At 39.0% G+C, this 144,179-nt stretch overlaps 1 protein-coding gene and 1 long non-coding RNA gene across 2 annotated transcripts; both read right to left on the bottom strand.

Annotated features, from left to right (window-relative positions):
* Positions 1-54,527: 54,527 nt before the first annotated feature.
* On the bottom strand, positions 54,528-115,921 carry PLPP4 (phospholipid phosphatase 4). The gene is made up of 7 exons (XM_072871353.1): positions 115,522-115,921; positions 95,756-95,864; positions 91,265-91,355; positions 87,803-87,866; positions 86,195-86,319; positions 63,250-63,420; positions 54,528-57,579 (listed from the first exon to the last, which is right to left on the bottom strand). The coding sequence occupies exons 1-7, from the start codon at positions 115,575-115,577 to the stop codon at positions 57,380-57,382; spliced, it is 816 nt and encodes a 271-aa protein (XP_072727454.1). The 5' UTR covers positions 115,578-115,921; the 3' UTR covers positions 54,528-57,379.
* An 18,617-nt stretch (positions 115,922-134,538) lies between these two features.
* LOC140655126 (uncharacterized) lies at positions 134,539-137,524 on the bottom strand. The gene is made up of 3 exons (XR_012043686.1): positions 137,441-137,524; positions 137,041-137,134; positions 134,539-134,590 (listed from the first exon to the last, which is right to left on the bottom strand). It is a non-coding gene; the product is annotated as an uncharacterized lncRNA (long non-coding RNA).
* Between the last annotated feature and the right edge of the window lie 6,655 nt (positions 137,525-144,179).

Below are 144,179 nucleotides of genomic sequence, written 5' to 3'. Positions count from 1 at the left end.
TGACCTTAAGGACTTCTTTCAGCCTCCAATTCCCTGGTATGCTAAAGGTGAGGTATAAAACGCATTGCCTGGGATGGCAGGGGTGGTGGTGGGTGGAAAGAAAAAGGGCAAAATAAATGAAGGCAGGATCTGTATTGTTGAAAGCTGCTCAGAGATGAATCAAAAAATAGTCAGGTAGTTTAGATAGAAGAAGATAAGATAAATTGGATGACCCCTTAGGATCCTTCCTATCTATTTTTAAATGTTGTGTCAGACAGCACACCAACCACATTTCAAGATGGCAACAGGAGTCTCCGCGTCCCTCTGTGTGCTTCTCTTTGCACAACTGTCACATTCACAGGAACCAAATTCTTGGGTATGTTGGTTAGAGGAGTACTTCCTAAAGATGCTGGTGGCCTTTTCTCTCCATGTATGTCATGGAATGTGAGTATTTTCATAAGGAGTGGTAGTTGCTACATGTCAAGAAGGTAAGATCAACTTTCCTAAACAACATTCCTGAGAAATAGGTAGCAGAGGTAACAAGCAGAATTGCCTGATGATCCATTACACAATAAAAATAATTGAGAGAGGGACCCAAATAATAGAAAATCAGGCTCACCACCATACCACATCTACTTTCCTAGCCAGCAGTGTTTCATATAGCACCTATCACTCTGCTACTCAACTGCCTTGTAAACCACCAGCCTCTGCCACTGATGCTGTTCAAAGGTATTTTTAAAAAGTGACTGTTTGCAGACAACTTTAAATTAACTATACATTCAAAAAATATCTAATTCTTTGAATAATAGTGCATGACCTTTGTCGATGATTTCAGGATAACACAGTATTAACAGAAGAGAACAAGTCCTTAGGAGGTTCTTCTTTGAGAAGAGTTAGTAGCTCTGGGAAGTGTGAGCTATTTCTCTGGTGTATATGTATTCTGTCTGTCGTCCCAAATTTTTATTCTGTTCCCCATCCAAGAGCTTTCCATACAGTATCATTAGTCTGATGAAGAGGACTTTGAAGAAACTGGTCAGACCCTCATTTCCTGTAATCTTAGGGTAGCTTTTGACTCTTACAAATTAAAAACAATAATCTGGCACTCCAAGCAGAGCTGAAAATAATCTGAGCAATGTTATCTAAAGGCAAAACCATTTTCTTAAATTTCCAATTAAAGCAAACCAGAAGAAGAAAAAGTCAAGTGTTCAAGGCCTATATCTGGTCATAATTTTTCAGTGTCAATGTAATGGAGTTCTGATTAGTACGTTGCCCTCATTTCTTCAAACACTATTTCAGTCACTGACATATCATTGATTCTTTATTAATATGATAATTGTTTAAAAGGCACTGACAAGGAACAAGAAAAATCAAGGAGCATTAATCACACAGTCTAATTATTTTTTAACATGGTAAATACTTACCAAGTCACAGACTAGTTCTTCTTATGTAGGTCTATAGATATGGGGAATTGCCAGGCTTTAAGGGAGCCAAGTGAGCAGAGGCTGCAGAAGGAAGCACGGAGGTGGCAGTGCAGAAGCGCCCGTGGGGAAGGGGAGTATGGGGACCTTGATCTCTGTCCCTGCCGAGGGGAAGAACTGCTCTTCCAGGCTGTCACCAGCCTAGGGCTGGTTGTGTTTTAGTATAATTTCCTCTTTTTTCCTGTTTTCCCCCTACTCTGCAAGGCCCTTTTGCTGATCTTTCTCTCTCTGCGGACCTGACAGCTCAAGTAATTGGTATTTATACACAGCATCATACATCACTGCTAGATACACTTTTAGTGACCTAAACTCTTTGACATCTGTTTGAAGACCTAGGTAAAATGAATCACTGCTCTGAGTGTCTAGTAAATAAGTCTGCACCTTTTATCACTGCCGGAATGGTAGTGTTAACCTGTTATTCCAGGTTAACAGTTAGGACACGCTGATGAAGAAAGTGTTCACGGTCACCCTTGACTCACCTGGGGATGTGCAGTCTCCTTTCTCTGCCGTTCTTCTTCATTAAATATTCATGGTATTATAAGTCTGGTATTCTGAGAAGGCACAAACAGAAGGAAAGAGGCCCTCGAGTCAGTCCCCTAACATTGCTGAGAAGCAATCCTGAAATGTTTGCTGAGAGATTACATGCTCGCTCAGGGGGGCTGTGGTAGAAATGGATCGGAGGAGATAGAGATGGCAAAGCTGGATTCCTCCATTCACTTCCTACAATTCAAGTTTTGTTTCTTTTATCCTACTTAAATATACTATTACTTATCAAACCGAATCTACAGGGGGAATAATCTTCTCTGTAGTTTATCTTTTTCTCGTTTACTTTGCCAGACAAAATGTTCCTCAGTACCAGTTTGTTCAGCAGATGCAGTTGCATGGCAGTTTTAGGTAGAGCTTAGCACTGTGCACAGCTAAGGTAATATCACATTTGAGCTGTTTTCTGTTTCCACGTGATAATTGTTTATCTTTGACTTTTAAAGTCTGTCAGATGTACGTATGACTATTGCAAAATCTATTGTGAAGACTAACACACAGAGATTATAGCCCTGTTTTGAGATCATTACTTTAACCTTATCTGGAGTCTGTTACATTGCAGTGTGTTATATTGACCTGTCAGGAAACTATCAAAACCTTTGGCTTTAATGGACACTTGGAAGTAGGAAAGTGCAAAAAACTGGTCTCTTCTCGTAGCAACATTTGATCATGTCAGATCCAGTAATAAGTAAGACCAAACTAGTGTGGCCAAGCAACGGATGAAAAGGCTCCACTTGTTCCCAAATGTAAACCCTACACTTCCTGAGGGCTGGTCAAGTATTCTCTAGTTTCCCTTGGTATCAGGACTATGGATTGAGATATCATGGCACTGTGCTTGCGAAACTAAAGGAAAAGCTCTAGAAATATCACAGAAAGCTTTCATTATTTCTAAACTATATTTTACACTGTTGAATATCAGATTTAGGATGTGCTTTAGGTCTCTGCAGAAAGTCATTCAAGAGTTGCATATGGGAATTTGAACCTGGCATAATTACCTATAAAAGTCAGAGGTGTTCACATTCTCAGTTATGGGTAATTTTCTTCTGAAGTCTCTGTTAACCAATTGCATCGTGTGTTTTTACTCGCTGGCTGTCAAACTGGAATTCCTTTTCAGTTTTTTCGTTCAGAGAGGGTAAACATGATAGATTTTTAAATACATAAAACAGCATTGAAAGAAGAAGAGGTGATTCTCCCTAAGCACCCTATAAGACAAGAAGCAGTAGCTTTAAATTGTGATGAAGAAGTTCAAGGTAGGGTAAAAGGAAAAGACTAATAATAGTGGAGCATGGGAAGGGATTACCAGAGGTGGCTGCAATATCTTTGTCACTGAGGCTTTCCAAGAAGATGATGGTCTGTCAGAAAAGGTTTATAATAGTCAATTCTGTCTCGGGATGGAAGATCTGGGCCAGCAACTTTCAGAGGAACTTCTGCTGTGACTGTAGTAAAGTGAACGTGGCTCCCATTTTAAGGACTGAAGACAAAATACTTCAGAGGAGGTTCAGTGTTGCCACATGGACTGGCACTGAAACCCCTGGTAGCTCCCGTCATTACCGCAGCATCACTGAGCTGCTCTCCCAGACCACCTCCTGGATTCCCCAACTTCAGTGGAGCCACGGTTCTATACCATGTCCTCATCTGGCATGGTCTTATCTGGGGTGGCTGGCGCGCATGCGAGGACATGATGTTTGCAAAAATGCTACCAATTCTGTGAGCACAATGAGTAATTGGTGAAGGCAGCTACGGTCTGCACCACATAGCAGCAGTAGCCTGTGGAATTTCACAATTTATCTCATACCGCAATCACCATCAGATGGAAACATTTTCTAATCCTAAATATGAGTGCAAATAATAAAGTCAGAATCTCTTAAGAAGTTATAAGAAAATATAATTCTCCTGTGGGTTTTCCATAAAGATTGAGAAAGTAAATGGTAACTAATTATGCATCACATCATATTTCTTTGTGCTTATTTGTATTGGGTTTCATATCTGCAGCTAAAATTGTTTTTTATTGAATTTGTTTGTCATTAAAAATGAAGTTATATCTGACAGGTTATAAATCAAGAGATAATAATTTAATGTCTCATTTTAAGGAAATAAAACTGGTAGTAGTAAGTCCTGACATCTTACAATATCTGCTAAAATTGATTAAACATGGACCAGCATTTTCAGAAGTGATTACAGACTCTGAGCACCTCATTAGGGAAATCATGCCTAGCTTTTTATGAATATCATGCTGCTTCTTCATGTCTAAGGTTGGGTATTTAACAGTGAGGCATATACAAATACCAGTTACTTGGGAATTGTGTCATGACCCACAAACCTCGGGGGAGCAAGCACAATTGATCTGCAAATCCATATCTCATTTTCAAGGAATGATCCCATATAAATCCAGTTAAACCTACTATACCTTTAGAAATTGTACGTATTAATACCACTGATCAAATTACAGAATAGAATTTCTCCAGATCAGTTGCTCATGATCAGTAAACTTTCTTCTAACTGTTTTAAAATATCTCTGAAGATAGAACAGGTGAAAAGGGAAACAGCGCCAAGGGGATTGTTAATTTTTTCATATACAGGAAAAATAGAGACGGCTGAACTAAACAGACACTACAATAAAATTGAATGATAAAACATTCTGAATTTTCCATTCCTGTCCACAATTAATTAATCCAAAACAACTAATCATCCCACATTTGTAGCTGTAATAACTTCATTAAAACTGTACTTCTGAATAAAGTTACAATTGCAAAAGGTATTTATATAAAGGACAACTTTTGCCCAGTTCTACTGTAGCTTACATTTTGGTCACCACAATAATTCATGCAAACTAGGGCCTCTAGTCAGGCACAATAATATATACCTTGGTGAATGAATAACCAATTACATAATTAAGGTATTTAGCTACTCTGAAAGTATCTTTTGTTTCTAAAAGCATCAGTGTTGAGCAGGCCATGTTACAGCTAATCTCTCTGCTTTGAAAATTGTTCACATCATCTGTTGTGGATCCTTGACTTTTCACCACTGTGGTGGTGTTTCTCACACAATTATTAATAGCTCAATTAAGAGGTAAGCATTTTGGAAGAAAATAAAGCAGAAACATTCCCTATATTGAAAACTGATCTTATCACCTACCTGGACTTCATTTCTTCCTTGTAACAGTATCTGTATATTTGCTTGTCTTAAAGGCAAACCTTCACAGAATGGATGTCACGTGATTTATCTGCTGGTTCTAAAATGGGAATAATCACTGCCTACTTCAAAATGCAGATAAAGTCTGCATTTGAGCCTGTGCACTCTTGGAATGGCTATCCTGTCATCTGCTGGATTAGCAGAAAGCACTACCTTTGCAAGCAGTCTGTGTATTTGATCTGGGTCAGTAGGCTCAGGGCATGGGGTGGTGATCTGAATGTTTTGATGCTATATATTATAGAATCATAGAATCATTCAGGTTGGAAAAGACCTTTAATATCATCAAGTCCAACTGTATGCTCACATTTCTGGCTATAGAAGGTCCATATAGTCAAAACGATAAGGCCATGGGAATGCCAGTTTATGCAGTGAATACTACTCTCTGTTAACTTTCATGCATAGCATTCTAAAAAGTAATAGGTTGTAATTAAGTGTGTAAACATGAGACATGACAAAAAAGATAAAAGACTGAGTATTAGGTAACAGATCTGGAGCACTTAGTAAAAGTTTGCTTTTTTGAGGATGCGTATGACATACTGTCCACAAGACATAAAGATTTTTAACTTTGGTTGTTGACAGTTCATCCCTTTGAATCCCTGCTAAATAGCTCTGATGTCACCACGTGATATTTTGAGGCTTTAAGTTAGTAGAGATGATCTTCTTTTGAAAGAGGTTAAAAACAGTGGAAAAAGGCAGACCCTTTGGAATCACAGAACTTCCTTTGCAAAAATATCCATGTCAATACTCATCATGCTTTTGATTTCTGTTCAGATAATGAACAGAAATCCTACATTTCCCTGAAGTTTCAGATTAACTGACAGTCTCCTTTCCATCCTAAACTACAGCAAGGTGTTATATGCCTTGTTAAACAGACAACTTATTCAACACCAGAGATGGTTATATTTTATTAAGAGCTGTGGTAAATGTTATACAATATGCACAGACACAAAATCCTTATACGCACACTTAAATATTTTCATAAGTATTTTGGAAACTTCTGTGAGAAGATCTGGTGTATAGATGTAGATATAAACCATTTTGCTTGCTTGTCACTCTATAAACTACACCTTCAGAATATTTTCAGACTAGCCCCTAAATATAATTTATCAGCAGACTAAATTAATAACTGAAAAAAAAAAATCTGGAAATGTTTGTCTGCAGTCTTTGGCTTAAAGCATACTTAGGGAACAGCTGGTATAAAGAAAAAAGGTAGAGTGCTAATTGCACTTCAGGTAAAGCAACATGCATAATACATTTAGATCTTACTGAATCCAATTACTGAAAAATCCTTCTTCCTTTTAGAAACAGTAGCTTAGCTGAAATTTCAAAATTTCAAAATGTGGCTGTTCCTTTGAGATATTTAACCTGAGCTGCCCACATGAAATGAGCAATTACTTTTTTAGACAGCATTTCCTTTGATTAATATTCTCTGCCCTTTTTAGTTAGAATCTTTCAAGTATTTTTAATTAAACAAAAAAACCCTAGGTAATGCTTGGCAAATTAAGGTCCTAGTGGTTTGTTTAATTTAGTCTGAGACTAGTTGTTCGGGATAAATAAAAATAGTACAGATTATTAAAACACAGGAGAAGAGTCATGAGGGAAAACAACTGACTAAAAGAGGTGTGCAGTGTCTCTGAACTTTAACAACAAATATTTTGTTGATAAGAACCCATGATTAATTATGTTTTATTACTCTACCGATACACAAGGAGTAACTGTGCTCTAGAAAAAAATTCTGCTACTTTTAATTCTTAACACTATCTGTGCAAAGTCTGCATAATAAGAATCCTGACTGATCTGTGCTTGTACACAGGTGATTGTAGGCACGACGTGGTAGGATGTAGAAAGAGGAGTCAGCCTATACCAAACTGAGAAATTAGGTCCTAGACTCATTCCAGGTTTCACCAGTGCAACTGGAGAACAGTTTTTTATTCTCATGCAGACCCTATTGCGATATAACGTGAGGAATCGATCTGTTCCTCTCCTCCCTAATGGAAGCAAAATTGGAAAATGATGTTCAGGTATTTCCTAGGAAGAGGAGGGAGTCAAGAAAGGGCTATTTAATTGTAAATAGATAAAGAACAGAAAGTCTGACAAAGTGGGGCAAGATCATGTTTGCCAACATGGCTGCTAAGGTAATAAGGAGTGCCTTAAACAAGGTCTGTGGGAGATGGAGACCAAAGCCTGAAAAGAAATGGAGAAATGGGGGCCGAGAGGAAATTTGTGTAGGGAAGCAGAGCCAGACTGTTCTCAGAGGTTACAGTAAAATGGCTGGAGTCAATGGACACATGTTGAAGCAAGAGAAATTGCTCCAAACACTGGGATAAAATTCTTGACAGTGTGAGTGGTTTAGCATTGGAACAGAGCCCAGAAAGGCTGTGAAATCTCCTACCTTTGAAATATTGACAACTTGGCTGGATAAGGACCTGAGTTACCGGATCAAGCTTGAAAATGGATCTAACTTCAAAGCTGGTTCTGTCCTGGGTTGGGGGAAGTGAGCAGATACCTTCTGGATGCTCATTCCAACTTAAATTTTTCTACGATTCTGTGTTACACATCTGAAATTGCTGCTTTGAAACTGGGGGATGTGTCTTCATGTTTTGAACAACTGAGTACAAGGGCTGTCTAACGACAAAGCCAGTCACTGCTTGAACTACACAGAAATGAAAGCTGAAGAGGAAGGAAGCAGCTCAAAGTTAGGCTGAGATACAGTGTTGGCTGTAACATGACAACTTTTTAGTGAGAAACTATACCTTAAGCACCAGAGATGCTGCATTAAGATCCCTAAAATCCAACTGGCTTCACTGATGATGGAGAGCTCACACAATGTTTCACAATGGTGGGATAAATGAAGATAATCAGAACAGTGGGATAAAATCCTCATAAACATTCACACCAACACTCCTTAAAAAAAAAAGTGCCATATGTGTTAAACAAAACATGCTGTACATCTCTAAATTTGCACATTATTTACTTCAAAGTTACAAGTTATTTTAAGAGAAAACTTGGATCAAAATAATTTCTGTTCATGACAGAAACGTCTGTTCTCTCCAAGAATTCATGGAAGCAGCCAAGAAGGAAGGACAGCTGTGAGAAAGACTGAGCAGAGGTGCAGACAATACAGCCATAATCTGGACCTTGCCGTTGGTTTGGGCTGTATAGGTGGAACTCATCTCCACCAGACAAGACACAAGTTCTTTCTATAAATAGAAAAGGAAAGAAGTTTTGAAAGCATTTTAACTGACTTACCTCTACTTCTGCTCATGCCAGTGGCAGGGACATAAACAGGGTAGCTGAACTCAAATGCATATCACTTTTTAAAATCCCACCTTAAGATGAGGGGTAGAAAGATGAAGGTGTAGGGGAGGTCATAAGACATGTAATAAAGGTAGTACATCTAATAAATATTGTCAAGCACACCTAAAGATTTTTCTTACTTTGCATCATACTGTATTTAAGGCTTCTGAATCTTATAAGGTGGTCATTTCATCTTGTTCTTTTGGGCAACTTTAACATTTTTAACATTTTTTCCAGTGCATTTTTATAAGTAAAAGTCATGCAGTAGAGTGTTTGCAGAAATACAATACCAAAAAGTTCAAAAAGTGACTAATTTTACTGAATGAAAATATTAAGATATTTTGGACATTATTTTACATTATGGCAGTATATTTCTTATGTGGAGTGTCTCTTACCTTCTTCAATTTTATGAATAAATACTGCACTAGGCAGGCCAGGCTTGCAGGCTGCCTTTGAAATAAGTAATATTGCCTTCTCCCAGAAAAGTTCCCCATCAGAAAATCTAGACTTTTCCCTTGAAATATGCTGTACACAAACTGGCCAGTTCAGAGTTAGTCAAGTAGTAAAATGACCCCATGAATCACACAATGTTGAAGAAGGTATGTAGAGTGCTTCTGTGGCAGGTGATAGATAAAGCTGACAAAAGTGAAAAGAATTTTGAAAGGTTCATATTCTTTCTTTCTCTATATTGCTAGCTCTGGGTTATTCATCAGAGCTTAACTTTGGTAAATACAAATACACCCCTGATACTATTCTTGCCCATGGCTAAAACAGCTTTCCCATCCAAGATGGAATAATTTGTTTGGTCAGTCATCTGATTTCAGCAAATGCAATTAACATAAGTAACACTTTTTCTAGTCTGAGCATTAGGAATGCCCAGCTCCCATAAAGAATAATCAAATGTGTATAATTGTAAGTGCCATTGATACAAGCTGGTTTTACGTTTTTTGTTTTGCTACTTTCTTTACAACATCTGGTTTAATGATATTGTGGAAAATTACAGCCCATGCCATTAAACTCAAAGCATCTACAATTCCTGATGGTGCTCATATATTCCATTTTATTTGCTATTTGTGCACCAGCTAAACAAAAAAATACATAAAATGGAAGGTGATTATAGATCTGTTAGAACCATGTACTTCCCCACTGCTGCTCTTTTGGTAAATCCTATTTCCCACTCATGTTGTTGGGATCAAGTGTTTATAATGTCCAAAGACTTTTTCATTAACTAGCTCTCAGCCTAGTGGCTTCCCCGAGCTGTGGTCACTGCATTCAGCTTGGAGAGAATTTTGGAAAGCTGAAGGTATGTATTACTTCTTTGTTTCTTAAGATGTCTGTGTGTATTTGCTTGTATTCAAATGTTGAATCAGAGTGACTTTTGATCGGCTCCTAGCTTTGTATTTGTTGCTGAGAGAGAAGGAGAGAACAAACCAGTTCAATTTCTCACCTCAGAGCAAACATTAAATCCATGTATGACTGTACTGTTTCGCTTATCTAATGCTTTTTCTTCCCACCAAAAGATAAAACTTCTGTGCAGAAGTGAATAACACTTAAGATGAGATTTTCAAACAGGAGACTAAATCTCATTAAATCTCAGAAGATTTTGATTTATTTGACTTTTGACAATCCCAGAATTAAACAACAATATAAAGGAAATGCTTTCAAGTAAAGAGGATGTTTTCAGATACAACTCAATTTGAAGCTGTGTTGCATTTTTGCGTTCATCTGCCAGGCACCCACCCAGCAGTTACTAAGAACATTGAGTCCACAATAATGCCACCAAGGAATAAGTGTAACAGAATCTTCTCCCGTATTAATTTCCTCATTTATATAACAACAACACTGGAAATACCCAGTCTTTTAAAGTCAAAGACTTTAAAAAGAAGGACTGCCCCCAGAAGCCAATACCCAGACATACCTCAGTGACTCTGATGTTTCACTGATAGCTTGAGATGCTGGCAGAGTCAATAAAATTCTTAAACATATTGACCTATACAAGGTCTCAATGCTTTGAAGTGCATTTCAGTAGTCCAGTAGCTAGCTTAAACTTTAGTATTGCTACATTTCCATCCTTTCGGATTTTTGGATTTCCAATCTTTTTAGAAAGAGTTATTTGAAATTATTTATCACCAGGCTTTGAACTTCTTGGGAGTTCCAGATATGCAAAATATTTTTTTTTCCTACCAACGAGTCCATTCCAGGTTAGTGTAAGATTAGTACAAGTCAGTTGAGGATTCATTAAAGAAAAGGAGAATCAGAATACTCATCAGTCACAGGCGCCACATTTCCAAATGGAAACACAGGCTGGGGACACGTCTGCTTGTGTGGCAAGTCTGCCTGTACTAAAGCAATGCCACTTGTGCCTGAACAGCTACCTCTCTTCGACCTTCAGATTAGATCAAGAATAGATAGGGCCCACCTGAACTTTTCCCAAAAGTTCATTTCTGTAAGTCATTTACTAATATAAAAGCAATGCTCTTCACCACAGTCTCAACTGTGGGGTTATAAAACCTTTTACTGCTAAAGCAGAAACATTTGTCACCCATCCAAGTTTCTGCCTATGACTTCATATACTTTCAACAACATCTGACAAAACAAGGACAAGAAACATCAGCTCTAGGAAAGCTCAGAAGAATGACATATTAATTTTATCTATTTACAAGACAATTTTTAGCACTTCCTAACATGGATGTGGCTAACAATTTCATTCTTCTTCATGATACAGATGATTCTTTTGCACTTACCTTTCCACTCATTGTCACTTTTCTATGGTTATATTACTATTAAAACTTGATGATGTACTTAGTTACTAAAAACCATTGTAAAAGAAATATTAATAGAAGCCAGAAAAAAAACCTTATTTTTCTCTTCTTTCTAATGAACAGTAAGATCCCAGTAGGTTTTCTAGACGTTGGAATAGTTCTGTATATCAGTATACCCAAAATTTACTTCACTTGTATCAAGCAAAATACTTAGACATAAATTTTTCCATGCATCTCTCTCTAAAATGCTCAAGGATTACAAAAGAGTCAAGAAAATAATCCTAGAATTCTGGTTTTTCAGTTGATTTCTTTAAACAGTGGGATATATAGAAAATTTTTACATTTTTATATGGTACCCAGACGGATTGATAACCATGGTGAGGAGAAGGAGGACAATGAAGCAAGAAAGATAACGAACTGAGAGATTAAGTTGTATAAGGCTTCAGAGGGACTGTTTCTCAAAATAGGCTTTTAGCAAGTCTAACCTTTCAAAATTTTATATTCATTTTAAAAAAAAAGGAAAGAAAAAAAAAAGAAAAAAGTTACCAAAATGTAATTAGGAAGGATATAACCTGATTTCTGTGAAGAACAAAATGGAATGATGTCACAAGGGAAATAACCTCCAGAGATGTATTTTAAAGAGCTTCTCTCAGAAAAATTAAAAAGGAAAGAAGTTAAAATTAGAGCTGAATAAAATGTTCATAGTGAGACTAAAAGGCCAGGCAAAGTTAAAAAAAAAATAAATTAGGAAGGTGTGTACACCTAGCTTAGGCACTGATTTCCAGGACCAGGTTTTATTTACTGGTACATCCTCCCTCACCATTGCATAAAAGTGACTTTCTGTAAAAAAGTATAACAAAGAGCAGCTCCACTGATGCCAATATCTTGCCCAGATCTTCTCACTAGCATCGGTAAGAGTAAAATAAGGAAAATGGAAGAAATTTCTCTCCAAATCAATTTCCTTCTCTGATCTTAAAAATTTTAGCCATTTGCCTTTGTCAATATGAAGCTAAATGAAGTTTGCAGAGGGATAAGTAAGGATATCAGCCCATATCTTTTTCAGTTTTTAGGAAAAAAAAATCCAACAATTTTTGGTTGGATTTTAATTTTTAATTAACAGTTTGGTTTTTTTTTTCCAAATATGTTTGTGTAGATATTTTTCTTTCTTAAAGAGCTCCACTTAGCTATATTTCTATAATAAGCATTTAGGAAAGAAATGCAACACTGGAATTTCCATCAGACTGATATTCTGATATTCTCAACTCACATGAAACTTTTCTGTCTTGTAAGGTGTCATATTATGTGATTGCTCTTCAGATTTGTCTCTGCTGCTCCTGATGTTCCAGCTGAGGCTGGAGACGGGGCCAACTGCTCTTTTGGCTTTTTACGAAGGCAGGGGACCTCACCACAATCTAGAGGCAAGTTGACACCTGTCAAGTGTCACACACTCTTCTCAAGGGGTTATCTCCGCAGAAAATACTTGTTCCCTACATCTTTTTTCCAGTTCTCAGTGAATATACCAGGAAATTAACAGATGGAACGAAGGTATCACCTAATTATAGTATTAACATTATGCAAGCACATAAGAACTGGCCATGGTGTGCATGGAGATAAGGCTGAGGAAATGCAGTCTTCAGCAAGGAGCGAGCAGGATATGTCTTCAGACGTTACTTATCATAATGCAAAGACATGATTGTTTAAAATGCTATAATGTGAAAGGTAGCACAGTATCATAGCTACATACAGGTGGCTCGTAGGTCAGATATACTAATTCATCTGTAGTTGATCACTTAAAATAAATGGGTTTTTGTGAGTGTTCAGTGGGGTTCCTGAGGCACATCAGGCTAGCAGAGGTTATAGCATTTGAATGTGGAAATTTGATGCAGGGCCATTACAAAGGCAGAGGAGCCCACATACAGCGATCAAAGCATGAAGCATGGGGTCTTCAGACCCCATCATGAATGTGTTTGTGCATATAGGGAGCTTGAATTTCAGTCCATGCATATGCATAACTTTTTGATTGCCACTGAGCTTTGGAAAGGAAAAATTGCAAAAGCAATTAAGCAAGAGACTTTCCTTAAATGTACTAAAATTCAGGGTCAAACATCCTATATTCCAGCCCCCCTACTCTCAGAACAGAATGACTAGGTGTGTAGTATTAGGAAGAAATGTAGATGCTTTAGGAACGTGTAGCCATATATGCTATCCATATGTTAACAAAGCTCCTAGCTATACCTTCTATTTGTCACGTGCTTGGTGCTCTGCAGGAGTGACTGGATGCCTGTTTAGCCACTCTTTGAACAGGTTCCCCTGCCAGCTACTCTGATTGTCATTTATTTCCCAATGCTTTTTAATAAGCTGCTCACGACTAAGGCATTAACACATTGCATCTGTTGGCCAATAATTGCAAGGGATGCCAAGCGCCAAGTCTGAGCTCAACTGCATCTTCCAGTAAAGTACAGAGCCCAGCTTTGCTGGAAGCTGATTTATTGTCACTGGGCAAGGATACTGATCAGGCAATTCTCTCCACAATCTGGGCCATCTCATCTGGGGTAACCACACAACCCTTGAGAAAGGGAGATGTGCCTGAACAATAGACCTCTAAATCCCACTATCCCAAGGCTTGTAACAGGTAATACTGCACCCATTTCCTTTCACTGCATTTTTTTTGCCTTTGCTGACTAATATCAGAAAGAACCTAATTTACCCCCTCTTCATCATACACTTCAATGTAGTGAACTTTTGATAATGGACCAAATCTACTTCCCTCCATTCCGTCACCAGTGGGGGTGTAACCCAGAGCATCTGACCCACACTGAATCTGTTGAATAGAAAGCTTGAGTGGGGACATAAAAATCACCATATGGGATACGTTGTGATGAGGAAATCCTTGTGAGTACATGAAATTTAAAAGAACCTGGACGGTTATAATCTGGGTTTTTTTCCTTGGTAAATGCTTGAAGCAAAGTTAATTGGCCTGTCTAAATAATTTGGCAATACAATTTTGTAGTGCTCAAATGTACAGGCAAACATTTACTAGAGAGATTATGTTTACCAATAGATGCTTAATATTTAATGGTGCATGCAGAAGTCCTCAGGAAAGCCCATCAGCTCTTAACCTTCGACATTCTAACAAGAACATTTCCTGCAAAAATTAAACCAAACATTATATTCTAAAGGAGAGACAAAAGGTGGCATAAACAGTGTGGAGGAAGTTAGAACTAGAAAATAACAATGGAATCACTAAGTCCCTGCTTCCAAAATCCAGACAGCGAGGTAGAGGCAGCAGGCACAGGAGTTAAGCACCCTGTAGAGTCACACCTCTATGGCTTATGATCAGACTTGGACCAAGTATTCTGGGACAAGTTTCTATTTTCTTACAATATGACATGTACAGGTCAACCCAAATTGTTTGCAAAATTGATGCACTAGGTCCCAAGTCCTCTGACATCCTAGAGGAATAATTTACAAAGTACTGAAGTGGACCATTTTAATTTCTGTTTATATTGCATTTCTTCAGAAAGAATTTTTATCAGATGCACACCAGATAATTTGGTTGGCCTGGCTGGCCAGATATAGCCAGTTCATTTGTAATTAAAAGATCCATTCAACTCTTAAGCAGTTTTTAATTTTTTTACTTGTCTTAGAAATACTTTTTCAATAAACTACTTAAATGTAGGAATGGATATAATATCCATCTGAGCTTTAAAATAATAGATTGTACTCAAATATATCAAAACAAGGTGATACGCTACAGCATTTTGCCATCACTATTTTTATTGGTTTCTGATACCTTGGATGCTAATTCTGTATTCTTCTCATGATTATGTCTGTGTTTGTGGATCTGCAACTTAGATATTCTGCTGTGAGAATTGCAGTGATTTATCTTTCCTTCTTCTGTGACATGATGAGGAAAAGAAGAGAGTCTTACAATTTTTCTTCCAAAAACAATTTTACTTGGACCTCTAACAATCAGTTAAAGTTGCCTTTTACATTCTAATTTACATTTCACCTTTAACAATTGAGGCTTATGAGTGAGTTTGTTTTGCATAAGCATACAGATAGCTTAAAGAGACTTCTGTAATACAGAGTAAAGACTCTTCAGTTAGGGAATGGCCTCTGTCTTATTAATGCTTTATGTTGCTTTCTGCCTGCATGCAAAAAAATGTGCTTGCCGCCTTCTCATTGTAATAGCCACTTAAGCACAAAAGAAATGAATTAAAAATGTTAAAAGGGGTACTTTTTATAGCCTTCAGAAGTATTTTCATGAGCTGCATGGTGACTCATTGATCTATGTTTTCTAGCACTGGGTAGCCCAATATATGTGTTTTTTATGATTTGGAAAGTGCTCATAAACTAGTATCCCCATCCTGTAATAGTTCATGACTGCATGTAAAAGGAAGCAGAATCCATTATTTCAGAGGGAGTGTAAGAGAGAAACTTGCTTAGAAGTATCTGTATCAGCACTGCCAGTAAAGTCAGAAACTTTTTATTCTGATTTCAAGCTAGTTGTATTATTGTGTAAGATATGGTTTTTTAGATTCCTGACACTCAGACACCCACAAGAGAATTTAATTCACTTAGTACCAAAATTATTTGGCGGTCTTGGGCACACGCAACCAGCTGAAGTTTAATGAGTTGCATATATCAGGTGAGCTGTGATAATTGTCCAGAAGCAGATGAAAGCTAAGCTGAGTCACTTATCACAGGCTACAAAACTTCACGCCCACACAACTAATGTGTCTCAAATGATGAGAGAGAATTTAAGCTTCAGTAACTTGACCATTTATCTGAGTCCAATCTGTAAGTGTAGGGTTTTTTTGCATCAGGGCCTGTCCTGCAGTTCTTTTACAGGGTAGTCATCACAGAGGGGGTAGTACCAATACAATACAGTAACAGGGATAAGAGCTATTTTCCCAAATACAGATGGACAGATCTAGGCTTTTCACACTTGTCTCTGGCTAAGCTCAGTAGCTGAGCCCATGTGAGGTTCTATCAATAATTAAGGCTATATAATACTCCTTTGTGTTGTTTATTTACCAGTTAGACAAATTGTACCTCTTTTATCAGGTGCTATCAATTATCAGGCATTCTGAGCCATTGCAGAGGAAATAAGAATTTCTTCTTATTTTTAATGAAGAATAAATAACAAGTCACCTGTGCATTCTAGGGATGAAATTTAGCTAGTTTTCCAACAGTCCATTGTTCTGAAGCACTGAGTAAACTAAAAAAGCTTACCCAAAATACCATATATCTGGTTATTTATCTCCTGTGAAGTAGACTGTATATCTGACCTCATTAATGTGGTATACTAGCCTTTCTCAATGTTTCATTGCATGTTTCTTCACATTACCCCTATGATCAGGCTCATGATATTAAACAACTTGTTAAGGGAGAACTGAGATACAGGATACATCTGCATGGTTTATTCTCAGAAAGATATGAACTTGCTCCACCTGCACTCAAAGCCCACTAAATCCAGCATGAGTTAATGAGGCACTAAGGCCAGGCTTAGTATTGCTAAAGCAGGAACACAGCTTCATATCACAGCTTACACATGTCTGCGTAAGCAGACATCCTAAACTCTCGAGGGGCATGCAGGTTTTACATCATCAAGTACTAGAAACCCTAATTTTTAGTACCTGCTACAGAGAGGAATCTGTAGTTCTAAATTAGATACTTTGACCTCACTTTAGAGTGCCCAGACAAAATTTAGCTGTTAAGTATTGCAGAGCCAACACTTTGAGCAGGGATTTGTCTAAGTCAACCAAGCTGAGGTCTAAGCTGCCCCTGAATTGGTAAACTCTGGATGTGAGTACCACCCCTCTTACCAGGGGATATTATGACCAGAGGAGAGTATTATGAGACCTCACATCTTCCCCCAGCACCCCATGAACAAAAGGTTAAAACTTTCAGATAAGAAGCTGCAGGAATTTACTTTTGTCTGATCTGGAGAACAGTCACTTGTAACCATACACCTTGGATTGGTTGGATTATAAATCTGTAATGCATATACGCTGTTACAAGAATGGTTTTCCAAAGCTTGAGGTCAGAAACCCCAAACAACCCTTCCAGTTGCATCAATATTAGATTTCTCTTCTCCAGGTTGTCCTAAGAACGATGCTTTATCCACAACGTTACAGATGCACAGATTGCACTTTCTCTCCTAGACATGTCAGACTTTATAATCACTTTTTTCCAACCTATGTTACTGTATTTCTGCCTCCTGATTTGCACACAGGGAGGATCAGGGACCTATAGAATGACTCGGGCTAATGGATTACAAATCACAAAGGGAAGGAAAGGGTGGAAAAATGACACCTCTGTCCTTGTTTTTCCACCTCCAGCTCACTTTGGGTCCTGAGGCAAAGGAGCAGATGCTCTTCACTGACTCATTCCTTCCCCTTGCCAAACAGCTGGGATGAAGGAGAAGCAAATTACGTCTCTCCTCAAATGACAGGGAAAGGAAGATGAAAACTGTTCCATGACTTCCCTTGACTCATTATGGACTGGAAATCTCAACTTCTGTCTCCCAGACTAGCATTAGAAAATGGTTTAGTTCTCACAAACTCCTCTATTCTGTAGTTTATACCAGCTCCATCATTTTCCACAAGGAGTCAAAGCATCCAGACATTAAAATCATGTTATGATTTCACAGAAAAGAAGTTTGCAGACATTTCCAGAGGAATAGGAAAAATAAAATCTATTTCCCAGACATTTTTGAAGTTATTTGAAGGAGACATTAATGCATCCTTGGTTGATATATTGGGTCACAGTATGAAATAGCAAATTAATTCTGTATCAGAAAATACTTCTGCGTAGATTAATCCCTTTTCATGTAATGTTGACCAAGAAGGATTAAGACCTTTGTGTGCTGGTTTTGGCTGGGACAGAGTTAATTTTTTTCCATAGTAGCTAGTATAGGGCTATGTTTTGGATTTGTGCTGGAAACAGTGCTGATAACACAGGGATGTTTTCGTTACTGCTGAGCAGTGCTTACACACAGTCAAGGCCTTTGCTGCTCCTCACCCCACCCCACCAGCGAGTGGGCTGGGGGGGCACAAGAAGCTGGAAGGGGACACAGCTGGGACAGCTGACCCCAGCTGACCAAAGGGATATCCCACACCATATGGCGTCATGCTCAGCATATAAAGCTGGGGAAGGAGAAGGAAGGGGGGGACGTTCAGAGTGATGGCGTTTATCTTCCCAAGTCACCGTTATGTGTGATGGAGCCCTGCTTTCCTGGAGATGGCTGAACACCTGCCTGCCCATGGGAAGTGGTGAATGAATTCCTTGCTTTGCTTTGCTTGTGCACGGCTTTTGCTTTCCCTGTTAAACTGTCTTTATTTCAACCCACGAGTTTCCTCAGTTTTACTCTTCCGATTCTCTCCCCCATCCCACCGGGGGGAGTGAGCGAGTGGCTGGCTGGGGCTCAGTTGCCAGCTGGGGTTAAACCTCAACCGTTTGGAAATATTTATACTTTGTTTAGACATAGCAGATCATTAGCTGCTTTATTAGTCAGCACTGGGGAGGGGGGCTGTAAGAAATATCATGTTGTTACCTAGAGATAATACAATGGAAAAACAAATCAAATTTGTTGAGACTCTTTTTTAATAATTCATAAATTTTCCCACTTAGTTTGCATAATTTTATCTTTTTCCTCCTCCATTCCTCAGATGTTATGATAATAAATAAAAATAATAGTGTCCTCTGTAAGCCCAACAAGGTTTCACATATCTTTTTTTCTCAAAATCAGTTAAGAGAAGACAGCAAAATTGGGTCTTTTTTGTGTCACTCAAGGACAGCCAATGAAAGATTATTTATTATTGGATTAAAACACAGGAAAGTTCAGCCCTGTTGTCTTAGGTAAAAGCAAGTAACACTTTGAAGATCTTACAATCCAAACAGACAAATGGCTGAACACATTTACAGACAGAGAAGTGAAATGCAGAGGCACTTCAAGGTTAAAGAGAGGTCCAAAATAACCTTCAGTGCAGCACACTCCAAGACTCCCATGCTTTCTACCTCCACTGATTGCCCAGGACCTTCCACACCAGAGTCCCTTTCCTAGAATAAGCTGCAGTGTGTTAGAGACCAGAGGGCTGTTACTGCAAGTCCTCGCTGGATACATCTGACCTACAGATACTATGGTGATGAGTGAACTACAAGAATATAACCATAATATAGCACAGAAGGGAAAAAAAGGGAGACATAAGTCAACCAAACAATTCTTAGAGACCCTGTGGCAACCATTAAAAGCACCCATCTCTCCAGTTTTGGACAAAATCTCACCATTTGTGGAATGAAAAGTCTAAATTTCCATGAAGAGCAGATTTTTCCCCCCTCAGAAATAATTCATCTAAATACTACTGCAGTAAAAGAAAAATTTCACTAAAAAGAAATTCCAGAGAAAGTTCTTTGACCAGCTACCTAAATGAGCTGTGCATTGAGCATAACTCCCTCCCAGCCTACCTATAGTTGTCTTCCTTACAGACCTCTAATAAGCAGCTTAATTCTTTGCAACTTCTGACGTCATTGTGTCCCAGCTCCCTCTAGAATCTATCCAGATCTTTAACATTATCTTGTCAGGGATCACTTTTAACAGTGTTGTTCGTAGCCCTGGTTTTCCCTGCTATATGAATGGAATACTGTCTCCGATGCATTTAGTGATACAGAGTTGAGTTTTCTTTATTCCTATGCCTTACCTGTCTCAAAGTGAAGAACTGCCTGGTTTCAGATGTTTCTTTGCATTCCCTCCATCCTCTGTGTTTAATTTTTTGCGAAGCATTGCCCGTTTCCTAAGCAGAAGGTCTACCTTTAACTCTGCATCCATCTTCTGAAGTTTCAGTACCATCTTTCTAAAGAATACAGCTGTTATTGGTAAAGGATAACTAGTACAGAAAGCGAATATTCTGCTATTGTTACCATAAATCCAGCTCCATGGAGTTTGCGCCAAGAACAGTTTGGCTCCTTTGGCTTTAATCCTTCAATGCCTCATTTTCTCCATCTTTAAGCAGGATGCGGGAAGGGCAATAACTGGTGGTTCAGAAATAAAGTAACAGGGCTAACTCTAAACCACATCACTACTGTGTAATATATTGCGCCTGAGTCCTGAATACAGAATTTTCTTTCATGAATAATGATAATACCTAGCTCTTGCGCAATGTTTTGCACCAGTAGAGTTCAAAGTGATTTATAAAAAAGCAAATGACAACTGAGGCTAACTCGATTAGTTCGCTTAAAAGGAAAGAAGTTTACCTTAAAATATAATAGTAAGATATAAATTAGAATTATGCCACTGAATTTTCACACTTTTCCAGGCTCCTAGAAGTTATATAACAATATGACTAGGATTTTATGAAAGCTCCAGAAGCCAGCTTTCTGCAGCTAGAAAGGGCACTACTAGGAAAACATTTGTTTTCTAGGGCACTAGAGGAAAACATTTACAAGTGCACTTCTTATGAGCCATTTCTGGAATTTGCCCCTCCCTCCTTGAAATTTCTTCTCCCTCTATCCCAGGGGCAGCACCCAGCCTGCTCATTTACCATTGCCCTCCATAGCAAGCAGTCCCTGCAGTGAGAAGAGAAGTTTTCTTGCATTAGGAAGGTTGGACTCTAGGAATCTCTTCAACTCACTTGTTTTCCCTTTTTTTTTAACCCACAGATGTAAATTGCCATCTCTTTCTCATATATGCACAAAAATAACAGAAAGAAAAAAGCAATTATTATTGCTCTTCAACTATATTGTTCAGTTCTATCACGTGTTCTGAGTTGAAGTATGCATGAAAGGCCTTATATAAAACAAATCTGCACACAGTGACACAAACCTTCCTTGAAGGAGTAATTGTCATGCATAAATCAACAGACACATATCCAAGGTGCAGAGAAACTCAACTAGACTGCTAAGTATCTTCTTTTTTAAACTGAAGTAGGATCCAGTAGGTCTTCCTGCGGTCTTTGACTCATTATCCAGTTATCCAAACAGAAGTATAATACCAGCTCACTTGCCAAGTAGAGTCTGAAATCACTCAAGGCCACCCTGCTTCTCAGCTGTCTTTGCATGAATTAAAATCCATGCTGTCATGCAATCAGATGCTATAAAGCAGAAACGATTACAACTGACAAGTACAAAGGCCTAAAGTTTTTCAGATACAAATCAAACAGATCAAATTGAGCAACGCAGTATTTCCTATCCAGTGTTTCAAAGCCTGCCAGAGCAACCGGGTGGCCAAGTTGGAACAATACTTTCAGCATCCTCCATGATGAGGATGTGACAGATCTGCTCTAATCCAGCAGCAATGCTGGCTTTTCAGTATATTAATAGAGGGCAGAAGCAGTACCACAACACTACCACCATTATAGCCATGACCTACAAGTTGTGACCTTCATACCAAAAATATATGTGTTGATCGCTGCAGAAGGCACATACTGAGGAGGCAGTGAACAGCTGTGAGGGTAATCTAGGATGTTCAGGTAGGATTTTACAAAGATTTGATTTCGTGGCTCTACTTATAGAGTGTTTCCTACTCTATTTTGGGATCCCACTGTCACTAGCAGGTGTCCAGTCTTCCTTCTTGTGTTCTGAGCATGACCTAACCTATAATTCCAAAGTACAATTCAGTGTTTATACACCAAAGTCAATTCATTCTATATTTTTGTGATAATCCATTGCAGTGACTTTTCATAATCAAAAGATATTTCACCCTCTTCTCCAACAGCACTAAACACCTTCACCCTCAATGGAATGCTTTTAGACTTCAGGGTGCAAGTACACCTAATGTGCTACACTGCAATTAAAAAAAATGGGTGTACCTTCAAAGCACTGCACTTCCTTAAGAGCTTCAGTCAAAACAGTACTTAATTTCATGAACTTATCTCATGGGAGCAAACTCCTGAAAAAGGCTTCATGAGCATATTTGATATGGCTACATGCACCTGGTGGCTACGTTTTTTTATTCAGTCACCAAAGATTAACAAGTGAGCTTCAGGGAGTAAATTGCTTCTTTTACAGTATCTTTTCTTGAACATATGGCACATGTAATGGCAGTGATCTATTTTCTCATGCACCAATTTTCCTTTTTTGACTTCAAAACCTCTTAATCAACGTAAGTTTACCCCAGAGACCAGGCTATAATTCAGGGATAAGAGAAAGCAAGTTCTATTGTACTTAAAAGAAAAGGCAAAGTTAGTACAGTTACCTGTGTGTCTGGGAAGATTAATGGGGTTTTGCTTCATGTTAATTAACTATCACGCAGAAAAATTTTCTTTTGCCATAAGTGTGTCAACTATGTGTGTCAACCAAGTATCATCTGCAAAGGGGAAGGGTATGTTAGACTAATTTTAAATTTGTCATTTTCAATCTTAAACCCTGTACTGTTGACTCTTACACAAATGGGTTTCTTGTGCACCTTGAAGATTGTCACTCAACAGCGGCCTATTTGGATAACCCCTTTCACTGTATCTTTTTGGTATGACAGTCCACACAGATGTCTACACACCCTTCAGTTCAGTTAGGGTGAAAGCTTTTATCTAAATTCAGACAAGAAATGGTTCCACCTTTTAAAGTGCCCATGGATTCCACAAGTCATTTCACATATGTGGATGCTGAAGTCAGCCATGGATTTATCTTGTATTTACATGTCATTAGCTTATACGTGGTTTACACATACTGTCATATGAGCAATAGAGTGTATCTGCCTGGAGGAAATTTAAGGCACAAAAGCATACATACTTTTCCTCTGTGGCAACCAGATTCTGACTGGGAAAAAGAAACTGCCATGAATACTTTGCCAGAAAGGGACTGTAATTAGTACCAAGACTGATAAGCCCAGAATTAACTTGTTAAAAAAATTAAAATAGAACAGTAACAGCAGCAATATAAAGAGACTAACTTCTGCTTTTCTAAGTAAAAAGGATGTCTCAAAGAGCTAACTGTGCTATGGGGAGTCTTTGCAAGAGTAATTGAGGATTTATCAAAGCTTTTAGCTTTAACTTTTAAAGAGAAGATAAAGGCAGATGAAGGGAAAAACACTGATGAGCTGATGAACATGATGGTAGGAGCAGAACGGAAGAAAAAGAAGACTTAATGGACAGCTATGGCAGCCTAGAGAAGCAACCTCTAAAAGTAATCACTTGAACTCTGGGAGCTCAATGCAGTTGTGATCAGATTCAGGTGAAGGGGTGGAGGTTGCAGAGCAGCCTTCAGGGAGAAAAACAAAAAGGGTAAGGATTAAGTGAAAGCACATCATTGTGAAAATGACATTCAGACTTGGGGTAAGGTGAAGTGACAGAGCGTACCCCAGGTCTCCTCTGTTTCAGTAGGTCACAGCCCTCTCCTATCTAGTGGCATACCAGGAGGCACTGGGATGTAGGAGTCACAGCTAGGAAAGCGATAGTAAAATAAACGCACCCAAATCTTGCTAGCATGTCCTATTTATCTTGTTCTGCTTTTAACGTCTGTCAGTGGTTTCCCCACCCATTTCTCTTTAGCCTGTGGCTGCACAGTCTGTGTCATTTAACGAACACACAAATACTTCAGAAATAAAAAAACAAATAGGAAGACTACTTACCAGCTCCCTCCGCACCATAAAGGTCTCTCTACTTCATTAATTTGCCACTTTCAGGGTTTTGCATCCATTAATAAATACATATATGATACTCTCCAGTTCCTACCTGGGCTTCATTACACCCTTGTAGACCCTCACAGCCCTACCCACAAATTCAAGTGATTCTCCTCAGCCTGAAAGAAACAGTGTGGGTCCAGCAGTTTGTTATACGTGCTTTAAAAGTGAAGGGGAGAGACTGTAAGGATGAACTGAGGAAGAACAGTCCTTTTGCTTTATTTGCGATTTTTTCTAGAAATGAGTAAAAGAAAGGAATGTTCAGAATGGCTCCATCAGAAATTCAGAACAGGAGGAGTTAAATAAGGTTACATTCCAAAATTATGGATCTTGAACAGCTTTTCCAACAAAAAATCCTCTTTCATTTTCCGTATTTAAAAGTAAGCTAATCTTAATTGTAAGACACAAGACAGCTTTAGCATGATGCACTGTCTTAGCTAATCACCACAGAATCCTGCTTGTTAGCAGAATGTCAAGTTCAAATCCACATGAAAAAATCAGGAATTTTACCCATACATGGCTTATTTAATATAAAAGCTGTTGAGAAAAAAAAAGAATTTTCATTAGCAGCGAACTTGGGCTTCTTCCAAGGAAGGAAAGAAAATTAAACTTTAACAAAATAGGTAGAAGTGTACTGTTTTTATTATAGAGCACAGATCACTATAGAAATACTTTTCCTTTTGATGCCTCTCTCTGATCTACATGTCTTGGTATCATGATTAAATTATTGGACTGTAAAACAACTTTCTCCCTCCCATTCATTTAAGTCCCTCTGTTCACTTGTAAAATACTTTTTATCTTTCCAAATAGCCTATTTGAAGTGTTTGTGTCCAGCTATGGGAGTTACTGTTTGAGATAGGAAATCACTAAAGAAAATATTTTTTTGAAAAGCGCAGAAACACACAAGGGAAATCAGACCCTTCACAAATATTGATTTAATAAAAATTACTTATTTTGGCCATAACCTCTGGAAATAGATTGTGTATCCATTTTCTGTACTGTACAGGCTAAACATATTATCACACCTAATTATTAATTAATAACCATTCACTGAGTAACCCCAGTGTCAATTTTTCTACATACTTGCAGAGACTGCCAAACTTGTTATTCAATCCATTCCCATCCTGCAGTATTATGAGATCATGATTACCCAATTTTCCTCCCATTTACTTTTAGTTTTATCCTAAGTGAATATTTTTAGGCTAATCAGTATCTGTTAAATCAAAGCAGCAATTCCCTCTCTCATCAGCTCACGTAAGCCTTCGCTTTCAGCATTTAACTGTGCATATCAAAAGAACCACCTATATTTAATATAAGTTCGGGAATGTTTGCCATATGAGGACAGAATATGCTGAGAAACTTTTTTAAAAACGCATGCAGTATTCAACAATAAAAGCACAGAACAACACAGTATATATCACTAAGTGTTAAAAAAAGGTATAGAAAAGGACACTGTCCTACATTGCCATTTACCAAAAAGTTCATTTATTAGCCATCAGAGAGAGTAATGACATTCAATGCGAAGGAGGAATAGACACAGTGTAAGTCTCCATCATCATAGGACGTGCTGAGCAGGTGGTAAGTCCAAAGGTATTAGAACTGTTCTGTTAATTATGTAAGTTATAAATAGTCCCAAGATTTCACTGAAGGGAGACTGGGTAAGGCAAATTAGACTGGGAGTTTAGGTCGTGTAATATTTTGGTGCTTTGAGGCTTTTAAGTTCAAGTGGAAGAGTAATTCTGATCTGTGCATCATTGCTGAGAATTGTATTTGTCCTATGAACAATATAACCATGATCGAAAATATGTTCATTTTTTATATTTATAGCTTTTGATCTATAAACCCTTGTGAATATTTTAATGAAAATTGAAATATTTTGGTTGAAAAATCTTTTTGTTCAAAAGCCATTCTGATGGAAATTTATTTGCAGGCTTTTTTTGACTGGCATGCATTGCAGAAAAATTTGAGAAAACCCCTGTAGAGACAGAAACATTCAAAACTCAGGAGTACTTTGCTAATATCAAAATGAAATCAACCAATTTAATTAATTGCTGAAGCCAAGTGAAGTAAAACACTGTGCAAAACCAATGTAATTTGTGAAAAGCCGTTCACATAGATGGATTGCCATGCAAGATTGAATCAGAAAGGTGCACGGACAGGCAGCCAGCTGAGGTAGCCCCAGTGCTGTGGGCAAAGAAAATCAGTATAGCTGGCAATCAGACAGGACTTGGAATTCATTAATAAAATCCCAACTTTGTGCTCTCAAAGACTTCATTGCTCACCACCTGGAAAGAGCATATGAAGGAGGGCTCTCAGCAAAGCATGCTGAGACCATAGCCACGTCTCCGTACTGGCAAAGAGAACAAAATTTAGTTCATTCTTACCCGAGATGTCTACCTACTTCTGTCAGGTCACCCGAAGCTAGACTGTCATTACAGAACTGCTGCTATTAGTGGTATGTTTAAATAATGCCTGAAATTCACTGATACACAGATTTTAAGGATACAGTGATATACTTGTCATATACACAAGAGAAGATGCAGACCTAAGCTAAAGAATGAGCTATCTAGCATTGTAAAACTTTGAATTCAGCCAAACAACTATCAAAAATGGAAAAAAAAAAATCATTCTTTGGAAGCTGATTTGTAGGGCTTTGAGCATGGCTAGATTTCCAGAAGTACTGAAAAATGTCACAGAACCGGACTCAGGGAGGGCTGTTGACCCCATCTAACTGAGGAATCACACACAACTATATGACAGGGTGATTTAGAGATCTGCATCTCTCGGTCTCTCCTCTCCACACTTTGGCATCTAAAGGTTTATGCCAAAAACCAGAGATTGAAGAACATTTGTTTCTATTGTCTTGCAGCTGTTCAGACTCAAAAGGTTCCATACAAACAATTAGACCTTATGATATTTATACAAAATGAAATGACTCAAAGTTTTGGTATTCACTTGTCCCTTCTCTGCAGATTGTAATTTTTCATCAGCAGTTCCTTACAGCGCAATTAAGTTGGTGGCAGCTCTGACTGGAGAGATCATGAGATGAACGATAGCATTAGTTCTGATAAATCTTAAGGTTTTGTGCTGAGCTGGTGGAATTAGTACGACAAATTGCGAGTGATGGACATAAATGATCTGAGGAATCCCAGCCTGGAGCATGTAACTGCCTGTGAATTTGTTGAATGTTTCTGCCTATGGAGATCCTTTATAGAGTACAAGGCACCTACAGGCTGAGGAGCTGTGGGCTGTATTCCACATTTAGCCACCGACTTGCTGCACGGCCTCAGGTGAGTCTGTCCACTTTTCTGTAGCTAAATTTCAGCCTTCATCTTGTCAAATTAGTACATTATTAACAAAAGGCCCTTCTCTCCCTTCCCCTCCCCAATCTAAATCAATGAAGTCCTTTCTCGCATGTAGTCTTCATTTCATATTACATAAATATTCATAACAACTGTTTTGCATTCACTGGTTAGCTTCCTACTCCATGAACTTGTTTTAATATTGGGTTTTTTCTTAGTCTGTTTAAAGACCAAGATAATGACAGTATAAACAGAAGCATTTTCAGAGCAAGAAGATGTCGTGCTGTTACCTGAATGCTTTCCATTTTCCCTTTCATTAACCTTCTATGATACAAAACTGCTGCTAAGTCACTTTATGTGATTTACGAGTGAGACAGAAATGCACCCTTTTCCAACCACTTGGAAAGAGATTATATCAATATCTTTGGAAAGAAGTACTAGTATCCAGACAAGTATGCTATGTTTTTCAGTGTTAGGAAGTGTTTGTGTGGGGACATTTGCTGCAGAAATTTAATCCTGGCAGAAGGACCAGCCCAGGGGTGTTCCCATCAATCTTGCTGGGGTGCCAAAACTGAACCTGTGGGCAATGCTGTGGTAGCCAGCTATGACAGTCAGTCTCCTGCGTGAATTTGGTGTGTTAACTACCTACAATTCCATTTTTTCTAGTTTCAAGTAACATGTTTACCCAGCGAGTCCATGCTGGACCTGGTGAAGATTGCTGTTGGTAGGCATGTAGCAACTACCATGGGCTGAATGGAAACACAACAAGCCCAAACATCTTTGAAAAGCTCAGGGTAGTTTGGATATAAGCCCTTGCCATTAGGTTCTGATCTCAGACTTCTTGTTATGGTCTGTCTTTTAGGACAGCCCAGAGCTTGCAAATTAAAAACTCCAGTGGGCATCAAGCCTCGCTGCATTTAGCAATGGATCTGGCAGCACACAGAGATCTAATTGCAGTGTTTGGACCATGGCATGTCCTTGAAAATCACTTGAAGAGCGATGCTCCAATGCCACTGCAGCTGCTCATACCCACAACCTTTTAGACTTCAAGAAGGTGCAAGAATGTGGAAAAAAGACAAGGTCTGATTGGATTCTGGGGACAGCACTGGTGTCTGGATTAAAGCTCAGGAGGAGTTGGAAGCCACTGTGCTGCTAGAAAGCTACAACCTAGTTGCCATTATTGAAACTTGGTGGGATGAATCCATGACTGGAGCATGGCTATTGATGGCTACAGGCTGTTCAGAAGGGACAGGCGAGTAAGGAGGGGTGGAGGGGTTGCCCTCTACGTCAAGAAATGGATAGAGTGTAAAGAGCTGTCCCTGAAGAATAGCCACGAGCAGCTTGCAAGCTCATGGGTAAGAATTGGAGATTGAGGCAACAAAGGGAACCTTGTGGTTGGTGTCTACTACAGGCTGCCCGATCAGGGAGCCTATTGATGAAGCCTTCTTACTCCAGCTACAGGAGGCATCACGCTCGCAGGCTCTCGTCCTGCTGGGGGACTTCAACCACCCCGACATCTGCTGGAGAAGTAGCACGGCCAGCTATGGGCAATCCAGGAGACTCCTGGCATGCACTGAGGATAACTTCTTAAGCAAGGTCATAGACAGCCCTACCAGAGGGCATGCTATACTGGACCTGATGGTCACCAATGCAAGTGAGCTAATTGATGATGTCAAGATTGGAGGCAGCCTCGGCTGCAGTGATCACACACTGGTGGAGTTTGCAGTCCTGAGGGATATGGGTCAGGCAAAGAGTAAAGTCAGGGCCCTGAATCTGAGGAAAGCAAACTTCCAGCTCTTCAAGGAGTTAGTCAATGGGACGCCCTGGGAAACTGCCCTCAGGGACAAGGGAGCAGAGCAGAGCTGGCAGATCTTTAAGCATGCTTTCCATGGAGTGCAAGAGCTCTTGATCCCCAGGTGTAAGAAATCAGGAAAGGAAGGCAAGAGACTGGCATGGATGAGTCAAGACCTGCTGGTCAAACTAAAGGGCAAGAAGGAAATGCACAGGCAGGGGAAGCAGGGACCGGTGTCCTGGGAAGAGTATAGGGACGCTGCCCAGTTGTGTAGGGATGGGGTCAGGAAGGCCAAGGCACAGCTGGAGCTGAACTTGGCAAGGGATGCAAGGAATAATAAGAAGGGCTTCTACAGGTGTGTCAGCCAGAAGAGGAAGGTCAAAGAAAGTGTACCCCCCTGATAAGCAAGACTGGCAAACTGGTAACAACGGACGAGGAGAAGGCTGAGGTACTCAACAACTTCTTTGCCTCAGTCTTCACTGGCACCGTCTCTTCCCACACCTCTCGAGTGGATGGACCACAAGGCAGGGACTGGGGGAGCAAAGCCCCTCCCACTGTATGAGAAGATCTGGTTCATGACCACCTGAGGAACCTGAATATACATAAGTCTATGGGACCTGACGAGATGCATCCCAGAGTCCTGAGGGAATTGGCTGATGTAGTTGCCAACCACTCTCCATGATATCTGAAAAGTCATGGCAGTCAGGTGAAGTCCATGGTGACTGGAAAAAGGGAAACATTGCACCCATCTTTAAAAAGGGTAGAAAGGAGGACCCTGGGAACTACCAACCCATCAGCCTCACCTCTGGGAAGATCATGGAACAGATCCTCCTAGAAGCTATGCTAAGGCACATGGAGGACAGGAAGGTGATTCGAGACAGCCAGCATGGCTTCACCAAGGGCAAGTCCTGCCTGACCAACCTAGTGGCCTTCTCTGATGGAGTGACTACATCAGTGGACAAGGGAAGAGCTACAGCTGTCATCTACCTGGACTTCCGTAAGGCCTTTCACACAGCCCCCCGCAAGATCCTTCTCTCCAAATTGGAGACATACGGATTTGACAAGTGGACTGTTTGGTGGATGAGAAATTGGTTGGATGGTCGCATCCAGAGGGTAGCTGTCAATGGCTCAATGTCCAGATGGAGATCAGTGACGAGTGGTGTCCCGCAGGGGTCCGTACTGGGACCAGTGCTGTTCAATATTTTCATCAAACATAGACAGTGGGATTGAGTGCACCCTCAGCAGGTTTGCAGATGACACCAAGCTGAGTGGTGCAGTTGACATGCCAGAAGGATGGGATGCCATCCAGAGGGACCTGGACAAGCTGGAGAAGTGGGCCTGTGTGAACCTCATGAGGTTCAACAAGGCCAAGTGCAGGGTCCTGCACCTGGGTCAGAGCAATCCCCAGCATCAATACAGGCTGGGGGATGATGTGATCGAGAGCAGCCCTGTGGGAAAGGACTTGGGGGTACTGATGGATGAAAAGCTGGACATGAGCTGACAATGTGCGCTTGCAGCCCAGAAGGCCAACCGAACCCTGGGCTGCATCAAAAGCAGCGTGGCCAGCAGGTCGAGGGAGGGGATTCTGCCCCTCTGCTCTGCTCCGGTGAGACCCCACCTGCAGCACTGCGTCCAGCTCTGGAGCCCTCAGCACAAGAAGGACATGGACCTGTTGGAGCGGGTCCAGAGGAGGGCCACGAAAATGACCCGAGGGCTGGAGCACCTCTCCTATGAGGACAGGCTGAGAGAGTTGGGGTTGTTCAGCCTGGAGAAGAGAAGGCTGCAGGGAGACCTTATAGCAGCCTTCCAGTACTTAAAGGGGGCCTGTAGGAAAGACGGGGACAGAGTTTTTAGCAGGGCCTGTTGTGACAGGACAAGGAGCAATGGTTTTAAACTAAGGGAGGGCAGATTTAGACTGGATTTAAGGAATAAATTTTTTACAATGAGGGTGGTGAGACACTGGCCCAGGTTGGCCAGAGAGGTGGTAGATGCCCCATCCCTGGAAACATTCAAGCTCAAGTTGGACGGGGCTCTGAGCAACCTGATCTAGTTAAAGATGTCCCTGCTCTTGCAGGGGTGTTGGAGTAGATGACCTGTAAAGGTCCCTCCCAACCCAAACTATTCTATGATTCCTCTTATCTCCCTTACACAGAAGTAGCACAGCCTCTGCAGGCTGGAAAAATCAGAATGATACTCCCATTTGTGGACTTACTGATGTATTTGAGTAAATTCCTGAGATCTCACTTTATTTCAAATGTGCTGGTGAATATATGCCACCAAACTTGGTTTTGCAAGCAAAACCAAAAGTCCATCTCATGGGTTTTAAATTTTTAATCAAATTACCTGATACAAAGCTACAGCTTATTTTAGATGACAGAACATAAGGTTGCTTCAGTCTTTCAACACGAACGAAGATCAAATCTGCATTTGCAACACAAATCCAAATCCCACCCAGATATTCTGAGCCACTCCAAATTTTCTGTCAACTTCAACGTGAGTTTCAGGATTAGGCTGTTCCTCATCACTTCTTTCAAAATAAACTTGTAGGTGCAAGGCTTGAGCCACATTAGTCAGATCTTTATTAAAAAGGTAGTAAAAAGCTTAATGTGCATAGCTCTGTACTACACAGGTTATTAGGATAAGGCCACAGGAGACAAACTGTAGAAGCTGTTAAAAATGTTTACATCCAACTACAGTAATTCACATCACACAACTGATGACATGAAATGGTTTTGCCTTCCTAAATGATGGATTTAAAAAAAAATTGTTAAATTTAACTATACAAGAACTACACCTCTCTTAGGTAATGATGAAAGAGAGAACAGAACATTTTAAAATTTCTGTATATCCAAGATAGCAAAAGAATGAGAACTGAGATCTGAAATAAACAAGTTACTACATGATACTAAAACCTGAAGAAGTTTAAAAAAATAGCAAATTTCAATAAAATATTATAAAATGTTCCTAATTCCAATATCTCTCAGATTGGAAAACTTTTCCAAGGAAAATAGTACAGTCTATTCTGTTAGCAGGATGGACAAAGTTAACTATTTAATGCAGACCTTTTACAGACTGTAAGAAATTAGAGGTGAAAAACTATTACTTTAAGTTGAAATATTCAACAGCCTGAAAATTGAAGGTTCATCTGTTTGTTTTGTACTGGAGTTCCTATCTATAAGTCTACAAGAGCTGGGAAGCTAAATATAAGCATGTCATTAGAAGCAAAATTATCCATTTAGAACATGCAAGCAGAGGGTTACAAAATCCTAAATCATGCACTCACAAGATCTTCATGTGCATTTTTAAAGCTCCATTATGAAACTGGCTTTCAGCACTTCGTCATTTCCCCTTTCTGATTTTAAATATGTTCTTGTAGAATATTAAAGATGTCTGTATTTATTTTGGGCTAAGCATATTAGCTTGAGATACTCTTGGACTTGCTGGGCAAATCATCATAGCTCACTTGATACCACTTCTATGAACTACTTTATGATGGCTTAGGGCTCTCCCTAAGACCATTTTCCCCATACAACTGTTTCCTCATTTTATGAAAATAGTTCAATGTTCCTTAAGTCCAACTTCTCCTTATCAAGTATATTTATTAAAGCATCAAGATCTTTATAATTACCATTATTGGCAAGGGGAAAGGATTTGTTCAAATTAAGCCAGTATAAAACTAATTATCCAGTGCATTTATATAAAATTTTAATTTCATGTTCATCTGTGTTTAGTTCCTTTTATAAAGTTTGCAGTAAACTAATAACCTTTTGTGTGTTCTTTCTTCTCTAGAAGAAAAAAAAACATCCATCCTTCTTGGGGTTACCTTTAAGTCCTAATACTGAAAGCCCATATTTTCACATGGGTTACTGCTTTATTGGTCTGTTCTGTGGCAACTCTTTATCGAGCCCTACCAGCACTGAAAACATCAGCAAAACTTGCTTTAAAGGAACCTCCCGAGTGCTGAGCCGTCAGACCGTCTGCCAGTAAACCTGACACACCTCCCACTGGGGTTTGTGCTCCCACTCTTCCTCAGCTATGCATGGACCTAAAGCCAAAATTGTCATGCATTTTTATCAAGCTCAAAGCAGCCTCAGGGCGTAGGCTGATTGATATCAAATGTTGGCTGGTGTCTGCTTTGGCTGAGGAGCTTCTCCAGGCTTCATCCTTAGAGTCAAGGTCACTTCTCTGCCCTAAGAGACACTGTTACTCCTCCAAAAAGGACTAAAACTGTGGAGGGAGCCTGGTACATGGGCAACTTTGTAGTTTAAAAGCCAGTAGGCTTGGCTTATGGGCCTTAAGATTGCCCCATCCAAGTTTTACCACTATGAAAGCAGAATAAATCCCACGTATTTGCTTTCTTACCTGGTATTTTATATTTTAGTGAGATAAAGCCACACACACAATGTTCGATAGTCAGTGTGGGCTTCACAATTGACTGTATTGGTCTAACAATATCAGCAAACATTTTGCATACAGACTGTTAAACCAAGATAACTTTTCTTTGGGGCGGGTGCTTTCTTTACCCGGTTATCATTCATCATCTGCATCAGAAACACATTACTGTGAACTGCTGTTCTGTTTACACACAGAGCAGCAAGGGGCATTCAAACATATTCTTGCAGTTGGATGCAGTCAGAAAGGCCAGGCACACTATTGCTGCAGTACATATATTTTCTGAGACAATTATCAACCTCAAGTTGGTATTAATCAGTAAGAAATAGGACTCTAACAAAGGACCAAATTATCTCTTGCTGGAGCAGAGTTCTCTGAGGTATGATGTCCACATAAGGATTGTTTTGTAGGGATTCATCTAACCCTTTATCTTTCTGTTGGTAATGAGATAAATCAGTTAATCCTCAGGGTAAAAATCCTGGTTGCTCTGAAGAACCACCTTGACAAGCAAGAGAGTTAGAAACGGCAAGTGCCTTATGCAAAGCACCTTATTCACCTCATCCCAGCCCAGCAGCTGGAATTCAGGTTTTTAGCATGGAAACCTCTGTCAGCGTCCTTTGGTGATTCCCAAATAACAGCAAGCAGAAGCAAAGCAAATGAACAAAAACACCTTGAGTAGAAGATAGTAGAAGTAGCGGGATGGTAGTTAAAGCCTCAGAATAATGGAAGGAAAGAGGATGTAAACAGCAGAAGATATAAGTACTCTGCAGCTGTGAGCTACAGATGCTAACAAATCTAGTCAGAAGACAACTTGTTTCTGACAATATCTGGGTTGAGGCACTTGCTATTTTAACAATATTCAGTTAACTCAGGAAGATGAGCTTAAATAATGCAATTCTCCTCCAGGAGTTTGAGGAGCCATGCACTCACACGAAGCATACAAAATATGTGCTTTAAAGGAAGCCGAAAAAGCACTGATATTTTCTTCAGTTTCACCAATTAGACTGAATGGAAAAATCTTACAACTTTGGCTGAGCAAGTCCTTTCTGGGACCTTACCATGACTGGTATGAGAAGTGAGAAAAGCCACAGAGCAATGCAATTGGCCCAGAATTAGCCCCTGACAAGCCAATTAGCACCTGCAAGGAAAAGGGACCCAGTCAGTCTCAGCAGATTGGGGACTTCAAATGCAATAGAAAAATCAAAAATTACTCTGTGATCTAAGCTGAACAGGCACACAGGGGAAAGAGCTCATTAATAACAGCAGAAGGAACAACAACAAAAAAGCAGCAACTGACAGCACTAGAAGTGTAGAAATCCAAGAACTTGACAAGTCAGACAAAGCACAAATCCCCAAAACAGAAAAAATACTGCACAGCTGGTTATCAAAAGGGTTAATGAAAATATTAACTTCTTCCACCAGCTTTTGCAAAGCTGCAATGCAAAAAGCATCTGCTACAGTATGTTGTAAAGCAGCAGATAGAGCAATAGTTAGCTAAATTGTAGAAAGTGAGATTGGGGTTGGGGGCACTTATTTGAGAGGAAACCAATAAAACAGAGATACTGCTCTGTAATGAATGTGATATTTTTGGTGAAAAGCGGCAAACTGTTCATACAAGTGATTATCAGTTGGAGAATAAGAGTGTCCTGTCTGTGTGGTGGTGTTGGATGCTGGTCCATGTGCCGGGACGGTGCCGGGTGCCTCGGGCAGCAGAAAGCAAACAGCCAGAGCATGGGGAGCAAGCTCTCCCTAAAACGTGGGACCTAAACACATATAGGGGGGATGTTTAGTAAAATATGTTGGTTGCTATGTGGATGAAAAGGGTGAGTTCATTAGAAAAGCAGAGGAATAAAACATTCCGTACAGAGAATAAGGACGGATTCCTAGAGCAGGCAGAGATCAGAGCTGAAAGGGTCTGTGTGGTCCATGAACCATATACCCCTTGGCTCTCCTGCTGTGGTGTTACCTGGTCATAAGGAAAGAGGACCTAGTCCTTTACTTATAGATCCAGCAGTTCCTGATAAACAGATACAGGGAAACCCATCCTGCTGCGTACAAAGGCAAAAATTCCGAGTGAGAATTAAAATACTTAAATGCTACACATCACTAGGGTTATGGATGGTATCCCTAAAAATGATTTTTTTAAAATATCAAATTTATAGTAGCTATTTGAGCTACGCTTGGCACCCCAGACACTCCTGAAAGAAGCATGGCAGGTAGTATAACGGTAGGGAGGACACAAATATGCCAATAACATAAGGTGGGGAAGAACAGCTTTGGAAAAGGCTTGAGCTGTTAAGCTAAAGCAGCAACGGAAAACTTTCTTGACAGTTGTCAAAATGCTCTTAAAACAGCACTGCAGCATCTTATCATAGTTGATACCAGTCTCAGTGCTTTGATGATAAGCTGGGTGTTTGTGCAAATAGCTCTCTCTGACCTAAATACACAGAAAGAGCAGCAGTAGATGCAACTGTCACATACATTAATTCAGGCAGTTGTCTGGGGATCCCCGGCAGCACAGCTCTCCCAGCAGATCTGGGGAGGGTGAGCCCTGCAGTGAGGGTGAGCCCTGCAGTGAGGGTAAGCCCCTGGGTTTTTCAACTAAGTCTGAGAAACACAAACTTCAAGAAGTAGGGACAGCTTCACTGCAGTCATCATAACCAAAACTAATGGAGTTTGTTACCCGACTACAGTGTTACTAACACAAAAATGACAGATCCGTACAAGACAAGGTGGTGAGCAAATACTTATAGGCACCAATTTTCTGCATTTCATCAGTGTTGGGTTTTATGAAGGTTACTACTGTATTTTGCCTGAAAAAGGAAGATAAAGGCTGGATCAATGGGCTGAGACAAACTGCATGAGATTCAACAAGGCTCAGTGCCGGGTCCTGCACTTGGGTCACAACAACCCCATGCAACACTACAGGCTTGGGGAAGAGTGGCTGGAAAGCTGCCAGGCAGAGAAGGACCTGGGGGTGTTGGTTGACAGCCGACTGAATATGAGCCAGCAGTGTGCCCAGGTGGCCAAGAAGGCCAATAGCATCCTGGCTTGTATCAGAAATAGCGTGGCCAGCAGGACTAGGGAAGTGATCGTGCCCCTGTACTCAGCACTGGTGAGGCCGCACCTCGAATGCTGTGTTCAGTTTTGGGCCCCTCACTACAAGAGAGACACTGAGGGGCTGGAGCGTGTCCAGAGAAGGGCAACGGAGCTGGGGAAGGGTCTGGAGCACAAGGCTGATGGGGAGCGGCTGAGGGACCTGGGGTTGTTTAGCCTGGAGAAAAGGAGACTGAGAGGAAACCTTACTGCTCTCTACAACTACCTGAAAGGAGGCTGTAGAGAGGTGGGGGTTGTACTTTTCCCAAGTAGCAAGTGATAGGATGAGAGGAAACAGCCTCAAGTTGTGCCAGAGGAGGTTTAGATTGGATATTAGGAAAAATTTCTTCACCAAAAGTGTTGTCAAGCATTGGAACAGGCTGCCCAGGGAAGTGGTGGAGTCCCCATCCCTGGAGGTATTTAAAAGACATGTAGATGTGGTGCTTAGGGACATGGTGTAGTGGTGGACTTGGCAATGTTAGGTTTGCAGTTGGACTTAATGATCTTAAAGGTCTTTTCCAACCTAAATTTCTAACCTAGATTCTATGAAGGCGACTGTACCTTCTTAAAGGACTGTGCCCTAAGCCAGATGAAGGATGGCTGAATCCCTAGAGGGATTCTTGCTGGGAAACTGATCAGTGACAACTTGTACACTGCATTTAACAAGTGACTGCTAATCAGCTTAAGAGGTACTAGAAACTTTAGAAAGTCTTCAGTGCCAGAGAACTGCAGGACGAGGACACATCCCATGTTGAAAATGTTTTTTCTTTCCCTGGAAAACACAACTGCGCTGTACCTTTGAAACAAGACTTCCTCCAGATTCCCCCATGTATAGTTTAAACTGATGTTTTAAATATATTATTCATTATTTACCCAGAACATTAAGACTTATTATATTCCTAACAGTATACTCTCACAAAGAAAACAGCAGAGAATAATGCTGTGTAAGGTATTATCCATGCAACCAGGCTGAAGATCTAAGCCTAAATCTACCCATGTAGATCATTGCTAGCCCTCACGTTCTCCTATTTATGTGGAGGATTTGCCTAATTCTCCAGCAACCAGAGGCATAAATACAATTGAAAGTGTAAGTATTTGGTATGCGTTGCCTCCTATCAGCACAGGAATTGCTGATAACCACTGTCCCCTGTGGGAGATGGATCATCCTTTCCAAGAACACAGTGAGCTACCAGGACAGTGCATGACCAAGAATACCTTATCTAGCTGCAATCTAGCAGGAGCTTAGGATGCATGAATACCCTTACCAAAACAGATGCATCACTACTGCAAATCCCTGCTTTTTGGGGGGTTAAAAATTTACAGACTTTGTTTAATCAGAAAATGGTAATGAGAACCTTAATGATGGCAGGTGAAGTTTTTATATTAGTATCAAGTCTAAATGAATATAAATCTAACAATTTGGTTCATTCTTGCGCCACGATTTGGAGATAGGCTCAGAGATAAGTTATGGAGAAAAGTTACACTTCGCACGTTAAGCCTTCAGTGCAGTGGGTAGATCTCCATCAGGAGCTCATGCATCCAGAGCCAAAACCCACTTAACTTCTTTTTGCTGGCAAAATTAGTACATAAGAGATATGCGTATTTGCTTGTGTGCATTACCAGGTTAATACTGCTAAACTAGAAGTGAAAAGAGACCCAAAAACCATTATGTCCTAGTAGATAAAAATATGTAGGAAAAAATACAATAAAAATTCTTCCTGATAGCTTTGGCAATAGAAGTTTGGAAAATTTAATGTGTATTTGTCAGTCAAAAAAGACTGTGGGGTGAGGGGGAGGAAAGAGATGAAAAAAGTTTAAAACTGCTAAAATAAGTCTATGGTATGTATTTATCATCCTTGTTCTTCCAGTAAATCCTGAAGACCTAACCTAACTTCCCTTGCAAACTGATGAAAAGGAAATAATTCCAACCTAAGGAGCTTCTTGGAAATTTTTCTTCTGGACCTTTTCACCTGTCACAGCCAGAGTCCAAACTCTAAAGTCAGAGGTTGTTTCCTGGTTGCAAATTTAATCATCCACTTATATAGATTAATGGATTTTAAACAAGAAAAAAATATGATGATTTTTCTTTAGCCTGACTTCCCATTAACCGGAGATTTAATTAGAGCATATCTTTTAGAAAGACACACAGACCTGATGTATGGTCTTCAAATAGTGATATTACCGCTGCTTCTAATTAACAATCAGAAAGGATTAGGAATACATCTCTCCACTTAGGAAAGTGGCATCTTATTTCCAGTTTGATTATTTCTCTCTCAGACTTTCTACCACCATTTCTTGTTCCAAGCTTTGATTTTTACTTTAGAGATCCTACCTTCAGTGTAATAACAGGTTGTAGGACCTTCAGCCAGGGGTTGAATTTGACCCTGACCTCATTTTTTTTTTTTTTTTAAGCCTGTGGCCACGTAAGTCTATCCCTCACAACACTGAGGTAGGTGTCAATGCGCAGTGTGCCAAATGTGTGCTGTCCCTGGTAGGAAAGATTTTCCTGCCAGCTTTCTGCATAGGTACATAACTGCAGCTAAACTGTTGATAACCTGCTCTGGAATCTAACAGCTGCACTATTATAGTGATTGGTGTGCCATCGGTCATTAAAATTCATTAGTAAAGATAAATGTAGGTTATTTAGCCAACTTTCCATGTAATTGATCCATTGTCTTTCTTGGGTATTTATTTCCAGACTTATCCCTTGGTGGATTTAAAATTAAGTATATCATTTATAATGGATAATTCATGACAAATTAATGTAGAGGAAATAAAAGCCATTCATACGTAAACCGTTGGTAAAAACTCAAGAGGTATGGAAGTACCATTCAGGAAGCCAAAATTTAGAGCTCCTGCCAAAACTCATCTGATGCTATTTGCTGATCCAGAGGCAGAATCCTTGCAAGCAGGGGATGTCTGCAGCCAGTCTGCACCGCAGAGTGCTGGGGTGCAGGCAATGCTGCTCTTAGGCGGTCTTTGGTTTTGCAAAACCTTCTTTCTCCAGAGACATAGGAATAATCTATTTTAATAGCATCATTAAGGCTTTCACTGAATATTAGAACTTACATAAGCAAGCTACAAAATTTGCTGCCACATGAATGTCTGTCTTTGAACAATTAATTTTGTTTTTGTGAAGCAACATTCTCTTTAAAATACACTGTTCTGATGGACATGTGCAAAGTACTATTGATGTTAACTGGGAGGGTTAACCAGAGAAATGGAACATGCTATGTTCTATGAAATTTAACGTACAAGCTAAAAATAAATTAGAGATGCGTAAGTCACAAACAGCGGATCTTTATAAAAGTAGCTGTGCTAATAAAAAAATAGAGACATTTCCCAAGTAGAATATCAAAGGCATAAAACTCACTGAGCTGGGGAAGCAAACGTTTCTTTCCAGGAAATCCAATCCCTATTTTGTGATTACTATTAGCTGATAAATGTTCTCACCTTTAATAGTTACTTGCTTATGCAAATAGTTTTTGCTTATATATTGACAATAGCTTCCACCCCTTAAACACAAGGTAGACAGCGGTTTAACTTGAGAAATTATATAGTTTGAGTCAATGCAGTGTTTTCTGCCATGCAGAAATATGGATTAATGTAATTTTTAATAGGACATAATAGGATACAGATGTAGGATAATAATACATATGTAAGGTTATTATAGATAACCATCATAGAAAGGTCAGAGTGATAGATGACTTCCTGGAATAAATTAGTAGCAAATTGGACGGTGACCTAAGGATGGCAAATTCACTGCTGAATTGCAGTGGACTTTTTTTTTTTTGGCTTCAAGATGTGCAAGGGCATCTTCTGAATGCCCTGAACATTGTTTTGAGTCTGTGGATACAGGACTAAAAAGAACTTATTTACTTGGCTGTAACAAGGCACAACAAATGAGCTCAGCTCCTTGCAAAACTCCTGGTCCCTGGTTGTTTAAGAGCTTGTACTAACCTGAAGCAAAGCTCTGGATTTGAGGACTGTTGTTGCCTGAAACCCTGGCCTCAAACTGCTTCGTATCTTCAGAATATGGATTATTCAAAAGCACCCATCTCTACTACCATAAGTGGTAGGCTGCTTGAAGTCCTACTCCAAAACCCTTTTGGGGGTGTGGGTAAACAGGAGCTGAGTTTTGATTTTGTAGTGAAAGGTTAAGCTGAACATCACCATTACACACCACGCTGCACTGCAAGAAAGAGCATTAGAAACAGGTGTGCAGTTTCTTGACACAGAGTCCCCAGACAGAAAACCAGAGCAATACTATAGACAACTATTTGGGGTAAGAAACCTGTCTCGTTTACGAATCAAAAGGTCATACAATAGTGATGAATTTGGCCTACTCTTTCAGAAATAAAATATTCTACAATGATTCTTCATGATCTTTAAAATCTTAAAGTTCTGCTTGGAATAAATGTAACTAATCCCACAGGTTCATCTTCATTCTTCTGAAAATTACAAACTGTATTTAGTGGAAGTCCCTGAAATATTTTCTTTCATGTCATGCATGATGGAAGTAATCATCACTGCTTTTTTTTTTCCTGTATGTGTTTTTATTTTTACATGAGGAGAACATGTACATTTTAGGCTATTTCTAGAAAATTAGACTGGGGTTTCAAAGGAACCCACCACTTTCCTAGTGCAGATGTACTCTGACAAGTAGTCCACGCTGCCCTGTCTTGTTTCCTGGTTTTGTATTTTCTCTCCATTTCAGACTTTGCCAAATATTTTAAAGGTCAAGGGTCTGATCTCTGGCTGCAGTCACATTGTATAACACTACTACACTTTACACAGTGCTCCGATTTTAATTTTGGCCAACAGCTAGAGAGACAAAAAGAAGCCAGCTTAACCATATGCTAAATGGCCTGCAGCTAGGTGCCAGGGAGTCATTACAGTATGTCTGTCTAACCAAGGATAGACAGATTCATTTACAACTGAGTGACCCAAATTCAGACTGTGTGGTTTGAGGGTTTGAAAAAGTTTGCAGGATAATTTATTAGTGTCATTTTCTGCAGCTTTCCAGATGTTCTTGTCCTGGAACATGCACCAAAGAGAAGATCCCAAATATATCAATAAAATGGTTTTGAGACATTCTTCTACCAGGAGGAAGGAAGCCTAGAAAATTAAAGGTGTTCTCCAAAAGTGACTTAAATTAATGAATGACTTTGGATCAAGGTGAGAGGCAGGGAAAAATATCACTGCAGTCCTTCCTGCTTCTATCAAGGTAGAGTGGGTCTCTAATCATTATTCCATGCAAAGAAAATTAGAGGAGCTTTCCCATGGGAAGAGAGATACCTTCCTGAATGCTCAGCCAGTATCCCCGGGAAGACACCTGTTTCCCAGTCTCACAAACCACGTGGATAACACATTGTCTCACAGGCTTCCATTCACAGCAGGACTTTGTTTAGTAATGCTGGTGGCTAATCATGCTGTCACTGCTGTCCTTCCCCCATTTAAGGAATGGGCACTCCATGGATACCCACCCAGGGGATGCTGCCCCAGCTGAGATACTGCTAATCCCTTATATGTGTTGCTAACACTTGCAATATTTCATCTTTGTGCACAAAGCCACATTTCTGTGGATTTCACAGGTAATTTGCAATGCTAGATGGAACAATTTAATTTAGTCTTACATTTAAAATACAGCCTATGGAACTGACAAATCCAAGCAAGCAGCCTCTGGAGTTCATTGTAGTCTCTGGCAAATCAATCTTCTCCTTCCTTCACAGGTAACAAATTTTCTGACTTGCTAAGTTGTAAAACAATTAGCTGACATTAATTTGGACCATACAGAAATGCAGTAGGTCATTATTTCTTGTATAGCATGCATGCTCAAGAGCAAGTTGCCTTTGTTCCTTTTTCTCCTGGGAAGGAACATCTGTTTTGCAGTTCCAAGCTCAAGGTTTATAGTGCACAGCATATAGCCCTTTTCCATACTCCATGGCTTCCCTCATTAAAATAGAGATTAGGGACTGTTGCAGAAATTAGGGACTGCATATAACCATAAAGTGTCTATGGCAAATAACTACCTGACAAGTGAAGTATGGTCACTGAGCTTTAGAAGGAAACACAGTCCTCCTTCCACATTACAGTCTCATGAGTCACAAGAATTGGAATGAACAACAGAGTTGAGTCAAACCATTTCTACTACATTCCCAGCTGTATCCAGAATAAATTGTCTATGCCCCGTCAGATGAATGGTATTAATCTCCATCTGCTTCAGGGAGACACTGTTGGAGCGTGCCTTTGCACAAGGGATAAAATAGCCCTTCATTGAGGAAGCCTCTGGGGCTCACCTCAGCCATTCCCCAGCTCAAACTTTCAAAAAGATGAAACCTTTGTCTTGAAAGATTGCCTGAATCTCCCTTTTCTGCTTAGCAATGAAGATAAGGCAGTCAAAATGAAGGCAGCCACAGCTTTCTGCCTGCACAAAAGCCAAATGCTCAGCTCAAAGCATCTCAAGTCAGCTGCTGACTTTGTTCCTCTAGCTCAATCCTCTGTTGTGATCCCATTTCAATAAAATAAGAAGTGACCCTGAAGCCAGGCACACTTAGGCTCACGGTAGGGTCATGGCACACAGTCATCTGACAATGAAAAGCCCTCAGTTGTCCAGTAAAATAATAAGAAAAGGGGAAAAAAATGACAGCCCATGAATAAAACAATCCGCCAAACAAAGCAGGGAGTAACCCTGTGTTTCACATCCAAATTCTAATCAGGATTTTCACTTAGCACAAAACTTAAGGAAGAGAAAAGCATAATAATATGTATGCTCAATAATTAATCTATTTGATTTTAAGTACATTAAATAAAGTTTTATTTAATACCTAGCACTTAATAAAAATTTGGATGATTCTAACTAGAACCAGGCATTAATACTTAATGACTTGAAATATTCAACTTATAGCCTATATAAATACAGGACTCATACAAGCTTCACAGCTTTCAAAGGCTGCAGTGTAATTTTGGTTGTTGTGGTGGTGTTAGAATGTCTTTAAGTTTATTCTTCACATTCATTTGCCCTGTTCAAGCAGTTACTAGCTTGGCTACCAAAAAAGATGCACTGAAACCCATCCTGGGGAAGTTCTGGAAGGGTGACTTCAGCCACATTCTCCCATACTGGAGGCAAGTTTGACCATGGACAGCAGCTACAGACTTGAGAAGTGGGGGGGGGGGGGGGGAGGGGGTGTTTTTGGTTTTTTTTAGACTTAATAGGTGTCGGTACCAGCGGGATCAAATCCATGCTTGAAGCTTCAGGAAAAGGGTAGAAGAACTACATACTCTTAGAAAAGATAATGATATAGCAAGTATTATATTCAACATGTGGGAAGGGATATGCAAGAGACAGCACAGTGAACAGGCCTCCAGCAAGAAACACCGGACATCAAAGTGGTACCTCTGGAAGGGAGGCAAGTCAGAGTGGTGCTCCTCCAGGCTTTTGCTGTAGAATAACAGGGTGCTATTATGCTCAGTGCCAATAAATTCAGTGGCTCTTCTTTAAGTTGATGGTATTGATGTAACTCTAAATATTGTCTGAAATATTGCCGTGCATCCAGTATGACATGCATATTTTCCTTAGGAACACACCATGTGAAGGAGGAAGGCATTTTCACTGGACTCATTTAACCATAAAGAAATAGAAAAAGATGTCATCAGTTCACTTCCTTCTAGGACACCACTTCTGTGGGGATGAATAGCCCTAAATACTAGAAATTATTTCTGTCAGACTTAAGCAGCGAACAAACTTTTGCTGATGGTAAGCGTGGCCTCTAAAAAGAATTGTTGTCTAAAAACACAGGCCCTCCCATATCAAATCGGATTTACCTTTCATTGAACAAAAGCTGCAAGTCAATAACTTGTAATATTAAATTTCTAATGAGCGTTCTGACATCTGGTTACTGTGACCCTGGAAAGGGTTAACTGGTGAGATTCTTTTGCTTTAGCAATTACACTGCTGCAGATGAAGAGTTGAGGCTCAGATATTAGAGCCATGGGGAACCTCAGAGTACCAAGATGGCAGCTTGCTTCTGTAGCAAAGACCTTCGTTGTAACAAGCACTGAACAAAGGATGAAGAGGAAAACAGCTCCAGCCCAGTGGAGTTTACAGGCAGAAGAGCAAAAGGAAAGATGAGAGCTACTTTTATCCCTCAAGCCCTTTCATGTTTTTCATTGGATGTTACCAGGAATAAAAAAAAATAACCTTTATAGGTGATTAGAAGTGATTCAACCCATGTGTACCCCAGACAACTATCCATCCCACTATCTGCATTTGCTGTCTAGCAGGAAAGAGTGAAAGATTGTATCAAAGCTTGAGTATCAGTTGAATAATTGATATTAAGATTTGTTGAAATGAAACAGTCTGACTGACCCACTTTTAGATTTCAGGGAAGTTTATCTCATGTAAAGGACTAATTTGAGTTTATGATGACTCGTTTAAGAGCATAAGCATGCCTGCCAGCTCACCTTATCACAGACAAATTTATAGAAAATAATGCATAATATAATGCTAGTATTCCCCAAGTATATTTGGCCTTCATTGATTTCAGCAGTGATCAAAGGAAGTTCTATTTCTCAATGACCAGTAATGCCATTCATTTTGGTATAAGCTTTTCCTTATCAAGTGCGTAGACACCTGTCTGTATTTGTCCTAAACAGAGTCAGGGATTCACTTGCAGTTGGAGGTTTAAAACCTCCTCTAGAGCAGTCTAAGTGCTGAATGGTCTGTTGACTAGAGAGACAGCCCAGAGCCACTAAGCCTTCTTTAAGGACCCAATGTTAGGTGGAGCCTGGCTGAGAGGCCACTTATATGAGCCAGTTCCAGCTTCTGCGAATAAAATCTGAACTGCTCAGCTGTGTATCCAGCACTGCTGAAAGCAAAGAAAGAAACCATCATTTAACTGAAATACTAAGAGCCAGTGCTTTGCAGGAGAATCTCAGTTTCTTAAATAATCACCTTTGGGAATCACCATTTCATAATAATAAGCAATCACACAAAAGATACTGAGAGCCCATTTATAAACCTCACACCTAAAAACTCAGCTTCTAGATGTTTTTTTTCCTGCGTAGTAGCATTAGCTTACAAAATTAGTGGGAGCACTAATGTAAGCATTTAGAAGTGATCCAAAACATAAACACGCGGTTTAGACTGAAGAAAGACATGGTGCATTTTATGAAAGCACATCACTGGACCATAAAATATCAGTTGTGATGCTACACCGGGGACAGGGCGAGAAAAGTGTCTGTGAATCTTTCTCTACTTACCTGAACAGTGTATGATTAGCTTCCCCCTTTGAACCTAACCTTTATTCCTTTAACACACTGAGAAGAGTAAATTATACCTCTTGCCCTCCTTTGAAACTAAGTGAAAATTCAGCATGATGGGGAAGTGACAGAAAAGCTTTTAGTCGAGTTCAGCTGGCAACAAGATGTATTTTTGTCCCAGTCTCTCCTAGCAAAGCCATTGAAATTCAGGTCACAGGATTGTTTTAGATTGTATTGCTCCTGTTAGTTCTGGTGTTTAAACAAATTCTTCACAATCTTGATGTACCCAGGTGAATGTCAGCAATGCTACTAGCAGAGATTTAGCAGAGGAACAGCAAGCTTACAGCCCTTAATGTACGATTTACTTCACTAGGTTCTGAGGATGTCACATCGCACATACAATTCTGAACATCAGTACTAATTACAGCAGTGACTCTAGCTATTTAGTGGATTATCCCAACATAACGAGGCAGTCTTTCTATGATTTAACTCATAAGCACCTTACTTCACAGCTGCATTAACTACATTATAAATGCTTCTTATTGTATAGCCATTACCAATGCCATTAAACTCAAGAAACCATCCTGTCATGGCTATAGTTTTACAGGAAGATAGTAGCAGAAGTAATGTAAGTTTCCCTCTTATTTTTAGTGAGGACAACATAATGGCAAAATGTGTACTTACTTGCCTAACAGTTCTGTATAACTCCTTAGAAACTACTATAAGCATTAAATGGGTATAGGTTTAGAAAACTAGTTGACTTCTTCAGAATAATGGTTCCATAAAAGTATAGCTGGAAGAGATTAATAGTCCTGATTGGTTATAAACCAGTACACTTCAAGTTAGAAGCCAGGCTTTATTTAACAGCAGATAGGAATACACTTAAGAACACAAACACTGGTGCTTCTCCATTTATTAAGAGTTAGGAAAAAGATATGAAGCTGAAAAAGTTCACTAGGTGATCAGCTCCAATTCTCTCTGCTGCAGAAACCTTCCACAAACTGAGGGCCATCAAGAAACAAGATCAATTATTCTGCCCCTCTTTTATCCATAACAAGAAGCTGTTCTACAATTTCACTGCATTAAACCATGCAGTGTTTAAACTTCACAAATTCCCAACTACTACAAATTCCCAACTACTTTATTTCCATTTACCTTGGGAATTCCCAAACAGAACAGAGACTGTTTTCATCTCTTCATGGAAAACATAAACCCACTTACTAGTCATGAGTTCCTGTAGCACCTCTTCTTGCACACAGTCCAGCACCCTGTCCCTTCCCTGAGCTTGCCAGCTCTTACTTTAAAGGTTGCTGCAGGAGGCTGGGTTTGTCTGTGATTGTGCCTGAACTGAATACTCGGATCAGCTGTGCTCATCTCTCTGGGGGGTAGTAGCATGGGAGTTCTCTTTTAGTATTAAAAAAGAGAGGACTCTAGCTGATGCTAAAAATAAACTGCTCAAAACTAAAAATGGAACTATTTCCCATCAGTTCACAGAAACAGAATAGTTGCACTGACATTTTGGGGGAGGTTTCTCAGCCCAGGGTAGAATTTGTGGTTAAATTAGGAAGGAACAAATCGCCCGCTTGAGAATAACCCTGTTACTATGGGCATTTGCTTGACACAAGTGGGTCGGAAGCCTCGAAAGAGCGAGGGTGGAAATAATTCTCTCCGTATGCTGGCAGAGGGCTTTATACACTAAGCTGTATGGAGAGATCATAAGCTTTTTCCATTAGAATATTCCTAAAGTTCTGAGTTTTATTAACGTATGGAATTAAAACTATTTTCTAACCCATCACATGCTTGTGAAATGGAATTTCTGTTTTCCAAACAAGCCGTGGAAACGTCATTTCTAGCCCTTTGTTTCATGAAATTATTTGTTTGAAGAGGCCAGCTCCAGTCTTTTTCACACTCACTGATACAGAGGATGTTTTAAATTGCTTTATCTTTGTCAGACAATGCTGCAGATATGAATTCCAGCACATTCACTCCGTAGACAGGCTTACACCTCTTAGATTAGAGTGACATCGTGACATTGCTGTAATGTTCTTTTCCCCTTCCTTTTTTACAGTGTTATATTGGTTTCAATAAGAACTGGCATCTGAATCTTTTATTGTGGTTTCAATTCGTTGGACTGGAAATGAAGATGAAATGCAGTTTTGTATACACAAATGCTCTGTTATGCTGATAAGAAATGCTGTGCACAGAATACAGACTAATACAATAGTATTGTATATTCAGCCTGTCTGGTAAAGGAGATAGTTATTCAACAGTCTGTTGAGTAACAATAAATCATTTGTAAACATCGCCCTAAATAAAGTGGGGACTCCTTTCTCCTAATGACCCTGATACAACAAATTGAATAGAAAGCTCAAGGAGAATTTTGACAATAACATGACTCCCGGGAACCTGCAGTGAGAGTCACCTACTCTGTGTGTCCAGCAAGGGGCAATGGGCAAGGCTGTTGGGACTATGTCCTGGTTTCAGCTGGGATAGAGTTAATTTTCTTTATAGTGGCTGGTATGGGGCTATGTTTTGGATTTGTGCTGAAAACACAGAGGTGGTTCTGTTCAAACTCTGTGTTGATAATACAGAGGTGGTTTAGTTGTTGCTGCACTGGTCAAGGACTTTTCAGCTCCCCATGCTCTGCCAGGTGCACAAGAAGCTGGGAGGGGACACGGCTGGGACAGTTGATCCAAACTGGCCAAAGGGCTATTCCATACCATACGGCGTCATGCTCAGTATATAAAGTTGGGGAAGAAGAAGGAAGGGGGGGACGTTCGGAGTGATGGCGTTTGTCTTCCCAAGTCACTGTTACGCGTGATGGAGCCCTGCTTTCCTGGAGATGGCTGAACGCCTGCCTGCCCATGGGAAGGAGGGAAGGAATTCCTTGCTTTGCTTTGCTTGTGTGCACAGCTTTTGCTTTCCGTATTAAACTGTCTTTATCTCAACCCACGAGTTTTTTCACTTTTACTCTTCTGATTCTCTCCCCCATCCCACCGGGGGGGAGTGAGCGAGCGGCTGGAGGGGCTTAGTTGCCAGCTGGCATTAAACCACGACAGACTAATAAATCAAACATTCCCTTGTTGACAGCTCTTCCAGGAATTATGTAATGGGCGTGTATCTTAATTAGCATCTCTTCACTCTTAATCTTCTGCCTGGTGTCAGAAAGTCACTTTGAGAGAGTGATGCTAACTAGAATAGTGGCAAAATTAGCCTTAGCTATGGTTCTCATACCAATGGTTCCCATGATGGCAGATTAGTGTCATCTTTATTTCACAGATTGTTTCCATTCTGCTGCAGTGACCACACGTCAGAAAGCTGGAGGGTAGAAACAGGCTTCTAACGGCAGTAGCGTCACAGCGTGGAAATGCGGAACAAGGAGAACTGGAACAAATCATTTTACATAGCTTTTGTATTTCACAGAATAATGCTAACAACATAGTTTCATTGGACAGTGGCCTGAAGAAGAGCAGCTTTATTAGGTATGCTCTGTCTCCTCTTGAAGTAGCCACATCAGGATTCATGCTTGTCTTAAATGGATGATAAACCGATACCTGTGCCAGGCTGAGGATGTTTGATGGAAGCTTTTTGTATCTCAGAAGGTTCTTAAAAGTGAAACATTAGCCTGCTGTAAGTGTAACTGTGTTGGTAGGCTGCCTTCTGAAGGTATCATGGCGGAAGTGAGAATTTTCCTGAAGCGTTGTCTCCAAACCACGCTCTTAAAAGTGCACTCACCAGTCACTCATAGCATCTTGTAGATCAGATGTGTTTGCTCAACCTGTAATGTCAAAAATGTGAAGAGCAGGAATCAGCTTCTGCTCCAGCTGCGGATCAGGATAAGAATTCCCTTGAACTTGAGAGCAAAAGTGCATTTGGACACTTCTGTTTACTTATTACCCTTTCTCACTGCAATACTAAGAACTGTAAAAGCAACTTCTTAAAAGTGCCCTGTGGCTTACGAGCGAGAAGGTTTTGTGTATCGGACAATGGCAACCTGAGTCCTCCTGTTGGAGCTTGTTTTGATTCAGCTGGGCAATTCTGTGATAATATCTAGTCCCTTAAGAGTCGTATTCTGTGTTGTGGGTAAATGTTATTTATGAAATATAAGTGCATTAATTAGGCTTGGAAGCTTATAGATATTGATGCTTCTGTTAACCCCAAATACAAAAGCTCCCACTCTGGGACAAGTGTCTGTGTAAGGGATTAAGCTGGGACAGGTTATTTTACATATGTATTTAATTCTTAATACTCCAAGCTATTTTACTTGAGTGGTTTCCCATTATTAATTTATATTTAGCCCCAGTATGACTACTGCTACTTAGAGGTCTCAATTTCTCCATTTGTTATTCATACGAAGTACAAGCCTTCCAGATTTTTCCATTCCTGAGATTTTCCAATGTGCAGATCTAAACATAGTGTTTCCTCATACGGGCTTGCTTAGGGCAGCAGCAGCAGGGGCTGGTGAGGGAGAGAGACTTTGTTTTCCTACTCACAGAGCAGGTCTGGAACGGGTTTCATGCAGCTTGGGCAGATATTTCCATTCTGCACGCTGGGTGCCTGGAGAAGAGCATTGCATTGCTTAACCCAGGAGGGGCAGGGAAGTGCAGGGCAGACTCTTTCAAGTTGCAGTGTTTGTGATCCTGTGAGCTATCTCACTGGCATCGACCTACATGTGGAGATCCCTTAGTGTCAGCTTATTTATTTCATTTACACCCAAGAGTGAAAGTTTACTCAAACAGTTGATGCTAAAGTAACTGCTGGCTGCTTTCCCTGAGTGTGGAAATAACAGAGTTGCAAATGTTAGGTCAAACCATTTCAGTCTATGAATTAAATCAGTGCCCCAAAGGAGGGGTGTCTGTTGTGTATATCAAGCTGACTAAAGCTGTGACTTCAGAAAAAGGCTGTTTTCAAACAGGAACAAGACAGCAAAACAACAGCGAAGACCACTTTAAAGTCCTCTAACGTAGAGAGGATGGAAGAGGGAGAGGAGGGAGGCAGACACCATCCAGGAGAAAGTAGCTGTAGATGTCAGCGAACACTTCTCTTCCCATTCCCTTCATCACTAGAGTAGCTGCTCTGGAGATGAAAAGAACAAGAACAGACCTGAAGGAGCTCACAGGACATGGGGTGTAATTAAAAAGCACAGATATACCTGTGAACAACAGGCCAAATAAAAGCAAACCGTATATAAACATTGGAATAAAAAACACAGCCTCTTTGTGCCCAGTCCCACCTACTCCTGGAAATAAACATGTTTCAGACCATGTGAATTGAGTCTTCATATCAAGTGCTAAATTCTAATAAGTCAACAGAATAACAGATGACAGCTGTAAAGCTGCCAGTGAAATTAAGGGGTTTTTTGGTGAACTAACAGAGAAACTCAGTCCAAAGGTTTAAGGTTTACGGAGCTGGTTGAATTGCGTTTCACGCTTGATATTCTGCAATACTCATGAACTGGTCAAATGTATCGCTGTGTTGTTTTTATCAAGTCAAAGCACTGAGCGAGGATTTTCTATTTCATGCCCCATTCGTACCTTGCTACACAGATTGCATAATGCGGGCTACCCCCAAATGCCTTTTGGTTTTCCCTTTGGAAAGTTTTCTCAGAAGCTGGCAGCAAAATAATAATGGGCAGATCTTTACTTCTGTAACTTCAGCGTACATCTACTGCAGCTCAGATGCCTTTAGTATAGTTATTTGGGTTTAAGCATGATCCAAATCTGGCCTGAATGGTCTGAATGATGATTTCTTGGCTATCTCTGCAAGTTTAAGCAAAAATCCTGTAGATCTCAGGCAAAGTGCCAGGCATCTATAAACGAACTCTCAAGTCAATTCGGTATATCAGGAATTATCCGCCCAGTCTTGTCATTTTAATTTTATACATTTTATACATGTCGAGCAAATTTTACCTTAATGGCAAAATAATAATGTTTTCTCTCTGTTCAGAGCAAGTTCCTGAGCAGGGAATAATTTGCACCCCTGTAGAACAGGAGTTCTCTATATAATAAACTGCATGAAACCGGGTGTATCCTACTGGAAACTTCTAATTTAGTTTTAGCCTCTTAGGAGAGCAATATAGAAATTTTGCTTACCAGATCAGTATGGAGTGTACTCTAAGATACTGGATGAGATCATATACCTTCTAAAGATGGGAAAGAGTAATAGGGAAAATGCCTACAGGTTATGCCTGTGGGTGTTAATCCTAACTTCGACAATATGGTCCTGCTTAGCAATTTTAAGACACACTTTAAACTGTGGGAATAAAACCCTGGTAGATGCTTTAATTCTGTATTTAAAAGAGAGTCAATTCAATTAACTAGTTTGGAACTATTTCTAACTGATCTTTTACCTTGTGTCTAATCCACTAGGTATCCTGTTGTTTATTCATATAATTCTGTTATTTTGGGACTTAAAGCATATTAGCACATCTTTGAATTTTACTTTACAGCATTACCTAAAGATTACCAATCCTGCTGAATGCATAGTTACAAATAGCATTTGGGCAACATGAGATACTTTTGCTTTCTCTGCATAAAACTGAATTTTGCAAATTTTGTTAATTTTGATTTATATGCTTAATTTTTTAATTTCATTTATACTGTTCTGAATTTTTCGATGTGTTCTTAATAAAAGGAGCTGCCTATATAAAATTGCCTTTCTAAGAGAATTGAGAAAGGAAATCAGAGAAAAACACTGGAACATCTGGAGAGGATGCTTAGACTCTTTGGTCAATGAGAATTCTGGAGAAAAATAACAAGTGTTTAGCGTTTTCTCTTGCAAGAAAGAAATTATCTGTTAGGAGGGTGTACAGGATCAAGAACAGACATTCATGCAGCTTTTAAACCTCTCTAGTCTCCATTATACAGATGGACCCTGAAGGTGAAGCAATGATATTTCAGCGTGGTTGATTCTCTCCTGCCCTACTGAAATGGTAACGGTCAGTCTCTACACCGTCCTTCCCAAGACAAATGTTTAGGCACACAAGCCCTGAAACTGTACTTTGTCTAGAGCACACCCACAACAGGATGACTACTGCCATATAACACATACCTCTGGAAAGGAACTATAGGCTCTCCTTTTCTCGTTTAAGTTTGATGAGAGTTTTCTGGAAGCAAGATGACAGTGACAGAAGACCAAAATCTCTGATTTTGCTTTGATAAGAAGAGTATTACTGTGAAGGAACTCCATGCAATACAGCAGTGTTGACACTGGTGTAATGAAGAGCAGAATTTCTCTTTTCTTTGTGTGAATTAATATAAGCATAGCATAACTCTTCAATACAGGACTCGTACTGTATTTGTCACAGCTGGCAGAGCACTACTGTAAGCAGTAAGCAGGTAATACAGAAATTTTATAATCATTGTTACCTATTGCCTGTGGCAATTCTGAACACACATCAAAGCAACAGAAACATGTATCTAACCTTTTTCACTCCCATCATCCTGTTGCTGCTGTGTTCAAGACTTTTCCCCTTCCATTAGGTCAGAGCAACCCAACAGTTTTCTAACTCAGGAGATACATGTTATCACAAGAAAAAACAATTGCAGACAAATTAGTTGCAGTATTTTGCTAATTATACTCCTAGAAATGTAAGAGTATGAGCAAAAACTCTGTGAAGGCTTTATTCCACCTACTGGATGTGATGGATTGTCTAGAGCACAAGGCTGATGGGGAGCGGCTGAGGGACCTGGGGTTGTTCAGCCTGGAGAAAAGGGGGCTGAGGGGAGACCTTATCGCTCTCAACAACTCCCTGAAGGGAGGTTGTAGGGAGGTGGGGTTGGTCTCTTCTCCCAGGTAACAAGTGATAGGACAAGAGGAAATGACCTCAAGTTGCGCCAGGGGAGGTTTAGACTGGATATTTGGAAATTTTACTTCACTGAAAGGGTGGTCAAGCATTGGAACAGGCTGCCCAGGGAAGTGGTTGAGTCCCCATCCCTGGAGGTATTTAAAAGACATTTGGATGTGGTGCTGAGGGACATGGTGTAGTGGTGAGCTTGGTAGTGTTAGGTTTATGGTTGGACTCGATGATCTTAAAGGTCTTTTCCAACCTATACGATTCTGTGATTCTGTGATGTGCTTAGTAATCCAGAGCAGTTCCACTGAAGTCAGTGGAATTTTAGTAGCATAAAACTAAAATAAGGCGCTTTTTTAACTTATTTTTTTAAAAATCCATAGTACAGTATATTTTAGTTATGGAAAGAAAGAAGGAAAATGAAGTTCTTTTTTCATATTAAATAGAAAGAACTTGCTGTATGCACAGGCAAAGAATAGAGGGCCAAATCAGACTAAATTGCACACAACAAAATCTGAGAATGAATCAGCATAAATCCTCCAGCTCTGTTCCTAACACATTGCCTGAGATACGCACTCACTACGGGAACATTTTGCTGACTGGTTTGCAATCTCATGCTTCTCTTGGTTTCAGGATATTTCTGCTATGTTCTATTAGATTTTTTTATTCTTTCCTAGTCTAATCACATTTGTTACTGTGGCACTCCTAGTATTATTTGAGATATGGAACTTGACAGATGAAAGGGACCTGTTGCAGTTTAGCTGGTTAAATATTTCAAAATTTCAACCTTGCAGACTTACACTGTACATTTTCTTGGGTGAAAGTTGGATAGCATATTTTGGGTAAAGGTGGAAGGCTGTTCCATTTTAGTGGTATCAGTAATGACTTTTGGAACTATTGTTTGTTTATCAATAATGCAGTCACATTCGGGCTTGTTTTTTTGTAATACTCCATGCGGTTTATTAATGAAACTAACTTGGTAATTTTTATTCTTCTCAAAAAAAATGATAACACACAGATGTACAAACCCACATTCATGTGGTGTTTTATTGGTGCGTTACAACATTACATTTCCTTCACATTGAGAAAGTATGAGATTAAAATACATTGATCCACAAAAATGCCTTCCCTACACTGACTTTGCACTGGTAATTACAGCGCCTACAGATCCCTCCACAAGTTTCACTTCATTAAGTCTTTCATAATTTTAATTACATTTTAATCAAAGCTTTTACATTGTCTATTTTATGACTTTCAATTTAATTATTCCCATTAAAATATGTTATTCTTTGCTGCTTTGCAAAGTTCACCAATTACTCTTGCAATGTAAGTATTTATGCTGCATTACACTTCATATTCCAGTCTTTTAACAGCCACTACTCATTTGAGGGCTGAATAAGCTTTCCCAATCCCAAAGAAGATCGCTTGTTTGTATCAAAATCCATTAAAATACTGGGAATGTGTACAGCACAGTTAGGAGGCCCCACTCATTTTTGAGAATAAGCCAGATCTATATAAAAACATGCAAAATGCTCTACGCATCAGTATTAAACTTCTAATTTTGATTTAAGATTTTTTTTAACATTTGCATATAACCTGGAAGACGAGGGTTCCTGCTGAAAGAAAAAGCTAATGGCTAAGCCCTATACAATGTAAAGACATGATACCCTTACTCTAGGGCTTTCATTAATCCTCCCATATGAAGTAATAGAAAATGATATCCCTGTTACAGAATTCTGTAGGATGGTTTAAAAACTTTATAGAAAGATTAAACCTCCACTAAACTGTGTGGATTTCTAGAATAAGACCTCGGTTACACTAGAGAGGTGTTCTGCCAAATCCAGTGCAAACGCAATGCCAGAATAATTGTGCTTTGCTGATGCTAGTTTTGTGAACTAGCATATATGCACCAGCAAAAACACAGTTATGTTTGGATAACTGTCTCTATTCTAGAGCTCAGAATAATGTAACTGTCAGTAAAAAATCCTACCTTTAACTGACGCAGCCAAACTGGTACCAGTTTTACAAGTAGATCAGGCCTAATTTCTACAGAACCCTCCTGGGTTCTTGCCTATTACATTCTGTTTGTTAATGTCATTTCCCATTTATAGTTATTTTCAAATATCATATAAGTTTATATATAGTATGGTAGCATCCTCTTGTACACAACTATTACATTTTTTTTTAAAAGGGATTCTAATCTACTTGCTTGCTATAAAAATTCAGGTGTTGCCAATCAGGAAGTAGCTCTTCTCAAAAAAATCTACAAAGCTTACCTTTCAGAAAAGTAAATGACAAGCCTTACATAAAGACAGTGAGCTGTTTGAATCACAAAATGCCTACAAGGCCAATACATATTCCAACAGGAACACATAAATTATACTTATGGCAGCAGTGTCCTCCAGTCTAAAGCACCGTAATAATGGTCGTTGATCAACGCTATCTTGACCGCTTTAACCAGCAGCTCTGGCTAAGAAATGTTCAACTGCCAAGATGTGGTCTGGAACATTTGCCTGCATTTTCACAGGATATCTATGAAATAAAATTCTGGAATCTGACATTCTGCCATCCAAAGGTACATCATTTCACAGGAATGTGATGTATACTGCATAGTGCATACATAACAAAACAGGATCCTACCAATAATAAATTAATTAAAGTCATACACTTAGTAATCTTCTCCATACCAACAGTGTTTAGATTCAGGTGAGTTTCAATTCAGGTACCAAGCCAACCTTTGCAAACACCATGCTCAAGAACATGATGAGCTGAAAATGTGGAATGGGTCTAGTGGAAAACGGTCTCCAGCATTCCTCTGGATATGTTACAGTGCTGGAGACCACCACAAGCAGTCATGGTTGTGCACCCAAAGTCACAAATGAAAATCTTTGCATTTCTTTAGATCACTGATGCTGCAGTGAGTCACTACACAAGAATGAACATGGCACACCAAGATTCACAGAAAACATTGTGTTTCTTCATCCTCACAGTTTTAGGATTTTTTAAAATTTGTTTTAAAGACTTCAGCTTGTTGAATGTCATGGGTGTTCTTTTCTTGCATTTTGCTTTGACGGTAATTACTGCAAGAGCTCTCAAAAAATTGCTAATGATGTAATACCAAGTTTCTAATCCATCCTGTGAACATATATGTTATTGCAAGCTGATAATTTTAACAGTGTGGAATTTCTTGAATGTCAGCGTCATCCTGTGGAACTACTAATGCAGGAGGCTTAGCTCTTACAAACACTTAATCATTCATACCTTTCGGTTGCTTGATCATTAGTAGCTCAGAATGACCTTGTCAAAACTTGACAATTAATACAAAGTTCTACCAGCATGTGGAGATTTTTATGTTAGAAGGCAAAAAGATAAACATAAGGATGATGCCCAACTTATCAAATTATATAAAGAAATGGCTGGCCACAACAGATGCTGAACACCTGATGAAAAGTGCTGTGTGTACTCATCACCCATCAAAATCAATGAGTGCTGAAGATGACCGGAACTTTCTAGGAGACACTCAGTACTTCAGAAAATCTGTTTCCATATCTACTATATCCTCAACCACATCTTCTTAAAATTACTCTCTTAACCATTCTCCACATGGGATTGTTTTTATTAATGTTCTTTCCCCTTCCCTCAAGTAGTCTATCTGTTTGCAGTAGACTGAAAACAGATAATTCAGTAAGTCAATATGAACGGAAAATTTAACTTTACAGGTATGATGATATGGCATTAAAAATAAAATATTTCATTTTTCTTTATAAAAAGGAAAGAAACAAAAGAAAAAACACGTACAGTAAGAAAGACCATGTTAAGAGACCAGTTTGGAGGAAATGTGAGAAGGCTAAAAGTTCATTCTGCACATTTCTTAAAGTCATACAGGACCTTCAGTTATTCCCTCTAGAGGCAGGCCGGTAGCATTATCTGCTGTAGGTCTCTCTTCTTTCTTCACAGAGTTCTGATCTAGCAGGCTGACATAAGATTTATGACAAGCTGTATTACCCAAAGGAGGGTAGTGTTGTCTGTAGCAAATATAAGCAAAAATGAGGCCAATGATCCCTCCAACGAAAGCATCTAGACAAGAAAAGCAACAGAAGTATGTTACCATGGAAAGGACAGCCAGTAGTGACAACTGTAAATAAAAGACCTTTGGCTGACCTGGAAGTGTTTAACCCAGAAAATCTGAACCTCAAATTTTCATAAAGAATTTGGAGCTGAATACCACCATCATGTAGAACACGTAAAATCAGTATTTTGGGGGGGACATCTCCAATATTTTGAATACCCAAAATGCAGATGGTTGGCTATGTTTCAGGAGATGAACAAGGGAAATAGAATGGTTTCCATGGGGCATTAAATATTCATGATGTTCCAGCTCACTGTTGACCAGCCTTTAAGGCTGGTCATGTCTTCTTTCAGTTTCCCATGATTTACAATGACCACCACCAGGTTTTCCATTTATGAACAATACAGTTGAACTATGCTGTTTACAGCATCCAGAGCTCTCCTGCTGACAGGTACACCTCAAACTATTGCACTGACTACAGTCTGCTCCTTGTCTCTGCCTAAGTACCCCCAGGAAAGATGGCAGCTAAAATGGCACATCTACTTGTGACTGTTTTGTATTCCAGAAGGCGTTCTTCAGTGCAGACAGGGAGCAGGTAAGATGTAGGATGGAAAATTATCTTCCTTCAGGAAGTGGGCCACTGTAGCTACAACAATTCATTTTACTTGCAGCTCCTGAAAAGCCCCTGAGAAAGACAGCTGTCGAGAAAAATTTCAAGCTGAGTGAATTCTTCCTAAAAGCACATGAAAGGTCAAAGACTAAGCGTGCCTGTTAACTGATTTAACACCTTTTGAATATCTTTCTTTGATGCTATTTACTATACCATACTCCTACCAGAAAATAAAATAAGATAAAATAAGGCCATTGAATGAGATATTTGCAGCTCTCATACACAGGCAATTTTAAGTTTTGCATGGGAACTCCATAGCACCTGAAGGCTAAGAGGACTTGTTCTGTTGTCAGGTTTTCCTTGCTTCTTGCTAATATGCTCGCCTGATCTTGTGTTTCATTTTCAAGCAACCAGAGCAAAACTTCACTGAAAATACACACTGACTTTGAAAGCCTCAGATGTGAACACAAACAATAACGAAAGTGAGGCAAAAGGCACTGGCTAGAATACTTCACACCATGTTTTATTTTATCAAGGCTTACTAAGCACCGTATCATCTGTGTATACCTGTGTTTCTGTATTTTACTTCCAGTTACAAAGAAACCACAGTGTAATAAAAATAGCAAATCATTGAGTTTAATGACAAAGAAGGGTTACTCAATCCAAATTATTTTTGTCTAAAATAGTTAAATACAGATTAAATGCCCTAGTTTGTCAGTCTAGTATATATTAGGACAAAGAGCATGTTGTTCAATTTTCAGTGGGTAATAAATGGCTTGTAATCATCGGAGGAGTGAGATTCTGAAGAGCCTTTTAACAGGAATAGCTAGGGCAAGAAAACCTGAAAAATTTAAGATTGAAATGGATAAATTTAAGAAATGCGATTATAAGTCACAGTTGTCTGTTGAGGAAGAGGACTAGACTGAATGACCTAGGAGATCCCTTCTAATCCTCTATTCTCTTCCTATACGCTAAAGCACATAACAAATCTATCACAAACAAATGTAACAGAGATTCAAGTAAGGTTTTAAAAGGTGATAGTGTGTACCCAGTATTTGCAAGCAGACAGAAGCTCAGCCTACCCGTACTGGCAGCTGACTGATTTTTGTACCATTAGGACTGTCTCTGTCAAACTGTCATGGTACAAAAGGTACCAAGGGCAAGAATTTTCACTATAATATACTATTACAGTATAAATCAACTTGTAAAATATTTAGTTATTGTAACAAGATTCATTTTCTATAAACCTGTGTTGGTTGTAATTCTCAGACTACCCTCCTGTAACTGTGGTTGACTGAATCCTGTTCCAGCTGCTTTTTATTTTGCTTAACAATGAGGTCAAGCCTATGATTACTATTTTTAATTATGGAGAAACACCAGATTTCTGCCAGTTCTCTATAAGTTCCCTGGTATTTCAAGACTTGCTGAAAACTTGCCTAGCTAATTTATTTCAAAACACTTACATGCAAATTATTCAACCCTGTGCCCCAGTTTGGGCACCACAGTAATATAAATTCACTACGTGACTTACGCCAAAGATTTCTAGCTTACTGACCTTGACCAGGGCTACTGAGCAAACACACAGGCAGCTATTTTGACTCCTGTTTTTGAAGACAACAATTCTGTGTTTTGTTTGAGCTCATGGTAGCCACAGCTTCCTTTTTTTTTTTTTTTCTTTTTTTTTCCTTTGCCCATAAAGGAAAAAGAATATTCTTTCAGTCTCAGTATTTATCTTTACTTTTTTTCATACAAAATTTCTATTTATTTCATGAGTAAATTAACATTTTCAGAGTTATAAGCCTATACAGAGATCTAGGGACTTAAAAACAGTCAATACATTCATGATTCATAATGAAATATTCACCAATACCAACACTAAGATCTTGAATACTACGTTTTCCAGACAAACTGAAGGGAGCTTATAAAGTACTCATAATATTAACTTTCTGAGCCCACTCAATGGCTTTTTAATGTAAGGATACCCCACTCCATCTTTCACCTACAGTATGCTAAGTCTTGGACGTGATCTTGATGGTCCTTGTTCATTCCCCACAGCATAGTTAAGACTCCATCATAAAGCCACCATAAGTAATTTAACACAATCAGTTGACTCTGCTGAGCATAAAAGATAAGGCCTGAGCTTCTGTGCTGTATATGACAGAATGAACTAGTCGCTCCCTTGAGAATGCCGTTCTTTCAGGTAAAAGCATAGATTACCTGCAGAATAATGTCTGCCAGCCCTGTTCTTAGCTTGGGAAGAGCTGAGTTTTCAGCTCCATCTCCTTAAACTTCAAAGACAAAAATGTGAGCGGCTGTAATGGACACAGCCACAACCCCTTGGGTGTAGTCTTCTTCCATCATATATAAAATACACCATCATAATCTGCCTCGTAGCACATGTTTCAGTACATAAATAATTCTTACTCTTGGCAAGAGACAGTACAAACTTTAAACATGTGTAAACTTGTTTAAACTTGAGAGTAAACCTGTACACTCCCATTCACATTCATTCACACTCCTCTCTCTCTCTTTAACAGAGTTCAAACCAGCCAAGTGTCACACATTGAGCACGAGATTCGTAACTCTGCCATCTGTCCCACCTGCCAGCCTGGCGAGGCACGCACCTCACGTTCAGCAGCTTTGTGCTGGAGGCTCTCTCCGACTCCGAGTGCCGGAGAGCAAAGAAGAGTAATGAGCCCTGTAACAAGACAAGGCCCCTGCAGGAAACCAGGACTCCTTAAAGAACATGTCAAGGCTAATGGTTGGTGATTAAGCAGCTATGGGAGAACAGGATGCTGCACGAACACAAAAAACAGAGCAAGAAAAAGCATGGATGAGTCTTGCTCTGGTATGCTGACTGCAGTATGAGATAAGAAATGCTGAGCGGGACAGTATGAGATAAGAAATGCTGTACTTAATCAAAACTATGTAGAGGAAGCAACAGAATGATATGTCTTAGAAAACAGGTAAACAATATGTAACCAGTATGAAGCAGATACTTGAAAGGAGCGCTCAGGACCTTGAGGGGAGTATAATTTGCAAGGCCAGCAGTACCATACCAGCAATACCATATAAAGCCAAGATGACCTACATAACAGTATTAGAAATACCAAGTTTGGTATTTCTGATAGGAATATGGAGATAAAATGGGAAAAAGTAATTACAGGCTAGTTTACTTAGGAGGAGACATGAGTGGAGAAAGGTAGGTACAAAGGCGGTGAAAAAGAGGGTCAAGAAATGGTAAAAGAAATAATAGATGGTAGGGGTTTTTGACAGTGAAAGTGTAGATGCTGACAGACAGTAGTAAACTGACCTGTGGACGCTGGAGGGAAGCCTTGTGGACAACCCGCCAGACTCTCTACCAGGTCCATGTCTGAAAAACTCAGTGTGGGAGGCTAAGGCGTGGTATAATTCTGACTTAATAGGATGAAGTCACAGAATTGTAACTTAGTAATAGAAGTGTGTAATTAATAAATAGCTTAGCCGCCTATATCAGTTACGTCTCACACCTGAATGTTAAAGGACTCTGAGACAACAGTCCTCCCGTGACAGATGCAGCTGGTCTGACTGGTGTTGTACTCCAAAAGTGCCTACCATGAGGGAAGAGAGGATGCTGCGGCATAGCCCTGAAGCTATGAAGGTCAGTGCTAGTTAATTCAACCTCACTAAGAAACCTCCTGAAAGGTATCTACTCTAGTTACATTGTATTATAACAATGCCTTATTTACATGAGAAAGCTCACATAATATGAAGATCCAAAGTTTCCACTAGAAACAATAAGAAGTAAATGAAAAAGATATTAGGACCAAGCATCCTTCAGACTGTCCATGCTTCACTTAAGAATATCCCCTGTTGTTCATTATATGTAGACTTTTAAGGATACAGGTTCATCCAAGAGCATTTTATACAACTCACCCAACATATCAAATGCTGCTGTTAGAGTCTAACGAGCCATCTCCCATTCTGTCAATAACTGTCATTCCCTCACAAGGGAAAGGTTTAAGATTGTGTGGCAGGTTTCTCTGGCTTTGTGGATGTACTTTACGATCAAGAAAGACACTTGCATGCTGCTTCAATGACCTAGTCGTCCATATTGAATACATTCAGCATTTATTTGCAGTTACAAACTAATGAATATGCATTGGTACCACATGTATGGTACCATACTGAATCCATCACGCTAACATCCAGTCAGTATAACAAAATACCATCCTTGAAATATTTGCAGCCCAAAGCTATGGAAAATAATTTTTAATAGGATGTAACAAGAAGATGAAACATTTCCTTAAGTAGGACCTGACTTTGGAAAGTATGGAATTGACACCACGGGAGCAATTACAACCTTGGCCAAAAAAATTAAGAGAACAGAAAACATCAAACTTCGCAGCAAGGTTTTCAGAACCTGCTACAACCTGTGCTATGTAGCTTGGTACACAATGTTTCTACACTTCTCAAGGAGGGGCCATGAACCTACCTCATGCCCAATATAGTTCGATTTGAATGAAAAACAGTGTATTACATCATGTGCATCAAATGACCAGAACACAGACCAATGACTGAGCGCATCTTTGCAATGGCCAGCTACGTACAAATGCTTCAGTCTAGTCTAATGCACATGCAGCCACATATTAGCAATCACTCACGTACGCAACAGGTACCTAGCAGGTACCTGCAAAAGCAGTAGGCAAGGACTAGGCCACACGACAGAGCTACTCTGATGGGCCAGATCCAGCCTACAGCTGGATCCATCCAACAGCTGGATCCATCCAAGATGGCTATGGCACTGATCTACATTTGTAAAAAATGATGATGTAAAAAAAACCACTGATGTAGATTTGTATATAAATACGATGATGTACATTGTGTATATAAACATATAGAATGGTAAAGGTCCCCCGCAATATTTTCAGACATTGAAACCCTCAGCATTAGTCCAGGGGCAAGGAAAATCTATAGCATACTATTGTGTTGTAACTCATGTGATTTAATGAAACAAACAAACAAACAAAAAAATCAAATACAAGACTAATAAAAAAAAAGTAGAAAAAAAGGTATCTCCGTGGCTCACCTTGCCAGTGATGTTTGTAATCGCACATACGTGACAGTGCAATCATCATGGCACAGTAGAGTGGGAGAATTGCTGCACAAAGCCGCCAGCTCTTCCCCCGGCCATTTTCTGTGAAGCAGTGTAACTTTCCAGCTAGGTAGAAGGTGGTAAAGCCAAGGCCTGAAAATGCAACTGATAAAGAAAAACACAGAATTATGGTATTTTGTCATTAACACTGTACGATACTATCCCTTACGATCCTTTAAGATCTGACAGCAAGGTCCTCCTACAAGGTCCTACTACAAATGATGCTGTTGTAACTCAGTATTTTAAAGGGATGTAGCAAATTGCCTAGGCAGAGAGCTTTTTTGTTTTCTTTTTTTTTTTTTAATAAAGCAATCATGATCTTACAAACTTTAAAAAGCACAGTACTTTGGGGGCTGAATGGAAGAAGGTAGTCTCCCACAAGATCCATGACGTACATATGTTCTCCACAGCAGTGGCGTTATCTATGTAGCAATGCAAGCAATCAGGCAAGTAAACACTGCGAAACAAATCCACTTCCTTCTCATAGATACTCAGCTTTCACAAAATCTGACGTGTCTGCAAATACTGTGGTACCTCTAGACATTCATCTATCCAATAGCAATTGAACTTTTTTTCCTTTAGCAATTTACCTTCTTCCTCTGGGGGAGACATCGGCTGTGGAAAGAATCCCTGATTTTATTTGCATATTAAATTAAACATTTAGGCAAATTTTTAACTTGAGTCACAGAAGATCTTTCATGCTCAACCTTCAGCATGTCTTTCCTGATTTTAGAGCTGTTTCTAAAAAGTTAAGGTTCAAAGCAGAAAAGGATTCAGTCAGTTTGCACTGCAGTTGAATTACATTTAAATGAGATTTTTAGGTTCCATTAACCTGTTTCTATAGAACGTGCTCAACTGGCAGTGATGACAGAACTCAGGCACAAGATTTCTGTACTGAACTTCTTTCCTCTTGCAGCTGTTCACCTTCCAGAGAGATGCTGGATGGATTTATTTTTTTTTAAATATGCATTTTAAAATTTTTTTATAAAAACATTGAAACATATCTTCTATTTTCTCTACAAATGTCATACTCAATTTTGCTCCTGACTGCAGAGATCAAAATAGAATATAAGCATGTAAACCACAGATAGCAAAACTATAAATATTTATCCAAACATTTGAAATCCTTTTTCTGACTACCTTTATACTTTTTATCTTTGTGATATCTAAGCACCTCTATAAGAGGAAATAGGTCACATTCATAATACAAAATTCTGTTCTAATTCTGCTATCAGTGAATTTAATGGTAAAATCACCATCAATGCTGGGTCAGACATGCATCTTTTTTCTAATCTCCTGCTAGGGCTTTTCAAATGCCCTCCTCCTCATGTTCCCAAATGCTAGATGTGACAAAGTAATTACTTCGTGTTCTGCTGATAAATCTATGGGATGGTCAATTTTAGCTGACGGTACAATGGAGTGGTTTCATAAGTTTATACTACACAGCTGTTTGAATGCAATTACTGAAGATTTGCATTTCATCTTCAAACACACAAATAAATCACTTCTTTAGACTGGATGTGGCGGAGCAAGACAGAATGCTGATTAGTCATCAAACCAGTATATCAAATAATTGTTTCCTAGAAGCTTTTTCAACCAGCGCTGATTCCGTACTTGTCAGAAGACAGTGGGAGGCAAACTTTAAAATATAACAAACAATCCTGAGTAAATAAAAGATTTCTTACAAACTGGGTTATCTTCTTGTGTACAGACCTTTGAGAGTCATATAAACTTGCTTTGCCTTTCAGACTATCTATCAGACAAGGAGGAATCATTTCTTCTGACATTTCTATGTCATGGTATTCTTGAAATGAATGTATTTTCCTAAGAGGAGCATGTCTTACACAGAAACAGGCTGTGAGATGCACAGTCAGAGCACCAGGTTACAGTCACTATGGGAAAAAATCAATCTATGATCCTGACAACGCATCTCAGAAAACTGGAATACCTCCCCTCCCTTTTCAAACATCCTCTCCAACTCTTAGTACCCAGTGTAGACTGACACACTTAAAACTAAAATAAACATTTTGTCTTCTTTCCAGCGTAGACTTTCTCTTGTGCCTCTCACGTTTGCTAGATTAGCCACTGGAATATGACAAAAGAGTACACTGCTCTCTTTTGTGCTCTTCCTGTTGCACTAGATAATTTTTGTGGCATTGTCTTTTGTATCAAAGATCTGCAGCTCTTTATAGGGTTTGGGTTTTTTTTGATGGCTAACAACACACCTTCGCATCTGTGTGAGCAGACATAGGGTTGTCCATTCTGCAGACCTTTGGAACTAGAAACATGTATAAACTTACCTGAGACTGCAAGGACAGGACTTGTCTGCATCATTCCATCTTCCAGCTGAGTAACTGGAATGAGCAAAACTAAATCTGCCTTGGACGTTCATTTATCAAGTGCAATCCTGGAATGAATACTTTCAAATACTTCCTCTCAAAAATTAGTTTTATTTTCATATTTCCATTTTCCATCCCAGGTTATTATTTTTTAGATCTTTAGAAGAGGATGAACTGAAATCTGAAGACAGTATTCCCAGGCAGAAGCTTCAAGTGCTTTGTGGGTTCATTTTCAGGCAATCTACAATGCCTAGCAATTTAGAGGGCTTAAAGAAATATTGCCCAAACTATAGTGTAGGTGCTGGGTTCACACAGACTTGTATTCACGATTACTAGCACTTGCCAGGCAATTTTACTAGCAGTTGTCAGTGTGGTGGGCAGCAGCAACAGATTTAGCGAAATGGGCTTTAGAGCAAACCTTGTGATATTTTTAAAAAATTATTTCCCCAGAATTTGTTTTTTTCAGGATCTGCCACATTTCCAGAAGGAGGTGCTCATGAATGAATACAGAAGTTCAGCAGGATCTGTACTTCCACTAGACACAAAGTAGAATTTGCCTTAGATGGTTGATGTGTTCCTCTAAACTGAAGGTCAGGAAGAAAACAGACTCACAAACACTCCTCCGGGAGAACTTAGGCCTAATGTAAGGTGGAAAAGTAATATAATGATACTCTAGCTTGTGGCTATGAAACTAATATTCTCCAGAGCAGCTTTACATGGCAATATTGTAAGATTGACTTCCCTCACCCTGGAGCATGCACAGCCAGAAAGAGCTGCCTGACCCAATAGTCCCAGTGTGTGCAGAGTCAGCAGCAAAGAATGTGGAATTAACAGCTAAGCGCTCTGGGATGTGGGAGTACCCATTATAAAGGTAACTATATATTCCAAGACAACTCGACTGCTGTGCACTCCAGGTAGGCAACTTCTTTGCTTGATGGCTATATTTTGAAGATGTTGTCAGTCAATGACATTAAGAAAAATAATTCACTCTTCAAGAAACCTGGGACTACAGGTGATAGTCACACAGCAGAATTGGTCAATCAGTAGAACGTATTTGAGCAAATTTTTTTCTGCACCAGCTAGAGTCAATACCTCACTGTATCACAGAGAAAATGCAAACACACACATACACACATATCACATGCCCTACTATATTACATACGGCCCAACGTTGTAATAAAAGTTATCATTCTGCATAAGAAGACATTCCAAAGAATCAGCAAACCAATGTTCCTCATCTACACAAATACTTCTGCTAAGTTGGTTTCTTCCCAGATTATAAAAAATTAATAGTCTGTTTATATAAAGAAGGCAAGAGCAACATAAAATACCAACCAGCCCTCTTTGGAGACATTGGCGAAAATGAAAATAAGAAAATCAGTCTGTTAGTTTAAAACAACGTTAACTCAAGACAGATGTTGATGCAAATGCCAGACAGAAATATTTAATTGATTGTAAGTGTTGGAAGAGGAGAAAGGAGTGAATCAAACACACAGTATAAAGAAATGAGATATTTTAAACAATTGGTGTAGCTAACTCAAATCAAAGCCTGATGTTACAAGTTGCTGAACACAGGAAAAACTCTCCCGAGACAAGCCACGTGTTCTGGCAGGGCTTGATAAAACACTGGAGATTTTGTGAACGTATTGAAAGACAGAAAACGGAACATTTGCACTGTAGCAGCCCTGAGAGGTGTCAACTGAGACAAGGTTACCGTTATTCCCAGTGCTATGCAAACACAGAGAGAGGACACTCCCACAAAGCTTAGCAACTAAAGATACAAAGGCAAAGGAGGAAGGTGAAGTGCAGAGAGCAGAAGGGATTTGCTCAGTCAGGGATGAAACCTGGCTCCTAGAGAGCCAGGGTCCGTGCCTAGCTAGACGCTTGTGCTGCCTCACTGTCCTCCCTCTGCCTTCTGAAATTTGTTATTGAACTGCTCTCTTTAAATAAGGCAGCTATGGTTTCTTAAGAAATTAACAGAGATGAAGGGAATTTTGGAATGAAAAGGGAAAATGTAACTCTTACAGGAATAGGTACTATGAGCTAACTTAAAGGGGATAAAAGACTTGAAATGAGAGAAAAAGACATTAAGCAATATTTGATTTGTTTCCTTATGGTTTACTTCCATTTCCTGGGTCTGCTGATAGCATCAGATAATTGGTTTAAGGCCAACGGGGCTATTCAAACACCAGTAAAAATCCGGATTTGCAAATTTTTGTACCTTTCTGAACAGATTCTGAAGGGAGTTGAGATTCACAGTTCATGTTATGCATGTTTGGGGTTTCTTTAAAGGAGTCACTGGAATTCACACATATTATGTTTTTGCTGTATTTATATGGTTTTATTTCAAACTATTATCTACAAAGAATCTTTAATAATGCATATGCACTCTCCAGATAATATTCATGGTACCTAGACAGCCCCTCACTCATGAATAAACATTAGTTTGTGAAAAAGTAAATCAATTTCCATTCCTTTTTATACCTGTTTTGCTTTTTCGTAATGTAGACCTACTGGTTATTGTAGACCTACCAGTCAAAGGTGTCTAACTGATTTTGTTTGCAACATGGCTATAAAGCATTCAGAGACTGTACTGCAAGTTCTGTCACACGACCCAAGCCAGCAGGGCAGTAGAGAGCAAGCACGTTGTCTCTCTGCTCATCAAAATTAATTCCCTATTCCCATTCTCAGAAAGACTTTTGAATACCAGTTACACAGGGGATCCATCAACTTGAAGTCACCACTTTAAGCTGGTCCAGTTCACAAAGCGTACTGGGGTTTTTCTCTGCAGATAACGCTGCTTATTTTGCTTGCTGAATAAGGACTGTTCAAAAGTTCAGAGAGTTGGCAGTCAGAAGGGACCAGCTGATATTTTCGTCTGCCCTCCTATGTATCACACCATTAAGTATGATACAGTTAGCACCAGAATGTGAGTTCGGAAAAAGTATAATTTGCAGAGAAATAAGCTGAAGATAGAGGAGGAGAATTATCTCAGATGCAAGAGGACTTGTAACACCAACCACTTGGTGAAGTTTTTACTGACAAAACCATGATCAAATTGTAAACCACCATCATCATGAGCCATCTTCATCTGAGGACTTGATTCAGTAAAACACTTACAATAGGAAGAAAAATATAAACACTGCTATGCAGGCAAAAAATCAGTAAGGCTCTCCAATAGCTTTCCTACAAGTAGCACTGCTCCTGCTTCACAATAATCAAGTAGATGCAGAATTGATGCAAACACTCCGTTACAAGCACCTGTTGAGGTATAAGGAAAAGGAAGTATCTGAGTATGTTTATTTACTGTTACAGCAATGACATGAACAAAATACTTCATAGATAAAAACGAAAACCTGGCATGCCTTCTGCCCAAGGAGTTCATGTACTAAGCTCTCATCCTGCAATTGGATCAAAGGGCGCAGAACCTTGTCACCATGGAAAACCTTGAAGGGGATAATGGCATTCTGTACAGGTACCAGGTCCAAGCCTTGCAGATCTGATGAACGAGCACCCAGTAGAGGGTAGAAAATGGAAGAGTCAAAACAACCCAACTGAATAGGTTTTTAGAACTAGCTAGATAGCTGTAGACTTCTGTGTGAAGACAAGAAAGTGGTGTTTTGACCTTTACATCCTAATGGTTTAGGAATTACCAACTTAAGAGAGTGCCTTTCACCTTGTTTTGTGCAGGTGGGGCATCTGGAACTGCTATTGGAAGGCACATTTTAAAACTATACCGTAACGGTACTTGAAGCATGTCAAAAACCAGCTTCCTCTTGGGCATTACCGTTATTGGAATAAACAAAACTACATTAGACTCAATCTTTCAGTTTGTGCCTATCACCTTCTTTAAAAAAAAAAAAATGTTCACAGAAGAAATAAAGACAATGATAGCACCTAGAGACACAGCAAACCCCATCCTGACATCTGATTCTCTCCAGACAGCGGATCTAGGTGAGTTTAAAAACCTATCTGTACAGACCAAACCAATTACCAAGTTGAAATGCATAAAGTGAGAAACTGTGAACAAGAATCTGATCTAAAGCACCCCAAATAAATTATTCATTAAAAACGTAATTGCTTTTGTGGGTATTTTCTGGAAATTAAACTACCCCATGAGGATCTTCAGCTTCTCAAGTTTTAATGAATGCTTTGCTAAGCATGCAATACATGTCTTCTTTACACTAAGCAGTTTTTGAGCTGAGGAAAAAATCGTAACTTATTTAAGTGGCAATAAATTATGAAACTGCAAAACAACCATTCAAATGTCCTATGTAACAATCAGAGAAAATGATCCATCTCTTTGTCTGTAATGCTTTATACTTGCAGTGATTACTGTATATTTTCCAAATGCAAACACATACTATTCATCACTGAAATTGCACAGCAGCCTACTGCAATTTTAGCTAGGGCTACTGGTGAATGTTTTCAGTTTCACACTGTTCAAAGACTGAAATATTTATCTTTCCTGAAGGAAAAAGTATGATACCAATGGCTGCATAAATTTTAATGCTGAAATTCAATGCAAAGAGGATTTTATAGAAGTACAATTCCCAGAGAATGTTTTGAGCTTATTATCACGGGCAAAATATTTTAATTTTTTTCCAAGTGGGACAGTCAATCACCTTCCCTTTGGCTTAGCTTTATTAATTTCTTTTCACAAAGAAAGACAGTTCAGAAGCAACATGAAAAGCACATCACAAAATACAAATGTATGCAGGGACTTGGGAAATAAAAAGGAGATATCAGAGACAGAGACATGTTAGAACAAAAATAGACCTATACTATCTGAAAAGCAAGCAACTAGAGTATTAGTCATTAGGTTGTTTTTGCAGGACTGTCACAGGGAATTCTCATGAACCTTTTTTGTTTTTTCTGACATATTTTATTTTGATGTACCTTTCAAGATACCTCATTACACCTGAAATATCTAAAGTGGTCTCAGGGTGCATCTCACTGCTACCAAAAAATGAGAACTAAGTTCTGATTGTTCAGTTAATGATGCCATTTACAAAAAGTCCTAAAAGTGAACCTGTTCCGTAGCCTGCTTTGCCATTTCTGTTGACAGAAACCTTGAACAAATCCCCTTTCTCTGAGAACACAGTAAAGACAAGCCCAAAAGTGCTCAGATTCTGGAATTACTTTGAAGACAAGGGGTCAGCACTCATGCACTAATCAAAACAGCCTTAGCATTAATATAAGCTACAAGAGACTGTCTTGTAAACTCAGCCCTAAGCATACAACTGCATCAGACTAGAAAGATATCTTTCTCTGCAAGCTGTGTTTTTTACTCTTTACTCACTGCCAAGATCTCCATGCTTCTCGATTACACTTTGTGAAATTAGGTCCAGCTAATGAACTTGTATCAGATTTAAACCTAGGACAGAATGACATCAGGATGCAACTGGTCCTTGAACACACCCGTGATGGTGCTACTCTAGTGTGGTCCCTGGCTAATGAACTCTTCTCCTTACAGGCACCAGGAATACCAAGTGTTGACTGAATTTTTTTTGTTAGATCAGATGTGCATCCCTTTATGAAATAAAGTCCTGATACTATACCTCTAGTTTCTTGAGAAAAATTGTTAAAACTAAGATAAGAGTTGCCAGGTTAATTCAAACAGGTCAGTACTAATTAAACAGCTACTACCCTGTCAATTATCAATAACCAAAGAATAAATTTCTCTTTCTGCTAGACCTTAGCATAAATACAGTATCTAGCCACAAGCTTTAGATCATCAGCTCTCCAACTCTAACACAAATTATTGTCACTGGGGGGTTTATGAAGTATCTAACTACAAATAATCCCTGTCAAGAGCAATTTTTTCTTTCCAGTTCATCATTGGAAGATACCAAGTCCCACAGCGTGGATCAGGGTAACTTCTTGCTTCCTGCTTTGCCATACATCGGTAGTATCCTTGATAACGGATCACATCCTGCTCAACCACTTGTCCTCCCATTCACCATGCCAAGTATTTGTATCAATCTTTTGGGGATGTGCATTTAATTTAAAATTTGTTTGAAGCGAATTGGTACAAGCATACATATTAGCATGTAAAATACAGTTAAAAGACATTTCGAAGAGTACCTTGATGGACAGAAACTTTTTACAGTGGAGGATCGGAATGCTTCTGTCTAACACAAGATGCAGCATAGTAGGCAGTGTCAAAGAGTTTGCTGGATTATACCAGTGTTAGTACTGCCTGCAAATAATCCCCCTAAATACTTCAAAAAGAAACTAAGGAAACCCCAAGACTATGCACAGCTCCAGCAGTAAGCTGGATCTTCTGTATAGAAGATCTCTGCTTCTCTTTTCATGCTGTGAGACCCAGCAGGAACAGGAAAATTTTTTATTCTTGCAACACTGCAAAATGCAAAGCGATAAAGCCTGATCTATCCACCGTTTGCAAGAGGAACTTATCATTGGGGGTTTTATGTAACGAAGAAGAGTTGGGGGGGGGGGGGGGGAGGCAAGTGATCTGAAGCCTTCTTCAACCACACTTTAAGCAGCAAAGTGAACCAGGACACCAAGAGGTGTCTGGTTCAGCTACATTATACCATCACTGAATTCAATGCTGAGCTCCAAACTTGTAAATAACTCTCTCAGAGAAACTTTTAAATAACTTTCTTGAGAGAAACAGGGACTGGAAAGTGGGTATCTTCATTTCCAATTCAGTCTAGATCCTCTGAAGAAAGCAAAAATAAAGTTGTTGTCCATTCTGAAGTACACAGTAGAACTAGGATTAATCTCTAATCATGTGTAGAAAAGGAGAAAAATATATTACCATATACTACCGTAAAAAAAAGAAAAAAAGTTATTGTGTTAAATGCTACAGTGTAAAAGACAATGCGTAGAACATGTTTGCTAGGTAGGATAAACACCAATGAGGAACCACTGTTTTACAGATACGATATCATGTATTAAAAACCCGCATTTTTTTTAAATTCAGGAAAAATAGGAAGTCTTTTGGAGGTACGCTTGAGACATATGCATAATCTGAACCTCAAACAGACTAGCAGGATTTGATTTATTATTACAGCTGGAAAACTAAACCTTAAAGAGTTCATCTCACAAGTCCCTCATGAATTCAAACAGCCTTTGTTATTGAGTACTGAGAGGTAAATATGTCAGAGAAGAGGTAAAAGCATTAAACACAACCATTCCTGAGTACACTTACAGTCTGAATTAAGAAGCCAATAAACCCCACAGGAGATTTTTTTTTTTCCTTGCATATCTAAGAAATACATTCCTTATTTCTCTGGATTCTTCTTTAAGAGCATGAAATATTTCAGAGAGACACTGCCATACAGCTGTTAATTAAGAGATTTATCTTGAAAATAGGGGAGTAGCAGCAATTACTGCCAAAAACCTGTGGCTTGTAGCTCATCTGTTACTTAAAATGTTCACTTTCAACTGAAGGAAATATGATTATCCTCCATGAAATTGCTAGCTAAAGATAATTAACAGTTCAAATTTAGATACCCAACTATAATTACATGTACTGCAGTAATATTTTATATAAATTATCATAGGATAGCAAACAATTCTATTGAAATTCAATAATTTATTCACTCTGAAGCACATAAATCATTTTAAGTTTTCAAACAAATGGATGGCTTTTAAAATGTAAAAATCTTTTCCTTTTTACAACTAATTTCAATTATTTAGTGAAAAAGGGGAGGAAGAGCTAGCTGTCCTTTCACTCTAAAGATATAATATTTTCCAGTCTCCTTTCTTCTTTTTAGTGACACAGCAAGACACACCACAAATATTACATTCATTTAATTAGTGCTTCATCAAGCAAATCTGGTGCAAGCATGAACTGCATAATCAGCTTTGATATCATCAGAGAAGGCAACTGCTCGGGTGTAATACAATGGTAACGCACCATACAGTGACAAAAAACACTGAGTGGAACGGTTAATTATGGAGATAAAGAGAAAATAAAATATTAACCAATCAGCCAGTCAACAGCAAAGGTGCTATTTCTTTTAAGAACTGTTGTAGTAGTCCTTACCTGTCGAAGATGACAACTCACACCAAGACGACTCCTAGTCTGGCTGTCAGAGACTTTATTACTGGTTTAGAGAAGGAAAACAACCAAGAGATTTCTCTCTCCTTCCCCCAAAACCAAGGAGTGAATTGGACAGAAAACTAATTTAGGAGTAATCTTGAGAACACTTTCTGCCCAAATAAGCAGAGTTTAACTAGGAGGAATGGGACACATCCAAATAAATGCAGACACTGCTACGTGAACCAGTTATCGAGACTATAATTGCTAGAGATAAATAGTCATTTCCAAGGTATGCTATGTAACATTTTTTTGGTAACAGAATCAAGGCCAGACCCATGAGTAGGTACATCCAAATTATACTCCTGCTCCTCGTATTTAACTCCTGCCCATTACCTACCTTACTGCAAGAGGCATTCTCTGAATACAGTGATACTCTCTTTTTCATTCAGAATCTAGCCTCCTTGCTATACTAAACAATACTAGACAGTGATATACTATTCTACTGCTTGATAACATAAATATATTTTAACCCTTGCCTTTAGACTTTTTGTTATTTACAGCAACTAGTAGTTCCATTTTTCTGGACAGGATCTTGCTGTGTTCACCCATACAAACTTACTGATTTCAAGGAAGTAATGAAGGAACACAGCCAGAGCAGAGAAGATGGAGAACAGAATAGAATATCTGCAGTCAGAAGGGACCTACAACGATCATCTAGTCCAACTGCCTGACCACTTCAGGGCTGACCAAAAGTTAAAGCATGTTATTAAGGGCATTGTCCAAATGCCTCTTACACACTGATAGGCTTGGGGCACTGACCACCTCTCTAGGAAGCCTGTTCCACTGTTTGACCACCCTCTCGGTAAAGAAATGCTTCCTAAAGTCCACTCTAAACCTCCCCTGGTGCAGTTTTGAACCATTCCCACACGTCCTATCACTGGATACCAGGGAGAAGAGATTAGCCAAGACAACAGGCTAATACAATGAAGAATAAAATGGCTAATCATATGATAGAGAACTTCCTGCATCCCTGAGCACCCCTCACCAGTTCAAATCATATTTAGTCCTGAGTGTCTGTGGAAATGCTATGATACCAAAAACATCTGGTCAAGAATTCTGATTTCTATTCTCTGATTAACTTCCTCAGTAAAATCATCCAAAGATTCTTCCTTCCTCCCTCCTCCCCCGCAAGAGAATTTTTTAAAAAAGACCTCCTATGCCTCCTATCCACTGGCAGTTTCATCCATGAGTCCAACCTACATCACCTTCCGACATGATCAGAAACTTCCAACATAATCATTTTCCAAAAGTTTCTGGTTGTTTAAACAGAATGTAGGAACCCCAGACAGAGAGACTTCTAAAACCATTGTCTCAGTTCAGATTGAAACAAGCAAAAACTAAAAGTCTCAAGAGAAAATCACCAGAAAAATCAGTTGATTGTAACAAAGCAGTATTAGTTTTAAAAACACTTTCCATAAACTTTTTTGTATAGGTTTTGTTAGTTAAAACACTGATTTCAGTATTTGCTCAGTCCTCTGCAGAAGGGAGGGGGAAAAAAATTCCCTACTTAGTTAATAGTAATAGCTGGTGCTTCCTATGTAGAATTGACAGTAATAGCAAAATCCAAATTAGGCTTTCTGCAGATGTTCTGTATTTTTATCTTTCTGGCATAAATAATATGCTTGATTTCCTACATTTATCTCATAGCTTTTATCTCAAGAGACTTTTAATATCCCCCTGTTTTCAAGAGACCTAAATTAATGTTTTCAGAAATCTTTATGACTGAGATTTCTGCAATATGATAAACCAGTCAGCCACCTCTAAAGAAAGGTGCCTAGCATTTTAACTTTATAATTCAATTTCAAGGGTTTTATTGATTTATTTTTCTTTTGCTTACAGCAGAACTGTAGTTGATACTCTTGTTTTTATTGAAATAATTCTGGATTGACTCAGGGTTATCTGTATTACAACAACAGGTACTTATGTGAGTCAGCTCTATCGCTCTTGCTGCTCAAAAGGGTTTTGAGTCAACCAGTAGCATTTGGAGACTGATCACAACTAGCTCTTGTAGAGTAGAAAACACAGACCCCAACTCATGAAGGTGACCACCCTGTAGACAGATTTAAAGTCCTCATGGAAACAGAATGCTCGGTTTTACTTCCAAGTAGCTCTAGTCTAGGCAGAATGCTCTTATACTTATTCTGGTTTATTCTTATCGTGGGCTCTAAGACCACACCATGATGTGAAACAGTGCTACAAGAGGAGACTGTCGTAACACTGTCTTCAACAGCGTATGCATGATCAGAATGCAAATGCTGCCACAGAAAGTCTTACCCTTAGTCTCTACAGACATGGAAAATTACCCTATCAAGATTAAGAGCAAGGACTGCTTCTAGCAGTCATTCCTGATCGAACCTGATCAAAATGGAACTGGGGGCAAATTCACACAGAAATATCACCTTCTAGTTCTCAAAACAGGAATTCTGACTAGACCTATGATTCTCTATTTTCCTCTTTGCAGAGGAGGATGAAGGGATATCCTTCACGAGGCCAGGGTTTGACCTGAAATTAAAGTTAGAAGAGAGCAAAGAAACATGTTTATGCAGTGAATACAATGAGCATGCAACCAAGCCATGGTTTTGCTTGGGCTATTTACCTGCTTCTCATATACAGTGCAGTGGCCAAGCTTCTCTTATCTCCCAAGTGCTGCCTAAAACAGCCCACTCTTGAGCTTACCTACCTTAAAGAAAACTCCACGCTGAAGGATATATTACTAAGGAAGAGCTAACAGCACATCTGATTTAGAAACATCTCTACATTTGGTCTGTTCTTACACAGAAATGCTTCACAAAACCATACCGAATGGATTTCAGAGCGTCATGTCAGCACTATGCTGCAATGGTAATTTCAAGGAATCTCAATATTTGCCAGTGCTGTAATGAGACTTCTTCCTTAAAGATAGTCAGAAATTGATGTGCCAGCCTCCTCTGTCTGAGTTGAGTTGATAGCCATCCATTTTCAAATTAGTCTTGAGCTTTCTGACCCATTTCGCTCCAGAGAAGAGCTGTCACTGCAGTTCACAGATGAAAATTGATCTTTAGATCTCTAGTGTAACTCAAAGTCCTTTTAACTGAAAAGGTCAGTCAGAAGAACAATGGTCTTAGCTTTACATACAGCTAAAGCTTACAACATCACAACAAAGTCTTCTGCAGGCTGTGAAATCAAGCATCTACCTTAACCTCAGCTTACGAATTTTACCTGAAAAGTTAAAGTTAGGCCAGAGAAAAAGGAGAATTAGACTGAAAGGTAATTAAGCTTCTTCCCTACACAGATGAAAGCAAACTTAACTGCTGTAATAACAGCAATAGCTGCTGGGAAAACTGGTTTATCGAAGCTAAACTCAGAGATTTACTCATACTTCCAGCTCACTTTTTAACTTCAGCTCCCCAGCACTTGAGGAAGAACCATGCTGACACACAGAGTAATTCATTCTGTTCCTCATTAATGACCCAGGATTCAAGATGATTCCATGTTCTTGCTTACTCTCCTCTGAAGTCTCACTCTACTCTTGAGTACTCATGAGCTGGTCTCCAGATTAGGAAAAGCAAAAACAAATAAAAAGCCCCCCCCACACACCTACACACCTCTTTGGTATCCTATGTGAATCACAAATTACAGTGGACTGCAAGTCAGCAAATCACAGTCCTGAGATGAAGAAAGCAACAGGCTTATCTGGTACAATTTCTGATTTTTCGTGCAGTCGTTGGTATTGCTAAATAAGATGTTACCATGAAGAATCACATTTTCTTCAGCTTTTCTTCAAGAAGGTCTGCTGAATTTTGCTAGATAGCAGAGCGATATAACACCTCATGCTTCAGTTCTTTTAGTCATTTTAATGAAAAAGGCTGGGTGCTGGTGAGAAGCAGAGAGCTCTTACATGGCTTGGAAGCAAGCCTACTGTTTGCAGAGAAACTGACGGCAAGATAAGGACATGTCCTTTCACCTTAAGATTTGGTATATTCTGAGACAGATAAGTGGTAAGCATTGACAAAGATTAATAGCATACCTGCGTGGCTATATCTTTTCATAAAGAAAATAGGTGGGTAAATAGCCACCTTGTTTATCCCAATAATACGCATTATAACTGCTTGATAAACTGGCACCTGAGCCAGTTTATACTCAAACTCTTGATAGCTTGTGGAAATTAACTGTTGATTCTTCTCAGAAAAAGGTTGGAGCACAGACCTTCAGCATTCACTTTCTCTATTCTGGATAAGGGAACTATCTCCTGAGTACTGCCTCTAAAGTTGGGAATACTGCCATTCCTGGACAAGATGGCATGCTCTGTAAGGCATGAGGTTGGTGATGCACATGGTCACTTCCCCTACTGCCACCTGCATTCAATGATAATAACCAAATGCAAATTATATTAGCTTTCCAGTATTTATTCCAGCCTTACTAAAGACAGTCTCAAGAAGCTAACACAAGAACTCCACTTCTGGGAAATATGTCAATGCTGGAGGGAAAGGCATGCATATTCCTAATATCTGTAAGGATGTGGGGGCTGACCTTGCTCACAAAGGAAGAAATGGTAATGTGGTGAAAAAAGTCAGTTGGGATTCCTCTCTTCTTATTCAAAGACAGGGCTGGGGGACCTCTGCAGAAGAATTTTTCTTATGTATTCTTAAGCTTGTTACAACAGATTGAGCAATTACTGCTGTCATTCATAATGGAATCTGGCTACTTAAAGTAGGAAATTACTATTCAGGACTGGTCTGAAGATGTAATCTCATTTATTATGCCAGCAGAAAAGGGTAACCAATTACTTTTTCCTACTGCTCTTTGTACTTCCTTTCTTGGAGATGCTGTTCTTTCTCCCAACAAATAAGCACAGATGATCTCACATCCAGTACTCTTATAATGTGCATATCCTATTTTTAATATAAACAAAATCTATAATACGTAACATGCTCCACTGGCAATGTTTTCTTAAAGCTATATTAAAGTGCACAGTAGCTATTAAGATCCTGATTCCTGGGTCACTGCTCCCATTAACCTGTTTGCTGATTACTTCTTTGATGTAGTACTGATGACTATTAATAGATGAGAATTCTCCAGGCAGTTCAGTTCTGACATTGATTTTGATCAGAGCAAGATTATACCCTGTGTTGGAAATGGATGTTTACCTTGATTTGCAATGGGTTCGTACCTGCAAAGGCTCATCCTGAATAATGAAACTGTGAAAAATCATTCTGCGTGATGTTACAACAGGTTACAACCTGGCAAATCTGGCCACTGCTAATGTTAGTAACATTAATAGTGGCATATTACTACCTAGGTCTTATTTGTATTAAAAGTGCAAATTATTAAAAATACACAGTGAAAGGAACTGTTTCTTTTAAAAACATGAATTCTTTATAAAAATGGGGTCAACCAATACATAAAAGTTGAGTGTTTACCAATAATTTGCCATCTTGTCTATGAAGACTGTGAGGTAAGTGTAAACTATAGCTTGCAAGGCAGAGAAAATAATTTTCTTCTTCACTTCTAAAAGGCCATTATTCTCTCAAACATGTTGAGACCCCTTCATTCATCAAGGAGATAATTGAAAAACCTATGACATAACAGTAGCTGTTATTGTCCCTACAACTAAATACTCTGATGACATGCTTCATTTCAGATTTCTGATGAAATTCTCTGATTTCTTCAGCTGTATTCAACAGTAATCACTCAACTCTCTTTCAGCCAATATAATACAAAGAAGAAAAAAAAAACCTACACACAAGAAATGAGAGCTCTTGTACAGCACTATGTTAACATTCACTCTGGAAGCTGTACAAATCAAATTGAGATGTTACCACAAAGTAATTTCTTCAAACCTTGATTTTTCCTTGCAAAAAGGAACCTCTGGAATCAATAAAGATTTCTATTAAAAAAAATAAAAATCAATGGCACAATTTAGCCAAAAGTCAACTTTTCAAACTAATTTAAGTAACTAAATTGCAGCTACAAAAATAAAATCACATAAGTATTTTATTTCTTCTACTGCTAGTACAGCACTTTTACACAGAAAGTGTTATTTTTTTAATTGATTTTATTCCCATTAATCTAGCCAACCCAACATGAAATTATAAGTTTAATTATCCCTGTGGCCACTGTGTTATTCAACTGATTTTAATTTTTATCAAGTTTGTCTTTCAGTCAGTTGACGTGAAATCCACTAGCATCAATTTGGACCTTTCTATCTGAGATCAATGGCCGACATGAATCTCCTGAAGTTCAACCCAGGGAAGTGCAAAGTCCTGTTCTAGGGGAAGTAAAGCCAGACTCTTCTCAGCGGTACCCAGTAAAAGGAGAAGAGACAATGGGCACAAACTGAAGTACAGGAAATTGCATTTAAACATAAGAAAAAATATTCTCACTGTGACAGAAAAAACATAGGTTTCCCTATGAGAGAGGGTGTGGAATCTCCATTGTCCTGGTTTCAGCTGAGATAGAGTTAATTTTCTTTATAGTGGCTGGTATGGGGCTATGTGTTGGATTTGTGCTGAAAACTGTTGATAATACAGAGGTGGTTTAGTTGTTGCTGCACTGGTCAAGGACTTTTCAGCTCCCCATGCTCTGCCAGGTGCACAAGAAGCTGGGAGGGGACACGGCTGGGACAGCTGACCCCAACTGCACAAAGGGCTATTCCATACCATACGGCGTCATGCTCAGTATATAAAGCTGGGGAAGGAGAAGGAAGCGGGGGACGTTTGGAGTGATGGCGTTTGCCTTCCCAAGTCATCGTCACGTGTGATGGAGCCCTGCTTTCCTGGAGATGGCTGAACACCTGCCTGCCCATGGGAAGCAGTGAATGAATTCCTTGCTTTGCTTTGCTTGCATGCACGGCTTTTGCTTTCCCTATCAAACTGTCTTTACCTCAACCCACGAGTTTTTTCACTTTTACTCTTCTGATTGTCTCCCCCATCCCACCAGAGGGGAGTGAGCAAGCGGCTGGGTGGGGCTCAGTTGCTGGCTGGGGCTAAACCACGACATGCAAAACTCAACGGGACACAGTGCTGAGGAGCCTACTCTCACTGACCCTGCTTTGATGATTTTCAGAGGTACCCTCAACCTAACAATTCTGTGAATCAAACTAGAAGCTGATACAAACCAGACTAGCAAGTGATTATTCATTTAATTGTAGCAGACCCATCCGTTTCAAGCTGCATATATGGGTATTCATGACAATCATGGGCTCAATCTGCCACTGACTACTGATACGAAGCAGTACAGGCTCCAAGGAGGTTAACAAGGAGGTTAAATTAAACTTTCACCAAGCTTTTCTTTTTTTCTTCAGCACAAAGTTATCAAAACCAGTTTTATGCAACATCCTCAAATCTATGGCAGCAATCCCTTAGCTGAGAAACAGTTTAAATAGTTCTGAGCAATTCAGAATTAACACATTTAAAAATAGTCACTAAATAAAGCTGAGGCCAAAACTCTGGGAACTGCAATCTGCTTGCATATGTTTTGAGTAGAATAAGACCCTAAAGGGAGTTATATCATGATGAATTAATCACTTCCTCTAAGAAAGCAAACAGGGTCAAGAATTTGGCATGTCATTCACACAGGATTTTTCGTATTTCTAAATAAAATGTGTTGTGTTACTATTATTTACCCACACTTGCTTGTACAAGGACTTCATTACTACAGTCATGTCAGCATATAAGATATCTGACTGTCTAGGAATTTTTTTTTTTTTTTTAACCTAAACAACCTATTTTACTGAACATTTGAAGCAAGTCTGTATTGCAGAGTTGCTACTTTTTTCTAAGAAAGCTTCAGGAGATAATCCATTCACAAATCATTTACCTGGAAAGCAGATCAGAATACAATACTATAGGTTTTGCTGCTGTTGCAAAGCTATATTTACATCAGAATGGTCTATTGCTTGTTGAGCTGAGATATGAAATAGGTCTCTGGGCACACCCTTTCTCTGTACACGACGTGGCTTCGGACATTTCTTTAGCAGTTTAATAATAAAAAATAATAATAATATTTTCTTATGACTACCCAATAAACAGTTAACAAATGTGAAAGAGAAGGCAGGTTATGACAGTAAGAGCCCCACACTCTGAGATCACTATGCTATGCTCCCCTCAACCCTCCCTACCATCACAGTTCACAGCATTCATAACCAGACACGGGAACACAAGACCGTTCTGTGGGTGGATGCAGTACAGCGATATTTCTGACTGCCAGCTCAGTGTGTCTGGTTCCTTTACTGTGTTTATCTACTTACTGCTCTGGTAAGTAAAATATGAATATAAGCAAACACTTCAGGTCAGATCTAATCAGGAAGTTGACCCGGTTTGGGCAACGGGTCAAGACTCGCTCATTAAACTATATTAACATAAACACATAATACTTCTGCAGCACTTTTTTGCTTGCTGTTGGTGGCCTATCCTCATTTATACAGATGAATTCTGGGTCAAAGACTCAGATAAAATGCCATGGGTCAGGTCATTCTCTCTCTGATTTAGAGCTCTGTACCCAAAACTTGGTATCACCAACTTGGAAAGATGATCTGGATTGATATTTTTAGCCAAAATCTTCACAGCTAAAAGCTTAGGGAAATTAATTTCAGACAACAATTGGAACGAGACTTGGATTTCTATAAATTTGTGCTTCTAAAACACGCTTTCCTTGATAGTTGTTTTCTTATCTTTTGTAGTATCCCTCAGTTTCCACCTCTTCAGAGTTTCAGGCAACTATAGTTTGCATCCATCTGCAAGTCACTCTTTGGCTTTACAAAACTGTTTGTGCTCCATACATTTTTCTTACTTGTATTACGTGCACTCCTTGGCAAAGGGAGATGAAAGACATGGTAATTTAAGCCATGAAAATCATCTGTGCTCTAATAAGGAGAACACACTCTCCTTCAGGGCACTAGTTGACTCTCAAAGTGGAGGACAGGTAGTTTACAACATTTTTATTGAGTACGCAAGGTCAAGTCAGGCCATCTGGGAGTGTCAGTACCGTCACTCTTGTTACGCATCCCTGCACTACATTCTTGTAGCACAACGTTCACAGCACCACCGACTTTCTTGTTAAAGGCCTCATTTTGCATGGATGAAGTTTTAGATCCTGGTATAACAAAGCTTTTGATTGACAGCCTGTCCGAGGAATACTCTAAGAAAAACTATTTTGAAGCTGAAAATGGCTCTTGACTGAAGCTTCTAACCTCTCTTTATGAGCTGCCTGGCAGCTTTTACTTGTGATTTATTTTCTTCATGTGTTCAAATGAAGTAGAAAATAACAAACTGTAGTGGGCTACTTGAAACTATCATTCCAAGAGAGGTACTATAGTTTATGTCAATTCTCATCCTCCCCACTTACATTTCTGCAGCCATGAAAATAGAAAAAAAAAAAAAAACACAAACAGTAACAGAAACACAAAACCTTTTTTTGGTGCTTCTTCACGAATTCCACAACAAACAGAGAAAGGATGACAGAAATCTGAAGAATGGAACTCCTTCATTTTACCTAGTAGCAATCTTACGCTGAAGAAAGGGAGAAAGGAGCCAAGAAAAAATCTTGGACAGAATTTATGGAAGGAAAGCTTGCAATTACCTACATGTTAAGAAGGCAGGAAGGACAGCTTTTTAAAACTGAGATAAGAGAATAGTTTTTCACAGGGAGTGGGAGGCAGAGGAGGTATAGTTCATACATTACACAAAACAATGAAAATGTAAAATTATAGCAAAATTTCCGAACGTGAATTATTATATCCTTAACATCCTCATTGCTTCACAGGTCCAGGAAGGTTGTATAATGTTGTGTTTCCCATAATATTTTTTGCTTTTCACTCTTCATTCTGGTGGGGGAGGAAGTAACAGCAAGAAAATAAATTTATTATCACAACTATAAACTAATCTTGATAAAATAATGCTGACAATCCTGGTTATGTAAATAATTTTGCTACAAAGAAGGAGCAGAGGTTAGCACTGTAAGATTATAAAATTAAAATGGTTTCCTTTTCCATTATGAGACTAAAATATGTATGGATTTCAAGGCTTCAAAACACACAGTCTTGCCAGAGACTTAGATATTATAACATCTGGCTTCAAACAGCTAAGTTCTTCAAGCAGCTGCAGAATTGCCTCACTCTAGCATGCACTTACCAACAGATAAAAATTACCACATATATAATATCTTTTCATTCTTACCACATTGTAATAAAAGGCTTTGTAGTGGGAAATATAGTCAACTTAGCCACATGCTAATATTATATTAGTCAGTGATGGAGAAAGCTGGTCTCATAATTTTGATCTAAATACACTGCTCCATCATTCTGCTCCAGTTGAATTTTGCATGAGCTGCAGTAACGCAACTCAGTGCTTATAGAACCAACACCAGTTAAAAGTAAAACCCCAGTACGCATTCTAGGGCTGCCCCACTGGCACAGGGACAAAGCACTTTGCTGTGTGACAAGCAGTCTCGGGAAGAGAACTAGGATGTGTGCCAGAGCTAAGCAGAGCATGCTACACATACAGCATTTCTAGTCTGTGAAAAATAAAAGCACATTGGGTGTCTTCTGCAGCTCACACTTTGCAGCCCTGGAGTAAACTGTTGCATTTTCATAAAGGGAAGTGACCAACTATAACACTTGCTGAGAGCTAATCTGTAAATTCTAGTACATCAGTGTACGCGTGTACTTATTTTAAGCCTTTGTTGTTATACATTGACGAAATACTTAACCAAAAGGATTGCAATTAAGTGTGACAACCAGATCTGAAGACAGACTACAAATAGGAATAAATACCATTTGTTCTAAACAGCATACGATATATTCTGCTATTGTCTCTTTGATGTAATCAAAGCTTACAAATAAAATTTGAGACAGCTAAGGTGGTTTATTGTTTAGGACTATAAACTTTATAACATATCCACAAACATCTACTACTCCCTTATCTGTTTCTGGGACTCAAGAAAAAGGGAGAAAGATCAGCTCAGAATTTCATTCATCTCATTACCCAACTTGTTTGCAATATATAATTCTGCAAAATTAGACAATTTGAAGTTATTACTTTAAAAAAATATCAGAAAAACAAATTCCAGAGATACGACTTACTGGTACTCAACTGTCAGTTCTCAGAAACAGAACAGCACAAGGCAACAAACAATACTGGCCAAAAAACCCAAAAAAGCTCACAGTAATCAAGTTATTTTACGGATTAAAAGAAGTTTTATTAGGCACCTGACATAAAACTCTCTAGAAGTCAGCTCCTCAAGACAGAGAAAGGAATCTTTGTAAACACCTGAGTTAATACAACTAGTTAAATCAGACATACGAGTTTTCATAAAGCCACCTAAATATCTGTCAGGATACAGCATTCGCTAGGAGTAACTGATCAAACCATCAGACCTAGATTGAGGACCACCTCAAAGCCAAATGGAGTGACAAGTGACTATGCTGTCCCAGGAGCAGACAAGAAACCGCAGAAACTCCAAACTGTGCCCAATTTACCTCTGCTTCCTGCCCACCTGCTCCTCTAAATAAGATACTATTGATAGACCCATTCCCCCTTTCCATGCTACCTCTGTGCTGTCATGCTGACAGAAAAGTCAGGACATTCTACCTATTCTCCTCTGCTTGCCCGAGCTGGGAACAGAGCTACCATTTACTCCTGCCTGTGCCCAGGCAAAGCAGTCCAGTGGCAGAAGACATCTGAACATGGAAGTATAAGAACCCCTCAGAAAAAAGGCCCACACAGACAAGGATCCCTTCTTTAGCCACAGCCAGCAGTGGATACTGTCAAAAGCGTAAGAAAACAGGGAATGAAATAATCATCCTTCTACTGGCACATTATGATAGCTTCTAGTGCTATAGGGACTTCTTGAACCTGACTTTGTACCCAATTCATTAGGATGAATAGCACCAAAATAATGCAACATGATTTCTGTGTATTCCTTTCTACCCCCTCCACCTTCAAGCATACAACTTTGCATGAAGAAAAGCACCTTAGTAATGGATTTATTTTTTTTTAAATGAAATCTTAAAGATAAAAGCAGTTGAAGTTTCTTTGTGACTTGAACTTTGGTTTAATAGATCTACTATTTGAAAGATATTAACTAAATCTTGTCAAAACTATGCAGGCCAAACATGACCTGTCACATTACATATTTCAATAGAATATAACAAAATATTTACTATATAGACAAAGGTTGCATACAGAGGTCTGCATTAGGGAACAGTCACCCCCTCAGAACTACACTGTTTTCTTTAATATTGAATATTGCTTCACTCTTCTGATAGTCCTGCTCTGGCTCAGCGAAGTCAGGTGGTTCTCAACATAAGGAAGGGTCACAGGCTCACAACTTTATTCCCAGAAGGAAATTTCTGGCAGTGGTGACCTAAGACAGAAGTGCAGGCCCCTCCAGCAAAAATCAGGGTAATGACCTAACAAAAAAAGAGCAATTCCAAAACAAAGATAGGACAGCTTTTTACAAAAAAGACACTGCATTTAAATGAACTTACAGGAAGAGTGGATACTCGGAAAGCTTTTTCTGCCTTCAGACACCAGATCTGGATCACCTGTGCAGTGCATTTCAGAGTTCATTACTCCATCTGGAAAGCAGCGGTAAAAGAAATCGGGACGCGGTCTACAAAAAACACCATGAATATTAAAAATATAAAAGCTGTAGTAACAAATAAACCTCAAAGTGATTATTACATTTACTGCTTATTACATACAGAGTTCATTCCCTCCTGCCTTAACACAGCAACAGAAGTGCTTCGTTTTCCTTGAATAATCAAGTCAAGGTCACTTTTTTTTACAGGCAGGCTCTCGGGGAAGCTTCCAGTGCAGCATGGAAGTGGGAGTTGTCTGTGAAAACGAACATGCAGGGCTACTCTTGCCTACAATCAATCTTGCACAGCACTTCCAGTGACAGAGCAAAGTAGCATAGCAACCCCACAAAGCTGCACAAGTCTTGCCAACACATCTAGCTGAGAACAGGACTACAACTTAGGCTACAAGACTGGCACCAAAACAACCACCAAATTCTAACACCAGCCTTGATGCTGACTCTAACTGCATTGAACAAACCTCTGAGTTTCTTTTGACCCTGCACTGAGCTGAATGATAGCACGTAGGTTTGACTGGTGTCATAGTGATCCTGAGATAATAGACCACGTAGAGAAGCAAGGCGAACGACCACAGATTCAGAGACAAGCTGACAGAGCAACTAGTTGGCTTGGAGTGCAGGCAAAATGAGCTCATGTCTGCCTGAAGAAGATGTTGCAGACATTCGTAATTATATCTCAAAAGCACTCCTGAAAGAAAAGTGCCAAGTACCGTTATTGCCAGGGCATCAGTACTATAGCAGAGAGGGTTCGTCAGAAACTGAGCACAAATACTGCTTCCTCAATGCTGCAAAACAGGTGAACAACAAATGCAGCATTTGACTCTATTCAATAGTGTATGAATTCAAGTCAAATATGTATTTTTCAGCTGAAATTATTCACAATTTTGATAAAGAGGCAAAAAATACCTAAAAAAAATATTATTTTCCAGAGCATTTTGTTTGCTAGTATCTTTCTGAGCCCTTCGTTCAAATTTATGCTCCCTAATAAATGGCCTACCTAGGAGTCCACTTATTGCTTAGCTCCAAGGTTTGTTCTGCCATGGATCCTGATGTTACCTGGAAATACCATTCAGTAATATGCTTCACACAAAATACAGGCACTGGGTTATATAGAGACTCGATTGATTCCTAATTAATCAGACTAGTGGTACTGGCATCTAAACTCCCACATGCTGTGACTCTTCCCTTCTGTGTTGCCAAGTTAATGAACTGATTTCAGCTCACACCTTTCCTTTCAAACTCCTCGTTTGTCTGGATCTGCCAACCGGTCAAACAAATAACAAAACACAAGGGCACAGATTCCTATCACAGTTGGATGTCACATAATGAAGTTGTACAACACCTGCACCAGGGAAGGGACAGCTTCACGGGGGTCTGTTCTAATTCAACATGCTTTGGAGCAGCAGCTATCTTTTTATTAAGATGTATTGTATTTGTCAACTCTGTCTTCATTTCTCTTAACAGTTAAAGCCATCATTTATTACATGACAAGACTTACCTTCCCACTATTAATTTAATAGTATTTGTGCAGACGCCATTCAGAGCTAGTGCCAAGGAAACAGCTACAAAACAGAATGAACAAACAGAACAATAATAACCTAAATACCAAGCTACAAATTACACTATTATAGCATTTGATTTACAGACTGAAACCTCTATTGGACTGAAAACTGAATGATCTTTGCAGCCCATTGTTTTTCTTATTACCCAGACTAAGGACAGACCCCAGAACATGATAATAAACATGACTGACTTTGTTCTGCTTTTACTCTTGAGAAATGCATATTTCCTTATGCAAAGCCAGTTTTCATATCATGCCATTTGCACAGGCATAAATCATCAGATGGAAACAATTATTAGAGAATCAAGTACTGTGTTTATTAGTTTTGTAATTTACTAGATGAAAATCTTACGCTCTTTGGGTCAAGGAGAATTCCTGTATAGACCTATACATAAGATGTATATATACACCTACATGTGTGTGCGTTTATGTGTGTATATATATGTATATGTATGACCCAATTAAACAGTCCACTTTCAGGCTAAAGAATTGCCTTTTCGCTAAAATTAGAATTGGATGATTCTTTTGGTTTTCCTTCAAAAGGATGTGGATGTTTCGACTAAAAATCTTGACATTTTCCCCTTACATTTGCTCCTAGGATTAACCAATTTTGCCAATAAAATTGGAGTAATAAACAGGAACTGTCATACTAGGTACGACAGAATCATCTTCTTTATTTGTACTTGCATGCCGAGTCCCTAGACTTTCTGAAGAACCTCATCTAAAGCCTGTGGAGATCTCTGCCTTGATTTCAGTGGCACTTGGATCCAGTGCATACACTCCTTTTCGATTAAATTTGATTTAATGTTGCAGTCCACACCAGAGCTCCCTGTTACAGCACAAGAGGCACTGAATTTTATTTCCCATCAGAAAAAAAACCTATCAGGCAAATCTCTGATTTCCAGCAGAACAGTTACAGTAATATAACTTTTGATTATGACAGCTACACAAGCTATTTTCTCATTGGACTGATGCCCCAGAGGCTGTACTTCAGCAGCACTCATCCCGTCTCCATAAAATCTTTGCCTGAGGATATTATAGATCATAAAAACGTGTGTGTTATAGGATCTATTTTTCTTTAAGTTAAAAAAAAAAAAAGGAGATCCTCCATCAAAGCAAAAACAAGGGTTTTCTCAGACTATCGCAATAGCTTCCAGCAAAAATAAAGGAACAAGTCAATCCTAGAGATACTGATGTTGTGCAAAAAAGCCTTCCACTTTCAACGCCTATGTTCACAGTGACCACTCAATCCCATGCCCTCTTTTTCCTCTCAGTTGTTTTCTCTTAGTTATTTATGTGATTGCATGGTGAACTGAAATTTTCCACAAAGACAAACGCATATGACCAGCAGTGTCAGAGCACTACATTCTCCTTTTAAAAAAATGGGAGATGTAGAGATATCTGCTTTCTAAGACATGTGGTAAAGTTTATTCTTTTCATTGAGCTTTTTCTTGATTGTTCATTGCATACCTGACTGAACCATGCTTTCACTGTTGCAATATTCCTTACGACGGCAATCCAAGTATCAAATGACAGCGCGAATGTAAGCTGATAAACAAATTGCATTTGCTCTCATTTTGTTCCCTGTAGGAAAGATTCATCCTGCCCACCAAAAGTCATATAATCTAGTCGGTAGAGAGAGGTAGGCACTTTCAGGGGAAGGATTAAGGGCACCTACATTAGGAAGCTAACTACTCCTTACCCTAGATGCACTGAACAACCTTCTTTATATTAATGGCTATATGAAGGGCAAAGCAGTTTCACATCCTTTTAAGCTTTGATCTCTTCTACATATGGTGTCTAAAGAAATTCACCTTTTGGGGGACTTCCTGATCATTCATTATGAACATTATGTGCCAGATGTCAGCAAATCAGCAAAGCCCCACCACAGTTAATGAATCTTCACATCAGCTTCACATCACCAGACACATTAACATACTGAATCATATTTATGTACCGTGCACTTGAACATAATAAAGCCACAAGAAGTTCCACACTTATTGGCACATACTGAACAGGGATACCCTGCAGAACAGAACATCAAGGCTGTGGTTTCCTTTAAGTCTGCGTAGCAAGGAGAACACTGGGGAAGCTGGCAAGCTTTCTCCTGGACTTTATAGAAGGAATCATAACAGAAGGCAAGAACAGCAGAAAAAATGAATGTCTCTTTAGAACAAAAAGGTGAGAATAAGTGATGGAGAAACTAATCCAAAGCTCCTTTCCTTCTTAAACAACGGAAAGTGAAACTCAGCACTGTGACTGTATGCATTTCATGAATCAGAGTTATTTCTACTGAATGGACTTGTCGTAAAATATCACTGTAAGACATTTCAGAACTTACTACAACTGACTGGCAGCAGCCAAAACAAAACTAGGATCTCTTCACACTTGTGCTAGAGCAACTGGAGAAAGAACAAGCTATGGGAACCCAGCCTTGTCTAAAAAAAATTTTCAAAGGCAGATACATAGTGCCATTTACATCCTATCTAGCTAAGGCAAGGCTGAGTATCAGTTTGACCTTACAATCTAAGGGCCAATAAATTAAAGTGTAGATTAGCCAGTAAAACAGAATTCAAGAATCTGGCATATTTCAAACATACTGCCAACAAAAACATTTGCAGTTCTTAGTGCTTCAAAGTATCCTCTGCCAGTGAAAGTGCTTCAGTCAATTTTGGTCCCTGGCAATATCTATGTAAGAAGGATCTGGGCCTATATCACTAAAAGATTTCAAAAGACAGGTGCAGACAGAATAAGCTGCAGCAGTTTAAGACTTACCATTCCCATAGTCCACCTGCCTCTCTGCTTGAAGTTGCTGCCTACAACTGTAATTACACCTCACCCATAACACAGCCATAGCAGTTCACAGTCCAGGATTAAGTGCACATCCAACTCCACTGTCAGTTTAAGATGAAACATCAGCTTGTGAATAGAAAGTCTGAGCCATAAGCATGGATTTTTGCAATGGGGAACAGTAAACTCCAGGGGAAGGTCAGAGAAAACAATGAGAGGAGTAATTTCCTACACTAAGCAGCTGAGTCTCACAGGACTTTCCAGTCAAACCATTAATTTAGAATAGCTGCAAGAGTAAATAAGAGGTAAGTAATAGATTGGCTGTGACAGAAAAATACACATCTAAACAGTCTCTCAGATGGTCTTGACTTTGCTGATCAAATTCTGTCCCTTGCTAGCTAGATTGTGGAATTAAGGCACAGAATGTGTACATTTAGAAACATACATAAAAACAAAGGCTTTTGTGCATGGCTTGCAACTATAACTGCACTGAAAACTACCGTAACAGACTGTAACGGAGACAGGTTTTCTTCAAGGCTTAGACTACAATTGGAATCAATCTCTGAGAGCTATCACACGTTTTCCGTCTTGAAGTATGACATACATTACCTAAGAAAGCCTCTTTAATTTCAGTCTTGTCTGTTCGCCGGATTATTTTCACCACAAAAATGACTGCTAGTGGTGTCAGGAATGAAATTGCCTGTAAGAGATAACAAATATCATATGTGAGAGTATCAATTCCTTTTCAGTCCAGCTGATTAATAATTAGTTCCAGTTAGCTCCATTTAAACTGGAAGGCTGAGTGATGTTTATCAAACTCCTGATCTTAGGCAAAGTGGGATGATTTGTCTTTGCAACTACAGGGCAACAAATACATTAAAATGGTAACATAACTGTGGGTTGTAATTGATTTGTAATTGCCTGGAGCTGCATTTAAAATGTCAGCTTCATAAACGAAAAAGCAACAGTCTATAAAGTCCACAAAACTCGTACAGATCTTGTACATTTTTTCCACACTAAGCATTGCTCCAGAAGGCAGCCAGTCCAGGCTGTGCTCTCAGTAAGACCCTATTCAACATAACAGACTCCAGCACCAACTTTCTGGCATTTTAAAATGCTCTTTATTTTACTTTTTGTTTTCTTTTTAACTGTCATTCTTTAATGCATTGAGAAGGTCATGTCCTTATGATTCTTCCATTACAAGTGTTTGGATGTGAAGCCAACTGCTTGATTTTGTTCAAAAACAGAAAAACAACACCTGAACATCTACAAGTATACTCCTTAGTTAAGCAGAACCATATTCTTTTATCGTCGGTGCTGTAGGACAGGATTCCTCCTACAAGGAGCCTGAAATGGCATCTGCACATCAATGCACACACTCGATTTCCACGAACAGCATCTCCATTATCATAGAGCAATTTGGACTATGGTTGATGATTCACTGTAAATGTCCAAAAAGCATCCTACTTCGTGCAGTGGCTGTACACTGCAGTCTGGCCTCCCAGAGCAGGTATTTATTGTCTTTCTCCAAAGAGACATATCAGTTTCTCCCAAGCACAATACCAGGGAGTTTTTCATTAGTAGCTTGCCATGGAAACTATGATTTTGTTCCCAACTGGTCCTTCCATCATCCCTTCTGTCTCAGACCTTCAATTGCAGAGGTAAAAGGCAACTTGTAGGCAAGGTAGTCCATTTATGCTTCTTGCTGGTTCCGGTCTAAGTTAACCAATTCCTTTCTGGAATCTACAAACCTCGTCACAATCACATTTGTTCAAAAACAAATCCAAGGTCTTTCAAAAGCCTTTATTCTCTTGAAGAAAAGTGAAAATGACTGGGTTTTTAAACAAGGCAAAAATTAAGCTGTATATGGCACAAGGGGCGCCAGGGCTTAAGTAAGATTATGGTATCTTTACTGAGGCTGAACAGTACCTTACTTCTTAAACAGCCCCACTGAAATAAGAAACAGAGACACTGATTCAGGACAGAAATGTTATAACAAAAGACGTGTGACTCTTCTTTTTATAATAGAGATTAATCTCAGTCCTCATTTTATGCTTTTAGAATATGCGAGTAGGGAACAACATGAAAATGCACTGTATTTATTATTTTGGTAGTGTATCTTGGAGGAGATCCCCCTCACCTGCATCTGCAAAATATTATCTCAGTGAGGCATGCAGATTAAAACACAGTCTGGACTCTGCTCCCCTTTTTAACATTTAGAAAGGCAGGCATCAGGTTTTGTGCAAAAAGATGCACCATTTCCACTTGAATCTCACACACACTGTAGACAGAAGGGAGTTTTAAGTTAGGATGCCAGTGCCATGTTACTGCTCCAGAAACATTCACTTCTCTCTATCCTCAGCAATAATTTAATTTCTGCTTTCAGAGACAAAGAGTGAAATAAAAATGGTTAAAGCAAAACCTAGAATTATTAGTTTCATTCTAAACAGTAAGGATTGCCACTAGGAAAGAAAAGAAGAAAGATATCTGCATTCCATTGTTGAAGAACATGTAGAAATATAGCCAGGCTGACAGGCTTATAGTGGTGGTTTAATGGAGTTAGAAATCTTTTGAACAAGCAGGAACAGCTGAAAATATCAACAAAGAATAGAATTCAAGTGGCAGCTTGTTCCAAACCACTTCACAATCAATCTTCAGAAATCTGGTAAAACTGCAGATTTCCTCATATTTCACAAGCATATGGATTTTTGAGAGAGATGAAGAACTATTCATGTTTGCAGTACATTGCTGTTCCTTACACAAAAGCATTAGCTGGAAGGTGTTTTTTATTCTGCAGCAAAATGCACGTATAAAGAAAGTTTGGCTTGCTAAAGACTCCTTTTTCTTTATTTTGCAAAAAGATTTTGTGTGGCTCATATCCATAACAGATTTGGCAACAGTCTAATGAGCAATACTCTCCTCTGATGCATCTCAGTAATGTTTTCTTTTTCAGCAGTGAAATATTCCAACATTGCTTTGCTTTTGTGAAACATGGACAAAATCTCTCTCATTCATTATTCATCCTGGCAAGCCAGAGATATGCTAAAGTTACAGGGACTCCCACATACTTCCATGCATTCAAGAGAAGTTGACAGTACCTTGCACTTTCCAAGACAAGGAATATCCACTGACAGAGACACAGAACAAGGCTCAGGTCTTTTCAGTCTTCTTTGTGGCTTGCTTGCTACCAATGCAGAGGTCAGCTTTGTCTAGTTTGGATCTGGATTTGGAGTATTCACTACATTTCTCTTGAATTCAAAGCTCTCAGCATACAAAATAATCTAGCAGCTCATAAAGTCTCAGAGATTGCTTTCTGGTAAGCCATAGCCATAGGTTTCAATATCAGAGTACAACACAAGTGGCAAGAAATTCTTTACATAATGAAAGCTTATGATCAATGCTAGAGTTGGATTTTTCTTCTTTTTAATTAAAGAAATAAGAAAAAACACTTAGAAGTTACCTACATTTCTTAATTTAAGAAGCTGTTCACTGAGTTACTGAGATGTCATGGTCTGAGCCAGAAAGAGAACGCAGACTATACAAACGTCCCTGACTCAGACCTGCCTGGAAGTTCCACCTGCATAAAGCTGGTTCTGTGGGAAGAGGTTAACAGGGAAATGTACTACACTTATATCCTAGAATTGTGCTTCCCAGTGGCTACTGCCTAAAGAACAGAGGAAGGATTAATGATTATCCCAAGCGATTTCAAAAATAGTTTCACCACTGCAGCAAACCCATGTACAATGATTCACTATTGGTCCTTGAACTCCTCAGTTACAAACACAGATCAGAAAAACCAGGTAGGCAAGGTAATGCTCAGCATAAGGAAAAATGGCAGAATTAAACTCAGAGTCTTTCCTAGCACAACAATGTAATGTTTGGGTTTGGTTTTTTTTGTTTTTACACAGCTGTCTTCCATTCCAGGAAAAACACATTTTCACCCATCCAGGCTGAAAAAGTACTTAGTAGAGCTTCTTCTTAATGCAATATAAACAATACATTGGTGAATTTAAAACCAGGCCTTCAGCCTCTGTCTTAGAAGGCTGGGATATATTGTCACCTTGTAAATAGGAAGTACTCCCAAGTTTTCCCTTACTCAGTTAAAAAGTTTCCCTAACTGAAGGCCTGAGCCTTTAAAAAAAAAAAATATTGAAGACAAATGACATAGCCGATTTGCACTTAGTCTGAATTCAAGCTCTTAATCTGAAAAGTAAAACCCTGGCTTCACTGAAGACAACAGGAAAAGGTGCTTTGATGTAAGGCTACTAGGATTTCACCTCATCTGCCATGCCCATTCCTGCAAAATCTCCACTTCAACTGATGAAGCTTTTGCAAAGACTGGCCTACTTTTTTTAATAACCTGAACTATACCCATAATTTCTTAGCATTTCTGTAGTGGTCTATCTTACGGTACTCTTGTAGTTATAGGTGTAGATTATTGTGATTGTTAATCATTGCTAGTGAAGATTATCAAAACAATGAATTTTGATAACCAGACAAACTATCAAAATCAGCCCGCCAGTCTGCATGTCAACATGAGCTGTGCTGGGGAGAGCCAGAAGAACGGTGACAGCAGAGCAGCTCTATAAATTAAGTGCACTCCCAATGGCCTCAGGATTGTTGGCAGAAGCTGAAACAAAGGTTCTGTCTACGTGAAAAAAAAAACAAACAAACAAACCAACCCACCAAAAAGTATTTGGAGGCAAATATCTCAGTGCCTAACATGCCTAAAACAAATCAGATTTCAAAATGTAAGCACTTAACCTAATAAGAGCCTGGCAAGGTTTTGTCAGGTCACCCAACCAGCTAATTCAAAAAGCTTCTCTAGTAATTTCTCTAGCATCCCTCTTAACTTAACACTAGCTTAAATCTTAAACTGTAAAATCAACATCCCTAAATTCAGTCACCTGGTAATGCTGTTTTTTAGAAACTCCCCATTATTTCCTACATTTTGACATTTTGGACATTCCTGGTTTTGAAAACACTTGTTATTAGAATAAAAGGAACATCCTATACTTCTGAAAGGTTTCCTTCTGCTTATTAAACGAAAGTGTACTTAGTTCACAGCCATCAAATGACCAATAAACCTTTAGTACTTACAAACATAAGACGCGTAGGTATGTTGTCTGATTGCACCAAAGGATTTTTATATAGCCAGATCTCTTCTGGCTGGATAACCCGCTGGAACGGATCCAAAAATTCTGTAAAACTGAAAATAACAATTAAAGATATATTTTTTTCACAATTTGAAATTATGACCAAAAACCCCAGAAGAGTCCTGCTGATTTAGAACTTCCCCCAAAGTTAATTATGGTATAACATGCATGCATTATCCTTATAATACATTGCTATCCTACCTCACTGTTTTTTAGTAATACAACCTTCATAAATATACACTTAGGAAAATTATTTTTAAAAGTCTATATTCTACAACTTTATAAAAGTTCCATACATTTTACTGTGGAGAATAAATTGTCATTTTATTTTTTTGTGGGAAAAGTGTGCAAAGAATATTGTGGGATTAGAAAAATCACATGTAGCAGATGTTTTACACTGAAGAAATTATATAGCAGATATCGAATACAAAATGTGTCTTTCAAACGTCAAGATCCAGACTTTGAAGTATGACAGTTGTATTTGCAGGATCACAAAGCAGGGCGAAAGAAGCAGCCCAGACGATTCCTTCTACTGATAGGAAGAACAGGTAACTTTAGAGAATATCTCCAAAAGAGACTAACTCCTAAAACAGGTTCGGCTCATAGAAACACATTGTTTCTTTTTTCAGATTCCCAGTATTTTGATTTGTCTGTCCAGTTTAAGAAGAATCTAGCTCTAACAGAAATGTCTCATTCTACCGAAATGACTGTTTTAATTTCATTCTGATGTCATTTAGCTCTCTTAACAAACAAAAAAACCCCACAGTTTTGTAATTATGTTATTTTGAAATGAAGAGCATCAAAATAAATTGTTGAGGTTACATTGTTGTATAGAAAGTAAATTATTTGTGCAGGTATCTTTTGTCCAGCACTGAAAGAGAAAGCAGGAATTGTGATCTTTGACTGTAGCTGGAAGTTTCAAAAGCTTTTCAGGACTACATAAACTGTCTTTCTTCATTTAAACCATACCCCTTTCTCCACAAAGTCCTTCACTGTCCTTTAACTCTTCTTAGCTTTGAAGTCATATCAGACTTCCTGGAAAGTTTTGCCTTTACTTTATATTACTCATTTCAGGGCTGGTATACCAGGACTGAAAGAATGGCTGCTGAGAGAAGACACTGGGACCAGTTTTATGCAGGTTGGTCTTACCCAATAAGCCCATGGAGCCAGAACACAGAGGTGTAGTGGCCCAAAGCTTTTTTTATTGTAAGTGTCCCAAAGCCAAGGGCTTTAAACCCCTCCAAAACCAGGTTTTATACAAGTAACAGCTACAACAATTGACTCTGTAAATAGAAAAAGCTCAAAGCAATTTGTAAATCAGAGTAAAATTAAACCATACGTATGCAACTTCACCCTGTGAAGGTGAGTCCTCAAATCTAGCCAGGTCAGCAACTTCCTAAACAACAGCAAGCCTTATCCAGTCTTCTGGGTCTTAGGAAATCCTTTTTATCCCTTCTGAGGATTGACCAGCTGTTCTTTGTTTTCTCACTGTAGTCTACAATGTCTGCATTAGCTACAGTCTCCCACGTCCCCAGCACTCACTACTACCGACCCCCTTTACCTGAGCACACTCAGACTCCCGCTAGACAGAAGGTACCAAACTCTCTGTCTGCTCCAAAGAGCCTAAGCGACCTCTTCTTCCTACTGGAAAACAACAAAATCTGAGGACCAAACAAGTCAAACACAGTCTTGTCACTTGTATTGATAGTCATATTTCCTTACTGACCTACATGGACAACTAGATTCTTCTGGAAGCTTAAGGAGCCTAGTATTGCAAGGAGAATATTACTGTTATACTGAGCTTCTTCAAATCTAGAGTCCGACCCTGCTCTCCAAAGAAGGTGCAAGGTGAATTTCAGAAGTGTCAAAACACTTTGTTTCAGTGTTTTCAAAATGAAAACTTAAATCTTTTTCAAGTTTAAAAAACAATGGCTTGTCCAAGACATGAAAGAGGGAAACATTTCTAAAGACGACCATTTCCAGGAAACAAAACACCTCATATATGAAAAATTCATTTTAAAATCTTTGTCTTCAACTAGAAAAATAAAGGTTGATTTCTAGACAATGCAAGCAACTTTGTTTCCAAATTTCAACTGAGGGTCCTAAAGTATATTATTTTTACTTTCAGTCTTTAAAGATATTGACGGCAGCCAGAAGCAAGTAACTGCTGGTTGAAAGGGTTCTGTTGCCAGGTAAAGTCACAGGCCTGGGTATGACATCCAACACGTGTCACCTGGGAGAGCTGAATAGCAAAGTTCACAGCTATACTGCCCAGGACTTAACATTTGTTATGAAGATGTAATACAGGATCTGCAGCCAGGAGGTACTTCACTGCTCTCATCTAAACATAAATAAATAGGTAAGCACATGCATGTCTGGGCATACAAGAAATTAAAGAAGCCATCTGAGTTTCAATGACTACATCTTTCAGCCAGTCACATCTTTTCTGACATACTCCCTCAGGTATCTGCTGGTCTGATGATGGTTTTGAGGCAGTTCTCAGATGTGCCAAGGAATGCCTTGAAGCAGAGGCATGTTCTTTGACATATCTAGGCCTCGAAGCATTTCTACTAACTGCAAAAAACAAACAATACACAAACATTTATGCTTCAAGGTCATCACAGTATATCAGTGCACCAGTGCACTTTTGGAAAATGTGTTACATTAGACCAGAGATTTAATTAATTTGACATTAAGACATTTGACATGAGCAAATGCCAACAGAGTTAAAGGTCTGGGGCTCTTGTAATTTTGTTCCTGTCTCCTTGTTATGTAAGGAAACTACGATTATAGTTGTTTACATCTGAGAAATTAAAGAAAAATCACATTCATAGTTCTCACCAATATCATACTATGACGCTGCAAATATGTGCTAAGTCATAAGATTTAATTCCTTTAAAAGCAAAATAACACATGTGCTAAAGAGACAAAACTATAATAAATAACATAAATAGTATATGATTCTAATTGAGGACTGATTTTCTGATTAGTATATACTCACTATCTTTGAACTCTTCTAAAGAAAGATTAATTTCAGCAAATCTATCAATGACAGCAAAAATTATTATAATTATTATTTTATTTATTAACAGCAGTTTTGTATCCACTACATATTAAATCTGGTTACATATCCATTTCTTCCTCTGACTTGTGTTCTGAATGTCTTCCAAGAACAGTGTTCAAATATGCTGAAACATAATGAAAAAAACATTGCTGAAAGTGGGTAAAATAATTTCAAAATCACTACGGGAGGAAAAAAAAAAATAGATCTTGTCTGTATGAACAATACAGTAATACAAAGTAAACAGTTTAGGGAAAGTGACTATATAAAAAGAAATCACTTTTTTTTATCTTCAGAAAAAGCTCAGCTGCTAATTAAATTTTTATGCCGAGACTCATAAGAGAACAATTCTTTTATTTTTTTGAAGCATCACCAATGGGCGACTGGATACGAGATTTCACTTGCTTGAAGGCAATTCCCTTTGTACTCTATTAAACAATCATGAGGACATACTGGTTTCTAAGCTCCCTGATGCTTACTGATTTATGTTCCTTCATCCTAACCAAAAGTACAGTCTATTACTATTCATAAGCCAGCACAAGCCTGTTTAGATGACTAGATGTTATTAGAAATGAATGCAGTCCTTGGATAAAGAAAACTGGTTTCTAGACATTTTCTATTATGGTCAAAAATAAAAGCTCAATCATATAACATTCCCTGGTAGCAGGTGGGCAACTTAGAGCAACTTCATATTAGTACATGACATTTTAGTATTACCTTTTTGGCCTTACACTTTCTGCATGTTTACATATTCATCTAACATTTTTAACAGTTTAACAAGCAAGATCTTGAACACTTCAGCCTGATAACATATATTTAAGGCATAAAAGGACTTCCGTTAACTTCGAGGCTTTAACTGTGATTTTCAAAGCAACCTAAGGGAAACAGGAGCCCTAATTCCATTAAAAACCTCAGTGAGGAACAGGTGCCCAAGTGCCTGAGGTCGCTTTGGACACCCCAACATTACTGCCTACAACACTAAGCTAAATAAAAATAATGTTCTTTTCTGAGGACACAAGCGCTTCCAGGTCACATTAACTTCATTACCATTTAACAGCATGTAGCGCTTTAAGATAATTTCTATGCAAGCACCACATCACAGACTGATCAAGGTAGAAGTACACAGTACTTTTGTGATAATATGGACTAATCATGTTTTTTAATGAAACCATGCACTGGTAGTGAATGAATCAAACATTGCATAAATATCCTCACAGAGGCTTTGACCTGTGCTTCCACCATGGTCTTCACCTCCCATAATTAACAGCAGGGTATTGTTTAGCACCTCATCATATTGTTTCATACGCTGCTTCCAGTATCTACCATTCCCTGGCATTCAGCAGCATGAAATCAAGAAGCAATGACATTTGGAAGGTGCTAAGATCAGAGAAAGAGCAATAAACAGTACTGCATTGGCAAAGTTGGTAAGGTAGAAAGCTTTAAATATTAGAGTAGAAAAGTATGTTCCCAATCTAGCTACAAGAACAGGACAGGAATAGGACAGATGGGCCCAACTTTAGGATTGTACTGTTGTGTCCTGTTACCGTAAGACATAAACTACCAGCAATGAAATCATGACTAGCATTCACCTTAGAAGCACCTACTAGCGTTACAAGGACTGCTGCTGGCCAACAGCTCCATTTTCAGAGAGTAACAATATGAAATCACACAAGAGACGACACAGGGGCTTTCGTCCTGGCAATCCTGAGGACCTAGATATCTGCTCCATGAGAAGTGCTCATAGCACACTGGAGAGTTAGAGATGGCTTCCTGGTTTTGAGCATCAACTAAAGCATGTACAAGGGGGGGGTTGTTTGTTTATTTGGGAGGGTTGGGTTTTTTGCCTTCTGCTCTGTCTCTGAAACATTTCTTTTCTTCATAGATGCAGGTAGGGGTTGTCCCAAGTAACAATAACTAAGAAAGGAGAGGACAGAAGTACACATGGCACGACAAAGCACCCGAAGAGAATGAACATAAACTTGTGATTGTGATACTCAGTCTTTCGTACCAGATACCTAATGACCAACCCTCCTCTTTTCTAAGCATCATCTGTTGATAAGCAGATCTGATCCTAAAATGGCTTTGTATGCAGTTCCTCATTTGAGCAAGTAATGAAGAGATAGCAACAAAGCTACAGGTGTTCACGAACCGCTCTTATAAATCACTTCCAAAACAAGTTTGGCTCCGACTACCATTCCCTGACTGCAGAACTCTGCGTGAGCGAACTCACCGCTGCCTCTCCCACAGAAACAGATTAGCTGTGACTGTGCTATTGGAACTCCATTCTGCGCTTACTTACACGGATATTTCCTTGAGTATGCCTCAAACCAGGTCTCAAATCTAGTAGTAAAAGCTTTTATAGTGTACCTGCCATGTTAAATTGTGCAATCAGTTGTCCTGACACTAAAACTGCATAGTCATGAGCAGCATCAGTGAAGCTGAAGTTGGTAGGGCTCTGTATATGCTGGCCTAATTACAGGGTATATATACAATAGATAACTCGGTGAGAGATTCTCACACAACTGATTCGCAGCCCCATTTTGAACGAAGAGCCATAAAGTAGAACACATTGTAGGGCACAACAGCTGTGGAGATAAGAAAATTATATTCTGAAAGACAGAATTTGCTTTAGGGGTTTCCAGCAAGTGACCTAGGCTAAACAGAAGCTCCCAGTATCTACACTGCCTGGGCACATTGCATTGAACGCTGCTTACTCACATTGCCTTTGCTCACATTTGAATCCAAGACTTCAACTTATCCATTCTGAAACATACTAATAGTGGGAAAAGTATTCATGTCATGTTATTTGATATACCTGGAAAGAATAACTTATTGTCACACCATGAGAAAACCTAGTCTTGTTTATTCCCTATAGGTAATATTAAGGAAAAAAATATAACTTTTTAGTGGTTATTTTAGGAACTCCTGCAAAGACAGACAAAATATGAAAAGCTTGAAATGGTCTGTGGCTGGAATGCAAAATTAACAGAACTGAAGCAGACAGGATAGTGATGAGGTGAGATAAGAAACAATGTCTGTGGTTTATCACCATCATTCTGCTTACCACGTGAATGTTGGAGGAGTTTCAGTTTCTGAAATGCTGCTGTCTATGCATATTATTGTGATGAGATAGCTTTGTGTTAGCTCAGAGGTTAGCATAAGGAAAGATATCTGAGCCATTTAATTTCTGTAGTAGTTTGGGAAATTCACAGTTCCTCAGCCATCAAGAATGGAATTATGTATTGGGGTACAAAAAATACGACCAAGGCCCAAATATTAATGATGAACAGCAATTTCACCAAGGAAGAAGCTGACATGAATTAAAATATAACTTCAATAATATAAACTCTAGTTTTGATAGAAAGAGAAATTTTCCCTATAGTTAAGGCACAACACTGGATATCAAGAGATTTTATGTTTTCCACTGCTGTTTTCCAATGCAAGGTGGGGCAATTCATTCCAGCAAGTGTCAATATCAGTATCAAAGCAAGACTCCTAATGCTGTAGCTTGCTCATCGACTGGACTGGTACTCACATATGCCAAGTATGCACTGCTGACAAGCATCCAAGCAGCAAAGCAACAGCTTCAACTTCTCCATGGAAATGAAAAGTAAAGAGTTAAATTGTAAAATATATTACAATTTATACTGCAGTAGATATTGATTGCATAAGAAGCATGTACATGAGAACAGAAATTAATGTTTTATTGGTTCTTCATAGGCTTTGATGGAAATGTCTTATTATAACCATCATCTTGTAACTGCACTAAAACCAATTCATTAAGTAATTTACATTCACGCTAAGAGATACAGAAGCAGCTGTATCAATAAATTATCTCTACCTTTTTAACAGTTAAAAACTTTTATTTCCCAATACAATGCCATGCAGTGTATACACCTACCACTTCTGATTAACAATCTATAATGCTAATATGGAGCTTTATTGGGTTTGAGTGTCCTGCAGGATACAGGGTAGTTAATATTCACCAGGAACACCCTACAAAGATAATTCAGAAGCTGTTCTTGTTGCTACAGAAATTAGAAGATCTGATGCCTCTCTTCATTTGCAGTAACCTTCTGTTTGCAGGCAAGTATTTATGAAGACTGAGAGGAGTACTGGCAGAAAGCAAATGGTAAGAAAAATCTTGCAAAAGGCTTCTTTCTTTCAGTCGCTATTCAGTGCCCAATACAGCTCTGGGAATAGTGCAAGTTGATAGCACTTTTTAAATTTCTGTATTTTTGAGAAGCTAGAAACAAAGCCTTCATACCACTTCCTGATAACATTTGATATTCTAATCTGAATGTATACAGCTTTCCCCAGTTTTAAATTCTGTGGGTGCACTTTTATGTAGGGATGAGCCAAAAGTCGATGGAATGAAATCCTGGGACTGATAAGGACAAAGGGGCGGGGGGGGAGGGGAGGGTGGAATCTTTTTGGTTTTGTTTTTTTTTTATTTAATGTCACTGGCAAGTCGAGAACTGGTTCTCAAGGGTAGGTTTGGCTTCAGATGAGTCAGTATCACTTGATGTAAAAGATTTCTGCATATTTTAAATCAACTAGCAATTGCAGTGTTACATTTAATTAGCACATATGCCCACATTAGCCCTTCAGATATGTGAGAAATCATTTTGATTAAGAAGGGATTGAAAATAAATTCTGATGCAGTTTTAAATATACACATATTACCATGGCTGTCATATTTCCCAGATGTGCTGAAAGAGGAGAGTTTCCAGTATTTTTCTTCAGTATTATTAGCAGGTTTCCTAGATTTGCTTCGTATATCCACTGATTTAAGAGATATATATCTAGGTGTGACTTCTTCCAAAGATGAATGGCCACCCTTTTTACTCTCCTCCTCACAGCTAGCATTGCACCCCAGTCAGGGTGAGCTGTACTATTACCGGGCCAACAAGGCCAACCATGATGCGAGACAGGTTCTTCAACCAGAATGCGTCTAACTAGATGATGGAGTCTGTGCCAGCCAGCGTCTCTGAATGATTATTGAGCCACTGGACCCTTCTCTGATATAGCATCTGGGGCTGTATTTACAAAGGCTTCATCAGCTCTGCCTGAGATTAGGCTCAAGTCTGCTACAGCACGTGACTTGAGCAACACGTACTCATACTGAATACACAGACAGAAACAGGTTAAAACCAGACCCAACCCCTCTGCTCAAATTTTCTCTTCCTTGCTTGGTCCAAATTCAAGAAACAATATGAATTAAATGAATCAGCAAGGAGGCAACAGCTGGGGAGTCTGGGTTCATTTAAAAGCTCAGATCTTGAACTAACAACAATATAGATTCACAACAGGAGCCCTGCAGCTTATGAAATAATATATAAATGATATGTAAATGTTCTTAGAATACCTACTATGAAATAGTGAACCAGCAATCTTTTCACAATGCTGGAAAAAGAGAATAGCCTGGAGTTTTAGAACCTAATGTTAATTTCCTTAGTACCAAATTATACCTCTACTGCTTTCTCAGTCCTTGGCATTTGAATTCTCTCTGGGTCAACTATTTCCTTCCTGTGATATTATTTTAGTCATACTAAATCTAAGAGGAAAGGGAGAGGATTATCTGAGCATGCATGAACAGCACAAGAACAAGCAATTAACACAGCCAGCCAGTTGTTCTTGTGCGCCTGAAAGAATCCAAGAACTTCCAATCCATACATTCTCCTTCCTCATGGGCTGAGCGCTCTGAATGCAAGGACCACTAAATACTGCTGAGTATCATTATTGCCAGTATGAAGTGACTGAATCTCGAAAACTCCCATTCAAGGGGAATAAAAATGGGTATCCAGGAATTAAACTACTTAACTAGCTTAGATACAACCTTTTCACCATCATTTCTTCCTTAGAGAAGTGGAATATTTGGAAATTAGCAAGCTGAAAGGAAGAAATACGGAACAGTAGGTCATGCTGCATTGCAGCTTTGAACAGAAGAGCAGGAGACAAGAGTGGCTATACCGAAACAGGAAAAAAACACTGCAAAATGAGTCAAATTGACATATTTTGGCTGGTTTTGTATTTTTAAAACTTTATTTGATCTAATATTGAAAGTGATCTTTGCATCTTTTGCTTTCTGGTCAGCAGAATATAAACAAACTGTTCTGAAATAAAAACATATTTGTTTTGGCATTTAGCTACTCCTGAGGTGAAGAAGCAGTTCGGTTCTTGTGAGCCCCGCTCACTTGGAGCAGTGGTGCACTTCAAGCACAAGGCAAGCAGGTCAGAGCTGCTACTTATCATGTCCATGTACAACACTTACGGCGATCCACTACAGCTGCACTGCTGTAACAGAGATAATCAACAGTGGTAGTCTTACAGCAATATCTATTGGCTACTGTTTTCATTGCATTGTCTCTCATTTTAGTTAATAAAAAGCATGATTTATGGTATTAATTGCTGCCTCTATTTTTATTAAATATTACCATATGCTCTATTTTTATTAAATATACTCTATGTTATAAGCTATTTCACAAAAGTGATTTCAATGTGTGTGTGTTTGGGAGGAGGAAGTAGCGAGAAAGGAAATCATCAGTATATGAACACCGATGTAGCCATTAGAAGTATCAAAGCTGGCAGTTGTACATTATTCTCGAGTGAAAAAAATAATTCATATTACAGGCTTAAATCACCTAAGCACATATCTGAATAATGAACCAAAACACACTACAGACAGTCAAAACTTTGCTTTTGATGTTTTTTAGTGCTTGTTTTTATTACATCTCGAACCATTTTCAGCCAAAGAACTCTCAACAATTCCTTGGACAACTATCCTAGCTTCATAGCAATTTGATAGAGCTGAGTAGTCTGATAAAGTTTCTTCTGTTTTCATACCTGTGTGCGACACTCCTCTTGACTACAGGTTTGGACCTGAAATTAAAGTCAAGGATTAAACTCAAAGATGCTGAGTTTCTCTTGGTGACCAAAGCTTTCCCTCTCAGTTACTTCTGTCCCTCCCTCACTTCTCCAAAATTCCCTTTGTAACTAATTGTTACTTCAGTGCTTCTCACTCCTGTCCTTCCTGCGATAGCTCTTTAAGATCTTGCTTGGAACAAGGTTTAATCAGTTGGAAGTGACAGCTTGGCCCTAGCAGCTTATTCAGGAGGAATCTCTGAAACACATTAATACGTTCCTCCATGCTGCAGGATCTTGCCTCTGTTCAGCCACAGCCCAATCTCTTCAAAAGCTCCATATCAAAAACCTACCACTTCTACACAAGAAATTTTCTTTCTCGCCCACCCAGCTTTTCACCAGAACCTGAATTTTACTAATATGAACACAACTTGATAATCTGTTGCCAAGCTATTTTTGGTCTGGAACATGTTTATTACATGAATGTTTATGATTTGTAGCCCATTCACTACGCACCACTGTTCCCTTTGAACATACGATGGATAGACAGAGACATGACCTTGAAAGAGGACCTGTATGGCAGTGAAGCCTATCCCCACAGAATGCTGTACCTGAGAAGTATAAACTTAATAAAAGTGAGGATTAAGTAGTATCAAACAAATTGTCCACAACTAGAGTTAAGTGCAAAAACAAATTCTCAGACCATTTTTTTGGACCAAAAACTTGTGAGTTGGTAAGAAAGTGAGAGAGGGGAGAAATACTATGGACCAATCTAGGAGGCTCAGTCAAGTGTTTCTTTGTGTGAAATTAAAACATTAATTTTTGGTCAAGCAGGAACATATAATTTTAACCGAAACTGAAATGAAATATTTTGTTTGGGCATCTATTCAACTAATTTTAATCTTAATTTAAAAATGCTTTTAAAATGCATATTTTAAAATAAAACACTTTTTTTGTCAAGTTATTCACTAAATGCAATACAAATTTACAAGTTATTTTGTTCCAGTTTTTCCTTCACAGTTGCTGTATGCAATGACTTCATTGTTCTCTGGGGAAAAAAGAGACCTGCCTAATGATATTCACAATCAAATCCAACTATATTAAAATAACTCAATACAAAAACACTTGTGTGAATAACTACATGTTCCAGAGCATTAATAATGATTAAAAAAAGAAAAAAAAAAAAAAGAAGATACAAAGATGTAGTAATGGGGAGTAGGAACATCACTTTTATCATTTTGTAGCACTCACTAAAGTCCAATAGCAATAGTTACACTTCTGTAAAGCACCTTGGACACTAGATGAATGAAATTATTAATGGCCTCTCTGTGGGCTATGAGAGTACAGTCAGGCTATTAGATCTGTTCTCCCATTAGTGAAAATTGGCAGCTAATGAAGATATAACGCTTTATATCAAATGACACTCTCCTCTGTTGTTTTCGATTTGCAAGGCTTCACAACAGTTGGCAGGGTGCCACAAATCCTTCAAAGCTGAAATATTTCTGAGCTGACATTTACACCTCCATTACAAATTCTAAAGAAGTAGTAAAACTTTTCACTCAAAATAGAGTAAAATGTTGAACTGCAAGATTGTAGAGTGAAACATTTCACCTAATCTATGATTTCATTTTCCCCACAACCTCATCAATGCAGAATATTTAGAATATGATATGTGGCATAGCAACACCCTCCAGCCAGAAGGGATCATCAGCTTCTGCTCAGCCTTTGCTAAAGTATTCTCCATGTAACTTTGAATTGGTAATACCGTTTCCTTTTCTGCCCATCAACATGAGCCAAAAATCTCTTACAATAAATTTTTCTTTAACATCTTTCAACTTTTCCCCAGACTGGGACACTCTCGGGCAGTATAAACCTCAGTCCACTGAGTCAATTCGTGCCAGCTTACAAGACCACCTAGTCTGTCCCCTCGCAGCCACGCAGCAAAGCAAAACTTTATGTAAAATACTCCCAAGACACTTTAGTGTAACTTGCTTTTTAAAATTTCCATTGGTGGAGATTCTACATATGCCTCAGGCAATCTATCACAGCGCTACAAAGTCCTTACAATTAGGTTGCATTTCCCCACACTCAGCCTAAGTTTCCCTTGCTGTGAGTTTAAAAATCTTTCCTTTCCGTACAGTTCCCAAAGGACATGAAAAGCAGTTTGCCTTCTTCATACATCTTTATGGCAGCGGCTTACATGTGAAGATTACTGCCATGTCTCCTCAGATTTCTAGATTAAACAGATCAATTATTTCTGTCTTTTCTCAGAAAGGTGTTTTCTATACCCCCTCTTACCATCTTTCTCAATCCTCCTCAATTCTCTGAAATTCACCTGCATAAGTAATCTTAATCAGCCACTTAGTATGAAAACACCAGTTGTAAACCCTGTTACTCCAGCGTACAGTAAAATAATTCACACTTATTGCATTTTATCTATATGCAATTTTAATTAAAATTCAGTGGTATTTTAACAAGGAAAATATTTAGCCACTTGGAGAGTAAAAGCTAAAAATGTTTTGTAATGCAGAGAAATAAACAAATATGATACAGAGTGACTGTAGCAATCTAATTTACAACAAAGAAACATTCCTAATCTAGTTTTCTGCAGAATCGTATAGGTCAGTCACAGTTTCCTGCATAGCAATGACTTGTGGTCCAATGATCACAAATTTACCATTTACAAGGCAAGGGAAAATACCTTAAAATCCATGCAGTTATGAAAAGCTTATTTCAAGTGCCACATCTGATGACAACTTTGTCTCTTCTATGAAGACAATCTAATTGGATCACCTGGATTGGATCAATTGGATCTAAAGCAGTTATTCTGATTTAGAAACCAGTGAAGCTTTCTTTAATCATTCAAGTGTAAGTCCCTGATGTTCATTAGTGGATCACAACCAATACTTCAACAAGGGACACCTGTATTGGCTTTAGCTTTCTCCCTCTATCCACCAGTCCTCGCCAATACGGATGCAGCACTCAAATGTCCCATTTAGTATCAGTACAGTGCTCACTACAGAAAAAAAGTTACGAGACACACTAAATGTAATCCTTAACCCACTTAGAGTGTCAATAATTCTGCCAACTATTTGCAAGTACTCACTTTTCAAAGTCACCAACGTATTGCGAGACTATAAAGATCTTGGTTTACTGTGCCAGGTATGAGTGCACTCTCAGCAATAAGACTGTACTTTTTATTAAAGTCTTTGCCATAAGAAACACAGTTGTGCAACAGCTTGACTGTGCTTAGATCAAAGAATAAAAATCAATTTTTTTAAATAAAAATTTCCCTTACAGAAAACCAGTCAGTCTTAGTAACATTCTCACTATAAAACGCCCTCAATCAGGGCTGACAGCAAATAAACACAAAGTACCAAAGTCAGTGCGTAAATAGGATTCAACAAGAAGAGACACAAAGTCACCATTTACTCCTCAAAAACTTGGAACAGATGCTTTGGCATTTACAATAACATTCTTTTTTAGCACATATTCAGCTGCGAGTTTAGCCATGGATATCAACTGTAAATCCCATCCTATTAACTGGACAATTAGAATTCCTGCCATTAAATCCCCTTTTTTTCCCCCCTGGGACTCAGGGAAGACAAATGAAATAAACTTAGTTCTACGATCTAAATGTACTGATACAAAGGTCTGTAAAACAGTCTATCTTTTGCACAGACCAAAGTCTGCACAAAAAAAGACAGGTACTCTGCGTAGCTATTATCAAAGTCAGTAAAATCCTACCCTCGTTTCAATAAATAAAATAAGAAAACAATGGAAACAGAAGCTCCAGCTCAGTGGAATACCAAGTACCAAGTGTCTCTGAGCTTGGTGATATTTCATAGATATTAGGACAGGCACACGGTCATTTTGTTGCGTTCTTCATATTACACTAGGTATAATAGGTATTTATGGCTTTTTGTTTTTACAGTAACCTCTCAAGGACGCAGGGCTGAGCAAATTTAAAATTCGGGTTACTTTGTGATATATCAGCTGCATTCAGTGAGTTACAGAAGCTCCATGGCATTCTAATTCTTCCATGACTTCAAAGGTATAACTGACTCTGCTGAGCACTGGAACAAGTCTGTTGCTTGCCACTGCAGCTCAATATGCAACCTTTGATATATGTTCTCAGATCCTAAGCACCAGAGAGGCTAAGGTCTTTTTTATAGCAGGTCTTTCCTTTAACTGTCCATTAACCCTACTCAGTGAACTAGACTTCAACCTGGGCCACAAAACTAAATCTTTCCCTCATTTTAGTATCATCTAACTTATGGTTTACAATACAGTACCTATTTTTAAACAGGTTAGTAATCAAACATGTTGATGTTCTCACTCCCTATTATCATCACTATTTGTGAAACTAACACTGAAAAAGTTCCAAGCACATTCAATGTTCAGGGGGTTTGGCTACTGTCCACATACCTCACAACAAAGAATTTATCAACTAAATGAACAAAGAGTGAGAAAAAGAAGTACTACTCTCCTTTTCTTGATGAGAAATTAGGGTACAGAGAAATGAAGTCCAAGACTTTTAAGATCACAAGCCAAAAATCAGGTTCCAAACCAAGTCAGATTAATGGGATACTCAAATCGAGAATGTAGGACACAAAAAGACCAAGAAGCTCATGTGGCCAAATACCTACTTCACTTTGAAACATTCAGCTATAGAGCATAGGCTTAAAAGGTGCTTTGAAATCTTGGTCCAACTGATTTGGGTAATTTAGCAGCGTTTGTGTCAGCCTGAGGAAATAAATCTTAATGTCTCAGACTGGTGATTTCTTCTCAATACTGTTTTGCATATATCACCTACAGATCTCTGACTGCTCATGATTCTCAGCTCAGTCTATCCTCCAAAAATCCAGTAGATATGACTGAGAAAAGGCAAGCACAAACTGGGAGAAAAGAGTGAAGCGGAACTGCAGCATTGTGGAATTGCCTCAGCTAATTGCTTTCTGTCTGTGTTAACAAGACAATCCATACTATCATTTATGAAAGCAACATGCAGAATCTCCAGAAGAGCACCAGCTATGACAGAGAAAGCTACTTGAAAGAGCTTTGCAGCCTACATCATTTCATGCATATTCAGAACTTGATTTAAAATCTTAATATTGTAAATTTATAAGAAACCCAACATGCACAGAATCAGGTTTTATTTACTTAAACCAATCTGAACACGGCACACACATACGAAAAATGTCAGCATTAGTCAATACTGTACACTCATATGTGTGTAATATGTATGTATGTTAGCCTACAGATAAACGTTTATTCCCAAAGGAGGCTACTAATGAGACTATGCTGTACAGAAGATATCCAATTACTCTGAATGACATTTATATTTTAATCACATCACACTCACTGAAGAGCTCAAGGTTTGATGAAGCAATCCTTGAAAGACTGTCTTTCTAATCAATTAGACAGCTCTAGAAACATCAGCGATATGCTGTTGACAAGTCATTGGGCTAAATATACTACAACACACGCAAATACTTCTATCTTCCTACCAAGACAATGATGTGGTCTTCTAAAACTTCTGAAACAGATTAAAAAGTTTTCCTTGTAGGAGATACCTAAAACAGAACAACATGTATTTTGCTAAGAAGCTAAGACATCCCTACTGGCAATTACAGGCTCACTCTGAGCTACCACTCAATGAATTCTTTTTAGGACAGATGAAGAACATTGTTTTAAGGGCATCACTCCTGCGTAAAAATATCAGACATGCTCACAAATCTTTTTACAATTGCCTTAACTGAATAAAACCAAGTCAGTCAAAACAACTTGCTCTCATCGAGCACTCGGTAAGTGACAAATGCCACTGTCACCATGGAGTAGATGAAAGACTAGCCACGTTTAACATGTTTTAGCATTAATCAGGCGTCTTAAGATGCTTCAGGCCATAGGAATAAGTACAAAATGAAGAAAACAGAGATGCAAGACCCTAATTCAATCATTCTTCAAATTAGTGTTTGATTTTTTCTATAAACAAAGTACATGCTCATAGTTGTTATATGACACAATAGACCATTTCTACTTCTGAGACCTTACATGAAAAAATTCACTTTAAAAAAATACAGTTCTGTACTCACAGATATTTCTTAATAAATAAAAAACTAAACAAACAAAAATATGAAGTGAGAATTTATTAAAGGCAAGGTTTAACTGAACAATTTTTGAAACTGTATAATGTAGTAACAATGTAACGGTCAAATTATAGTGTGAGAATTTTCTTTGCCTAGTAAGTAGCAAACCAACTATGCTCATTAGGATCAGTTCAGCCCAGTCAAAAGGTGTAAGGCTAACTATTTTGAAAACTAAAAATGAATTTGTTAATGTTAAGGAAGTGGGAAAAATCATAGGGCAGAACCAAAATGTCACTATTCTCCTTACAGTTTGTAACTTGTGGCTTGAGAGCTATTTTGCTGAAGGTACACAAAGAACATCTATTTACCTTCCCAGTAAAGTGTGCATCAAGCATGTTTTTGACTGCAAACAGTTGTGTTTGGGTTTTGGTTTGGTTTTTTTCTTTTTTTTAACTTCTGCTTCTGAATTTCAGGCAGCTGTAGTTCTTCTAATAAATCTCTCCTAACTAATCCTTCCTTCAATAGTAGTAAATCCTGAGGGCTAAAATGCCCTTCAGCACAGATCTTTGTAAACGCACAGAAGCTCGAGTTGCTTATTTTCAATACCTAAACCTGTCTTTAATTGCCAAGTGAACACTTAGCAATTGCTATGAACACAACACCTAGAACTGAGTCAGTTGTTATCATTATCCTCACTGATTGTCTGTTGAATTCATCCAAACCAACACACAACCATCACAAATGTGTATCACTTGGAATGGTGTGCATTTGCATGACATAAGAGAACTTAAACAATAAGTACAGATTTTTGCCTTTGTGACTAAAGTTGATAATTATGGCAAGTGGGGGGAAAAAAGGTTGCCAGTTTTAAATATAGAAAATATGGCTGTTGCTGCTGTAAAACACATTCAAATTGGCAATACATTCCATTTCAGCAATCATCAACATAAGTTTTCACACCTCCATTTTTATGAAATGACATTTATCACCAAGCAAAACTACAACGTGGAATATGCACCTTTTTCTTTTGCATTTTATAGTACAAAATATGCCAGTATATTACTCTGAGTTATATTAATCAGTAGGTTGAAGCTAAAAAGACATCTGGGAGGCACAGATGGTTCACGATCAGCAAATAACTATGGAACCATTATCTTCAAGGTCAGATTTCTAACACTGCAAAGATTGGTAGTGACCCAAAGTCATCTGCACCTTTTCAGAATGAACTAATTCTCTTCAGTCCAGTTCCTGGTGGACAAATACTTGTGTCGCAGCTGGCATTCACAACAGAGATGATCTCACACCCAGCCTCAACTCATTGATGTTAATGGCATTCCTTTCCAAGGGAGGTGGGATCCGTACAGCCTTTTCATTCCTAGAAATAGCTTCTGCAGTAGAGCTGACATTGCTACTGCCTGGATTCCAGTCCCAAGGCTTCCAAATTCACCAGTAATTGTTCATACTTGAAGAGATACTTCAATTAACTCAACACTCCATAAAAATCCTTGCCCTGGCTGTCTACAAAACCACAGAAAACCCAGTATTTAAACCTTTATAACACAAAAGTTCCAAAATATGAGTAACTGCCTCTTTGGAAAACCTGAGAGAAATACTGAATACTATTTCAATAGCAAAAGATTACTTTGGTGTTAAGATTATCTGAATATAAAAGCCATTTTTCTGGTCTAGCTAGATATTATATTTTTGCAGCCATTACAAAGTGCAGTTCTTCATAAAACTAAACACCAACCTGGATGTGAATTCAGAATACTACATGTTCGGTACTTTTAGATGTCAGTGAATGCTCCAAATGACCTCTTACAATGTCAGAATTATTCCCCAGAATTCCAAGAAAGAAGAAGCTGAGCTATGTGAAAATGTGAAGAGTGCTTTTGTAGTCATTTGCCATTTAACATTACGGTGGCTCTACCAAAAGCATTTCCTTTAGCCACCCCTCAGCTGATTTTAGAATCACAGCATAAATAGTAGTGAAAATTGCAGAATGTTTTAGAGAGGAAATGAGGACAGAAGACAAGCATATAACCTAGAGATTACTACTTATAATGGGGCACAATTTACATATCACGGTAATAAGCTATATGAAGAGATCTCTTACTGGACGGTGTAAGTGATGAATTACACCTGCAATCGTAATGAAGGGAAAGGTTCTGATGTCGCATCAGTTTCTGAGGTCTTTGCTCACCCTGTAATTCCATATATTCTAGAAAAGAGTTCTGTTGAAAGGAACAGGTCTGCTTTCAAAGTAAGACATAACTGAACTGAAAGGTATCAAAGGTACCTTACAAGTTTTTGAAGGTATCAAAGCTTATCCTAAAATGAAGAGGATGACACTTACCAAGCATGTTGCAAATCAAAAGATTTGCATCAATATTCAAGAGAAATGAGCACTGAGGAAGAACTCAAATACCAGAAATTGGGCAAGTCATTCATTAACCGTGAGAGGTTCAGAAAGGGATCGCATCAAAGCATTCCAGTATCACCAGCTGTAAGTCAGTACCATGGCTTAATAGAAGCCCTATATGATTCCTGCCTGCACCTGTGACCAACAGGATCCATCCTGAAGCAGACAAACAAGTAAGCAGTAGCAGAATCTGATCTCGTTTCTGTGGTACTTCAGAGGGATCACAAAGATTGAGAACGCTCATCTTTAAACATTAAGCAACTGAAATGCAAACTTAAATGAAGACCGTAACTTTTCATTGTTCAAATGCATGGAGAACACAAACTGCCAGAAAGAAGAAACAGGTACAGCCCTGAGAAGAAAGGGGGAAGCCTGCCTGAAGTATACACAGCAAAATAATACATAACCGATTTCTCCTAATGAAGGCAAAAAGAAAGAGTGGTCCTGCAGCGATAGCGGCACACCTTTCAGCAACCAGATTTTCATGACTTTCCTTCCTACACAGCAGCGTGCAGATATGCATCTCAAACCCCGCTACAATACATTGAACCTCACGTTCAGCCTGAGGTCCTTCCTCAGCTCCCGGCGCTGTAGCCCTCCCGCTAAGGGTGCCTGCCCCGGCGCTCACTCACTGCGGGCTCCCACTGCTGCAAGCCAGCTGCTGAGGTGCATTTACAGCCTTGGCGGATGAGCCCTTACAGCAAAAACTATAATCGTCCAAACGAAAACAGAAGCAGGGTTTTTTGTTCTTGGTTGGTTGGTTTTTGCACACTTCTCTCACAAAACTGTAGTTTCTCCGACAAAAATTGCGCGCAGGTCCTGAGCAAAATCCCCAGGGCAGAGCAGAGAGGGCTCCCCGCTGCTCCTGCAACGACTCACACCCCGGGGAAAAACCCCTCCCGGCACAGCGGGTCCCCCCGCACCCCGGACGGGGGAACGGCGGCAGCTCCCCCCCGCCCAGGGCTCAGCCTGGGGGGCTCCCCCGCCGCGGGCCCGCCTCGCCGCCAGAGCCCGCCGGGGGTAGCTCTCCGCAGGGGCTGCGGGGCGGTTAGCCGCCGTCTGCCCGCGCTGAGGGGCGGCCAGCCCGCACCCCTTGCCCACCCCGCACTCCCCTGGCCCGGCCATCCGACAGCGCGCTCGGGTGTGAGGAAGGACTCGGGCGCCCGAGCGGCCGCGGGCGACGGAGGGAAGTTGAGGCAGCCCCGGCGGCACCCGCCGGTGCCGTTCCGACAGGAGCCGTCCCTCCCCTCTCCCGCTGTCCGGCGGGTACTCACACGAAGACCCCGAAGAGCAGGACCCGTATGCCGATCTCGATCGCCAGCTCCCGCATGGTGGGTCCCGGCGGGCTCCGGCAGCCCCGCGGCGCCGCCTCTCATTCCCCGCGCGGGGCGGGGGCACCCGGGGCGACTCGGCCGCCTCACGCCGCCCGCCGGCAGCCCGCCACGCCGCCCCGAGGGCGGGCAGTCGCGGCGCAGAGCCCCGCGGGTTGCAGCCCGGGACCCTCCATCCCCCCTCAGCCTCCGCGGCCGCCCGCGCCTCACGGAGGAGCCGCGTCCCGTCGGCGGCGCGGCCGGGCTGTGCGGGCAGCGAGGAGCGGCGCTGCCGCCAGCCTGAGGCGGCCGCTGCCGCGGCGGAGCCGAGCGCCGGCACAGGGGGAGGGTGCCGGTGACTAACGCGGTGTCTCCCCGCGCGGGGGCCGGGGGATCCTGGGGATTTCCCGCCCCTCCCCGCTTCCGCGGCGCTGGCGAGCCGCGGCCGCGCCGTCCCGCCCCGGGTGCCGCCAGCCTGGGGCGGCCCTTCGAGGCGGCTCCGGGCTTTTGCCCCCGCCTAACGCTGGGGAGGGGGCCCCGGCGCCCTTCGGCGCCGTATGGGCGCGGAGGGACGTAGAGAGCGCTTCTGCTGTCTCGTTGAATGCAACGCTCCACCCGTCCTCGGCTGGAAAGAACATAACCCGTGGCCCGTCAGCGCCGAGGGCTGACATTGCGTCCCCGGGAGCTCCCTTATGGCACGGCCTGCAACATGCTGACTTTCAGACCTCCTGGGTAGGGTACAGCTCGGATGGGGAGCTGGGCTGGCGTTTCTGTGTTCATCTCGGATTCGTAATGAAAGACTTCGCTCCCGAAAAGAGATTAAAAAAAAAAAAAAATCGGGGGGTAGCACCGCTAGGCACAGATAATAGCAGCTGTTCATAAAGACTTAAACTTCTGGTCCTTTGTGCAGTGGGCACCTACAGCCCAGACCACCCATGCTGACACTGAGCTTGGCACACTTACGTAGTCTTTGCAGGAAGGATTAACAGCGTTTGAATACTTTCCGCAGTATGTATGTAACAGGCTTTCCACCCATTTAGACATTCATGCCATTTGAAACCTTACTTCTTATTGTTAATGCAAATAACCCAGCACGCCACTCCTGCTTCACTTGGTCAGATTCTGCTCAGCATGTAATATTATTGCCTAAATGCGTGTTCAGTTTGGTGTCAGTTCGTTCACAGAGCTGGGTCCAGCTCAGCAAACAGGCAGAGGAGGTAGTTATGTGGGACTGCAGATTGCTGGGATGGGTTTGTAAACCGGCCTTGGTTTACTCCTGTGATTCCTCCAATCCATCCTCCATTCCTCCCAACGGCAAGCTCTGAGCCACCCTAATCCTTGTATTGTCTTAGCCTAGTTTTGCAGAGTTCATTTAACTTCCTCTCTGCATGGAGGGATTGAATCCTGAACATCTTTATTGTAAGAGAAGCTCAGCCTTAAAGCGCAAAATGCAGCAAACTGATTCATATTTAAATGCATTTAGTTATCTGTTTTCTTGTGGCCTTTGAAGGCATGTCCTTCAGGAAAGTGTTCATAGCTAACAATACTGCACATAGTTACAAAGCAACCATCCGTATTGCAGCAGGGATACAATGCACCTTACTACGTGATTATTGCTAGAGAATTAATGCCAGAGAGGCTTTATTAAACCTATCTGCTTAATATATCCACTATGCATCAGATGGAAGCTTTGAACTCTGAACTAACTACCATGTAGTAAAACTTTTATTGACCATGTTTGTGGAAGAACAGAGGCATAAGCTTCCATACTAACAGCATCTACAGATAACTACACCAGTGCTAGATTTGTTGCAAGGAGGGTGACCGAAGCCCAGAAAACACAGCTGTGTGACTGGCATTGGAGAGAACACTTAAAATGTTAGTGTTACTTAAATGAGATCTGCCTCCCTTGTATGCCTTATTTCACTAATTTTCAAGACAGAGCTTGGTCAACTATTTATATTCTGGATTTTTAAAAAAAGTGATTGTTTCAGGAAACAAAGCTAAATTGTGAAATCTCCATACTAAGCTGCTGTTGTTGGTAAAGGACGTGTCCCGTTCTTTTGAGGACACTCAATTGCTTTGTCTTTTATTGTCAAATATTTGTACTTCCTCTAGTTTGTGGCCCCAGTGACTGAACGTGTACGTACATTGTTTCTAGGAGTGCACAAGAAAAATCTTTGTTTTCATGAATAGTCCTTCCTTACAGAAATAGCCTCATAATTTGTGTGAATCGAGCCAGTCGTGAAAAGAGGAGCTGCAGGGACTAGCAGGTAATGCTGGCAGTCTGTACTGCAGTTACTGGTTCCACACAAACTGTGGAGGAGGCAGGTGACAGAAGTGGATAAGCTGTGTTTGCCCTGCTTGAGCATCTAGACACCATGTGTATACTGTTTAAAGGCAAAACAGTCACCCATCTTTTCCCCTTTCCATTTTTGTCCTGGAGTTGTATTTATCTGTTCAATTGTGCTGCCTTAGCCTGTGGATCCTTCAGCCCCTCTGAGTTTGCTACAGTACCTTTGCTACTATCCTGCTACAGAAGAAGGGATTTTCCTCACAGATCTGTATTAGTGTTTGGAATCATTCAACTGTTATCAGCAGAGCTAATAAACAATACTATTTATAAATTAGAAATTAAACAAAGTTTGTCCTGCTGCAGCTATCTGCTTGCAGTGTTCTGATTCTCCAGCATATATCAGCTGATGGTGATTTATCAAGCATAAATACTTCAGATTGATTTTTTCAAAACTAGACCCAGCTTGCAGCTGGCTGCTGAACAGAACTTGCTTTGACTTTTAAACCAAATATGAGTTATAGGGATAACTGGCAAGGAACAGATTTCAGGCTACGTTGTGGCATTAAGCTACAACCCTGCAGTAGAAGCAGTGCAGAGTCACTGCGCTGCAGCAGATTCTCAGAGCAAACCACAGTGACCCTGGGAACAACCCAATTTCCTCTTCATCCCATCCCGACAACAGGCACAGCAGGTGCTCTCAAGGCTATTCATTTTCCTAGGTGTGACCGCAAAGGAGAGAGAACTGATCCCACTCCAATGGAGGTAGCGATCAAGCCTTTTAGGTGGCTAGCTAGGCTTCTCAGCATTTTTCTCTCACAAGGATTAGTCTCTATTTGTACTGACTCCAGTTGGAGAGCAGAAAGGAGAGAGCTACTTGAATCCTTTCCTCAACTGTATACTTAGAGGAAAGGCTGAGCCACCTGCAGCCTACTTTTAGTCCACAAAGAGATGTTCACAGGCAGAAACAGCTGCACAGCTGATATGGCTTTCCTGGAGGTTACAGCTCTTTGCCAATGCAGCAGCACGTGTGAGTGCTTCTTACCTGCCTTGGGGCAAAATCTTGCAGCTCATGGTAAATTGAGTTTAAAAAAGACTGATTTTTCCATCAAAGCAGATAAACTGTATCCTACCAAAAAGCAGTGGAAAATAACAAACTTGCAGCAAAAAGGACATAACAAAGTGGTAGTAACAACTGAAACTGCAGAAGCTGTTTTTTCTGACTGTTTCCTAAGAGCTTGTAACTCTTCTGGGATCTTTAAGACAAAAAAGACCTCACTAGAAATAGCGTCGTCTGGCCTGTTCTTAGGTCTTGTAGTTGTGGGAGCTCTGAAGTCCATGGAGTTTCATGGGCTGATGATGGCTTTTCTTCCATGTAAAGGATTCTTAAAAAGATTACATGAAAGTCTAACTTTTTTAGTCTTATGTGGCTACATGCACTGGTTAGTCAAAGAAAAATCACAGGTCCAGCCCAAAACATTTGTTAGACAACTCCACCATCTCCATCTATGTATTTTTTATGATTTTGTATCCAAGACAAGTATTACCTATAAAAATTGATAAATCAAGCATTCCCAGGCTGCACAGGTGAAGAAAAAATAATCTGTGAAGATTCACCTGTAGTGTTTCAAAAGTTGAAGAAAAACATTTTGATCCTAAGGAATGCATCATCAGTTGGAGAATTCATAGGTTTCAGGAGGGGAAGCTATAGCAGGATTAATTTTAAAAAAAAGTATTGTTCAATTATTTCAGAATTCAGATTAATACTTTTAAACAACCTCTGCTTTTCATATCACTGCAAAAATGTAGAAGATTGAAAGTCACATTTAAGCCCCATTGAAGTTGATAGGAATCTTTCTACTGGCTCAGGATGTTAAAAAGTGTCCTATATCTCCAAAATGAAACATAGCAAAATTATCCTGAAAAATTCCTATCGTTGTGCTCACTCAAGATGTTCCACTTAAAACTAAATTTCACAAAATAGCTCATTATTATCATTGATAGAAAACAAAAGATGTTTACTATTAGAACTTTACATTTTGTTCATTCTTGAATCATGTAGCGATTATGTTCACTCTTTTTAAACTTTTTTGGGCAAAGTACATTTGTCTTTTTGTTCTTTCAATGCTTAATATTAGTGTCTAATCTATGAGTATAAATGCAAATACTTTCATGTATTTTTTACAAAATTACATAAATTAAATTATAATGTCAGAAATTAAAATAAATTTCAAATGGAAGAGCCATTTAGATCCCCAAAGTGTACCTGTTGATTGAAAACATATCAAAATGGAATGTCTCCTCTATTTTAAGTTGTGTCACTTTCTTTTTTTTTTTTCTTTTTTTTTCTCAAAAGAAGAATTTTGTGGATCTGGGCACTTTTCAGAAGTCCATGTTTTCATTGTAAGGGTCATATATGTAAGGGCATTTGCAGCTTGGGGCTCATCTGCACAGTAAAACTAGCCCATTTCTTAAGTAAAGTTTTTCTCAGACTTCCTAACTCTGTCTGGGTTAGCAGAATGCAGTGGAAGGTGATTGAGCTGCACTCTGAGTATACCTTACTCATGAGTTTAGGTGGCATATGCGTACAGTCAGCTCTTTTATCCGAATGAGGTAGCAAATGGGCAATGACAGTGTCGATGTCCCTGTGCTGCTCAAATAATGTACTAAAAGTGTTGTCCCTGTGAGTAAGAGGGATGTCATAGTCCTGCTGAGGCAGGACACAAGCACCACTCGAGGACTTCATCCTGTGCAGGCAGGCCCTTTTGTGTGCCTGAATACCTAACAAAAATCAGAGGGCTTTGTGTAGATTTAGTGTGCCCAAGTCAGTCGCATTGATTCTGTGGTGACATTACTAACCATGTGAAACTCTCCCATTAAGTTGAACTGGTGCGACCAGTTCACATAAGTCAGTGAACAAGAGCCATTTTTTTCTTTTTCTTCCCTGGACTTTTTTCCAAACTCTTGTAGTTCCAAAGCCCTCTTCTGTCTGTCAGTCACTGTTTTAGGTTACTTAACCTAAACCGAAATGATGAGGAATGAAGAGAATAAGAAATTTGGAACACATATAAGCACATAATTCATTTCTGAGAAAATCTATGTATATGTATGAGTACCTCATGGGAAACTCTTAAATCTGCAGAATTCATTTATTAATTACTAGAGCTCATTCCAGAAACAGCTAAGCCGGTATTTTTTGTTGTTAATTTTTATGGTACAAAGCACATCTACGGAATGCTTTAGCTGATTGCCCAGAGAAAGGTTATGTGACAGGTTTGTACTACATTAGATGGGTCAGATCTATGCAAATACTTCAGAACCATGTTACTTAGCAGTGAAAAATGGCCATTATTTTATGTTATTACCAAATTACAGTTATTACCATTAATTACTGTTATTACTAATTAAATTATGATTCCTTGAGATCTAAAAGATTCCCCAGAAAAGAAAGCCAAACCAGGAATTTTAAGATACCATACAGAGAAATTTGTCTATAATATCTGAAAAAATCATGCTGTCTGTGCACCAAACACCCTCTCTCTTACCCTTTATAACTTTACTGAGGCTTTTTACTGAGTAAATGCCTCACTGTTGAAGCCATGAAATCACTGGTAATAACCATGTAATAATGTTACAATATAATATTAATTACATTATATATAAAGGGGAGTATCTGAGAGCTGAAAGCTTTGGTTTATATTTCCTGACGATGACGCCGCTACTGTTGAAGTCAGCAGGCAATGTACTTTCAGGAAAAGCCTTTCCTTTCAGAAGGTAAGAAGTATGCATCCAGTATATAATAATATCTTACACAGATATTAGATAGGACTTACTAGATAGCTCAAGTTTAGTGCTACCTCTAAGTGATAAGGTTTTTTGTAGGACAAACGAGGCAGAGTGTTGATTCTTTGTAAACCCATATAAGGAGTTTGGAACGAGCCCCAAAACCAGGCAAGGGTCTCACTCCAACACATTTATCTGAAATAATTTTGTGTTTTTTAAGAATGATTCAAGTGATGCTGACTAACGCTTGACAATTTTGTCAACTGTTCATAGTTCTGATGCAAAATCAGGTACACGATTGTGTACCTGACCTCACACTTGTGGGATAACAGCTTGGCAGCCGACTTTCGTTTTGGAGTTATTTACACTCAGATTTGTCACATGACATAAAACTGATGTGGGTTCAGGTCCATTCAGATCATACACTAGGACTTGTCTGGACGACCAAAATTTCCCATTGCCTAAGTCTGTAGACAACCAGATGATTAAGCAAAAACAGCTGGGAGATGATTACTGAAATCAAGCGTGGCATGACAGTTGAGTAGCTTTTTATTCTTCAGCAATTACAATCTATTAAAAAAACCCTACTTATTCTTTCAAATATATAAATGAAAGGCTCTTTTAGTTCTTTTCTTATACTGTCTTTATTTCTGTCAGTATTTTTTTCTTTTACCTTTTACTGCTTCTCTTATTCTTCCTCATGTCTGCTTGACTAATTAAATCTAGGTCACCATGGGGAAAAGCCTTAATTTTTTCTTCCTCTTCTGCACACCACATATCCGGATTCCCTACGCATACTCACAAAGTTACCCTGGTGTAACTCCTTTGTGCTGATTGACATCTGGAGCAATCAAGACTGAAGTACAGGCAGAGCTCTCTTCTGGGGGAGTGACAGACAAGAGCTTGAACTGTCTTTTGCCAGTTTATGTCAGTCAAGAATTTCAGCTTTCTGAATTGGTTAGACTGGGAGTAGTGGAATACTGCCAGCACAACATAGTTTAAATAGTTTAATTCAGGAGATTTTGTCTATTACACTTATTAGTCTATTACAGGTTAGCTTGCTAATTTTGGTAAGTTAATTTTGTATGAGATGTAAAAATTTAATTTGCACCAGCAAAACCTGTTTCTAGGGCTTAGCAGCAATCTTTACTTGGTACAGGACAAACATCTTCTGGTGCCAAGGGTTCAGAAATCAGTATATGTCAATGGAAAGACAGACTTTATTCTAATTCTAACCTTCAACAACTTCATAAGGATTGACTAGGGGAAGAAGCGTCCTGGTCATTAGCGAAGCCTAAGTAGCACTGCTGGTCTTACTGGAGAGTTCAATCTATACTGCACACCCAGATGCAGTGCACTACCCTTGGCTGTAGATTTAGCACTAGAGTAACTCCCGACTCATGGAGGGTTTTGTTAAGGAAACCGGAGTCAAGACTGAGAAGATTTTACTTATTCTGTACATGTCTACACAGATGCATATGGCAGCTGGGAAGTTCCCATCATCAGTGAACTTGTTTGCTATGCCATATATACTGCTGATGATTTCTTTCCTAAGTACCTATTGGTACTCTGATGGACAAAAGAAACTTCAGAGAACAAAGCTCAAAGGAATTACAAACCTCAATCAGCATGATGTAACCATGCACATCCTAATTGCCGTAGATATCATATTTAAACATTTATAAAAGCAAATTGTTAACGTTTCTGTTTAGTTACTATACAAGTGCCTACAATTGGCTCATGATTGTGCCTAATTAAACGGTGCTTCTAAACATTAATGTATCTGCATATTTCAGTAGTTGCCATTTAATGAAATTGTGTCAAGTATATAGTCTGAAAATTTATTAGGCTTGAATGTATGTGCTTGGAGCCATCTCGTGGCCCAGAACTACACTGCAATAAATGTACACTGCCCATACTGGGCACGGGCAAACCTGGCCAATACCCACTGCATCCTGGGCATCCCACCCTACAAGGCAGCGAGCCCTGCGGACTCCGCTTTAGCTGCTTTCAGTGGAATTTGTCTACTGAACCCTGGCTTAGGTGTTTCAAAATGCATCATTTATAACTGTGCTTGACCACGATGGGCAGGAACACGTTTTCAGCTGGTACACTATTGCACCTAATAATCAGCATCTCAGTGAAATTTGATAAGTCTAAATAACTAAATTCATGTATGTATGAAATTGATACATATTCTTTATGAGCCAATTGACATTTGCAGCACTGTAGCTTTAGTACTCAATATACTGTACATATTGTTGTGGGGTTACAGCTGTAAAAGTATTAATGGTCCCATAATAAACTTGTGATAAATTCAAGTTTTTAACATTTACAATATTAGGTATTCTTGTGCAGTATTTAATAGGAGACTGTGACTTAAAGCAGACATCTGCTATCTTTAATCCTAAGTAACACTTCATGCCAAGAACAGCCTTATTGACTTCAATAAAATGGCTGTGTAATTACTTTTTTCTTTTTTTTTTTTTTTGCTTGTAAATGTAGTAGAAACTTGCCAAGAGTTGCCGCAGTCATTCCAAACTACTCTTGACCCTAAAGGGAACATAATGAAGCAGGACAATTAAATATAAGAGGTAAATGGAAGAACAAGCACAAACAATATGAGTAGTGCAAAACAAAATAAAATGGCCACTTGGATTGGACAGAAGTTGCAAAACAGACACTCCGAAGTTTGAATATGGCCTGATGGTTTAGTACTCAGTAACAATAAAGGACCATTTGTTCAGGTTTCACTTGGATTTTTTGAAACTACTAGCCATTTCATCTGGGTTTTGTGTAATTAAAGAAGCCAGAATATTGAAGCTACTCAGAGCAGGATTTTGTTCTAATCAAATTCTATTGGAAATAGCCCCGGGAACAGCAAAATGGGATGAGACAGTGTATTAATACAGCTTCAGACTGCATTCCCCTTTAAGCATGCCATTTGTTGCATAGCCTTAGGAATCAGCCTCTGTAACGGCACACTGGAGTGCACAGGGATCTGCATTCCCAGCACTGGAAGAACACTGCGTTCTGGTGACTGTGCTCACTGCAGCGGTATCCGAGAGCTTCAAAAACAATGCGTCAGGGGTTTCCCAGCAGGAATCGTGTTTTATTGCTGTTCTACGGGCTTCCTCAGCCACTAATCATGTCAGTGAAATGTAGGAGGAGAAGCAGGATTTTCTGCTAGATGAGAATGAGACCGGTTTCTAAGTTGTAGCTGTAAGCTACTGCAAAAGCGATTTCTAAACCCGGGACTAGGAAACAACACCAGGGACTTCGTTCCTCTTTAAATTCTGTGATGTTGTGAGATTGGGTGCATTCACCCACATTGCGGCAAAAGGAGCAATTTACTTTAATCTCACGTCAATATCTTACCTTATTGAATGCTGAACTGTCCAGTCAGTAACTGCAGCAGTAGAAGAAGCTCTCTTAATTCCATGGCTAATCGGGATATATCAATGATGTTTTGTCAGACACATAACACAGGTCAGAGGAGGGCAGAAACATCCTGATTTAGTACCAGCTTCCATGAATGCCACTGAAGGCAAACTGAAATTAGATTTGAACACTTTATGCTACTTGTGACTGAGGTGGCAAAACTTTGTTCCCCAGCTTGAACCCTGGAATTCATGCTTCATGGCACTTGCTTAGTCATAATTTGTGTGCTTGTTTAAATGCACAAGTATTTGTGTATACACATCTAGCATGATGTAGATTTCTGTCAAATGAAGATACGTGGTTTAATTTGTATCATTTCCAATGTATAGCAAAGGATATATTTTACCAGCAGTCAAGAAGAGGAAGGACAGGACAAGTGTCAAGGAGTATTACCTTTTAGATGCCTAGAAAATGTATTCATAATTTTATTATTTTCTGCAAGGTAAGCTGGGAAAGCCTGAGAGAGCTTGGTGCTTATTTCTACCTGAGCCACACTGTGACAGCCTCTGTACTTTCTTTCATTGTCCTTGCCTTCTGTATTATCTATATTTTTAAAATCAGCAGCTCTGCAGCTTGAGTAGGCTAAGGAGCTGATTGGGTGTGTATGCACGCATTACTGCTAATTTTGCACATCTTGCTGTAGTTCCTCAAAGTGAAGACTACTAATTACTTAAACACAGTGGCTGAATCCCAGCTTACAACATAAAGCGGTCTGTTCCAAGCCAGTTTGATTAGCAGCCATTAGTGTTGCCTAGCAGGGAAAGTATACACGATTTATGTAATAATCCTATAGTTCTGGACCTCAGCAGCTCCATGAGTTGGCAAATCTAAATGCACTTCTCTGGGTAAGCCAGAGATTGGCCACCATATGTAAGTGGAAAAGGGTAACAGTTGTTGATAACGATGAAGTAAAATGATAGGCAGCTGATTTAAATTAGCTCCACTACGCTTGGTGCCATCCCAGGCTATAGCAATGTGAATGCTGGCTACTCTAGGTACATAATCAATATTTAGGTTTCATTTTATGAGGCAACTGTGTCTCCTCTTAGAAGTAGAAATAAGCAATTCTGCTGCTGGGCAATTTTCCCTGGGAAAGCCTAAGGCAAATATTAAATATTTATTTGGCTTTTAAAACATATTATGAAATTTTATGTATTGATTTGTAAATAATGACAATTGAGCAAACCAGAGCAAAATCAGTTCATACATATTTTACTTTCTACAACTGCAGACATTTTAATCAACTAGTTCTAAAGAATAAGCTTTTATACTCTTTGTTGGTAGAAAGAAAGCTGTTTAACATTACGCTATAGCAATATTGCTGTGTGTAAATATTGAACTGTAGAACTATTTTTGTCAAAAAGATCTCTTTCTGCTGTGCAAATACCTACAAAAGGATCCTATTATGGATTCAACCTCAAATTATGCAGTTTTGAAAAGGATATCGATTCAAACTAAATGAAATTGTGGGATTCCTACAGAATTCCATATTCATTGAAATTAGTTCTGTGTGTTTATCATAATCAGTGTGGTACTCCAGGGGTAATAATGATTAGCTACTTATTGTTGGGTTTTAGGAAAGAACCTAATATTACTCTGAATGTTTAGTCTCCGCGAACAAAAAAGAACAGAGCATCTTTGTTAGCACTTCAGCCCACAAATATAACAGGCTTTCTGTTAAAGTTTCCAAGGCTTTTAGTGGAAGGCTTGACATGTTCTGTGCTCTAATTTGTTCTAGAGGGAATATTTAACTCAACTTCATGGGAAGTGGGGTACAAGAAAGCAGTAGGTACTTACCAGAGTTAAGTTAGAGGCTTTTTCACTGGGCTGCCACTGTGAAGTTGCAAAACTATGCATTAGCTAAAATGCTTTAAAATCTTTAGGAATGCATTTAATTAAGCACACTGGAAAATTCCTCTGTAAGCAATAAAGAGGATTTTTTTTTTTTCTTCCATTAGGTTGACTTCACTGATTATTCTGAGGGATTTTTTTTTTCTTTTTCCTGCTAAATTTTTTATTTAAAAGAGTAGGACGAATAAAAGAGAATTGCTACTTTTAGAGGAAGATATGAAAAAACAATGTCTTCAAGTGTCTATTTATACAATTTTTACTTGAATAATTCATCCCTCTTTGGTCCCCAGTGTTGTTAATGATAATATATGAGTGTGGTAAGTAATCACTTATGCTAGATTTGTGTTGAATATGGCAAAGAGGAATACATGAACACATCGGACTGCTTTCTAATTATTCAAATTCTTAAAAGAATTTCCCTTTCTCAGGATCCTCAATCTTCACGTTTTGTCTTCCAATCTTGTAATTTTCTTACTAGTTGACCAGTGGAATTCATATCGTCTTGTCTTGTTTTCTGCTAGTAAAAAATACTGAGGATTTTCTAAACAGTGGATATGAAATATTTGTTATCTGTATATACCAAAATGGAAGGCTAACTTTAGTAATAGTAATGAAAAATGCACATTATTTTGTTTTAGGTGGTTCCAAAACTGTGAATCCCCATTTTGCCCAACATTCCTGACATTTGGACATAGATTTTTGGATACTGGCATTCCATCCAAGTTTCCTACACTCAGGTGGAATAAATTGAATGAATGAATTCTTGGAGCCAAATGCCGAGTTCAGTTACCCTTACTTTTCAGTCCTCTGTGATTTTCTGATTCTCTGTTTCTATATCTCTTCTGATTCTTCCCTTTTCTTCTTCTTCTTCCCCAATCTTTTTGGTTTCTTTTTCTCCTTCAAAGAATTATGCCTTTTCCCAGCCCCATTTTCTTGCTCTGGATAATCAAAACATATTTACTGGACTACAGTATAGATCTTGATGGAGAAAGGGGATAAATTACCAGCTGATGTTTTAATGCTGGTATTAACATAGTTAATAGGAGTGATCCTTTTCATGCTCAAGAACTGGAATTGAGAGAAGTTTAGATTTATAGTGGTACAAAAATATCAAAGCATTCTCACATCAATATAATCCAAAAATAACCTCGATTTCTCATTATTTCTAAAGTGACTATGACTTGTCCTCCTTTGTAATTTTCTGCAACAGTAAAGAGCAGTTGAAAGGCTATGTCTCTAATTCCTGCTAGAGGCAGTGAAAAAAAGGAGTTCTTTAGATTTACAGTAGCAAACAAAGGGTTTAGCAGTGTAGCAGAGGAGGCCACGTTTGAACAAGGGAATCAGGTTGTGATTTGTTTCAGCGCTGTTTTCAGTCCACGGATTTGGGCTGGAAACTCCCATCCCTTTTTTCAGGACTAGGTCATTTAGATGCTAGCCTAGAAAACATTGTTTGGGTTTATTATTTCCTTGCTTTTAAAGGAAGCATCTGGATATACCATGAAGTTAATATTTAACGGTATATTTGTTGTGGTGTAAGGGTATAGATATTTATTTTTAATGAGAAGACATTAGCTGCAGTTTGACAAGCTATTCATTGGCATACCAGTGAATCTCCAGTGGTATCTGAAGTATTAGCAATATTCCCACTTATTTATTGTTGTGGTTTTATGACACAATTGTTTATTTAATTATTGTGATAATCTGATTAGTGACTTTTTGGGAAGGGCATTAAAGTTTATGTTTACCTCATTTAAATTTAAATTTACATGACAAGTGATTAAAAAAGCATATCTCAGTTTACTGTAAACTGGGAAAAGATAGTAATGGAAAGGTGTAGCAAATATCGCAGAACAAACATTTTATAGGTAAAAAAGGTGCATTTTTTCACGTGCAAGTACTCGTAGGTCATGAACACTGGATATCAGCTCACAATTTTCCTTTCAGGGAATGAGGGCACAATAGTTTTCTGCAACTGTATGAGCTTCATAGACCTGTCAGAAAGATAAATTTGTAACTTTGGTTTTCCAGGGATAATTTGAGGGGAAAGTGCTATGCTGGAGCACTTAGTCTTTGAAAAACTGAGACTGTGCTACCTGCTGTCTAGGTAGACACTGTAGTAATGGTAATCCAAATTAGCCCAGTTTCAATTTATATCCAAAGCACTTACAAAAAGTCACACAGAGCAGGGGTTTTGAAAGAAAGTAAGAGTTCACTGGTTTCCAGCTCTAAAGGTATCAGTGGGGGATCTGAGTCCTCCTTTTGTCCTCCAACTGTATGTCACAAGACAGGCATACATCTTTGCATCAAACACATAATGGAAAAGAGTCCACAGCAGAAGTTTCTGCAAGGGAGAACTCCGTGTTTCTTAATTACGGCACAGAACCACAGCTTCTTTTAAATTTTCCATGTTTTACAAGCTCTCTGCTGAATCAGAGCAATGCTAAACTGTTGTCAAGAGAATAGAAAAGTGAGACTGATGCTTTGTGAGTTTTCCTTCTAGCCAATAAACCTATTACAGCAACTTATTTTGTATCTAGAGACAGAAAATAAGGTTCAGAAAACATATGAGCAGGCAGTCTGGGTATTTAAAGTGGGTATTCACTGGGTATTCACTCTCTGAAATGTAAAGTGCCTTGAATAAAGAAATAAAAAAAAATAAAGGCATCAAAAATAAGGTATTTCTTCAAAAAAACTGTAGCTCTGTATAGATGATAATGATACATGTAGATAAAAATGAGAGAGTGAGAGAGAAAAAAGACTTAAGTTCAGCTCCTGAGATGTAATTGTGTATTGCCATTATGCTTTGCAATTGTAATCGAGTCATCCAGCTCTCTTTTATAAAGCCCCTTCTACAACAGTCTGAAACTTTAGATGTTCAAGAGACATAAACAAAACCACAGTCCTGTGTCCAGTGGGCACCTGTTTTACACAGACACCATGCAGTATTTATATTAACATTTTAAAATTTAGAACACTCTTTTTACTCAAAATTGTGTTCGTTTCGAAACAGCTCCAAGCTGTAAGAGACAAAAAAAAAAAAAACCCAACACATTTAAAGCTCTTTTTCCTTTGAAGAGAATATCAATTTCAAAGGTACACAAAGCCATCACAGTCTAAATTGAGATGAAGCTACCAGTTCCTAACCAAAGCACCATAGCCTCTGGAGTTATTAGCCTTGTAAGAATTACTTGTAATCCTCTAAAGAATTGCATAAATATTAAATAACGTACTTGATATTACAGATTGTACCATATACACTGCTTTGCATATATCCTTATTATGAAAGTAATAGCTGAAATTGTTGAATGAATCAAACCTTGCCATGCCATATCGGAAAGCTATCTATTATTTCATTTACTGTTATTTACTGCATAACTTTAAATATATTTCCTGCAACATATCTGTAGTAAAATAACTTTTATCATACAGGCTGCCATAGTAAACACTGTAATACCTACTTCCAAAAGCTTGCATTTGTATTGCCATCGTTAGGACAAAGGCAGCAATGACAAAGGCAGCGTTCTTTCAACTTATGATTAAAAACCTGGGTTCTTCGTTCTCTCCTATAAGTCCCAAAGATCTGGGTTCTCTCCCCAGCAACCTGCGTGTCCTCAGGCAAGTCAATTACCTTTAGTGGGAGCCGAGAAACTCCAAGGTGGGTGACCTTCTCCAGCCAGAATTTTGAACTGTGAAACATGAACAAAAATATCCTCGTATTTCCAAGGTATTTACATGTGCTAAGCAATCTTAGAGCTTGTGTTGCAAGTGGACATCATTTTTAATAAAGATAGGATGATAGGGTACATTTAATAGTTATGTAAAAATGTAAAGCAGAAGTAAGTTGTCATTTATAGGTGTTCAAAATATAATTGCAGTAAACATTAATGTTTTGTTTTTAAATTCCTCTATGTTTCAAAAGAGCAGATTGAAACGTCTCTATCAAAACTAGAAAATGCAGGTTTTAGATTCAATTAATTTCGTCACTGAAAGGATCTAATTTCTAGGAAATCTGTTTTCATTTTTCCTGCAAAGCCAAACAGTAGAAACAGTTTGCTTCTCAGGAAAAAAAAAAAAAAAAAAGGAAAGAAAAAAAAGCGATAATTTTCCACAGAAACATAGAGTGTCTCATCAGCTTTACTGAAACAGTGATTTCTCTATGAACTACCAGCTTCTTCCTAAGTTGGCAGATCTTGGCATAGACAGAGAGAATAGGGACAGTTTCGTTGCTTGCACAGCAAATGACTTCACATCTAATGAAAGGGGCATTACAGTGAAACATTCAGCTTTCCTCTCCTTTTTCAACATCCCCCCGCCCTTGCTTCTGCAGTAAGTTGACTTTGCGTGCCAATAGCAAAGCAGATGGGAGGCTGCCCCTGCAACAAGCAGATTTTAAGTCACGGAGTAGTGACAAAAACTCTGAAGGCTGTCATCAAATGAGTAGAATAATGTCCCACAGAGAGATGGAGTTGCACAAGCCACGTTTTACCTCAGCAAGACTGTGCAGCTCAATGTAGGGATCACTTCAAAAATGAAAGGGGGGTGGGAACTTTATGGGATGCTGAAATGATTTTATATTTCCTACAACTTTTTTTGAGCAAAAAAGAGAAGCTCAGAAACTCTCAAACTATTCATTTCAGGTTTGGACAGAATTGGAAAATCTTAGGGCTAAGGTGCTGTGCTTTCAGCTGTGATTATATCAACGGAGCCTCTGAAAAAGAAAAACAAGTTATGTGGTAAACAAAGGGGATCCCAGCAGAGCAAAATCTTACTGTAACATCTGTGTTTATCTTTTAGCTGTTCTGGAGTTCTTTTCATGAGGAACGCCTGGGGGAAAGTTTGAAAAGAGGGCAATATTCTAATCCTTACTAGTATGTGTTGCATATGTATATATGTTAACAGGTAGCAAAGCCTATTAGGAGTGGGGTTGTAGCATGAAACGGTGCTGAGCATTCGGTGCCTGTTATGTATATTTGGGAGGGTTGCTCCACACTGTATCTAGGCTGGTGCCCTGAACTGAATGCCTCTGAGGGCATTCATTAGATGAGTTTTTATTCATTAGATGAGTTTCCAGTTTCCAGATTAGGTGGATTAGTTTCGTTTCATCCAAATAAAACTCGGTTTCTGTGCTCTGAGACACAAGGACATAACCAAAATGTGGTAAATGGAAATGATCGGGAGATTCTCTCAAAGAGCTCGCTCCTGGTGCTAAAACACGAATGAAGACACATCTTCAGACACCAGCTGCAATACTGAGACCAGTAGATGTTTATGTATCAATTCAGGCTTTCAGGTTCCCAAACCTCAGAAAAGATTCATCACTCCACTGGAGTGCCTAGCAGGTTGTTCACTGGAGCCGGCTGGGATACATTGCAGACCTTTTGCTATGATATGATCCTTTGCTGACTCCATCCACTCTTCCACAAAAACCATGCAAGGTACCAGAGAGGGATATCACAGACGGTCCAACAGAGCTGTTTGTCCAGTCACCAGGCTAACAGCTATCATTCATTTACATTCTACTTCCCTGAATCCCTTTTTCCTGTATTTATCTATTGACCAAATGAGAATGTGAACGCTAAAATAGATGTCTGAGACAGCTGGTGTGACTATTTGAAGACTGTAAAAAAGAAACGTTTCTCCTCATTTACATTTGTGCTTCCTATGCTCTGTTTTTATAGTGCTTCACTTCTGAAAGGAGGATGCCTTTACTAGTGAAGAAGAGCCAAGAAGTAGACCAGGAAATGGGAAATAAGTTCCAGTGCTATATATAGGTTAATTCCTATTTTCCATCTAACCTTATGCTAAAACCTTGGTTACTGTGTAGCATTGTAACTGCAGCAAAAATTTATCTGAGTAACAAAAGAGGAAAAAGTTTGTAAGGATTTATTTAGATCTCCCGTTGATCAATGCATATCTATTCTACTTAGAATTTAGTAACTACAGATGAACAGGACCTATACAATCTAAGAAAAGCAAAAGACACCCAGGCATATCGAACAAAATACCTCTGGCTAAGATGAACTTCCATATGGTATGGGAATTTGTAGCACACACTGGCAAGAATCCATCAAATGAAGGGGAACCGACCTGGAAAATCCTACAGCACATTACTGTTGAGCCAGCTGCAAATCATCGGTTCTGGAATCCAGAAGGGAAGCAAATATGCTGTGTGCAACTGATTACATAGGCCAACACTAAAGCTGAGTTAGGAACAGAACACAACACAAATCTCTAGCATGAAAACCTAACTAAATAAGGACTGGATTTCAGCATCTCATCTCCTGTCTACTTTTGTGATTTGTTATTGACAGCATCCTGGCCCAAACTGGTCAGGAGCCTTCTGAAGGATGTGAGATCTCAAAGAGATCTAAATTACAAACGTCATTTGGAAGTGGGCTGCAACAGAACACAGCTAATTTTTTTTATCATCTAGCAATTACAAAAAAATCCCAGGACTCTTTGTTCTGTGATGGTCAGAGACCTGTATGATAATGAAATATGCAGCAACTACCAAGATTATCTCTTTTGCAAAAGTGAAAATCACACTTGACTACAGAGAGGTTAAAGTGACAGGTCAGAAGAGGCTCAGGAGACAAGAGGGAATCCTCTCAGAGAGGTTTAACTAAAGCCCTGGGGTTCAGGGTCCAAATCCCTGAAAGGAGATGGGAACAAATGCTGCTCTAATGAGTTCTAATGCCAGTTATAAATGGCATCTTCTGCTCAGTCATGAAACTGCATATGGCAGGTGCAAGCAACACGTGGGGTTTTTAAATTATCTGGATTTGTTCCACACAAGAAAAATACATCCTTATTACTTCTTTTTATGAGATCCACCTCTGGTACCTTATGCTTAATGATCAGTGCGATTTAAAACATCAGTCACTGCTACAAAAATGAGTGCAAACAAGCCATGTTACTCTGCTGATTTATACCTAGTGTGGCTGCAAGAGTAAACCTAGGAAATGCCTCTTCCTTGCCATATTAGAAGCTACAGATTCTAGTAAGCACGTTTCCAATATTTACTCTGTTCATCTTGGCTCAGGGCTGTTAGTGTTTTTAGAGTAAAGCCTCTTGCATGTATTCATAACTTAATTCCTTACTGAGACCCCTCAGATCTGTGTCAATGAATGGTTTCTTAAGATGTTGTTACTATTTAAAAAAAGGCCTTTGACTTTTCAAATAAGAATACATTTTAAAAATACATTGAAGATTGCTTTCATTTCATATTCGTGGGACTCAGTGAGAGGGGAGGGGAAAAGTTATGTAGGCGTTTTCTCCCTACTGTTTCTAACCTTTAACATCTTTGAAAATGCACCAGTAAACAAAGCAACCTACCTAAAATGCTTTAACAGTTGCTAAAATGTTTCTATCTTTTTGTCCCCTCCTGCACTAACCCACACACATTTTAATGATCTTCTTGGAAAAGTCAGCTGACATATAACAGGAAATGATGTTCCTTTTATGCTATTTTATGAGATGAATTTCACAGGAAATTCTGTGGAGTCTCTTCCCCTAGTATATTTTGCTACTTTATAAATAATCTTTGTACATACCTATTTCATTTCTATGGTACACAAGTCCAGAGTAAAACCAGTCTTAAGTCTTCATTCTGTTTTTTGCACTTCCATACTGTGGCCGATTGGAGATTGTACAGCAGCTACTAAGCTAATAAGCATAACATGAAAATACATAATACATTCTATTTTTAGCACTATTTATCAATCCTATTACAAACAGCTCTTAGAGAATAAACTTAAATCAGTGTTGCTGTCTTATATGGTGTTCATATAATAAGGATCAGTCCTGGTCCAGGAAGTTTACATCTATATTGGCAGGTCAGAGAAGAAATGGGGAAGCATTGATATACTGACGTCAGGTATAAAAAGGGCCAATCTGAAAAGCATTTTTCATTTAAGGCCTGTTGACTTTCCTAGAAATTGGGATCCTAAAACAACCCGAGCTCTGAATCTTTATCCAAGAATCTGGATTCAATATGGTATTCATATCACCTCAGTTTGTCGTCGCATATGTTGTGTAATTTAAGATGATCATTTACACTCCCTTTATAGTATGTAGAGAGGGTAGCACCTTCAGAGAGGAAGTCATCCTGTCTATTTTTGGTACAGGTTTTATGATGGGATAAATTGCTTTATGAGGTACCTATATATGGTAATACGGTTGAGTATAATGCTATTCAGGAATATAAAAATAAAGGCAGATGAACAGAAGCTAATTAAAATATTTTAAGACTTTAGTTCTCATGAGGGTTAAAATGCTTTCTAATTTTGTCATTTTTTTGTGATTTCACTTTTGCTTTGTTTTAAGCTGGTATGACAACATTTGTTAGTAAGGCTTAAAAATAATCCCACTGTGAAACATATTTAAAAATATGCGTGGATTTTATTCAATGAAGTCCTCTAAACCATAAGATCATTAAACTCTAATCACCTATTTACATGTACAAGATATTATATGCTACCTGGTCTCACGAGCTTGGCACTAAGAGTGATATTGCATTTGGAAGAGGTATTTCAAGCTGACTAATGTCATCAGGCCTAGAGACTTCTGCAGTATCACAGATTTTAGCAGATCCCAGACATTATTAGCCATAAGCGTACAAAGGTTAGTTCACAAGCAACGATTAAATGTTGCTGTAAAAAGAGGTAGAATTTTAAAAGAGAGCTAAAATTCTTTTTGAAGATTGCACTTTTTGACATCAGCCAACCCCTTTTCTGGCAGGGGCACCATTTCAGTTTTAAATCTTAGGCAATCACTGCTTCTCATAACTTGTTGCTAGGTTCACAGCCCCTGTTTCTCATCAGGACCCCCAGCTTGCTTCAGATGAACATAAGCCTCTATTTAGGAACTCTTTCTTGCAAAATCAATGCAACATAAATATGCAGTGGCACCAGGCAGGCTTTTGCAAACGACCTGACATTTATTACTCATTTGGAACATGTTATTTTAGGATCCTTAAATCAGAAGGGAAAAAACAAAATTAAAAATATGTCTCTGCTTTTGACACTGCCCATCTCCTTGTCCCCTTCTCCAAAAATTTCAACTCCCCCTCTGTAATGTTCAAAATGTTTCCCTAGTTTCCTGACATATTAATTCTTACATTCTGAGTGGCAGTCATGCTGTTTTCAGAGGTTCCGTTCTTGTCTGCCAAAGGCTAAAAATATGTCTGGTCACCAGTGCATCCAAGGTAATCCTATTCATATGTTGATGGTCCTTGAAAAGCCCTTCATTCCAACCTGGCAATGCCTACAAGTTATCTAATTCCCTTCAATTCTGCTTTTCTAGAATAGAAATTTTCCCTTAGTCCTGACAGCATCAAAGTAAATGGGTGACATGAGCCAATGTGGCAGTGTTCAAAAAGATGAATGGGTAGAATGAACCATATCCATCTTTCACGAGAGTAATGCTAAAATTCACCACCCTGTCCCACAGCTACTCAAAAATGATGCCACTGGTTTAAGAATAATGAAATTTTTAACATAGAAGCTTGGATTCTTTTGTGTTCGCACCACAGGCATCCTTACTTACAAGTAGGCATTTATAGACTCTGCCCTAGAGGGGCATGGTCCAGCGTGGTACAGTGAGGGGGTAGGGAGGGACACGAACAAGGGCAAGAGAAAAGAAAGTTATCTTGATACTGGAATATTAATTCCTGAACCCTAGTGCTCAGTATTTGACTTTTAATTAAAAGAGAACTTTTTCTGGTGAAATGTGAGAGGGCCCTGAGCACATCCTCCTCCGTCCGGGGGGCCAGGGCCAGCTCCAGGACAGCACAGCGGGGGGCTGCCCCTTCCCACTGGGAGAGCTCCCGGACCCCGCTGCCGACAGCCCCTGCCCCTGGGACCTGCTTGGTGCTGAGGCCTGGCTTGATCTACAGCTCCTGCCGCACCGCGGCCACTCTCGCTGCACCCGACAAACCGTGTTCACACAGTAAAAAACAGCTTCGCTTACGAAAGACAAGCACATATTGTGTAAAAATGCAATTAAGGATATAGCTCTGAAGAAAAATAGTTGTAGTACACCCATAGCTAACTATAATCTCTTAGCTCTGATAAATCATTACAGAAACTGGCAGTAAAAAAACTGTATAGTATTACCAGAATTACACATTGAACTGCCTAAAGGCTCCAGATGGTTTCTTCCTGAAGCACTTGCTCCTCATGTATTGGCTTCCGCAGTAGCAGCTCAGGTCTGCAATGTTACAAAAATCATTAATCTTCCACATGTGAGCTTCTGCTCTGTTCATCCCTCCCTTGCCAGGGAGCGAGCCTGTGTCAGAAAACATTGGGATCCCACAAAAATGAACACAGGTCATGAATTATTGAAGACAAGTATTAATATATACAGAATAAATAATATATGTTGAGGCAAAGTCTCATTATTTTTCAAACCTCTTTTGTAACTTGACTCATTGCTCTTTGCATGTGAAATTATACTCGTATAATCTACATTACAATTGACTAAATATTATTTTCACAAATCCAAATGTTAACTCACTTTTTTTGGATACTTCAGATTAGCTCCATGGAATCCACTGTAGCAGGAGTAATTCTTTTTCCTGGTGGACCAGAGATGGGTTTTGAACATCCCTAAAGTTTTAGACAGAGGAGATTTGAAAAACATTACATTTGAATAATTTACATTTGAAAAGTAAAATGAAATGGAAGATTAGCCAGGTAGCCGTGACAGTTGGTCTAAATTTTTTGGAGTGCAGCAAGTGCTATTGTAGTGATAGGTACCTGAGCATAGTGAGAAGATAAAAAGAAGTTAGAAAGAGGGAGTCACGGGATGTCAGGAGGTGATAAGGCTGAGTGATAGTACATTTGTTAATAGTGACATTAAAGCTTTTTGCTTTGTCATATACAGCTCTAGAAGCATGACTATGGGACAGCTTCCCAATGCAGTCTTTTTGGCTCTTTGTGGAAATACAATCCTCTCAGAAAAGCTACCATCACTCTGGATTTAAACTTTTGGCAAGGATCCCAGGAAAGAAATTTTGGTAAGGGACTAAATTATGTAGGTATTGAATCAGCAGATAAAGAAACACGTTTTTAGAACCGTATGTGCTGGCACAGCAGAGCAGGGAAGAAGTCACATATGAACATACATTTGTATTAGACTTTTCCCTTCAGATGACATTATAATCTCTATTTTCAAGAAGGTGTTCTACATTTTGTAGTGTAACTGCAGTTGCCTAGAAGGTGAAAAACAGACCATGATCAAATTATTCCATGCACAACATCTCCTAGAATCTGTGATCGTCTCTCCTTAGAACAGCAGCCTGGTTACAGAAAGGGCTGAGATGGCACAAGGTGTTTTTCCTCTTGGGAGTGGAACTTCTCAGGTACTTCAGGTTGGCACATAACAGAGGCTGGATCCAGTTAAGACAGGTGTTTCTGGAGTGTAGTAATCTGAAAACAGGAAAGAGTAGTTATGTTTCCATCAACAACAGAAATGTAAGCGTTTTTATTTGAGGGAATTTTTAAAAATCAGAGTTAACAGAGGGGTTTAGTTTACTCTATTTTAAAAGTGAGGATTCTCATGAGAACTCCAGCTGAGGTTTTCCTGTTCCATGGTTGGTAGTCGAGACCCCTCAAGAATGCAGATTTGAACAGTACTCAATACATAGGTTGTCAGAGTCGGGTTAGATAGGGCTTTGAGTAACCTGATCTAGTGAAAGATGTCCATGCCCATGGCTGAGGGTTGGACTAGATGATCTTTAAAGGTCCCTTCCAATCCAAACCATTCTATGGTTCTATGATTCTGTGATTGGACTAGGTGCCCTAAGGTTAGTCTGCCTTTTGAAGTCTAGAAATTCTTCTAGATTGCTTTCTCATACTCAGGTCCAAAGAAGGCCACATGATGTGACCACCCCAGATCTGTGAACCACAAGTCCACATTTCTAAAATGATCAGCATGCAAAGGCTGTCCCAAAATTTTCTCAGAAGACAATGACAAGCCAATCTAAGCCTGCTCTGTTACCAAAAGGGACCATCCCATCCTTTCTCTTGATCCTGCTTCCACATAATTACCCTTAAGTTATTGCTGGTGTTATGCGGCCCACAGGGTAAATTCAGTCATTTCACTATTCAAATGAAAATGAACCATTTAATTTTTGGAGGTTACATTTTCAGTCTAATGATTCACACAGAACTGCATGAATACTAATGTCGCTCAAAGAAGCAGGAGGGACCTCGCAGCTGGAGGAGGTCAAGTTAGATAACCCCTTAAGACAATGAACCCTGTTATGAAGCTGCACCCTGATATTCTCAAAAATTCCTTTATTCTGAATAGTAAAGCTTTGAAATATTGTGCATAACACATAGCAATTTCATAGCCACAGAAATTTTCAACTAAATAATTTCTAAAGAATAAGAGATTTTAACACGGAGATTCAATCATTACATATTTCATTAAAGAAGTGGTAAGACAGTCTGCTCTGTATCACCTCACATCAGAGCCAGCCATAAAACATACAGCTGCATATTCCAATTCAGGAAGCATTTCAATTTTTATGTAGCTTGATTACTGTTAAAAAATATTATGAAAATTGATAATCTTTGACGGACATACTGGGTGATTTTGTTTGCACAATGACTGTATAGATTCCCTGGAGGATGACCAAAATAAATAAATGCAAGGACCAATATAATTTCCTGAAGTGCAGTGAAAAAGTACAAATAAGATTTCAAGTAAAAGCTTTGCTTCCCAGCCTTAACTATGCTGTCGATAAAGAAAATTACAACAGTTGCTCCACCATGTTCAAGATTTCTGTACTCTGAAAACAGCTTTGAAATATCATTTTTGTACTACCAAAGAAAAATTTTAAAATAACTTTTCTTTGTAATTTAGTTAATGTAAGCACAAAATGCTTTCCTCCCCTGTTTTTAATAACAAGCTAACTTTGGTTTTGTCTGCTGTCTTACGTATCTAAATTATAAAATGATAAAGTTACTAACTTGCTTTCTGTGGTGTAATAGTGAATCTAAAAAAAATTAATACATTCAACACCATGGTGTTCTACGCTGGTCCACTTTTCTGTTGCTGAAATGAAAGTAGATAAATTTGTGTAGTCAGCTTAGCTCTCAGTAATGTTTGTTTTGGTCCCACAAAAATGAAATTACTTCTGCAGTTACTGGGAGTCAATGCTCTTGAAATCTAGGCAGTTACCTCTGTAATAAAAACAACTAATGTGGACTAAGTATATGAAGAAAAGGTAAAAGTGTGTATACACCATTTGGACATGGAGATATAAAAGATGCTTTATAGTAATACTAAAATGAAAAGTGAATCTCATAGCTAAAGTTCACTAGTTAAATTCCAGGAGAATATTCTGTATTCTGTATATGGAGCTACCATAACATTTAAGCATAAAACCACATATAATTTAATATAATTAAAGTAACTGGAATTTTATTTATTAAAAAATTGTATAGTTTAATAAATTAATATTGACTCAAAGCATTATTATTGTATACACAAATTAATACACTTTTAGAATGTAGATTTAGTCTCTTGTAATCCTCATCAAGTGATCAGATTGTAAAAAATAAGAAATGAGACCCAAAATAAGAAAGGATAAGTTTTTATTATTGAAACCAAATCAAAAGCAGACTGCAACAAATCTGTCTATAGCTTTTCTGTATTGCCACACTACAACATGTATAGCACCAACAGAAAAGATTTTTAAGGTGAATTAAATAAAACCCTTTTGATGTCTTCAAATGGGAACTCATTGTACTGTTTGAACAGAGGCAAAGAATCCCAGCATTATGTGTAGAGTTTAGCCAGGTCCTTGAAATACATGACCTCTGATAATTGTACTGACATTTGCCTGTTCCCATTTTGAAAAATTCCTCTGTATCTTCTGATACATTTTCTCTTTTGTTGAAATTAATGAGTCAGCTCTGTAAAGATTGTCTTGTAACGTGCACTAGTACAGTGGATATAGATCTCCCTGAACAAAGATAAATGTTTTATAGCATCTGTTTATAAGCTGCATTGAGAAGTGGCAGGAATCTGGGACTTTTTAGTAGCTAAGCTAAGAGTGGGGAGATCAGCTAATCATTGAAATCAGATTTGCATGTTTATTTTTTGCAGTATAAAGATATTTGGCAATATCTCCTGACTTATCCCTTTGCCATTCTTGTACTTTCTCATTTCAAAGACTGCGCATTGTTTGGCATGTACTCCCTGCTTTTGATTTTGGTTTGGGGTTTGTTTGTTTGTTTTGATTTGATGATTCTAACCTAATTTCTTTTATGCAGTTTTGTTTTGTCATAGCCCTTTTGGGAGGATTCGCACCTACAGTGTGAATTTTAAGATCTGAATCTACTGCTGACTGTTCCATCTTCATCCATCCCAGTGTCTTCAACTTGACCCTTATGCTCTGCAACTCAGTAGAAATCTATATTTAAATATGTATCTTAATGCCCTTTGACACCTTGGAGTAAACTTTACAGCCTTTTTTTTTTTTTTGTACTTCTCTCTTTTTGAATAACTTGTCAGTTCCACCACAGAGGCTGTCAGGAGCTACACAAAGTACATGCATTTTGTGAATTAATATTTATAAAGACAGGCAGTGGGATGTGATTTTCATGAAAGAGGTTTCATGCTAAATACAAAGTATTTGTGTGTTAAATTGTCCATCAACAAAGAACTAATGCATCAAAGAATGACCTTTACTTGTTCGTCTATGCCATCAGTCTTAATTCAGAAGCCCATCAAAACCCTTAAACAGGATAATTATGTAGTTAACCTCACACATAAATCTTCAGTGTAGAAATTAGGCATATGGTCTGAATGATATTTTAGCTTTCAGTTTCCATTCTATAGCATTTTGTTAGGCTAACAAGAACAGAGGAATAGATTGTAAATTCAGGGGGCGTCATCCTAAGTCCTTGCTTGAATTCAAATCAAGGCCAAAAAATCTGTGACAGAAATACCTCACGTTACTTGCTTAGTTTTGCAGAAATCTGAATACCAGTTTAGCAAAAGCTCATTGTCTGTTTTTGTGCTGTAGAGAGCCTGGATTGAAGTGTCACGGCAGTGTAGGAGTAACCTCAGCTCCCATCTGCCGGTACGTATTCCGGGGTTCCTGTCTCCATCTTTGACGAAAGATGGCTGAGTATATTTCCCTACAGAAATACCCTTTCCTGAGAAAAGGGATCTAGAAGCAAATGGGCCTCCTTAAAACAGCATATAAATGTTGAAGGTCTATAACATTTGATGTTTCTACCCTGTAATAATGAGATTGTTGCTTGTCGAGCTCCTCCTGAAATACACATTACTGCTTCTCAACGTGCAGTCCACCAAGGGCATTGTGAACGAGCTAAAGCACGGGCTGTGCACCCAAGGAATCACTGCATGCATAAATGCTGTCAGCTTAAGGACTTCTACTTCCCCAATGGCTTATTCAGGGTTATGTCAGTAACTTCATTAGTAGAAATCAAAGTGCTGTCCTATGTTGTCATGATTCACAACTTATATTCAGACAAGCTAGCAAGATGCAAAAATAGCTTTAAATCATATCTATTTTCCAGCCTTAGATCTGGTCAGGAACCAATGTGGATTTTTTGCTGTAATTACAAGTTAAAATAAGTTTTAAAATTTGCCCTAAAACTAGCAGGCAACTGTCCTTTCTAAAAGGTTGTGCTGACAGCCAGGGTCTGGCGGAATGCAATTGGAATATATACAACAATGTTATAGGAGTTAATGTCCTGAGAAGATTCCCTTCCTTTCAAAGTATGTCTGGATAATCTTTCTCTAGTGCCCAGTATTTATTCAGTGATTTCCATTGCCGTGTTTGTGCCTTCTTGTCCAAAAGGATCTGTCCATCCTTTGTGATTAGACTCGGAAATCATTCCAGAGGTGGTGTTTCTAATTACAGGCACGCTATTTTCGTATGTATATATTGCTGCAGCTATTTCTCTCTTCTGCCTTTCCTCCTCAGTAGACTCTAAGATGTTCAGTCTTAACTTGTATATTCTTAACAAATTAGTTACGGAGCACTGGACAAACATTAGCTACAGAGTGACTCTAAGCTGATGCCTCGTGTAACTGCTTTTCACAGTAGAAATGCTACACTTTCTCTTTTCATCCCAGAAAGAGTAGCATCCTTCCTTCTCCAGCAGAACCAGTAAAATCAATACAATTGTAATTTCACTGATTATCATGTGCTTGTGATTATGAAAGGCTTCATTCTGTGGAACATCAGAAGAACGTGCTAATCAGTGCAAAGAACTCCCTAAGTATTAGACTGATTCCCTGTTTTTCTGTAAGTAAACACGAAAACATATACCATTTATCTCATTCAATGCAAATTCCATTAGATTCTACAGAGAGTTTGGGCTCCATCTGCAAATGCAGCTGATTGTGCTTACCTCATGTAGATCTGCTAACTCCTCCTTTCAGAGAGCAGATTTAATCAGTGAAAAGAAATTACTTAGGAACTAGCTTCACAGGAAAAGCTGGCTCAAGATTTGATCAATTTTATTGTTTCAGAAAGTTCGCAAGTGTATCATTTTTCCCCAGCAGACACATCTCTCAGAGAGATATTAACTGTAACGGAGCAGGTTCAATTATTAATATCTATAAGATGAGCAGGGTTATCACAGTGTGAAATCAGTAAAATAGGTGAGCTATGGAATCTATGGAGGTTCTTCTATCATAATGTACTAGGTAACCTTCATATACATGCCCAAGTGTCTTTGATTAAGAGCTTTGCTTCCATAACTTGTGATAAATGCTGGGGTGTTAATAACCATAAGCTCGTTACTGAAGACAGAGGACATGTGCCAAAACAGGAATTGGGCAGTAGCTAGAGAGAGAAATCCTTAAGCTTTCAGGAAAATTAAAAAAAAAAAAAAATTGCACACAAGGGAGAAGAAAAGAGAGTTAGTTGTAGCAATGCCATTATAAGAGGGCTGTAAAAGCTGTGTAGCAAAAAGGTAATTTATTCTGAGACTACTAAATTAAGCAAAGAATGTAACAGGAAAATGGCTTTAGTAGTTGAAGCCTGGGGAGTTTCAGCAGCCCATAATATAAATAGGGACCCAGTCTGTTAAAAAAAAGATATCTGCTACAACTATGATATTTCTTCTCTCTGATTTTGTGTAGCAAGTGTCTGTAGCGTTAATTAATGAAACAACATGTTGTTTACCAAAGATTCATACTCTTTTAAAGAGGGCCCTCTAAGCATATTTGGAAAAGTTCCACAAACTGATTGCTGATTTCT

This window comes from Ciconia boyciana, chromosome 8 (assembly GCF_034638445.1).
Source record: "Ciconia boyciana chromosome 8, ASM3463844v1, whole genome shotgun sequence".
In the NCBI taxonomy this organism is placed as follows: domain Eukaryota; kingdom Metazoa; phylum Chordata; class Aves; order Ciconiiformes; family Ciconiidae; genus Ciconia; species Ciconia boyciana.
The sequence above is the reverse complement of the archived record's forward strand: the minus strand, read 5'-3'. Positions and strand labels throughout refer to the sequence as shown.

Excerpts from the sequence above, each read along its gene's own strand:
- PLPP4 (XM_072871353.1), bottom strand. The coding sequence starts at position 115,577 with ATGCGGGAGCTGGCGATCGAGATCGGCATACGGGTCCTGCTCTTCGGG. Across the intron at positions 86,320-87,802 it reads ATTAAATTAATAGTGGGAAG|ACCGCGTCCCGATTTCTTTT; the intron begins GTAAGTCTTGTC and ends TGTTTTTTGTAG. Across the intron at positions 57,580-63,249 it reads TTACAAACATCACTGGCAAG|ATGCTTTCGTTGGAGGGATC; the intron begins GTGAGCCACGGA and ends TTTCTTGTCTAG.